The sequence below is a fragment of the Globicephala melas genome, chromosome 17, assembly GCF_963455315.2.
Source record: "Globicephala melas chromosome 17, mGloMel1.2, whole genome shotgun sequence".
NCBI lineage: Eukaryota > Metazoa > Chordata > Mammalia > Artiodactyla > Delphinidae > Globicephala > Globicephala melas.
Genome location: NC_083330.1, coordinates 41,510,418 through 41,632,667, shown reverse-complemented (window position 1 = coordinate 41,632,667; position 122,250 = coordinate 41,510,418). Strand labels below are relative to the sequence as shown.

At 42.8% G+C, this 122,250-nt stretch overlaps 2 protein-coding genes across 10 annotated transcripts in view; both read right to left on the bottom strand.

Annotated features, from left to right (window-relative positions):
* Window positions 1-3,275: 3,275 nt before the first annotated feature.
* LAPTM4B (lysosomal protein transmembrane 4 beta) lies at window positions 3,276-72,993 on the bottom strand. 2 transcript variants are annotated; one of them, XM_030862962.3, is made up of 8 exons: window positions 72,684-72,993; window positions 51,100-51,211; window positions 37,991-38,064; window positions 37,503-37,625; window positions 33,159-33,257; window positions 28,104-28,199; window positions 8,236-8,310; window positions 3,276-5,508 (listed from the first exon to the last, which is right to left on the bottom strand). In XM_030862962.3, exons 1-8 carry the CDS (start codon window positions 72,780-72,782, stop codon window positions 5,431-5,433), a joined length of 756 nt encoding a protein of 251 aa, XP_030718822.1. In that variant the 5' UTR covers window positions 72,783-72,993; the 3' UTR covers window positions 3,276-5,430. The 2 variants fall into 2 exon arrangements, with proteins under 2 accessions (XP_030718822.1, XP_030718824.1); XM_030862964.3 differs by lacking the exon at window positions 8,236-8,310 and having other exon boundaries at window positions 3,299-5,508.
* Window positions 72,994-107,676: 34,683 nt separating this feature from the next.
* The window catches only part of MTDH (metadherin), a 53,577-nt gene continuing 39,003 nt past the window's right edge, over window positions 107,677-122,250 (bottom strand). For all 8 annotated transcript variants that reach the window (XM_030862954.2, XM_030862956.2, XM_030862959.2 and 5 more), the window contains 5 exons: window positions 119,599-119,723; window positions 115,132-115,239; window positions 112,796-112,936; window positions 110,043-110,199; window positions 107,677-109,404 (listed from right to left, as the gene is read on the bottom strand). In XM_030862954.2, the coding sequence (XP_030718814.1) occupies window positions 109,334-109,404; window positions 110,043-110,199; window positions 112,796-112,936; window positions 115,132-115,239; window positions 119,599-119,723 (602 nt within the window). In that variant the 3' untranslated portion in view covers window positions 107,677-109,333. The remainder of the gene's footprint in view (window positions 109,405-110,042; window positions 110,200-112,795; window positions 112,937-115,131; window positions 115,240-119,598; window positions 119,724-122,250) is intronic.

Sequence of the window (122,250 nt, the reverse complement as noted above, 5' to 3'; positions counted from 1 at the left end):
GGATGTTACTGGCTTTATTTTCTATTTTTTCTTGCAATACATTACTTATGTCCTTTTTTATTTTTATCTTTTAAATTTATTTATTTATTTATTTTTTGCGGTACGCGGGCCTCTCACTGCTGTGGCCTCTCCCGTTGCGGAGCACAGGCTCCGGACGCGCAGGCTCAGCGGCCATGGCTCACGGGCCCAGCCGCTCCGCGGCACGTGGGATCTTCCCGGACCAGGGCACGAACCCGTGTCCCCTGCATCGGCAGGCGGACTCCCAACCACTGTGCCACCAGGGAAGCCCTAAATTTATTATTTTTTTTGGCTGCGCCACGCAGCTTGCAGGATCTTAGTTCCCCGACCAAGGATTGAACCTGGGCCACTGCAGTGAAAGTGCTGAGTACTAACCACTGGAATTCCTGGGAATTCCCTCATGTAATTTTTTAAAAACCCACAAATTTATAATGTTTCCTGATGCCCGAGTCAGACCTGGATTCACTACTAAGACGTTTAAGGAAGTTGGCTCTCAGGGACACAGATGATTTAGTGCCTTAACCTCACAGGGTGGGAGAAAGCCTACAGCCGCATGGGAGAGGGCTGCTCTAGTCTGCCTCTACTTGAGAGGCGTGAAAACAGACACCGTGAGATAGGCCTTCTGGGGCGGGGACAATGAAGGGAGTTGGGTCTCATGGCCCCAGCTATTCCTCCAAGGTAATGCAGACACATTACATCACTGTTCTACTCCCTTATGATGCTTGAAAACTTACTGTACATATTCTTAAAGATAAAGCAGTGCAGTTTAAAATGGTGCCTAATTTCCTCAGAAGAAAACTGCTCACTTAAAACAATTAACCACTCTAAGAGGCCCACCTCAGTTGATTTTTCTTCCTACCTGAATAAATTCTTTTTTAAAAAAATTTTTATTGGAGTGTATTGTGTTAGTTTCTACTGTACAGCAAAGTGAATCAGCAATACGTATACATATATCCCCTCTTTTTTGGATTTCCTTCCCATTTAGGTCACCACAGCTGAATAAATTCTTTATGATAAGAATTAAAAGCTGATATTCACAGAACACGATTCAGCCTAATTAAACAGAAAATTGACAGCTCTACTTGTGATACAAACCTCAAGTAAAAAAAATCCACCCTAGGGGCTTCCCTGGTGGTGCAGTGGTTGAGAGTCCGCCTGCCTATGCAGGGAACACGAGTTCGTGCCCCGGTCCGGGAAGATCGTACATGCCGCGGAGCGGCTGGGCCCGTGAGCCATGGCCGCTGAGCCTGCGCGTCCAGAGCCTGTGCTCCGCAACGGGAGAGGCCACAACAGTGAGAGGCCCGCGTACCGCAAAAAAAAAAAAAAGACCTAACGTTGAAAGAACTGAAGGAAGATCTTGCAAAACTACAATAGTGAAATAAAGATACACTTGTTTAGCTAAAATGAATACTGGGGGAAAAGTGACATCACACAAAGGCCACCACACAAGACAGTGTCCTTTGTGCTGTGTGCATTGCACAGAGAGCAGACCCAATGTTCCTTCATTTCCCCAGAGCTGGAGTTTCCTTAGGTGGAGAGGCCACAGATGGGAGCCTCATCAGCTCTTCAAAAGGTCTAGGTTGGATGCCCCAAATTCAGGGTCCCAGGAATCCAGGAGCTGTTGTTGCATATGGCTTTTCATAGGGGGAGCTGATAGGCCACAGCACTGAGCTGTGACTAGCAGAAAATCTGAGGGCACATTCCCTCCTAGGCTTTCCTGAGAAACTGGCTCAGTCCCTTGATGCTGGCTAATTACGCCCAATCTACCCGGGTCACACAGTTCCTCTCCAAACTCTTTTTATTGCAACAATATACCCTGGACATCTTGACACACACCAAGGAATATATATATTTGCTGAGTTGAAGAGGTTCCCATCTTAACAAGTTTACTTAAAACTTGTTTTGTTTGTACTGCCAATGGCTTTTTAAAAAGTATGTGTAAAGTTTTAGATGGGATAAAATAAATAAAACCTTAGTCCATTGTGCCGTTTTGAGCCAAACTCTTCATTCTGAAGCAGCAGCTGTTTTGCCAACTAGGGTCATATTGATGGGTGTAGAGAGCTGAGAGTTTTGCTTTGAGGTAACTTCTGGGTTGGCCAGGTGACAGTTTCTCTCTTCTGCTGTCTCCACACACCAGTCAGCGGTAGGAATGCGTGGGCTTCTGGGCAGAAGGTCGCAGATGTGGCTGGCTTCCATACACCAGAGTCATCTGGCAGAAAACCTGGCCAGCGTGCAAAAACACTTTAAGTGAATTCCATGGGTGTGGAGACATCCTTGCAATGCCTCCTTTTTCCTTCCCTTTTAGGACATACATGCGAGCTGGCCAAAACTCATTCTACACAGCAGCAGGCACTACTTCTGGTATTGAAATGGCTCAATTTAGCAGGCAGTCCTTTGGCATGAGTTACATCTGCCCTCTCCCCTCCAGAACATAGGAGTCTGCCTATGTGACCAGAAGCAGTGTTACTTAGTAACATTTAGGTCCATTTCCAGACCGGCTGCAAAAGCTGACGTATCTTTTCTTTTTAAATGGAAACAGTGTTTTTATAGTCTCATCGGTTTTCCTCTATCACAAAAGCTCCATTTGCACAGCAGGATTTTTTCTCCAATGGTGACCATTTCAAATACAATATATCCCCTCTATGGAGAAAACTTTAATGGTTACAGTCTCTAAAGGTGGTCTATTGAGAACATTACTGAGAAGTACTGTTGCTTAACAAACTGAGGGTGGAAAGACAAATGCAGTGAGGTGTGGTTCAGTTTAGCAGTCAAACTAAACAAACGTTTGTTTGGGGCCAGAAGAGAGTTAAAAAACAAAAATGGGGGGAGAAAGGGAGGGGAAAGTGTCAGGCAACCGGTGGGACAGGGACAAGGACAGACGCAGGGGAGATGCGGCACATGTGTTTATGTAGGAAGAAGGTGCAGGAAGGGGAGTGACTAGTCTGTTGGCCTGAAAACTTCCATGTGTTGTGCCATTCTGGAAACCTGACTGGCCTGTGCAACGGAAGCTTGGTTTCTAGGGTGGCCAGACCCCATTAAGCCGAAAGATGTGTTTTCCTCTTCTCTCTGTCCAGCAAACAGACTTCAAACCCTCCCACGGGGCTGCTTATCAGTGGGCCCACTTGCACACCTGGTGGTGCTGGACTGAATGTCCATGACCTTAAAATAGGGTTCTGGGGGGTCAAGATGAAAACCCTGAGGAACCCTCAGTCAAGTGACCAGAAAGTATACAGGCACGAGAGCAATTGAGGTAATTGACTGTTTTGTTTCTCTGTAGACAACAAAATAGAAGAAAGGAGCAGGATATTAAAGTGGGCTTTAAAACACATTTAAAAGAGAGGTATGTATCTGGATTGGCGATGACAAGGACACAGCGAATTGCTGAGTGTGCTCTGGGGGGTCATTTTAATCCAAGCATCACAACCTCTCCATAGTGCAGACAGGAAGACAATTGCTTACCGTGTAGAGGTAAGTACGGGGGCAGCTTTGGAGCTCCGCCTGGGTTGGTATGTCAGGAAAGCCCAGCAGCATCGTGACATCCTGGTGTACGTGGTGCTACTGAGTGTCACGTGAACAAGAGCCTCGCCGAGGACCCTACGCAGAGTCTCCAAACCAGCACTCTTCTCCACCTGACCATGTGCCATTTTTCATATTGTAAAAAAAGTATTAGGCAAAGCACTGGAAAATCATGGGGAGTAACATGCAAATAACTGTGATTTCCTAGGTGCCTTCCACAGGGATCAGTGAAACTACCTGACAGGCTTTCCCCAAACCTAACAACCCTTCATGTGTTAATCTTCTGGGTATAAAACTTCAAGGAACAGAATTTCCGAGGTCGAGTTTACAAAGACTACTAATGAGATACACCAAAAGAAATGACGGAGGCTGATTCTCAGGGATAAACGTCATCCCCCTTGCCTCTTATTTTATTCTACATTTCCAAATTATCTGAAATACCCGTTCAGGAACAAGCCAAAGCCACTCTTATTTTAATCTCCCTTGGAACACAGTACAATCTGAACAGCGTATTAAAGCTGCACTGTGGACAGAAAGCAATCCTATTCGAAGCAGCCGAGCTGGCAGAGCTTCGGCAGAGGCGGGGTCAGGAATGCTGGAAGCCCGTGTCTGCTCCTCTCCATTTCTCTTGGCCTAAGATGCTCTGATTTTACCAGCACTGAAATATTAAAAAAAAAAAAAAAACATATGTGTGAGACAAGCCATAAAACCTCCTCCTTAGGCCTCTTGCCCCACTTGGGCAAGAAGGGTTCCCAGGCACAATCACCAGAATCAAAAGGTGGTTTTCTTGGATGTGGGCAAATCTCATTTTAATTGCAAATGGCTTCATTTACAGCACATTCAATAATGAACAAACAGGAGAGCTGTGACTTTCGAACATGTGAATATATAAAAGTCTCTTGAAATTCAGGTAGTCAAGATAAGGGCATTTCACAAGGAAGCACCCCTGCCACCTCCCGCCGAAGACCGTTTTATACTTATTTTAAAAGATGACAAGGCGTATTCAGAAGTTCAAAGTAGTAGGATGTGCCTTGCAGGGAGAGAAGAAAACCTTTTTTCAGATTGTTGGGTAAATACTATCAGCAATTCCACTTGACAAAGGCTGATGGAGGTCCTCCCTGAGTCAGGCTAGGACAGAACACTAAGTGAAAGGGGGCTCTGAGCGGGGCTGGGAAGGAAACTGCGAGAAAGGGAGAACCTGATACCACACAGTACCAACCAGTTCCCCTCTAAGACTCCACGCCGTGACCCCAGAGGTGGGTGCACAAGAGCAGCCTCCAGGGTGGTGACTGACTGTCCTCGCTGCCGGGAATTGACAAAGGGTCTCAATTTAGCCCGTCGACAAAATCCTTGACCGGCGAACCCAAACTGTCACTGAATTTAAATCATAAAGGATCTAAGGAAATTCTTGTTTTATTTATGTGTATATTTGGACTCCTTACACGATTCCTCTTCTCCTAAGGGCTTGTTCTATACACTGCAATGGCCTAAGAGAAGCACTGTATAATTCTGATTTTATTTTACGCTTTCAAAAGAGAAAGGAGGGAACGGAGAGAACAGTGTCACAAATTCTTCAACTCTGGGGCTCAGCACGTACAACAGACTCCTCGGACAGAAGGTTCATCCGGATTGTTGGCTAGTTTCAATGCCGAGGAAAGCCTAGGGGAGCCCACCGCACTCGCACAGAAAGAATTCTACAGTTACTCTATCACAGTGCTCTAGCTAAGCATATGTTTCAAACTACAGAGAGTCTCAACTTAACATCTAAAATTTTAAATTGTAGCATTTCAGCAACAGATAAGCTCAGAGAGCTCGTCTCAGAAGTAAAATTGAAGAACTATTGCTCTGATGTATGGAAGTCAAGCTGTCACTCTCAGCTACGCCCCACTTCCAGGCTTAGGCAGACACGTAAGGTGGCGGCGGCTCCTTGGCGGCGCCATTCACAGTGGCATCATCGTACGGGGGTAAGAGCACCTGGGAAGAAGAAAAGACAGGGTTAGTGTTTAAAGGTACACACACATTCCCCTGAGCTTTAATTTTTTTTTTTTTTCTTTGCGGTACACGGGCCTATCACTGTTGTGGCCTCTCCCGTTGCGGAGCACAGGCTCCGGACGCGCAGGCTCAGCGGCCATGGCTCACGGGCCCAGCCGCTCCGCGGCATGTGGGATCCTCCCGGACCGGGGCACGAACCCGTGTCCCCTGCATCGGCAGGCGGACTCTCAACCACTGCGCCACCAGGGAAGTCCCCTGAGCTTTAATTTTAATTGTACTTTTCCCATAACCTGTACCAATATCAATTTTCCAGCAAGTGGCTAGACTTTGATGAGAGACTTTTTGAATCCTTAAAGAAGCAGAGGGAAGAGACTTTTGGACCTTTCTGAGTTTTCCAAACTGTGTCCACTTGTACCTGGATGTCACAGTGCCTGGCGGGTCCAAAGGGCTGTGCCTCTAGGACAAGGAAGGAGGCGGTGGTGGCTCTGAAGAGGAAAAAAGGCTGCAGGGTGATGTGTATGTGTGTACACTCAAATAGGGCAGGCGCCTGATTGACCAAGGGGCCCCTCATGGTGATGCCTGAGCACTGGACTGGGAAACACAAGGGCTTTGGTACCAACCTGGACTCAAAGCAGGGCTCAGCCACATCTGATCAGCAACACCATGGGTAGGTTGTTAGCTAACCTCAATATCTATGCCTGCACAATTGGGATAGCTGAGAATTAGAGGTCTATAATACCTAACATACTGTGTGATACACACCTGACATGGCAAATGTTATCTGTAAACGGCTAGAGAGGAACGAATAAGTATCAGCATTAAGTAGATTAATAACGTTTCTGTTCACATTTCAAGTATAAAAACAATTGCATGTAATTGTTTATGAACCGTCAACCTAAAAAAACGTTGGCTGACTTTGGCTTCCTTCCTCCAAAACAGAGAGAATATCAACTTGATATGATTAGCCTTTATTCAGTCAACTAACATTTATTATACACCTACTATGTGACAATTCCTGCCCTTAGGAAATCAGAGATGAGATGAGTTAAAACCTTACTCAGCTCGGGCTTCCCTGGTGGCGCAGTGGTTAAGAATTCACCTGCCAGTGCAAGGGACACGGGTTTGAGCCCTGGTCCGGGAAGATCCCACATGCCGTGGAGCAGCTAAGCCTGCGAGCCACAACTACTGAGCCTGTGCTCTAGAGCCCGCATGCCTAGAGCCTGTGCTCCACAACAAGAGAAGCCACTGCAATGAGAAGCCTGCGCACCACAACGAAGAGTAGCCCCCGATCACCGCAATTAGAGAAAGCCCACGCACAGCAATGAAGACCCAACGCAGCCAAAAATAAAATAAATTAAATAAATAAATTAAAAAACAAAACAAAACCAAAAAAACACCCAGCTCAAGGGCTTTGTGGAAGGAGAAAGAATATTAACAAATGTAATAGAAAACAAAACCACATTTTGTTACTTTTTCTATTATGGACATTACTTAAAGTGGTAAATGGTTATCAATTTCATGACTTTTCATTTACTTATCCCTTTTGGGAGGACACTAAAATTCTCTTTTCAAGTTTCTGTTTTAAGTTTTTGTCCTACACTACTCCCCCCATACACACACACACACACACACCCTCTCTAACTCAACACAGTTCACTACTTAGTTTTCTCTTCTTCCAGTCTTACAGCTCCTGTCGGGCTGAAGCCCTGTCTTACTTAACCCCAGGATCGGGCCCAGGGCCTATTTACTAGCTGGAACTCAGAAGATGTCAGTCACATAAATGAGTGAGGTATCATTTAGGCTGGCCCTTGGAGACTGGACGGTTGGTGCTGGGGCAGGGGTGGAGCCCGGCATTCTAGGCAGGGGGCATCTGCATGGTTAGGGTCCAATCAGGAGACAGAAACCACCCAGTGGTTTGAACAGAGAAAGTTTAAAAAAGAATTATTAACAGGGGATTGGAGGTATGGAGAACTAACTAAGGGGGAAAAAAGAGATATCAGTGCTGAGCGAGGGTACTCAAGAAAGGAACAAACATGGAAAGGGTTCGCCTCCCTAAGGCTGGGAATCAGACACTGTTGGCTCAACCCACTGGATGGTAGAAACGTTTCAGCCCAAGCTAGTGAACCACCTGCTGAGACACGGCTGCAGAGGTGCTGTTCACGGGGAGAGGGAGGTACCACTTGCCCTGGCAACTGCCTGAGATGGAGGTGCGCTGGGAAGGCCGTCAGGAAGAGGGAGTGCCGGTGCCGCTGCCCTGGGGGCCGCGGCCAGCAAGATCCGGATGCTGTACTGCACACACAGACCGGGGAAGAAAACACTGTCCTCCTCTAGAGCACTCTGCCCACAAGGCCAGGTGGAGAGGTGGCTGGCAAAGGGGAGACTGTCACAAGGCCAGCTCCCAGTAGGCCGACCTGCGAACGTGGGACCTGCACAGCAGGAAGCGGGTAACTGGCTCAGCAAGACACGAGGACGCCAACGGGCCTGAGAATAGCTCCCCAAAGTGGCAGTGATGCTGCCCCCGTGTCCCGAGTCCTTCTTATCAGGCGTTACCCAATCAGAGTCAGGGCCAATGTTCGGCTGCTGGTGGTGCTAGAATGGAAGGAGCATCCAGGGCACGTTCAGTACAGGACGCCAGTCCAAGACCACGTTCTGTGCGTGCTCCCCACAGAACGAAACCATATGCTCTGCACCCAACAGGTCAGCACCTACCGAGGACGCAGAGGGCGCTGGGTCGTGCCCACACACACCGGAACACACCTCGCTGTCTGCTGAGGAACTCACACCCTGGAGAGGGCAGAGATGGGCGCAATGGTTAAGACTGAGCGTGATCAACTTGTGGGGGTAGATAAGATGTGAAAGCACAGACAGGGACAACTGATTTAGGCCGGAGGGCAGGGACGGTCCTCAGGAGGACACATTGAATCAGGCAGAGAGGAAAGAGGACAGCACTGCAGGTGGGGAGGCAGGAGCACAGGCAAAAGGAGGGAAGCTGGAGGGAGAGCTCCTTCTGGGAACCGAGGGGTTGTGATGTGAATGCTTCGGGGAGAACGTGGTGTAGAAGAGGCGGGAAAGACAGGCAAAGGCCAGGACATGGAGAGGGCCTTGAGTCCACCTTAAGGCGCTTTTCCAGTCTTTGGCAGCAGTGTCTCCACTAGGAAGCCTACAAGTCCCAGCTCGAGCTGAGGAACAAAGCCACAGCCCTGGCCTCTGCGTCTGCATATCTGACTCAAGGACTGAGCCTCCAGCACCCATGTGTGCGCACGTTAGATGCGGTAACTCATAACCAGCAGAAAGAGCTGTGATCAGCAAGAGAAACATTCGATTGTGCATGACTGAGTGTCAGCATTATGCTCCCCAACCTCCCTGAACAATTAGCTGATTCCTATCTGTCATTATCCTTGGAGAAGTGACCCTAAAGCACAGTGGAGCTACTTAAAAGGGAGGGAAATCAGCCATCACATCCAATTTATTTTTTTCCCTGAGCAAAACGTAACACTCAAATTCTCCAAAATGTTCACAGATGATTAAACACAAAATTTTCTTTAAAAAGAAGAAAAAAGTCCTGCACATTTGCCTTTTGCTCGTTAAAAACTTATTTTCACGGTAGGCTTGGCTATTTATTTTCAAACTTGTTTTAAAGTTTCATTTCGAATCATTAACATCCTAATGGCTTTTTCTCTCAAACATTCTATTGCCTTGGGCCCTTTAACCAAAGTCAAGATGCCTGGTGAAGACATTCTCCTTTCACTAAGATTCTGACACCCTCAGGCCTGTCTTCACCTCCCCATTACCACATACTAAATGCTGACCATAAAAATACTCTTCACAGAGCACTTCATGCTCCTTGAACTACTTTTATTATTTTTTAATTTAATTAATTTATTTATTTATTTTTGGCTGCGTTGGGTCTTCGTTGCTGCACATGGGCTTTCTCTAGTTGCGGCGAGCGGGGGCTACTCTTCGCTGTGGTACGCGGGCTTCTCATTGCGGTGGCTTCTCTTGTTGCAGAGCACGGGCTCTAGGTGCGTAGGTTTCAGTAGTTGTGGCATACGGGCTCAGCAGTTGTGGCTCATGGGCTCTAGAGTGCAGGCTCAGTAGTTCTGGTGCACGGGCTTAGCTGCTCCACAGCATATGGGATCTTCCCGGACCAGGACTCAAACCTGTGTCCCCTGCGTTGGCAGGCGGATTCTTAACCACTACACAACCAGGGAAGTTCTCTGAACTACTTTCAATGAAAAGTTCTCCAAACAGAATTGGTTTTAAATTCTGAAGTGACGGTGTCATCTTTTTTTATTATCTAAATGATGTTAATTTTTTTTTTTTTTTTTTTTTTTTTGCGGTACGCGAGCCCCTCACTGCTGTGGCCTCCCCCATTGCGGAGCACAGGCTCCGGACGCGCAGGCTCAGCGGCCATGGCTCACAAGCCCAGCCGCTCCGCGGCATGTGGGATCCTCCCGGAACGGGGCACGAACCCGTGTCCCCTGCATCGGCAGGCGGAGTCTCAACCACTGCGCCACCAGGGAAGCCCTAAATGATGTTAATTTTTAATGATGATTTCAAGGAAGGGTTGGTGAAGTCAGGATTGCCATACTGTTTGTATTACAGTCTGTTAATACTGACTAAAAACACTTGCTACTCTGTCCTTTTCTTCTAATATCAATGAAGTACTTGGAAATCGGAGAAAATAACTATAGGGTCAATTAAGATAGAAGATGCCAATTAAGATGCCATACAAAACTGATTAAAACACAATGATTTTAGTCTTCCCTGGTGGTGCAGTGGTTGAGAGTCCTCCTGCCGATGCGGGGGACACGGGTTCGTGCCCCCGTCCGAGGGGATCCCACATGCTGCGGAGTGGCTGGGCCCGTGAGCCATGGCCGCTGAGCCTGCGCGTCCGGAGCTTGTACTCCACAACGGGAGAGGCCACAACAGTGAGAGGCCTGAGTACCGAAAAAAATAAAAATAAAAAAAATAAAGTAAAACACAATGATTTTGACATTTTTAGAAGCTGGCATTTAGTTAAGCCCAGTTTTTTATTTTAAGAACTTTAATCATTCACAGTGAATGACCAGGACCTTCCCTGGTGGCACAGTGGTTAAGAAATCACCTGCCAATGCAGAGGACACGGTTTTGATCCCTGGTTCTGGAAGATCCCACATGCCACGAAGCAACTAAGCCTGTGTGCCACAGCTACTGAGTCTGCGCTCTAGAGCCCACGAGCCACAACTACTGAGCCCAAGCACCTAGAGCCCGTGCTCTGCAACAAAAGAAGCCACCGCAATGAGAAGCCCGTGCACCGCAACGAAGAGTAGCCCCTACTCGCCACAACTAGAGAAAGCCTGAGCACAGCAACGAAGACCCAACACAGCCAAAAAAATAAATAAATAAAATAAAACAATGAATGACCAAAAAATAATCTCTGAGGACTAAAATTATAGGTCATGTTCTCCTTCGCTGTCTGGTAAACAGCAGCTACTCAATGAGTCGATAAACACAAATGCGTTATATATCTCAGCCACGCACCACTTTACTTCAAGCAATATTCAGTACAACCAAAACTCTAATCGAAGTACAGACCCTTGGAGTTTGTCTTAATAGGATCTCAACCACAGAGCGACTGATGGTGGAACTCTCTTCCACACAGATGGAAAATCCCTCTTGTCAATGACCCCAGAAGGGCATCTGTTCGTTAGGAAGATTAGCATCCATCTATATATAGTATCTCTTAGGAGCTCTTATGCTAAGTGACATGTGCTGGTGGGAGAGCAGCTCAGCATTCATTTCAATTCAATTCAACAAATATTCGAGGGAAACTTCATTCCCAGATATATCAACATACAGAACAGTTGGAGGGACAAATAAATTAACATCAAAGGCTGCAAAATGTAATACCCTGGAATAGAAGTGATTCCAACTGGCCACAAATCTGCAAGCCATTAAAATTTGGAAAACTAATTCCATCAAATAGTAGGAAATAATAAAACGCTCAAGAGGAAAGAACTACTTATTGGGAAAACTAAGAAATGTTTGGATACTATGGTTAGAGTTTTACTGTAATATCAGAGTTAAGGCACTAAAGGCTTATTTGGAATTGTACAGTTTGCTAGGACTACATTACATATAAGGCACACAAATGTCTTCAGACATTCACAAAATTACGTGCCAGATTTTACGGGTGTGCATTTATTTTCCAGGGGAGGGTGTTCAGAGCTCTCATTAGATTCTCAAAGAGCCATCCAGAGATTCTGGGGTCCAGGACTGGGGGGTGGGGGGGAGGGCAGTACAGGGCACAAGGTAAATTGCACCAGAAGTCTGTCCGCTGGCCCCGCATCCTAATAAGGGTGAGGTAAGTTAAAATGAAATCAAGGCCCAGGATGACAGCTGTGTGGCACCTCATCCACCTTGGAGCAGGAGAAGCTCCAGCAAACGAGGACTGACCGGTTATCTCACAGAGTCAAACATTTGGAAAACATTGATAGGTAATTGACAGACCTGGGAGATCAGGGTGAGGTAAAAGGTCAAACACTTGGCAGCTGAAAAAACAAGGCAAATGTCTGCTCGAGGAAAACAAAAATGGTACAAGAAAGGGAATGTACATGACAGAGCTGTGCACGGAACAACAGTCACATAATCAAGGTAAACATTAACTGGTGATGTAAACAAAAAATCTGATGTGACTGTATTAGGTGGATGAAGGCAGCGGAGAATATGGGGAGGAGAGTAAAAGTTCAATTCTATTCAACACCGGGAAGTCAAAAGGTATCTCAAATTGATCATCGAAAAATTAGTAACACAGACATATTATTTTAAAATATGTAGGTAGGGCTTCCCTGGTGGCGCAGTGGTTGAGAGTCCGCCTGCCGATGCAGGGGACACGGGTTCGTGCCCCAGTCCGGGAAGATCCCACATGCCGCGGAGCGGCTGGGCCCGTGAGCCATGGCCACTGGGCCTGTGCGTCCGGAGCCTGTGCTCCACGGCAGGAGAGGCCACAACAGTGAGAGGCCCCCGTACCGCAAAAAAAAGAAAAAATAAATAAAATAAAATATGTAGGTAATGGAGGTAAATACAAGAAACAAGTAAGAGTTGACAGTGTTTACAGCTGGGGTGAAAAGTGGAGGATAGTCACGAGAATGGCAGAGGACCACTGAGAAATAAATCTTGGGAATTCCCTGGCAGTTCAGCGGTTAGGACTCAGCGCTTGCACTGCTGAGGGCCCGGGTTCAATCCCTGGTCAGAGAACTAAGATCCTGCAAGGTGCGACGAAAAAAAAGAGGGAGAAAAATAAATCTTTCACTGGCATGATTTTTAGCTATGTACATGTAATGCTGTGTTAAAAATAAAAGTGATATTTTAAAAATAAAAGAATAATCATGGCAGTCTTGAAGGAAAGAAGTCAGTCATCAAGGGGCAACTTTCAACCTGAGGGCGGTGGGCAGGCTCATAGCTACCTCATTCCTCTTGCTTCTTGGCTGGTGGGTGACATGTGTGTTCGCTGTGAGCCCCTGCAGGGGTCTGGAAAATGCTCCTAACTTGCCCAAGATGCCCCTCTCTACGCCGGGAGGGGTGGTGGGGGCTGGACTCGTGCAGTTGAGACGCTAACAAAGCAGCCAGGGAGCGCCTCGCAGATGGAGGTCCCTGCCTAGGAGGTGAAACGTGTTTTCACGGAGCAGCTGGTCAGGACCTGGCCCCTTGCCTGCTTGAGACTCTCCTCCAGACCTGTGAGACCCCACCCGATCTAGGGTGCCCCAAATACCAATGGAAACTAGAGAACTACGATGCCACGAGGGGCCCCCAGGATACCTGCTCTTCACGCCACTCATGCCCAGGCCAACAGCAGCCCAGTGTCTGGCTCTCTCCTGTCTCATTTATTTCCATGACTCCCTAGCACGGCAAGTTCATTACCAATCTGACTCCTTTTGCCTATGATTTTTCCCTCCTCAAATGTTCTTCTTTCTTTGTTTGTCACTCGGTACAAAGCCCAAACACCCCAAGCTCATGTTAAAATCACTTCCAACATGGAGATCTGAAATAGTCTAGCCTCGATTACTCTCTTCTCCTCTGAGTTATGCTGTGCAATTGCAGTATGACAAATTAATTTTTTTAATAAAAACACCAGTTAGATATTTCCATATTCTTTATAGATAACATGAAGTCGTAACACTAGAAATGGCAGTAACTACAGTACAGCACTCTGAACTCAGACACAAAACCACTCTCTTAAAGCACTTACATAACTGGCTTATCAATTAAATTATATGCTATCTTGTACTATTATTAACGGTCTTGTAAACATTTACCTTTCTCCTCTCCAAAAAGTTTCTAAAAGGCAAGACTCTTACACTTCCATAGTCCTTTCTTAGCACTGGTTTTTAGACAGAGGTGTGTCCAAATTTGAGTCCTATCATTTCAGCTCTATGGCCACGGTCAAATTCTAGAGGCAATATGGGGTGGGGGGAGTCAAACTGAAATGAGACACGGGTTCAAATTCCAGCTGGGACGTAGCAACCCTGGGGTCCTGAGAAAGTTAGTAAATCTACCTGAACGTCAGCTTCCACACTTATAAAATGGAGACCACGACGGATACTCCTCAAAAGACTGTTAAGGATGTAAGGGAGGCGGCTTACCTAATGCACTAAGTACAGGCTGAGCACTTGAGCGCTCAGTAAATGGCAGCAATTCTCCAACTGCAGCGAGATAACCAACGCGGTATGACTGTCCAACTAGTTCAACTACACACCTTCCTTAAGGAAGCGACACCAGTAAACACTACTCACAAATTGATTCCTGTGGGTCAGAAAAGGAGTTCCTCTTGCCTCTCAGGTGGCTGCAGGAAGTGTAAGAGGCTAACCACTTAAGCTGCTCTGAGCCTAACTCTTCCTTAACAAAAGTAACTGAATGATGAGAAAGGAGACAAAGTGGACACCATTTCTACCGCAGGCTGCAGGTCTGCGGAGCTGTGGGCACCTCTCACATAGTTATAGTTCTAAAAGCCAAAGTGAGTGTGGTTGAAACACCATGTCCGTCCATTCACTCCTCACCCCAGGACACCCGAGCAGCCCCCAGAGGGCAGCTGTTGTGCCAGCTGCTGGGGAGGTGGAGATGGAAGGCTGGAGGATGCCCATCCCAGGAGTGGCGGAGAGCGCACGTGAACTATCCCAAGAGACCGAGAAACACCTGCAAAGGTGTAGGTAGTTTGCTTTAGTTAGAGACCTGGGTGCGTGAGTCGGGATTACAAGGGATGAGCCTGGAACAACAGGCGAGATCCCAGCCAGGCTTGCAAGCAATACCAGGAAGTGAAAACTTCTTCTTTAACAACCAGCCGTCCTCCCCAGCGTGAGGGGGATGGGAGCTTTGGTGATGTTCATGTGTCAGAGCCTCCTGTGGGCATACACAGGTGTGTTTTTACAAAACCAGTTGCCCTTCTCTCCCCCTAAAGCATGGACAAATAAAATACCACTATAGGGCTTCCCTGGTGGCACAGTGGTTAAGAATCTGCCTGCCAATGCAAGGGACACAGGTTCGAGCCCTGGTCCGGGAACATCCCACATGCTGCGGAGCAACTAAGCCCGTGCGCCACAACTACTGAGCCTGCGCTCTACAGCCCGCAAGCTACAACTACTGAGCCCACGTGCCACAACTACTGAAGCCCGTGCGCCTAGAGCCTGTGCTCCACAACGAGAAGCCACGACAGTGAGAAGCCTGCGCACTGCAACGAAGAGCAGCCCCTGCCCACCGCAACTAGAGAAAGCCCACGCACGGCAACAAAGACCTAACACAGCCAAAAATAAATAAATAAGTTTATTTTAAAAAAAAATACCACTATAAATGGAAACGTCTTTTTCCTTTTTTTTTTTGGCTCCTTTGTGGGGCAGTGGGTAGGAAGCAAGGGGCACAGTATTCATGACAGCACAATAGCTCACGAGACCCACGACTGTTGATAACACAATCAGTAACAGTCCCTCAAAGCTGCTTCACAATTAAGATGAACTTGGCAGGATGAAGTTATCACTCCACTCCCTTCTCTGGCCTCAAGAAAATATCAGAACGCAAGACTGCATAGCTGAGACTGATGTTGTTACAGGGATAATCCTAAAGCTGTCCTTATTTATTCAAAGGACAAAAAAAAAAGCAAACCATTGGTAAACTGAGATTTTAAATACTACCCCGCAAGTCACAAATGACTGTCATAGAGCAAAGTGGAGTGACATCACAGTTGAGAAATGCTAAAGTTATAAACAGCAGAGCCCCTGAAGACTTTTAAATCCAGGGATGACAAAACCAGATTTATGTTTTAGATCCATCTGACAGCAACAGAGAGAAAAAACTGAAGAGAAAGTACAGTTCAAGGCTAGAGGCTAAAAGCCTAACTCTAACAAGTTTAAAGATGACCCCTCAGTTACAGGCTTGAGTGATTAAGCGGACATTGCTACCATTCACTGGAATCTAAGAAAAGAAGCAGATACGGAAGAAACGGAGTGAGCTCTGCAGTGGGATCCTCTCTGGAGATGACCACAGGATGACTGGGGACATGGGCACCGAGCTGATCTGGGTCACAAAATCTAAGCTACTTCCTTCAAGTCAGTAAAAAAAAAAAAAAAGAGCAAGACAAATGATTTGTTAAATACTGTTCATTCATTTCATCAACAAAATGCTGGTCGTACTATGTACCAGGCACTGAGGATACCACACCACTGACACTTGTAAGGTCCGAGCCAGCAGACAGCTTATGTGCTAGGGGAGGAGTCTGATAAACAGAGTTTATCTTCCATGGTGAAGTGCAGAGCTTCTCAACCGGTGTCCATTCACAACAGTGTGCCATATAAATGCTGCAATTTTCTGTTTGCCACCATGTTGAGAAGACTGGGGTGCCCTGGGGTAGCAGCCATGGACTGTGGAGTCAACCGTGTGGGCCGACAAAATTCCCAACTTGGAGGCCTTGGGGCAGTCACTTCTTTAAGCCTCAGCTTCCTCATCTGTAAATGGGGACGAGACCAGTCTGTCTCACAAGGTTAATGAAATGAATAAGCCCAAGTTATGTGCTTATTATTAGCACAGTACATGGCAGGCACTAAGGCTCAACAAATCTGAATTTTATTCCATACATTTGTGAAAGGATGAGATGGCTTGCTGTATTGATCAGGATACAAAATAAGACAAATGAATGTTAAAATGACCCAGAAACAAGGCAAAATAGAGATTTTGGGGGTTATCAAGTTTTTATTTCTATATATGGATGGATGGATACGTATATACATATTTTGACAAATAAGTATAGAGAGAGAGAGGGAAAGAGGTAAGTAAGGGGGGTGTGTGTGTGTGTTACTTTTTTTCTGGCAGTAAACTAAAACAGGACTTTATAGAATGGATCTTTGTATAAAAGATAGTTTCTTATCTTTGCATAAGAGCTTTAGCTGCGGTTTTTCAACACGTTAGCAACTATTTTGCAAGTGAATTATTCTCTTATTGATTTCCACTATAGTTTGTTAAATATAAGCTGGATTTAGAACTACTGGCAAAATAATAAATACGGGAGAATGAAAACTTTCTCAGGAAAAAAAATATCCTTATTAAAAGGACCAAAAGATTAGGTGCTGCTCTTTGCCATTCCACTTGCAGGAGGGGAAAGCTCTATGCAGGCCCTAAGTAGGGTTATTAAATCCCTTGGGATGGTTCAAATAGTCGTCCTACAAACACCTAGAAAACTCAGCTTAAATTGCCACGAAGGCTGGGGTCTGTGAACGATATGGGCCAAACCTGGCCCGCTGCCTGTTTTTTTGTATGGCCTGAGGGCTCAGAACGGTTTTTACATTTTTTAAAAGAAAAACGTTTCGTGATGTGTGAAAATTATATAAAACTCAAACTTCAGTGCAACACAGCCACACTTGCTTGTGTATGTATTTTCTACAACTGCTTTCACACTACAACAGCAGGGGTGAATAGCTATGACAGAGACCATATGGCCCGCAAAGCCTAAAGTATTTAGTATTTACTATCTGGCTTTTACGGAAAACAGTTTGCCTCCACCTGAACGAAGGAAAAGCATTACCCTGAATTCTGACCTTGGAAGATGTGATAATATCAGATGTGAAAGTACAAAGCCCCAAAACAATCGTGTCATTTAGGGGCACTTGAATCTTCCCATGGTCCATTTAAATTAATCCCAAGTAGCCAAAATATTTTTTTCCTTTACCATTTGTTACACCCCTAACAGTCTACAATGTACCTCGTTTAAAACAGGCAGCATTTACATTGACACCACATTTGCCTACTTAGATGTGAGCTTCCTTTACTCGGGCCAAACAGAAAAGGGGAGATAGGTGAACCATGAATCTCCAAGATTAACTGAAACAGCCATCTGGGCATTTGCGATAGGATCATCGCAAACAGGAAGTTTGGGCTTAACTTTTTTTTTTTTGCTGTACGCGGGCCTCTCACTGTTGTGGCCTCTCCCGTTGCGGAGCACAGGTTCCGGTCACGCAGGCCCAGCGGCCATGGCTCACGGGCCCAGCCGCTCCGCGGCACGTGGGATCCTCCCGGACCGGGGCATGAACCCATGTCCCCTGCATCGGCAGGCGGACTCTCAACCACTGCGCCACCAGGGAAGCCTGCCTGGGCTTATCTTTAAGGCATTTAGAATAACTGTTTCCAAACTTTTAAAATAACTCCACCTATAATATACACCAGTAAACACACACATACACATAACCATTTATTTCTGATTCTAATGTACACATTTTTGCACATTTTAACGTCTGAATTTAGGCTGTGCCTTGTAACTAACAGCACCTAACAATAAGAAGCACCTAAGATAATGGTGCAATTTACAACCAATGGTATCTTGTACTCAATTCAACACACCAGGGGTCGGGAAGAACAAAAACAAATTTGGAAGATCCTAGTGAAACCTTCCCTCACCTACAGAAGGAATAATTTCCAAAGACAAATAAGGTGGAAAGTAATTGTATCCTCAATTCACTGAAGAACCAGTATAAACTGTCCTCACCTGATTTTATAGGAGGAAGTCATTATTTCCCTTAATTCTCAGCAGAGAAGCTACTCAAATTCTCTCACAGATTATACTTACAATATAGAATTCTTATTTCAAATCTTCCGTATTGGGTCAAAAATCCTCACTGGTGAGATATTTGGGCAGGAAACACCAAAACAATACCGTGGCCCAAATTGAAAGCTAAGATGCACTAAAATATCTAATGTTCAAATAAATATATCTGAAGTAACTATATTTAAAACTATATAACTTTATCAAAATCAGTATCTTAAGAGCTACATTTTTATCTAAAATAAAAATATATAACTATTGAGGAAGTAGAGGGAATGCCCTATCACAGGCATCTCAGCTGCTTCCTGTCCCCTAGGCCTGAATGTGCTGCGCCACCTACTGTGCACATCTCTTTGGGGATGGGGTTCTACCCTGTGTGTTTCACGGGCTGCCAACCAGGCCGTGCTCAGCTGACTGTGCTCAATGGCTGCCAGGGTACTTTGGCTGGAAGGACTGCTCAGAACCTCAGACTCCCATTTTACCTGTTCTCCCTCCCCACACACTTCCCTCCCTCGAATTAATGGAAAGGGAGAAATATCTTCTGCTTTGTTTTCTAGTATTCAAGAAACCAATCGCCTAATTTCCTATTACCATCTAATCTGTTGTCTACAAGCTTTGCTTTCTCATAGCTGTAACTGTAACACAAACTTCTATGTTCTTTTAAAGCATCATAAGCCTTTCTTCTGCTGTTACACTGCTCATAATTTTTATGGCAGTAAGGAGATTTTATCAAGTGGGCATACCCCTATTTAATCAAACTGGTTCCCAACTACTAGACAGTGAAATTGGATACTTTTGCTGTTAAAAAACAATGCCGCATGAATATCTTATACACGTTTTTTTTTTTTACTAATTCCTTAAGATACATTCCCAGAAACTTTCTTAGAATGTTGAAAAATACAATTCAATGTCTCCTTTGTCCCTAGAGTAAAATCAACACGGATTCTATTTTGGACATGTGGGATAAAATAAGTCAAGTGCCGAGTGTGTTTTAAAGTAAAACACAATGAAAATAGAGGATGATTTTATAATTGATTCCCTGCAAAGCTACTCTAAATTTTTCTTACTTGCTATTATAGGAAGATTACCATTGAGCGATTGATTAATATCCTTTATTCATGTTCACAGTGAAAACTGGGTCTATTTGAACCGTTCTTCCAGAACTTTTAGGTGTCAATTATCTATGTGTTGGTTTGACCGCTCCAGTTGTTCTCTGGATGAAATAACTGGAAACTTATACGGGTCAGAGATAATTTCCATCAGATTAGTATATTTTTTTCAAAAGCTGTATTTTACTGAAGGAGGGAAAGAAACACGAGCTGAGTTAACATCGCACACTGTCAGCTTGCAGCATGGAATACGTTAAAGCAGGGGAAACGCTTTCCAGAGGAAATCTCAGCAGGCATCCAGTCCAATCTTATCCACGATGCTTTTCTATCAGAACCAACAGCCAAGTCTGTCTGAAGCCATGTGCCCATATGAAGCTATTAGGAAAATGCGTGGGGCTGAGTTACAGAAGGGAGGGCTATCTAACACAACAAGGGAACTACAAGGACCTACTGTATTGCTCAATATTATGTAGCAACATAAATAGGAAAAGAACTTGAAAAAAAATAGATATATGTATATGTATGTATGAATGAATAAATAAATAAATAAGGCAGCTGCCTTGGTGTCACCAAGTTTACTTCTAACTTTTCTTCCACCTCTTTCTTTAATCCACCCTCCCATTCCTTCCCCTGAGCTAGAGAGCAAAAATAAGCAAACAAAACGAAAAGTCTCACTGCTTTGGAAGTTTGTGACTTGACTTGAGAAGAATCATCAAAATGAATTACTTTCCTGCTTTACTGCTGCTTGTCCTGGTCAATGCCCCGCCAGCAGCAACAGGGAAGAACACCCAGCCCTGGCGGCAGTCTGCACACATGACAGTCTAGGAGGAGGGTGGCGGGTAAAGAAAGACCGGAGCCAGGCTGCGAAGGTTGTGATCCCCCCTCCGCTCCCCGGGCACGCACGAGCTGTGTGACCGTGGGAAGGTACCCACTTGGTAATTTCCTCTTTTGTACCCAGGGATCTACTTCAAGGACTCTTGTGAGACTGAGTTCATATATAGAAAGCCCGCACCGCAGAGCCTGGCAGATGGCAACCACTACCTAAGTGTCTGGGGAGAAACTCCCAGTACAAAAAGCTACAGAGCGGGAGATAGGACAGATGCAGAGAAGAGCGGAACCTCACCGGAGTTCTTCAGCGCTCGGCTGGATGACACCTGTGGGAACACCGCTAAGGAGATGAGAGAGGGTCAGTTAACTTTCAAGGTCTGGTCCTACCATTCGGGTGAGTGATTTAACGTTTCAAGTCACAGTCACAGACCAGACACATCCTGGGGCTTCATGCTCACTCCGTGGCCCCTCACTATCAACTATCGCTGCTACGTCTGACAGCCCTCTTCAAATCCTCCCCCTCTTCCTCAGGCCCTCTGCATCAGAACTGCATGGTCTTCATCACTGTAGTGATCTGGACAACGGAAATGGTCTCCTGGCTGCTCTCTCTGCTTATCTGGGATGTTACCCAGTCTATTATCAAAACCTCTCACATTTTTTAAATTAAAAAAAAAAAAAAGCAAAAGCAAAAGCTTAGATCATACAAACTACTAAATTACAAGTGAAAAGAGATATCTAAAATTGAGGTATTATGAATAAGATGTGTCTCTTGTATTCCAGTACTTACTAGGCCAGAAGCTTCAGAGCCAATAACTCACAGGCTGGAGTTTCAAATCCTCTACAAGTCCTGTAACTGGAGAGCCTTCTTCGCCCCCTCCCCACCGCCTCCTGGACCCCCTGGTTCATACAGGCAGGTGACAGTGGTGAAAGGTGTATTTTGTGAGGTATGTTTAACGTACATAAATCTGAAATGCCCAGGACTGAAGGAGATCTTCAGAGCCAGCCTCATTACCGCCTTTAAACGAAGGCTTCCTCACACAGTTTCTGAAAATCAGTTATGACTTTTCTGAAGAATCTGCAAGATGATGACTATACATTCATCTTGGTAACAGTCTAGTTTCTCAGATATGAAGGAACTTCTGAAGTCTAAAAAATCTCTCCTGCTATCAATTTAGTTCATTCCCTCCCCTTCTGTCTCTGGGGGTGGGATGTGGGAAAAGAATAAACACAACTCATGTCACCTGGTCAAGAACTTGTTTCTAATCACATGTAATCTATGCCTAGGAAGTAATGAACAAACTCGTTTTTAAAAGCAGCAGGAGGGAAAAAAAAAACAATGGAATTTTTTATGCACAATTTTTGAAAGTCATTGAGAGGACTACTAAATAAATCCACCCCACCTCCAACCCTTGGCAGTCAACTGAGAGTGTTTTGTGGCTTTCTGACAGCCCAAGGTCAGCCTTAGTTAATCTCATCCTCTCAGGGATATCTACAGGGAAATGACTGCTGGGGAGATAATCTGGCCTTCACCAGGTCACTGACTTTTTTCTTAACTGTGTTTTTCAAGCAGTCAGGATCAAAAGGCAGCCCCACACAACAAAACACTTTTTTTTTTGCCATGTCACATGGCTTGTGGGATCTCAGTTTCCCCAGAGGCTGAACCTGGTCTCAGGCAGTTAAAGTCCTACCCACTGGACTGCCAGGGAATTCCCGGCAAAACACTTTTTGAAGTCAGAACAATAAACCTGTATATAGTGTTTACCAAGATTAGCACCTGCAATATGATATGGCATAACGGACTCCATGAACTTTAAAATTTTCCTATTTATTCCTAAATAGCCATTTTCCTACATTGCCCAAGACTATGACCCTTTTATCTGAAATCAGAATTTCGGATACTACTTTGGATAAACATTCATCTCACTGCTTTTAAAGTGCCCCAATTGATTCCCTCCTCATGGATTTAACGCAACACTGGGTACTGCCACGACTCAAGTCTGCACTGGTATTAGCAGATTAAAAGGATTTTTCAAATCTCGATTTGTATAAATTTTAAGGTGAAAGAAATCTGTTTCTACTATTTAGTATTTTAATACATTTTTCCTCTTAAGGCCAGATTTTGATGAAGGTAGGGAAGAAAATGTGGTATTATGTAATATATATCCAGAATGTGATTTCTATTGAATACAGTGTTCTAAAGGGAAGGTTGCATCTCTCCAGGGTACCTAACCGTGTATGGCAGTGACTCAAAGGGACACCATGGGATATTTTAAATTTCCAAGGAAAACACTACAAAGCCTGTTAGGTACTACACTAACTACTACTCTGAAGTTGTCTGGACCTGACTACTTAATGAAGTAAACAGCTAGGTATATCTTCTGGCCTAAGGGCATCATGAAAAAAATACCAAGACCCTAAGAAGCATTATGAACTAACAGAGTTTGTGACCTCTCTGTCTTAAGGCATTTCTTTCAAAGGTTTTTGCTTTGGTTTAGTTAGGAAACTGGAGCAATTAATCCACAGAATGATCTCCAATATATAATAACGCTATCTATTCTCCCTGAGTAGTATTTGGAAAAGTAGATACCTGGCTAATAATATGTGTGCTGTTTTAGAGAAGAAAAAAGCAGCACATTTATTTTCTACCAACAAGAGCCCCAGTATCTTTCCACAGAAGTCACCCTGAGACTCTTCAGCCTGGGAGAAAAGCCATCTGGCTTAATACTTGATAGGAAGTGAAAGACACAATGTGTCTGTGTGGATTCCCCATAAAGACATGGACAAAAGAGAAACAAAATAGACACACTATGAGGATCTTAATACAGCTATGGAGACCAGGGAAAATGACAGAACTAGATCATTCCAGGCCCCACTTAGGATCTCAGAGTGAGGCTCCAGTATTTTTTTTTTTTTAATTAGAACTCCTTTGGTTCTTGAACTCCTTTAGTACTAGTCAAAACAACCTTTAAATATGCAGAGCCCCTCTTTAAAAAAAAAAATCTATTCTCCAACCCTAGAAATACAGAATATGGTCTCTACTGAAAGGAAGCAGGGGTCCTTGGAGAAATAGCTCCAGGTGTGGAACAGGATATGAACAAGATGAGCCCAGAACGGCAAGGAAGCGATCACACTACCAGAGTTGTGTAAAAAGACTCAGATGCCAACTTGAAGACGCTCCAACTGGGCAAAGACGGCATAATTAGGACACTCAAAAGGATGTTAGCTATGGTGTAGCTGTTCAGAGGAAGATTTTGGGTTTCCCCTTAGAAAGTCTTAAAATAGGTATGGAACAGTAGGTAAATTTTCTTTAGGGTTACTGATAAAATTAATCAAAATAGCTGTACTTTTCAACGGAACATCCCCAGCTCTTCTAATAACAGGCCTCTTTTCATTAGTTCATTTATTACATAAAAAAAAAAAAAACCCTCACTGGCCATCACTAGAGAATGATGGACCAACTTGTCATTTTGAAAACTGATAAAGAGAACAAAAGCACATATATTTATCATTGTCCCAAGTACCACTGGGTAACTAAATACTACTCGAGGGAAAGTGTCTCTTTATAGAAATACTCCAGCTAATAAATGAAAAATGATAGCATGTCATCATATTGCAATTCCTAATGAATTGATGATATCAATGGTTGCTGACATCCCAGAAAGACAGAATCAACCAGACATCACCTGCATCCTGATGGAAGAAAAATTATCAACTATAAAGCAATCTTACAAAAAGAGGAAAATGGGAATATAAATACAGGAAGCGTTTAGATCCAACTACTAATTTACTGGAAATACAGAGATCTATATTATAGGTATGCAATCAGTAAAATCTAGTTTGTGGGCCAGTTGTTTCTTTAAAAAAATTACTAAGTCTTAAAATGCATACTGACCCACAGATCCTGTTTCAAATAAATTGCTAGGAAAATTAACAGGAGTCGATTGAAAATCTAAACACTCACTGGATATATTTTATATTAAGGAATTATTATTTTAGATATAATAAGTACTCTTTAGAAAAATATCCACAATACCATTATTTTTTAAATATTTATTTATTTATTTTTGGCCGTGTTGGGTCTTCGGTGCTGCACGCGGGCTTTCTCTAGGAAAGCAGAAACAAATCATCAGTTTCCTTATCTTAAAAATGGCAAGTTGGGGCTTCCCTGGTGGCGCAGTGGTTAAGAGTCCGCCTGCCGATGCAGGGGACACGGGTTTCTGCCCCGGTCCGGGAAGATCCCACATGCCGCGGAGCGGCTGGGCCCGTGAGCCATGGCTGCTGAGCCTGCGTGTCCGGAGCCTGTGCTCCGCAACGGGAGAGGCCACAACAGTGAGAGGCCCGCGTAACGCAAAAAAACAAAAACAAAAACAAAAAAGGCAAGTTGATACAGAATGACTGAGAAGATAATGACTAATAATAATTATCATCAAGCAATTCCCCAGGACCTTCTGTCAACACACAAGGAAACAATCACAGCTGGCACTAGTCCATGGTCCCAAACCCTAGTTACTACAAACTACTGCCAAGCTGGAAGCCTTTCTGAAGAAAGGTCTATTATTAGAGGAGCTAGGATGTCTAGCTGGAAAGTACAACTATTTTTGAGTGTATGTTAGCCTAAATACAGCTTACCTGCTATCCATACCTAACTTTGAATCTTTCAAAGGGTGGAAAATAAAACTTCCTCTAAAAAGCTAGTTGGATGCATTTTAGGGACACACTCATGATTCTTAAATTCTCTAAGCACCCCAATTTCTACAATTTCAGAATATCCTTTGATTTCAGGTGTATTTATACAACGTGTACCGAGCCCTTCCACCTTGCTTCTATTAAAAATACACATAACCCTTCAGAAAGCAATGAAAAAACCACCACCAGAAGTATACCAAACAAACATGCGATATGGGCATTATCTTTGCTGAGATACTTTTCAAAGATAGTAGTTTTGTAAGTCCCACACATTCATAATATTTAGGATGGGGCTCTAACATACCTTGCTTGTTTAGCAGCTCAAACTTTTAGACTTTTCATTAGTTCAGCAGGGCAATAAAAGTACTCTGAGATATCTTTTTAAAGAAAAAACAGAAAGATACTGATAGATAACTAACACTCAGAAACTCAGAGAGAAGGAAAAAATTCTTTACACCAGTAATTTTATCAAAATTATAGTAACTGTGAACAGTTATTTCTTTAAAGAGATGTACTGACCCAAGAGGGATTCTCTAAAGGGTTAGTAGGCAGGATGTGTCTACTGTGATCAGTGCAAAGGATTCTGCACGGCCCCCAAAGGGCCCCCCAGCACCTGGGCACGCTGGGTTTGTACATCTGATCGCGGCAGAGCCTCCTCTTAAACCACTGCTCATGCACTTCTGATTCAAACCAACCATTCCTTGCTGAGGACTTAAGAAAACTATTCACACATAACACGCTTTCTCTCAGAAATCCCACAGAGAACTCAGTGGTATCAGCTTGCACCTGTGTATTTAGTATAAAGTCTGAAGTTGTTTTATCCCCATTTTATTTATTTATTTATCTATTTTTGCGGTACGTGGGCCTCTCACCGTTGTGGCCTCTCCCGTTGCGGAGCACAGGCTCCGGACACTCAGGCTCAGCAGCCATGGCTCACGGGCCCAGCCGCTCCGCGGCATGTGGGATCTTCCCAGACTGGGGCACGAACCCGTGTCCCCTGCATCGGCAGGCGGACTCTTAACCACTGCGCCACCAGGGAAGCCCTATCCCCATTTTATACACATGGAAGTCAAGTCAGGGACAGACTAAATTACTTCAGTAAGGCCACAGAGTAAGCAAGTCACCACAATTTAAAAAACAAAACCAGGGCTTCAACCAGCCACAACTACTGAGCCTGTGCGCCACAACTACCGAGCCCACGTGCCTACAGCCCATGCTCCACAACGAGAGAAGCCACTGCAATGAGAAGCCCGCGCACCGCAACGAAGAGTAGCCCCGATCGCCGCAACTACAGAAAGCCTGTGCACAGCAACGAAGACCCAATGCAGCCAAAAATAAATAAATAAAATAATTTTTTTAAAAAATAAAATAATAAAAACTACAAAACCAAATATAAAACTCCATTCTAGTTTAAATATAAACACCATTTATATTTATCCTTTCATCTGTCCTGTCCATTCTGTCCCCTCCAAACCTATCCACCTGGACCCATCCCACAGGCTCATGTCACCCATCCTTTCCATTAACCACTCCTCGAGCATTTACTTGTACTGAGCATCACACGTGGTGATGGAGACACAAAGAGATTAGTATCTAGAGGACTTGTACTTTTACCACGAGCCAGGCAAGATAATTACATAAAGGACAAATGATTTTGAGGACTCTTCCAGTGAAGGCATGTTTCTCAAAATCATATTTGATAGGTTTAAAAAAGTTAAGTATGAACAACTAGTGGCAGAACACAGATCATCTAAATTCTTTTGCTAAGGTTTTCATATGCAGGGAAAGTTGGTTTTTTTTTGCAGTGCGCGGGCCTCTCACTGTTGTGGCCTCTCCCGTTGCAGAGCACAGGCTCCGGATGCACAGGCTCAGCGGCCATGGCTCACGGGCCCAGCCGCTCCGCGGCATGTGGGATCTTCCCGGACTGGGGCACGAACCCATGTCCCCTGCATCGACAGGCGGACTCTCAACCACTGCGCCACCAGGGAAGCCCGATGTGTGGGGCAAGTTTTAAAGATACAGTAATCTCTGCCATTCTTATCTCTCTACCTATAAAATGACATTTTTAAGTTTAATTTCACATGTCAAGTGAGATAGTATAGTCAAACTATGCAGAATTGATACCTAGAATTACCTACCATTTTTTTTTTTTTTAAATAAATTTATTTATTTACTTTTGGCTGCATTGGGTCTTTGTCGCTGAGCGCGGGCTTTCTCTAGTTGTGGTAAGCAAGGGCTACTCTTCTGTGTAGTACGCGGTCTTCTCATTGAGGTGGCTTCTCTTGTTGCGGAGCACAGGCTCTAGGCACGCGGGCTTCCGTAGTTGTGGCTCACGGGCTCTAGAGCACAGGCTCAGTAGTTGTGGCGCATGGGCTTAGTTGCTCCGCGGCATGTGGGATCTTCCCGGACCAGGGCTCGAACCCATGTCCCCTGCATTGGCAGGCCGATTCTTAACCACTGTGCCACCAGGTAGGCCCTACCATGGTTTTTTAATAATGCAGGTTTAGGATACGTAAATGTTGGGACTTCCGTGGTGGTCCAGTGGTTAAGACTCCGCACTTCCAATGCAGGGGGCATGGGTTCAATCCCTGGTCAGGGAAGTAAGATCCCACATGCCACTCAGCCAAAAAAAAGAAAGATACATAAATGTGGAGAGGCACATATATTATCTACTTGTAATATTTTTTTAAATGAACCAGAGTTGAGCCAACTAGATTTTAATGTCTTGTAAGGAAAACAAAACACATTTCATTCAACTATGAATCCTTTGATGACTAAGCAGCTCATGAACATGTTTCAACAACAGTAAAAAAAGCAGCAAACACTAGAAATATTTATAAGCCATCGTATAGTGGATGTGTGGAGATCTCCACGTGAAGTGACATCACACCTACCGTAGTGTCATTGCTGGTAACATAAACCAGGACGTCAGAGGAGTTCCTGCCATTGATGTATCGGTAGCAGTTCCAAACACAGCTAATCAAGTAACCCTGTAAGTAAGTAGTGATTGTTAGAGATTTAATTTTCAAAGTTCAGACAATTTACAATATCATCATGGATAAAGCCATATTGCAAAATGTTCATTTATATAAATTTTAAACACACATTAACTCTACTAAACCGAGAAGGCTTTAAAATTACAAATGTTGGATAGAGTAGCTTTCTGGCCAAGGGTGATACTGTAGCCTTACTACACAGAAGGTGATGGGGAAGGGTGGGGCTGAAAAGAGAAAGAGAATTTCCAAGAAAAGGAAGTTGAAAGGAGCAATCGCCGCAAACATTTACTGCCCCCAAAGAACAATCAATTCATTAGCCGACTCTCATCACACTGTAACTCTGGGTCTTTCGGATCGTTATTCTATATCATTATATATGATTTTATAATACAAGTCAACTTAAAAAAAAAAAACGTTCATAGCACATTAATTCGCTCTGTGATCAGTACAATTCACTAAAACATTTCCATTTTCACAATGAAATATCCACAGAAGATAATTAAAATTAAGGTCCAGAATAAAGACATGCTGGAAATAGAAAGCATGAGCTCATGGGAGATGTTTAAAATACGAAGTCTTTGTACTTTCATTCCAATCATGTGCAATCAGATTAAAACAAAATGATTTCAAAGCCCCTTTCTAGCTGTGAAATTCTTTGATTAAAAGGTTAAAGATGTGGAAAAAACGGAGCCCTCCTACATTGCTGGTGGGAATGTAAAATGGTGTTGCTTTAGAAAACAGTCTGGAAGTCCCTCAAAAGGTTAAACAGTTAAATGTGGGGACTTCCCTGGTGGTGCCGTGGCTAAGAATCCGCCTGCCAATGCAGGGGACATGGGTTCGAGCCCTGGTCCGGGAAGATCCCACATGCCGCGGAGCAACTAAGTCCGTGCACCACAACTACTGAGCCTGCGCTCTAGAGCCCACGCGCCACAACTACTGAAGCCCACGCGCCTAGAGCCCACGCTCCACAAGAGAAGCCACGCAATGAGAAGCCCACGCACCACAAACAAAGACCCAACGCAGCCATAAATAAATAAATAAATAAACAAACAGTTAAATGTGACCCGGTGGCTCCATTCCAAGGTATATACCCAAGAGAAATGAAAACATATGTCCACACAAAAACTTGTGCACAAATGTTCACAGCAACATTATTTGTAATAGCAAAAGAGTAAAAACAATCCAAATGTCTGTCAACTTAGGACTGGATAGACAAACAAAATATTCCATTGTATGGTATATTCATACAATGGAATATAATTCAGCAATAAAAAGGAAGTTCTGATAACATGCTACAGCACGGATGAACCTTGGAAATGTCAAAGAAGCCAGTCACAAAGGACCACATATTATATGATTCCATTTATATGAAATGTCCAGAAGAGGCAAAGCCATAGTGACAGAAAATAGATTAGTGGTTACCAAGGGATGGGGGTAAGGGCAAACGTCATATGGTAAAAGTGTTCTAAAATTACATTGTTTAACCACAGAGCTGTGTTTATACAACTCCGTGAATATATTAAAAACCACTAAATTGTACACTTAAATGGGAGAACCTTATGATATGCGAATTATATCTCAAGAAAGTTGTTTTATAAAAAAAGAAGACATTTAACAACAAAAGGAGTGCTCGTCAACACTTTTCAGAAGTGAGGTAAATGTTCTGTTGTGAACTCACAATGCTGTCTTAAGCTGCATTCATACTTTTGTTTTTTTTTAAATTTATTTTTGGCTGTGTTGGGTCTTCATTTCTGTGCGAGGGCTTTCTCTAGTTGCGGCAAGCGGGGGCCACTCTTCATCGCGGTGCGCGGGCCTCTCACTATCACGGCCTCTCTTGTTGCAGAGCACAGGCTCCAGACACGCAGGCTCAGTAGTTGTGGCTCACGGGCCTAGTTGCTCCACGGCATGTGGGATCTTCCCAGACCAGGGCTCGAACCCGTGTCCCCTGCATTAGCAGGCAGATTCTCAACCACTGCGCCACCAGGGAAGCCTGCTGCATTCATACTTGGTGGTGATTATTTCCTACAGTGAGACTTTCTGTGATAATGTTAATATGAAAATGCATAATGCTATTTTAGTAAAGTGTTTTCTGAATGGCAATAATCTGAAACCAGAGATCAACAATGAGAAAGAGATGGGAAGGGCATTTTTCTTGAACAATATGTTGAATTTACTCAAATCTTCAGTTTACTCAACAACGCTCTTGCTTCTCTATTAAAACAAACAAACAAACAAAACCCTGGACTCATTGAGAATTTTAATACAAATAAAAAAGGAATGCTTGGACATATTCTGTTGTGTACTATGTAAGAAGTCATCCATTATTTTAGCAGTGAACAGAAGGTTCTTTTAAGACAAGAACTCTTTCTGATGTGAGGCCTCCAAAATGACAAATCTATAACTGAAGGTTAAACTGCGGAGGGGAAATACCCAGTGTCTGGGGTCCCATACACCCAGTCAGCATTCTTGAATGCCCCCTGCAACACCAGGGGCGTTCACCCACTAAACACTCTGATGGGAGAAAAACCTGGCCTATTGTCTCTAAACTCATTTCAATGACCAATAATTTATTTCAATGACCTTATTTCCTATTTGACATTTCTGTAATCTTGAATAAATTAAATATTTGGTATATTTCCCAAACAGACTTGCACTGACAAGAGTACATCCATCAGCTACTTGCAGAGCTAGGTGGTAAGCGTTGTTCCCTTTACCAACTAAGGACAGAGAAAAACTGATACATGTTGTGATTTGGGTTCCCAGGGAATCACTAGTGATAAAACTTATTAAAGAGTAACAGTGAATTTAGGTTGTGAGAGCTACTAATCAGGTAAACTGTTATGTGAAACTGCAACACATATATGTGTTCATATTTGTTTAAACTAATAATTACTGAGTCTCCACAAGGGATAGAATAATGAAGGCAGGGTCTACGTTCTCAAGGAAATGCAGTCTGGTTAGTAGAGATAGATACATATATAATGAAATATTAACACATTACACACAGGTTGGAGACAGTGCTGTGAACCATCTATAAGATGCCTTTTATTAGGTCATTATGATAAATAATATTGTTTGCAGTTGATAAAAGCACCACAGACAGGGCAGGGATTTTTCTTATTCACCACCAAACCCTAGCAGCTAAAACACAGCCCGGCACACAGGAGACCCTCAGCAAATATTTACTGAATAAATAAATGAATGATGCATCTTCCCATCCATTAGCTCAATTAACCTCACAGTTACCCTTCACAATGTTTTCTTAGCTATTACTGCTACTTAGTAAATGAAGAAACCAAGGCTCTGGTCACATAGCTATATGGCAGTGACACAAGGTAAATCTAGGTCCTCTGACTCAAATCTCAAGTAAGCATTTCCAATAAAGATGTAAATGCCTACACAGTTAAAATGCCTTTTTTGAGCGCAGTGGGAGGTGCCGGCTTCTGGGTAATGGCACAGGGTAGCTTGGTCAGACTAACCTTCTTCCAGGTAAAAATGATAAAGTCTGGAATAAACACACACAGACACACAGACTCTATTTGAAGGCAGGGCTGAAGGGCCCAAAACAGGCAGAAGCTAAAGGGGAGTCTACCCTTGAGTGGCAAACTGCAGTGAGTGGGATTTGAGGGTCTGAAGCCTTTTGCCAGTGGCTCTGCCCACTCTCCACACAGCTGGTGGTCTGACTAAGAAGCCAGGAAGTTGGGGTGTTGAGGTAGGAGCTGCAGGGGCAGGAAGCCTCAACATCCGTGTATAAAATTCACCCAAATCCTTGACCACTAAGCCACACATGCAGTAACAAGCCATGCAGAGCATGTTGTATGGAGGGCGATGCAGACCTCACTGACTTTCAATGAATCACTTTCTTCCTACTCCTCTTCAACACATTACCATTTAAAATGACTTTTCTCCCTAAATGCAGCTTCTTCAAAACTCACCAAGCTTGGTTTTTAAAGAATTCGGCAATTTTATGCCAAAATAAAGACAATGAAAGATGTTAAGAATTAAAAGTTCAAGGTCTAACTTAAGAATTTTCTACTTATTACTAGCACACAAGCACAAATTATAATGATGTTTTTATTATCAGGTTTACAAAGATGAAAAATAGCACTCGACGGATGAGGGTGAGGGAAACGTGGCAGATGAGAGTGTTAAGGCATTCAACTTTAGGGGAGATCAATTTGACAAACTATCAAAAACCTTCAAATTATGCATACCCTCAAATTTCAGGAAATAGATCTTGAGAAAATAAATGTATAAGTATACAAAAGATGTAATTAATTTAATATATTCACTGCCATACTATTTATAAGTGAAAAAGTAGGAACTATCTCAATGTCCAACAATAACTAATTTATAAAAATGATAAATTCATAATAGACTGTTACAGAATAATGTTCAAAATCGATTACAGTTTTAAAAACAAATTACAGGGACTTCCCTGGTGGAGCAGTGGTTAAGACTCCACGCTCCCAATGCAGGGGGCCCACGTTTGATCCCTGGTCAGGACACTAGATCCCACATGCATGCCGCAACTAAGGAGCCTGCGTGCTGCAACTAAGGAGCCAGGCGAGCCGCAACTAAGGAGCCCACCTGTTGCAACCAAATATAGTAAATAAATAAATAAATATTTAGGGAAAAAACCCACAAATTACAAAAGAATGTATTCAGAGACTTGTAATGGATGCTATGGTACTTAATACACACCACATAAATGTACAACATTATATTATTTACATCCAAATAGATTTTAGAAGAACCCTGGGTTGGCCTGTGGAAGTCTGGTTAGTGTTTATCTCTCTCATATAGATAAGAGAAGGAACAGAATTGTGAGGAATTCAAAAAGCAGTTCAGAAATCTAAAACAAGATAAACTAACAGCAAGTTTTCTTACTTCTTTAGCATTCATGAATACATTTAGTAATATTTAGACCGTAAGTAAAATCTTCATGCTTACCTTAAAAGTCAAGATAATGCTGATGAACAGAAGAATAATAAGGACCAAACAGGTAGGATTCACTGACATGATATCATCTTTGTAAGGAAAATCAGGAGGCTACAAAAGAAAAGTACCTCATTAGCAAATCTCATTAACGATCCAGGATTCTATTCCATAAGCATTAACCAGATGTGCTTATCAGAAAGCAATTAATTAAAGCAGATAGTTATTATTTAAGGACAATACAACATTTCTAGTCTACCTCTACTAATGAAAAAGCTATAAACAGTGTGATGGGGAGAGGCTAGTCTGTTCTTAATTCAGGCAGTAACTCTCAAAAAGAAAATTCAGGGCTTCCCTGGTGGCGCAGTGGTTGAGTCTGCCTGCCGATGCACGGGACGCGGGTTCGTGCCCCGGCCCAGGAGGATTCCACATGCCGCGGAGTGGCTGGGCCCGTGAGCCATGGCCGCTGAGCCTGTGCTCTGCAATGGGAGAGGCCACAACAGTGAAAGACCCACATAACGCCAAAAAAAAAAAAAAAAAAAGAAAGAAAGAAAGAAAAAAAATTCAGTGGAAGATTCATGAGACGTAAAGACCTAATTCTGCCCTCCAACCATATAGAAAGTTAGAAGTCAATGGTCTTTACAACTCCTCAAAATTTGGATTTTCTGCAAATTCTGGACCATTCTAATGGGCTGTGTAGGGCAAGGGTTGCAGAACCCTATTAAAATAGTGTCTTCTTAATATAGAGCATTTTTGCTGATGCTACTTCTCCTCAAAGAGCAGAACCTTTATATTAGTAGGTTTTTACAGCATTTTAAAAAAATCAAAACTATTATATAGAATGGATAAACAAGGTCCTACTGTATAGCACAGGGAACTATATTCAGTATCCTGTGATAATAATCGAAAAAGAATATGTATATACATGTATAACAATCACTTTGCTGTCCAGCAGAAATGAACACAACATTGTAAATCAACTGTACTTGAATTAAAAAAAAAAACGAAAAACAAAAAAACACAAGTCCTACCATCTGACCATAATGATTAACTACCAGGTCAAAAGAAACCCTTTTAGCAGGACTGAAATCTGCTACTGTGGTTCACGGGAATGACAGGATGTCACCGTGAATCTCGTGCTCAGCACTGATCGAAGCTCTCATTGCAAACGGATCGAAGCTCTCATTGCAAACGGATCGAAGCTCTCATTGCAAACGGCTTACACAGTGTGCACAGAAGGCAGCCCCGTGTGCGGTCACCCTTCATCTCCCCTCATCACCCACTACTATGTGTCTGGATCCCACGTGAGCAGTATTCCCAGACATAACAAAGGAGAAAACTCGTGACTCATGCCTGGCTCCTCCTCCCCAGGATGAGCCTCGCCTAGTGGTTTTCAGAGTCTCCTTTCACTCTGGCAAAATACCTAAGTAATAAAATCTAAGTCACTTTTTGTGATCAGCTCATCAAACTGGCCCCTGCCCTTGGAGCCTAAAAAGGCTGTCTGTAGTACTGACCTCAAAGGGCAAAAATAAAACAAACTGGGGCTTCCCTGGTGGCGCAGTGGTTGAGAGTCCGCCTGCCGATGCAAGGGACACGGGTTCGCACCCCTGTCCGTGAAGATCCCACATGCTGCGGAGCGGCTGGGCCCGTGAGCCATGGCCGCTGAGCCTGCGCATCCGGAGCCTGTGCTCCGCAACAGGAGAGGCCACAACAGTGAGAGGCCCGCGTACCGCAAAAAAAAAAAAAACAAACAAAAAAAAACTGATGTTATCTACAAGACCAACACAAAATCATATTGTTTCCAGGAATGTGGGAAAAAAAAAACAACCGCTATTACAGTGGAAATATATGAGCCTTTCCACAAAGATCTTTACACTCTTTCCCCCAGAAAAGTGAACGTGGTCTCTACATCCACTTAAGACCAATCAAAACACACACATAACTTACTTTAACTGTGTTTTACAAGACTCCACATAAAAAGAACGGGCGCTAGGATTAAGTGGTGCTCTCTAGCAGCCTTCTCAGACAAGCCTCCCCAGATTCACTGTATATCTCAACTTGTCAACAGGAGGGGCAACAGCAGTGGAAATTTAATGTCCCCTTTCAGTGCCGTCTCTTAGGCACTGTGATAACCTGCAGGTCTCGCTCTTCCAGCCCAGACTGATCTTCAAGTCGAACATGCAGAAGATGCCTACTTGTATTATTTGCTTTATAATTATAAATAAAAGTAGATAGTGAGTTTTTAAACTCCTATGAGGATTATTGTGAGCACCACCAATATTATGACTTTACAACTGGGTACGGAGTGACTGGACAATGCAGGTGGAACAGGAAGTAGTGACTGAACAATGCAGGTGGAACAGGAAGTCTTGGTAGTATCCTGAGTGTTCTAAACGCTGGCCTGCACATTAGCCTTTCTCCTCCTTATAAATCTCCAAATACATGGGATGGAGCACGCAATAGACTCAAGTAGTCAGAACTGGCATGTGACTTGCCTTGGTGTCCCCTTACTCCAACCCACCCTCTCCCGGCCCCCTCACGTGATGGGCTCTGTGGAGACTATGTTTCCTCCACAATTCCAGGACGATTTTAGGAGCTCAGTGCCAGATCATTATTACAGAGTAGAATTCAAGTCCTGAAAGACAGAGGTAATTCTACAACCTGTTCATCACATATAACACTTAGCTGTTATCACAAGAGATGACACATAAAATTAGCACATGGGAAATAACACCACAATTTTCTTGACACTACACTCTACGAAAACATAGATCTATTTCTAAGAAACAACAAGAAGCTATCTCTTACAACAATGACAACCTAACGCTTTTAAGGAGCAACACACTGGAGGCTTTTCATACTAGGTCTGTTGAGTACTAGTCACGTGCTCTGGGCCAACTGCCAAAAGATCACAAACTCCTGTGGCCACACTTCCTACCTGGCTCCCTCCCCTCCATCCCTCTTTTCCACTGAACTTCTTGACCTCCATTTTCACATCAACCCCCCAGTCTGTATCTCCATCCCAGAAAAACCCCGTTCCTTCCCCCATGCTCAGAAACTACTATTTTTTTTAAAAGGAAATATTTTATTTATTTCTTTATTAATTTTTGGCTGCATTGGGTCTTCGTTGCTGTGCGGGGGCTTTTTCTCTAGTTGTGGTGAGCGGGGGCTACTCTTTGTTGCGGTATGTGGGCTTCTAATTGCAGTGGCTTCATTTGTTGTGGAGCACGGGCTCTAGGTGCAGCGGCTTCAGTAGTTGTGGCGCACGGGCTTAGGTGCTCCGCGGCATGTGGAATCTTCCCGGACCAGGGCTCGAACCCGTGTCTCCTGCATTGGCAGGCGGATTCTTAACCACTACATCACCAGGGAAGTCCTCAGAAACTACTATGAAAACTAAAGACTGAACATTCTATTCTCTCCATTTAAAGCATTCTAAGATTTTGAAGAAATTAAATTTTAAGGTACATAATTTAAAACACGAAGATTAAAAAATGTGAAGGCACAGAAGTACTCTAATCTCACACCCTCCACGAGCTTCTTAATAGCCAGCCACCAATATTCACTATGGTCACAAAGGACATTTAATATTGTAGAAAACCAGCCCCAGAAAGATGTTTGGGGCTTCCCTGGTGGCACAGTGGTTAAGAATCCGCCTGCTAATGCAGGGGACACGGGTTCGAGCCCTGGTCCAAGAAGATCCCACATGCCGCGGAGCAACTAAGCCCGTACACCACAACTACTGAGCCTGCGCTCTAGAGCCCATGAGCCACAACTACTGAAGCCCGCATGCTTAGAGCCCGTGCTCTGCAACAAGAGAAGCCACTGCAATGAGAAGCCCGCGCACCGCAACGAAGAGTAGCCCCTGCTCGCCGCAACTAGAGAACGCCTGCGCGCAGCAACAGACCCACCTCAGCCAAAAATAAATAAATTAATTAATTTTTTAAAAAAAGAAGTTTGAAGAAGAAAGGGGTTCTATGGTCAAATAAGTTCAGGAAACAGTACATGGTAGAGTTTCACTTTTCCCATACACAGCAGACGCAAAAGGCTATCATCCTCTGCTGATAACTGAGCAAACTGCATTTTACAAAACTAAGACAATTAGTAAGTAGCTTGTAAATTAGGCAGGCACCTCTAATACCATCATCACCAACTTATCTACCTCAGGGGGTTATGTTTTCCCAAAAAGCATTCTAAGAGATAAGAAAATCTTATCTTTATTCAAAAATCTCTAATCAGTACTCAGATGCAAGTGAGCCACAAATTAATATGTATATGTATATTTATCTCTACGTCTTTTGTATTTCTAGCTTAACCAGGTCTCCCTCACGAAGAGACACAGTAATTATAAAGGTCACATACCAGCTGTCGTATGTATTCCTGGATGGAGTTTGGATAAACAAGCACGGTGACTGCAACCAAGGTGTTCAGGGCAAAATCAAAGATCTGGTAACAGAAGAAGGGGATGATCCAGGCCGCGTGTTGCTAAACGTAAGACAGGACAGGATGTTAACATTTAATATGTTCAATATTACAAAACAATATTTTTTTGAATTCAGAGAAATCTTTTCTTAATCTGAAGGGAAACGGAGGAGTAGAAATTCATTAAAGCAGGTCATGATGGCAACTTGCTAAACCAAACAAAAGCAGCAAACCAACAAGCCTCAATGAACACACTTCTGAGACTGTAACATTGGTTTTCCACGTAACATTAGCAAGAGATGTAAACTTTTAAAGATTCTTACAGGAAACTGAGAACGATCATTCCTCACTTCTTACAGATAGCTGCACAGATTACATGTGTAAGGGACCAAGGAAAAGGCCCAGGACCTTATTTCTAAGCTGCTTACCTTGTATGCTCCGTAAGTAGCCATTGCACAGATCAGGATCATGAGAAGAGAAATTGCGATAGCAATGCACATGTCTGCAAAAAAGTTTTTTTAAAAAAAGAAAGTCAGTAGTAGCTCCACTGTTTTAACATTTTTTAAAGCCACTCCTCAAAGGCATTTTGTTTATAAACCAATTATAGACAAGAACTTTATACTAAGTTAAACACCAGAGTTCCTTTGGAATCTGAGACGACCATTGTTAAGGGAAGCAAAGTGCCTAAAAGATTTTCTCCCTAAATCACACATAGGTCTATATTAAATATATCTATAAATATATCTATGTATATATATATTTCAAAGTTTGGTCTTCTGGTCCACTGAATTATATATATAACAAATAAGGTATTCTTTTTCTTATCAGGACCTTTATGTCTCTGTTTAGTCTAGAGCCCGCCAACCTCTCCAATCTCCTCTCATCCCATCCCACACTTTCCTGCTCACTGTAATCCAGCCATACCATTTAGTTCACTAAACACAGCCAAATCATCCCATGCCAGGGCCTCACATTTGCAGTTCCCACTGAACAGAAGTAATGTCGCTCATATTTTCACATGATTGGCTCCGCCTTTTTAATCATTCAGCTCAACACCTCCAAGATCTTCCCTGGCCATCCTAGCTAATGTGACCCTCCCAGTCATGCCCACGTGGCTGCTGCATTTTCTTTACGGCATGTTTCACTACTATCTAGCTCATTCGTGTACTGTCTGTCTCTGCTAGAGGAACCTTCCTGAGGAAAAGGAGCTGCTGCTGTGTCTCGTTCACTACCGCAAACTCAACACCGAGAAGGTGACAGATGCCGCATGTGCGCGCTGAGCACTTGTACTGTGGTCAATCTGCATTGAGATGTGCCGTAAGATTGAAATGTACTCCTCATTTCAAGGACTTAGTATCAAAAACAAAAAAATCCCATTAATGATTTTTATACTGATTACAAGCTGAAATAATATTTGGGATATACTGAGTTAAATACATTATTAACGTTAATCACCTGTTTGTTGTTACCTTTTTAAATGAGGCTACTAGGAAATTTAAAATTACTTGTGTGCTTGTATCATATCTTTGTTGAATAGAGCAGCTCTAGTACAAAGCCTGTTTCACAGTAGGTACAAACTGAAGACTTATTCTGATTAGAAGTACAGTATATCTGGGTTTCTGAAGGTAACGTGTAGAGTTATAATCAGGCTAAGACAGTACAAAAACCCTTGCAGTAAAGTATCTGTATAGTGCTGACAGTTTCCAAGGTATTTTCACAGATACCTCATTGAGTCTTCATTACTCTGAGGTAGATGTTACTGTGCCCAGTGAATGGATTATGAAACCAGGGCTCAGAGGTTATGTAACTTGCTGAGATAGCATTTGCATCAAAAGGCTAAACTATGACTAATCCAGCTCTTATGATTCAAAGTTTCGGCTCTCTCTGCTATACGATGCTGCTTCTACTTAAGCTTTTAAATACTGACCAAATGAACCAACCTAGGCTGTCGCTTAGCTACAGGTATTTCTCCAAAGGAAAGCATTCCAGTTCTAGAGCCACCCACACTATATCCTCAGCTTCGGAGATGAGAGGATATTTTAAGCAGGTTTACAAACAGAATCATAAGGTCAAAGTACTTTCTGTGTCAGATGTATATATATCAACAAAGACCATTTGGCACCTTAAAAAAAATGAAGCTTCCTTAAAATGGTCTCTAGATTTAATGCAGTACATTTATAATAAAGTTGATGACTTTTACTAAAGGAGTAAAAATTTGACTCTCAGAAAAAAAGAAGGTTATAAGAGAAGGTTATAAGAGATAATTAATACTAGTCAGTACTTAAAAGAGCATGATTTCTCTCAGGATACATATATATTTTATAGTTTACTTTATAATTTTAATGCTAAATGAACTCACCTTCCCTTATTATGAGGGAAGAGGTACCAACAAGGACATTTCATGTATGCCTCATAGTATTTTTGCCGGGCAAGTAACCTGCCCAAGGTTGCCCAGCTGGCAAGTGGTGGATGAGCTATTCTACCCCAGAAGTTTAACTCCAGAGGCAATGCTCTTAGCCACCATGCTACCCAGCTGCGAAGGAGGTAAAGCAAATGCAGTAGTGGAGGTCAAAGTCCTGGGAAACCAGAGAGCCTCCCTAAAAGGAGTGGACATTCTTTGTTATGTGCAAAGCCTATCAGAACTTGTAGTAATCTCTAAAACTTGATTGAACTCAGGCAGAAATTTATTATTTTCTTTGTCTTACTTTGACGGTTTCCAAATTCTGTACAAGCCTATTTTATAATGAGAAAAAATGAGTTTTATAAAAGGTAGCCCATTAGAGGATACTCTTTGACTCCCTCATAGATCTTAAGAGAAATAGAGAGACAGAGAGAGAAACAAGCAAACAAAAAAATCTAAGGCTTTATTTAAAAATAAAAATATAGGGCTTCCCTGGTGGCACAGTGGTTGAGAGTCTGCCTGCCGATGCAGGGGACACGGGTTCGAGCCCTGGTCTGGGAGGATCCCACATGCCGCGGAGCAACTGGGCCCGTGAGCCACAATTACTAAGCCTGCGCATCTGGAGCCTGTGCTCCACAACAAGAGAGGCCGTGACAGTGAGAGGCCCGCGCACTGCGATAAAGAGTGGTCCCCACTTGCCGCAACTAGAGAAAGCCCTCACACGGAAACGAAGACCCAACGCAGCAAAAATAAATAAATAAATATTTTTAAAAAGAAAAAAATATATAAATATAATGGTTACATTAATATTTATGTTATAATAAAATTTATATAAATTATCTTTTATATTAATATTAGGCATATCAATAAAACCTTTATTAATATAAAATATTAATACAGAATAAAACACTAAAATCTTGAATAATTTTATGTCCTATTCTGGAAAAAAAAAGAAAACCACTCCAGAACAAAATCTCACATAATCATTAAAATTTTTAAAATTTCCATCTTTTTCAAAGAATATAAATCTCAGGAGAAATTTAAAAGGTACAAATAAAATGAAAGTCATAAAGTATCCTATCACCACTCACAGTGAGATACCACAGAAAAAATGTTAATTTGAGATGAGGAAATTTTCAAAATTCTAGTCCTATAAATGACTACACCAACCACACTGAACAGACTGAATATATCACAAGCATGTCAAATAGTTTAGGTAGGATCAAAGCGTAAATCAAATAAAAACACAGAGCAGAGAAGATAAAACAGGTTAATGAACCTTGTATCTCCTAGCAACCTAGAGCACAAGTCAGCTCCTCTGAAGTAGTGTGCGGCGTACCATGGTGAACATGAGAGTTACTCTGAGGAATGAAAATTCATTTCTTTCATAATTATGTCAACAGGCGAATGAGTAACTGGTCCTACTAACAATACAGGAACGTTTACAATCGGTAAAGTACTGGTCAGTGACAGGAATATCCTTTACTTATTCTTTGCACAGCAGCTCCACCAACCAAAGTCAGAGCACACTGTGGGCAAGTTGTTTCCTAAATTAAATTCCTGGCTTAATGACTCAGTTCTAATTTGAAAAGGTTCCAAAGAAAAGCTACACCACAGGCCACAAAGGCATAATTAGAAAGCATTTCCTGATACTTAGTCAATTAATCACTGAAATAGAATAGGCATATAAAGGAGTTCCCTGAAATGCCTTTGTTAAAATAATCTATTTCTAATTCTACTTTTCCTTAACACTTCCTTGGGTTTGTGTCCTTCCCATAAAACTGGTAGCTAGATAGATAACTAGCACCTGATTTATGCTCTCACATCATACTTGCCTAGTCATGAGTCATTCTTATGGCTCAATTTTCGGCCATGTTTTTGGCTCATGAAAACAAACAGTATTTGGGGTATAGTTTCACCATTAAGTCTAGAGGAGAACTATTTTCAGGTGAACTCACAGCAACACTATGAGCTACTGAGAGCAAAATACAAAAGCCCTCAACCCCTGCGGGGGTAAACACAAAACCCAGGTAAGTCCCTTCTATGGGGCCTCACGTTCTGAAGTTGAAAGCTTGGGGAAGAATAAGCATAAGGCACTAATTTTATTCCCCTAAAACAGAAGCAAAGCTCTAATATACTGTTTGTTATTTGTGAGGCAACTGCTTATAACTTTTTATTGAAGTAAATTCAGATAGAAGAGGGGTTTCTTGTAACTTGCTAATTTACAACTTTATTCTTAAACCCCAAATTTATTTCATGAATACTAAATAGGTGTGTAACATGGGATAAAAATGCGAGGCTGCAGAGATTAAGAGGACATAATCTTTGCTCTCAGATGCTTAGCATCTACTAGGAAGGGATGGAAGAATTCAATAGCAGATAACAGATGACAAGCTAGGGGAGTTCAGAGGGGACAATATTTTCAGCCAAGAGAAACAAAAAAGAATTTATGGGAGGATGTGGTTATTTGGGCTGGGTCTTTTTTTCCCCTCATAAATTTTCTGTATTAAGATATAATTCACATTCTATAAAATGCACCCTTTGAAAAAGCATATATATAATTCAGTGGGTTTTTTAGTCACAAAGTTGCACAGCCATCACCACTAATTCCAGAATATTTTCTCCCAAAAAAAAACCCCTCTATACCCTTAGAAGTCACCCCCCATTCCCCCCCACACTCCAGCCCCTGGCAACCATTAAGGTACTTTCTATCTCTTTAGATCTGCCTATACTGTACATGTCATATAAATGGAATCATACAATATGCAGCCTTCTGTGTCTGGCTTATCTCATTTAGAATAATATTCTCAAGGTTCATACATGTTGTCAGGTGTTAAGATTTAAACTGTAAGTTACAAAGGATTAGTTAGTTAAGTAATATACGGAAAATGTCAAGTTCAGAGAATCTCTGTTAACTCCTCACTTTCTAAGATAAGGAAATTAGCTCCTGCCAGCTACTCTCATATTGAGAAATTTATACTGACATAATTAAGTCTCATAAAGGTTGCTTATATAAAAACAGAAAAACCTGGACCTCCCTGTTGGCGCAGTGGTTAAGAATCCGCCTGCCAATGCAGGGGACACGTGTTCAAGCCCTGGTCCGGGAAGATCCCACATGCCGTGGAGCAACTAAGCCCGTGCGCCACAACTACTAAGCCTGTGCTCTAGAACCTGCGAACCACAACTACTGAGCCCGCGTGCCACATCTACTGAAGCCCGCTCACCACAACAACTGAAGCCCACGCACCTAGAGCCCGTGCTCTGCAACAAGAGAAGACACTGCAATGAGAAGCCCGCGCACCTCAAGGAAGAGTAGCCCCCGCTCGCTGCAACAAGAGAAAGCCCACGTACAGCAACGAAGACCCAACGCAGCCAAACATACATACATACATACATAAATAAATAAATTTAAAAACAGAAACAGAAAAACCAATAAGGCGTATTTACATTTTTTGTAATTATGGTCACTGGAGAACCAAGATGTGTGACTAGACCTTAAGAGAAGGAAATAAAATAAATTTAATAAAAAATATTCATGATCTATTTGGAACAATTCTGGAAACATTACTGCTGGACACTTAAGAAGACTTGCACAATTGGAAAGGCGTAAGTTTTAATTAGACTTTTTAAAGATTTCACATCTCTATAAACTTACTAAAAATCATGAAGTTGTACATTTTAAATAGGTAGGTTTTACAGCATACAAAGTATAGCGCAATAAAGTCGTTTTTCAAAAAAAAAAGATGTCCAAAATACGACACGTAAAGATGTTGCTTCTCCCTCAGCTAATCAACAAATTTAACAGTCAGAGATATACGGCAGTATTTCCTGACAACTGGACATGTGGTGCTCAAGCAGATTTCTGAAGCAGAAGGTAGGTTAGCCCTACCATATACTACACATATTTGCAGGAGAGGTGGTGAACTGGCACCAAGCTCTCATTCCCACCTTTTGAAGTGCCTTCCTATTCTGCAGAGGCTAGAAAGCTAAAATCTACGTTTCCCAGATTCCCTTACAACTGGGTGCTGGAAGCAGACAGGTTTTCCCAATTAGACGCAGACACATAACAAAGATTCCCTCTTCTGACCAAACACCTTAGGCTCTACCCTTGGCCCACTTAGTCAAGTTTTGGCAAGAATCCTACGGAGTTAGTATACCTCACTCTTGGTATCCAATGACTCTGATATCTGGTCAAATTCCTTATTTTTCACCCTCAATAGCCTATCACCCTGGTCTGCCTTTAGCAAGAATCCTGTTGAGTTATCTAGCAAGAATCCCCCAGCCTTGATGTTTCCTCTTAGTGATTTTCCATTCGCTGACCTCCACCCTGCTCCTTGGCTATAAACCCCACCTGTCCTTTTTGGAGGGGGAATTGAGCTCGATTTTTCTCCCCTACTGCAAGGCCCCCACTACAGTAGCCCATCTTGAATAAAGTCTTCCTTATCGTCTTTATCAAGCATCTGAATAATTTTTTCATTAACACAGTAAAGTTGAAAAAGCAAGTCTCAGAAGGTGTACTGTGTGAATCCACAATATAAAGTTCAACCACCTGAAACTTAAACAATAGATCACTGAGTGATACAAATATACGTGTTAAGTTTATACAGAAAAGCAAAAGAAGGATAAACAGTTCAGAAGAGTGGCAGCTATCTCCAAGATCAGAGGGGCTCTTTCGAAAGTTAAGGTAAAATTCAATTCCTCAAATCAAGTTGTGGGTGCACAAGTACTTACAATTACTCAGCTTATTTTATAAACATTGTTTTACACTTAATCAATATTTAATAAGAGGTAATCCTATAAAGAATGAGGAACTCCAAATTATTGTTAATGAAAACAGCAAGATAGGTGTTCACTGTATAGCAAACTTTTCTGAAAGGTTTGAATTTTTTCAAAATAAAGATTTGAAGTAAAAAAAAAAATGATCCTGGGCTTCCCTAGTGGCGCAGTGGTTGAGAGTCCGCCTGCCAATGCAGGGGACGCGGGTTCGTGCCCCGGTCCGGGAAGATCCCACATGCCGTGGAGCGGCTGGGCCCGTGAGCCATGGCCGCTGGGCCTGCGCGTCCGGAGCCTGTGCTCCGCAACGGGAGAGGCCACAACAGTGAAAGGCCTGCGTACCGCAAAAAAAAAAAAAAAAAAAAAAAGATACTAATACTAAATCTATGTTAAATTGTAAATCACATCCTAATTTCAAAACCACTGAAATGCAAACAACAACAAAATGCATCATCAGAGAAGCAGCACTGGACACCTGTGCTAGTTTAGTTCCTGCTCAGTCACTGGCAAACTCAAACAAATAAGGAATTCTACAGGCTTAATGTATCTAATTTTTAAAAAGTCACTTAGTAAAGTGTTTTTTTTTTAAATGGTTTTCTTGTAGGCAAAGTGGGGAAATGTCCACCAAGTTTGGTTAAGTGGAACACTGGATAAGGAGGTGAATGATTCTACCAGATGTCTTCCATTTGTCTTTCCAAACCCACCCTCACCATCCAGTTATCTGCCCTAGCAGGCACACAGGTATGGGCCATCAACAGGGCTCCCTTACCCTATGGCGTTAGCTGAGTTCACTCAATGAGGAGTCCAGACAAGGGATCAGAGAGAGGAAGAGGCTGGCTCCTGCTGTGAGGCTGCCTCGGTTGGCCCCGGACCAAAAAGGTAGCATTGCTCCTTATAAGGAGTTCAACTCTGTATGACGCTCATTCCCAGCTCTAGTAGCCACTGCCTCCCATCTCTCTTTCAGATCTAGGGATGGTAACAGCTGGTCTTGATTAAGCAAATTACTTCACCGTCCCTAGTGGTCTTCTTACACCTCCATCTTTGTAAAAAGATCTTGAAAATAAATATTCATTGAATTATCCTTGTAAAAAAATAAGATGTTGTCAAAGTGTAGAATATGTAACCTTTTGAGCCATGTGACTTAAAAGATAAAGAGATGGGACTTTCCTGGTGGTCCAGTGATTAAGACTCTGTGCTCCCAATGCAGGGGGCCCGGGTTCGATCCCTGGTCAGGGAACTAGGTCCCGCCTGCCGCACCTAAAAGAGCCCACATGCCACGACCAAGACCTGGTGCAACCAAATAAATAAATATTTTTTAAAAAAGAAAAAAGCTGAAGAGATGACAGGATGGAAGGATGGGAGGGTAGAAGGATGAAAATAAAGGGCCAGGATGGTCCTGTGGCTCCGCTCTCCCGGCTGTCGCATGTCTATTTCCTCAAGACATTGGCATGTCACGCACAAGTGGACAAGCTCTGCAGACCAAGTGCCCCGCTGGTTTGAGGGTATGTGAACAGACAGCAGGTAGGCAGCCTGGGCCTTTCCCAATGTGGTGCCAAGAGCCATATGGAATGCCTCAGCCGATCTTCTTTTCCCTTCTGTTTCTTAGTCTGTATTACCAAAGCTTTCAAACATACACAGAAGTATAATGAATCGCCAGCACCCATTCTGTTTGGATTGTTTCATCTCTTCGCTTCTGTCCATTCTACCACTGGTGGAAAGCTGGACTGTTTCCAGTTTTTGGCTATTACAAATAAAGCGACCGTGGCCATTTTCATACATGGCTAATGATGGACACAAGCATTCACTTACTGGAGGGTACATACCTAGGAGTGAAACTGCTGGGCCATAGGGTGGATGTATATCTATATAGCTTTGGTTTTCCCAAAGTGGTTGAACGATTTACACTCCCACCTGTAGCTTGAGAAATCCGATGGTTCCAAAGCCGTATCAACAGGTGGCACTGTCAGTTCTGTTCATGTTGCCATTTTGAAGGGGTGGAGTGATTCACTACTGTGCTTGTAATTTGCATTTCTTTTACAACTAATAATGTGGAGAATATTTTCATGTGCTTATTGGTCATATGGATACCTTCTCTGATGAAGTTATCTGTTTTCCTCTTCTTGATTTCACCCAGAACCACTGACTATAAAGACCATCATTTCTCCAATAAATGCAGTAGTGTTTTTATCCTAAACCAGGTTCCTATATACAGTAAACAAATTCTTCATTATTTTTATGGCCATTTCCTCCCCAGGGCAGGTGAATAAAGTAAGTTTGGCTTGAATGACAATTTTTTTTTAACTTTTTTTTTTTTTCCAAATATATTTATTTATGGCTGTGTTGGGTCTTCGTTTCTGTGCGAGGGCTTTCTCTAGTTGTGGCAAGCGAGGGCCACCCTTCATCGCAGTGCACAGGCCTCTCACTAGCGCGGCCTCTCTTGTTGCGGAGCACAGGCTCCAGACGCACAAGCTCAGTAATTGTGGCTCACGGGCCCAGTTGCTCCACGGCACGTGGGATCTTCCCAGACCAGGGCTCGAACCCGTGTCTCCTGCATTGGCAGGCGGATTCTCAACCACTGCGCCACCAGGGAAGCCCCTGAATGACAATTTTGCTACAAAATGAATCAGAAATTAATTTGGATGATCTGTTTGGCATTATGTTTGGCTCTGACACTTCCTGTTACAGTTCCTTGCCAGTCCCATTAGAATTTCACAAATAAAATTTCATGAAGTCTACTTATTTGAATTTTACCTGTTTCTCTTTGCCCCCTCACGTCCTTTTTCCGTTCCAGAATCTAATCTAGGGTCTTGTACTGCATGTAGTTAGTTGTATCTCCTTTGTTTCCTCCCATCTATGACAGTTCCCAGTCTTTCCTAGCATAGTCAATTTCTGATTACATAAATATGTTTATTTGTAAATTATAAATATATATTACAATTTTTTGTATATAAATTACGTAAAAATACAAATGTTGAAGAGATAGGTGTTTTTAAAAAGAGAACTCTTTATATTTTTTTCTTTATCCCAGTGGATTCTCCTATATGCCCCATTTTAATATAAATCATAGGGATCTGACTTTCTTCTACCAGATTATTTTAGGAAAAGATCACATGGAAAAGTGAGATACACTCCTGCTCTGTCCTTCTGGATAAAACCTTGAGATGACTACCACCATTCCAAAAAGATATCAACTTAAAATTTCTATACACCAGGAATTCCCTGGATGTCCAGTGGTTAGGGCTCCGCGCTTTCACTGCCGAGGGCACGGGTTCTATCCCTGGTCAGGGAACTAAAATCCCGCAAGCCGCAAAAAACAAAACAAAACAAAAAAATTGTTATATACCATAACTTTCAAGCACAATTCAAAGCAATTGATTGTACCCATTTCAAGGACTATTTAGTTGTATCCTCGTGTATGTTAAATATAGAAAGGTTTGTCAGCCATGATGATGTTTGACCTACAAAGTTCTTTTTAAAAAGAGATCAAAGGGCTTCCCTGGTGGTGCAGTGGTTGAGAGTCCGCCTGCCGATGCAGGGGACACGGGTTCATGCCCCGGTCTGGGAGGATCCCACATGCCATGGAGCGGCTGGGCCCGTGAGCCATGGCCGCTGAGCCTGCGCGTCCGGAGCCTGTGCTCCGCAACGGGAGAGGCCACAACAGTGAGAGGCCCGTGTACCGCCAAAAAAAAAAGAGAGGGAGAGAGATCAAAACATATGAAAGGAAAATGTAAGAAGAAAGTTAAAAAAAGATTCACTCACATGAATGAATATTCATCCTTCTGTATCTTTTTAACCATGCAATTTAAATGATCAATAGGTAGTCCTAAAAGTAATTACAAACTATTCATTCACTTCTTTCAAATATATGAAATATCAGAGAAACTGCAAATGCACTGGAATTAATATCCAGGTCATTACAAAAACAATTACTATTGTAAGATCTTGAGTACCAGTAAGCCTCCGAGGTCAGGTAAATTAAGCCTATACTGTCAGACAGTTCACCACCCAGCTTAATCTCTGGCAATTAGAAAAAGGCAGGCAGTGTGACTATTTGATTCAGACACAACTGTATCTGAATCATTTAAAACTTCTTTGCTAACCTCAATTACTTAAAAGGGAATCCTGCTACTGGAAACAGTGAAAGGTAACTTATTTTTAAACGTCAATCAAACATTGTATTTAGAGGTTATATAGTCTTTTAACTCAGGGGAAGGAAGGCAGAGAGATATTAATTTAATATTAATGGAATTCATTATCTTTCTGGAGGAATTCATCAGGGTAACAGGGTTATTGAGAACAGAGAGAATGAGCAATGTTACAGCAGAAGTCATGTCTCAGTCTGACAAGGTCCCGAACCCCAGGATGATACAATGCCTTGGTATCTACTAGAAGCAATGGTGGTAGGAGATGATGGACAGAAAGCATCTCCCGGCTTTGCATTTACTTCGCTTCTAGCTCTTCTCAGGCTCCTCCTCCTGGCCTCTCATGTCAGGGCTCCTTCAGGAAAAGTCTCTTTACTATCTCCCTAACGTAAATACCATTTTGAAGCTTATGTCCTCAAATTTACCTCCGCCCAGATGTCTGGTTCACATATCAAACTACCTTTTTAATCTCTCCACTTTAATAGATCTAAGAACAGTGAGTAAAACAGTGAAATACATTGAGCCCTTATTATGGGCCACACCCCATTCGAAGCATTTTTCGTACACGAACATATTTAATCACAATCCCACGAGGTAGATAACTACGATCACCCCTGTATTCAGAGGCGGAAACTAAGCCACACAAACGTCCGTAACTAGCCCAATGTTATCACATTTCACACATGGCAGGGTCAGGTTTCAAACTACGGTCTCCGGCCTCAGAGCCACACTCCTAGCAACTATGCTAAGCCACTTAAATCAATCGAGGGGCTTCTCTGGTGGCGCAGTGGTTGAGAATCTGCCTGCCAATGCAGGGGACACGGGTTCGAGCCCCGGTCTGGGAAGATCCCACATGCCGCGGAGCAACTAGGCCCGTGAGCCACAACTACTGAGCCTGCGTGTCTGGAGCCTGTGCTCCGCAACAAGAGAGGCCGCGATAGTGAGAGGCCCGCGCACCGCCATGAAGAGTGGCCCCCGCTTGCCACAACTAGAGAAAGCCCTCGCACAGAAACGCAGACCCAACACAGCCAAAAATAAATATAAAAATAAGTAAATTAATTAAAAAAAAAAAATCAGTCGAGTCTTCTCCAAGGTGTGTTCCCATCTCCTGACCCTAGACTCTCTCACCCCAGTAAGGATGCAGACCATATATACTCAAGTTGAAAAGTAGGAGTCATCTTTGATTCCTCCCTTTCCCTCACTGCCCATACCAGGAAGTTCTGTCAATCCCACCTCCAAACCCACCCTCTTCCCCATCCCCAGTGTAGCCTGGATCGCAGAGAAACACCCCCCAAACCAGTCTCCAGGCCTCTGTACTCACACACCCAGTCCCCTAAATGTATCCTCTACTCAGCAACAAAAGGGATCTTCTGAAAACACATATCAGTTCATAACCGCAGAATTACTAAAAACCACTGAATGGTTTTCTCACTCCGAGAATAAACTTTACAAGTCTCACCCTGTCTGTTGAATGCTCCTAGTCATTCCCTAAAACTGCATCTTCAGCCCCTCTCCACGTTACTCACTTTGCTCCAGACACTTTTTTTTTTTTAATGCACTGAAAGTTCTGCAAAGCCAATGAAAAATAAATTTGCATGACCTTTTGTTTGGGATTGTGCACAGCTCTGCCCCTTTCAGTTAGCATGGACACAGCTTGACTTTAGTTGTATGATGTTTAGGTTTCCATGATCTTAGAGCTGGGGGCCTAGCCTCCTTTCTGCACACCCCACATCCACATCCCTGTGCACATTTCTATTTATCTGGAAAAAGCAACAAAATAATCATCAAAAGGATTTCTAGAATGGAGAATGATCACCTCCTGGAAGAATGGTAAATACTGAAACGTAATAGAAGACACAATAAGATACGTAATATCATTTGACCCTTCCTTCCTGCCATTGACTCCCTCTCCTAGCCAAAAGGCCCAGCGTAAAAAGATTATGACAAAGAAACAATTTTTAAAAATGGCTGTGTTAACATTAAGATGAAAAAAAGAAAGACAAAAGAGATTTTAATGAGACTCTTACACTTAGAACAGAGACAGAATACACGTAGCACGTAAATATTTGTTGTTCTGACTTGTAATGATGGGAAGAGCGTTAAGTATCAGTTCAAATTGGCCCATGAGTCAATATTTGTAATTTAATAGGAAGAACTGGCAGCTGGATTCCCTGCCCTTGAAAATACCAAAATATCTACAATAGTCGTCTGATGTACTTACTGGCATCGTCCATGAACTCAAAGTCACCCCCGAGTTCAGAACTTGAAAAGTGATACTGATCTGGATCGGCCAGGGCACTCAACAGAATCAGCAGTACCACGGCGTTGATGATCTGCAAGAAAGAAAAAAATGTAAGTAACCCCAGTATATGGTCCTTAAAATAGAACATTACATTGACCACATGGAGTTTAACTTCAACAGCTGGTGGCCTTTCAACACGAAGCCCCACCCACTGAGGGAGCAGGCAAACATTTCCTTTTTAAAAAAAAAAAAAATTATTATTTATTTTTGGCTGCTTTGGGTCTTTGTTGCTGCACGCAGGCTTTCTCTAGCTGCGGCAAGCGGGGGCTACTCTTCGTTGCGGTGCGTGGGCTTCTCATTGCGGTGGCTTCTCTTGTGGAGCATAAGCTCTAGGAGTGTGGGCTTTAGTAGTTGTGCCTCACGGGCTCAGTAGTTGTGGCTCGTGGGCTCAGTGGTTGTGGCTTGTGGGGTCTAGAGCGCAGGCTCAGTAGTTGTGGCACGCGGACTCAGTAGTTGTGGCACGCAGGCTCTAGAGCGCAGGCTCAGTAGTTGTGGCGCCCGGGCTTAGTTGCTCCGCAGCATGTGGGATCTTCCCAGACCAGGGCTCGAACCCATGTCCCCTACATTGGCAGGTGGATTCTTAACCACTGTGCCACCAGGGAAGTGCCAGGCAAACGTTTCTGAGGCAGAGACACTGCCAGCCCATTCATGCAGCCAAGGGCACACGGCTTGGTGTGCAGTTGGCTTTCACCTCACTGTCCCCTGGGCCGGGCACCCTAGAGCAGTGAACAAACATGCAGCAGCGCTGACGCCAGTGGTTGGAAAAACTCTCCAGCTAGCCACGCACATGCTAACGAGCTTGTTCAGGCGACCAAACATTTTTCACAGGTTCAAACAATAAGAACTTTGAGCCCATCCAGGAAGCAGTGTCACAGAATGAGTGCAAAGCTACTTAGTGGCAGACCCTTACTTCTGCAGGAGCACAGGCAAGCCGCTTTCTATCCCAGGCCCCCATTTCTGTCTCCTAGAAACTGCTGAATATATTTCTCTCGGGAACTTCAAACTCACCCCATCAAAGTGGAAACCATCTTCCTTAACACCTCCCACCTCTGCTCCTACTTTCCTGTTCTCTATCTTACAAAACAGCATCACCATTAATAATTAAAAGTGGAAAACACTCAGGCACTGCACTAAGTGCTTTATGTGGAATTTCTCTCTTAAGCCCTCCAATAACCTAATGAAGTAGGTGCAAAATTATCCCTGTTTTGTAAATGAGAAAACTGAGGCTCAGGGTTAAGAACGCTGCCCAAGATCAGGCAAGTAACAAACTGCAGAAACGGGATTAGGATCCAGGAATACCAGTTCCAAAACCTAATCTCTTCAATCTCCTGTTGTTCCCCAAAACCTGATTATCTTCCGGCTTCCCATCTTCCTCTTCCCTTACATCCAACCAAGTGTGAGATTCTGACAATTCCACTGCTGCATTTCTATTTCCTTTACTCTTCCTAACTGCCCGGGCTGCTTATACACATATGGACCAACTGTGACAGGGCTAGAGGTGTGGGGGGCAGGTTTTCTAGAGTTTGGTGAGGCTCGGCTGACACTGGGTTGTTATTTCTCCTTTGTTCTAAGCTGAGAAACTTGTGATAGAGCTCTACGTTTCACTCTTGTCAAAACTGAGAGAAAGATGAATAACCTTCATCTTTTATATAGAGAAAATTCTTTTGCTAACAACAGTAACTAAAGGCATTTCCTACTATAAAAATCATATTCGGAAATACCTACTTACAGAAGAGGTTCAAATGGGGAGTCAGGTTATTCCTTTTACAAAATACCCACTCTAGGGGCTTCCCTGGTGGCGCAGTGGTTGGGAGTCCACCTGCCGATGCAGGGGACACGGGTTCATGCCCTGGTCCAGGAAGATCCCACATGCCGCGGAGCGGCAGGGCCCGTGAGCCACGGCCGCTGAGCCTGCGCATCCGGAGCCTGTGCCCCGCAACGGGAGAGGCCACAACAGTGAGAGGCCCGCGTACCGCAAAAAAAAAAACAAAAAACCCACTCTAGAATCCATTTTGAAGTGGCAATCCCAAGTGGTTGTTTTTTTGATTGTGGTAGAATCTGAAATGACCTTTTTTTCTTCCTCTGTTTTCCAAACTGTCTAATATGGTCTGATTGCTTTTTGAAGTTATAATGATGAGAATGGCAATTTTCCAGAGCATACACATATATGACTAATTTAAATAGATACCACAAGCTTGTGGTTAAAACTTTTTTTACGTTCCCAAAGGTATACAGTGAAAACTGAGTCTCCCTCCTATTCCTATCTGACGGTCACCCTCCCCACAGTGGCTACTAGAACTGCCAGTTTCTTGTTTCTCTCCAAAGAGCCAAGCAACTTCACAGCACATTTTAAAGCGAGTATGATTAGCAAAACTGTAGTTGAAGAAAAGCTTTCAGAACATATCTGAAGCTTAAAGGAAAGTATGAGTTAGTTCCACAACAGGCAGACAATTTAGCAAAGAAGTTCTCTGACAAATCATCAGGTTTTCTTGGCATTCTATTCCCTCTATAGTCTTATCTTTGGAAAAGGCAGACCAAAGATCATGTACTGAAATGAGATAAAATAAACTAAGAATGTGTTTTGAAAAGTTAAGCACCAGACAAAGGCAATGTGTTTACTGCTGTTATCATAATGGGGTTGTTTTTTAAGGTTTGGAGAAAAAAAAACCCAAAAAAACCAACACATAAATTTGGGATTCATGGGTGAAGCTTTAATGAAGGAAGGGGTGGGGTACAGAGGGTAAGAGAGAAAAATGGCTAGGTGAGGCAGGGCAGTGAACCCAGTTAGGAAATACAAGCCAGATTCAGGGATCCTTTAGGGCTAGTTACAGAGTTTGGGTTTTATTCTAAGTGCAACAAGAAGCCAATGGAGAATATTAAGGAAGGAAAGAATGTGATCTGTTTGGGGTTCAAATGAGTAAGTTATGTAAAACACCTAGAAGGGTAGCTGGCATGTAACAGTGACTCAAATTAGTTGCCTTACCTCTTCAAACCTCAACAAGAACCATATAAAAGCTCTCGGCTGGCATCAGAAAGTTACCTGGTCCCAGATCTCCCGAGACAGTGCTACGCAGCTGCTTTCCTGTCCTTCCAGTTCCAGTGGGCCTGTCAAGTCTTGGTCAACTTGTTATTACCCCCTTGCCTGCTTTACTTATCGTAACACTTCCCCTAGCTGCCTCCTAGAGTAGGTACTTTGTTAAGTGCTTAGGAAAGAGCCTCCCAGGATTCACAATAGGTTAAATAAATCATGCACCCAAGTAACACAAAGCATGAAGCCATAAACACAGCGAGACTTCACAGAAAGAATAATGGAGAGTCAGAGAGAGATACTACTGAAGCCTGAGGCTGAGACCAGAGTTCGCAGGGAGGTGCAGTGGACCTGGGAGCACTTGGACAGGGACTGGGACAGATGAGAAGGTTTGGGAACCCAAGAGGTGTAGAAAAGAACAATTTCGGGATTCCCTGGCGGTCCAGTGGTTAGGACTTGGCGCTTTCACTGCTGGGGCCTGGGTTCAATCCCCGGTTGGGAAACTAAGATCCTGCAAGCCACAGGGCGTGCCCCCCGCCCCCAAAACAAACAAACAAATAAGAGAGAAGAACAATTTCAAGTATGAGTAAAGCCACTGGGACAGGGGCCTGCGCTGAAAACAGCAAGCAGTTCGATTTGGTTAAAGCACAGTAGACAAAAGGAAAGTGCTCGGGGATGAGACCAGAAATGCAGGCTAGGGCCAGATGGCAGCGAGTCCTCAAAACCAGGCGAGGAATTTGAGCCTTTATCCAAAACGTTAATGAAGGTTTTTGAGGAAGGATACAAAGTGATCAGAGCTCTCGTTAGGAAGATCAAGCTAGAAAAGGCTGGGAGGCTAAAACGGAGGCAGGAAAGCATTCTAGAAAGTACTGCAATAGTCTGGCTGAGCAGTAATGAGGGTCTGATCCACTTCATCTCTAAATCTCATGACAACCCTGTCAGATTGTCATCTTAGGCATTAGTTTGAGAGGTTACTTAGGTCCTACGTGTGGAAGAGTCAAGGTGTGAATCTCAAGGCCTTTCCACGTAGAGGTGGAATTATCAGACACACAGGAAGTGACGAGCTGCAAGGATAAAAAAAGAAGCAAAGGAGACTGAAATTTCGAGCCTGGGTGACAAAATCTTGTCATTATCAGCAATAAGGACTATGACAAGGTTGATTTTAGGTAGGAAAAGTACTCGCAGGCTGTCCGAATAATCATGTGTTGGCTTGTCCGTCTGGCCTCTCAGCCTCCTTTTTTTATTCAGCCTTTGGTGCTCAGGCCTGCCCTCCATGTGTGTTTGCCTATCCCAGTAGGCAGATTTTTAAAATGTATTATAAAGATTCCCCCCCCCGCCCCAAATTCAATGAGGTCCTTCTGATTCACCTTGCAGGCCACAGTGCCATCCTTCTGGCATGTCTCCCTCATGGGTGATAGATTAAATCAAGAAACCACCACCACTACACGTTCTGTCTCATATTACTGAAGACGTTCTGCCTGCCCTATGTGGTGCGATTATTGTTACGCCGCTCTACAGACGAGGACTCTCAGACTTTGGGGAAACCCACACAAGGTCATGACATTTTCAGCTGACACTCAGTCATGGGTCCTTTGATTACAAATGCCACACATGCTCCTTCCAGTAACCCAGGTTCCGCCCCAAAAGCCACCGCACCCGGTTCACAAGCCCTGGCTCACAAGCCCTGGCGACTCTGCTCACCAGTCCCCTGGCAGCAGGCTCTGAATTCTTTCCAAGGGAGTGTTCCAGACAGCCCAGCCACTCTCAAGGCGACAGGAAGCTGGCAAGCAGAGTGAAACCGACTTGCGACCCCAGCAGAAGCATCCTCAATTTCCCTGAATGGACTTGGTCAGGTTCTGATCTTCACTCTCTGAGACACCACTGTATGTATTCTCTCAGAATGATGAGAAAGATGTCTGGACAGTGAACAGAAGGCAAAGGATGGTCCTCTAGCACAGGCCAGAAAGAAGGCTGTTCAAAGAGCCACTAGGAGACTTGGTGGGGGGGGGAGGGGTGGACAGGGAGAACAACTGTGTTCCCTTTTATGCCCTAAAGAACATTCTGCATCTCTGAATATGAAGAGACAGGCCTAGCCCAGAGCCTAATTTAGAATGGGCTATGGGGACCTAATCTCTGTGCATAAGGAAGGATCAAGCACTAGGGGGTTAGAAGGCCAGCGTCCACAAAAGAGGAGAAAATATAAACTGCAAAATGGCTAAATTAATTTTTTAGGGCAACAAACATGATGCTCTTTGTGTTCTGATATGCTCTATTCATTAGGTCTATTAGTCCCTATTTGTAACCATCCTACTCCAACAACTTGGATAATCATTAAAAATATGCTTTGGAAGACTGTTTAAAACGTTCCCTGTTTAGCTTCAATACATAAAAGAATACTTTATTCCTACAGCTATTCACCAAAGACAAAATTGAAACTCATAAAACAGAATGTCTTTTCTAATGAAAGTGAAGAGGCCGTAACAGACTTAACCATTAGAATATAAATTTTGCATTCTACTCAGGAACAGTGTTGCTATATTGTACTTTAGAGTTAATTTTTTCTTACGAAATAGCAATACATTTAATACACCCCAACACAACAACTTTTGAAATTAAGACAAAAAACATACACTTTTAGTTTGCACACATGGCTTGCAGTTTAGAATAAAAAGCAGCTAAAGTATAACTTGATAGCTAAGTTTTTAAAAAATCTTGTCAAAGTAAAATAAAATGCAATGATATAATCTAAGTACTCTTAGACGAATGTTTTGTAATCATAATGCTGAATTGTTAATGATTTCTCCTTTCCACACATAAAGTGTATGCCATAAATATTCATTACTATGAATCTAGGTAATGGAACATTCTTGAAGGTGACATTAATGTCTGATATTGTTACTTTTAGCTAAAAGAAAACAGTATTAGATTACTTCAAAAGTAAACAGCCTCTGAAGATCATTGTTCTTAAGCTATTCTCAAAGTAAACTAATGAAAAGATTTATCTAGTGAATTAACTGTCGCTAATGTAAATACAAAAATATCTTTAAGATTCTATTCCTGTTTGCATACTTTCTTTAGAACAAATATTAAAATTACCTGAGAGGGACTTCCCTGATGGCACAGTGGTTAAGAATCTGCCTGCCAATGCAGGGGACACGGGTTCGAGCCCGCGTCCAGGAAGATCCCACATGCTGTGGAGCAACTAAGCCCGTGCGTCACAACCACTGAGCCTGCGCTCTAGAGCCTGCGAGTTGCAACTACTGAGCCTGTGTGCTACAAATACTGAAGCCCACACACCTAGAGCCAGTGCTCCACAACAAGAGAAGCCACCACAATGAGAAGCCTGTGCACCGCAATGAAGAGTAGCCCCCACTCGCTGCAACTAGAGAAAGCCCACATGCAGCAACGAAGACCCAACACAGCCAAAAGTAGATAAATAAATATTAAAAAAAAAATAAAAGATTATCTGAGAAACTTTCATTTAGTTTCTAAACAGCTGGTAGGGGGAAAAAAACTAGGCAAAGAAATATTCTCAGGTAAATAACGAAAGAATCAAAGAAAGCACCTTTTGAAATTTTACTAAATTTTTTAAACATTTTCACAAAAGCTCTCTGGTGTTTCTGTTATTAATTTAAAGTTTGTTCCTCAAGACAAGGATGTTCACTCTTGCCACTTTTATCCAACATAGTTTTGTAAGTCCTAGCTACGGCAATCAGAGAAGAAAAAGAACTAAAAGGATTCCAAATTGGAAAAGAAGTTAAACTGTCACTGTTGGCAGATGATATAATACTATACATAGAAAACCCTAAAGATGCTACCAGAAAACTACTAGAGCTCATCAATGAATTTGGTAAAGTTGCAGGTTACAAAATTAATACACAGAAATCTGCTGCATTTCTACACACTAACAACGAAAGATCATACAGAGAAATTCAAGAAACAATCCCATTTACCACTGCATCAAAAAGAAAATACCTAGGAATAAACCTACCTAAGAAGACAAAAGACCTGTACTCTGAAAACTATAAGATGCTGTTTAAAGAAACTGAAGACAACACAATCAGATGGGAAGATATACCATGCTCCTGAACTGGAAGAATCTATACTGTCAAAATGACTATACTACCCAAGGCAATCTACAGATCTGTAGATTCAATGCAATCCCTATCAAATTACCAATGGCATTTTTCACAGAACTACAATAAAAAATCTTAAAATTTGTATGGAGACACAAAAGACCCCAAATAGCCAAAGTAATCTACAGAAAGAAAAATGGAGCTGGAGGAATCAGGCTGCCTGACTTCAGACTATACTACAAAGCTATAGTCATCAAAACAGTATGGTACTGGCACAAAAACAGAAATAGATCAATGGAACAGGATAGAATGCCCAGATATAAACACACACCTACGGTCAATTAATCTACAACAAAGGAGGCAAGACTGTACAATGGGGGAAAGACAGTCTCTTCAATAAATGGTCCTGGGAAAACTGGACAACTACATGTAAAAAAATAAAATTAGAACATTCTTTAACACCATACACAAAAATAAGCTCAAACTGTATTAAAGACCTAAATGTGAGACCGGACACTATAAAATTCTTACAGGAAAATATAGGCAGAACACTCTCTGACAAAAATCACAGCAATTATCTTTTTCAATCCGTCTCCCAGAGTAATGGAAATAAAAACAAACAAATGGGACCTAATTAAACTCAAAAGCTTTTGCACAGCAAAGGAAACCATAAACAAAACAAAAAGACAACCCACAGATTGAGAGAAAATATTTGCAAATGATGTGACCAACAAGGGATTAGTCTCCAAAATTTCCAAACAGCTCAAGTGGCTTAATATCATCAAAACAAACAACCTAATCAAAACATGGGCAGAAGATCTAAACAGACATTTCTCCAAAGAAGACATACAGATGGCCAAAAAGCACATGAAAAGATGTTCAACATCACTAATTATTAGAGAAATGCAAATCAAAACTACAAGATATCACCTCACACCAGTCAAAATGGCTATCATAAAAATATCCATAAACAGGGACTTCCCTGGTGGCACAGCGGTTAAGAATCCACCTGCCAATGCAGGTGACATGGGTTCGATCCCTGGTCCAGGTAGATCCCACATGCCACGGAGCAACTAAGCCTGTGCACTACAACTACTTAGCCCGTGAGCCACAATTACTGAGGCTGCATGCCACAACTACTGAGGCCTGTGCGCCTAGAGCCCGTGCTCCACAACAAGAGAAGCCACCACAATGAGAAGCCCATGCACCACAGGGAAGAGTAGCCCCTGCTTGCAGCAACCAGAAAAAGCCCGCAGGCAGCAATTAAGACCCAAAGCAGCCAAAAATAAATAAATTTTAAAAAATAAAATAAAATTTTAAATTAAAAAAAAATCCATAAACAATAAATGCTGGAGCGGCTGTGGAGAAAAGGCACAGCTCCTACCCCTCCTCCACTGTTGGTGGGAATGTAAATTGGTACAGCCACTACGGAGAACAGTATGGAGGTTCCTTAAAAAACTAAAAATAGAGCTACCATATGATCCTGCAAGCCCACTCCTGGGCATATATCCAGATAAAAACATGGTCCAAAAGGATACATGCACCCCAATGTTCACTGCAGCACTGTTTACAATAGCCAAGACATGGAAGCAACCTAAATGTCCATCAACAGAGGAATGGATAAAGAAGATATGGTACATATATACAATGGAATATTACCCAGCCATTAAAAAGAATGAAATAATGCCATTTGCAGCATCATTCATGAACCTAGAGATTGTCATACTGAGTGAAGTAAGTCAGACAGAGAAAGAGAAGTATATCACTTGTATGTGGAACCTAAAAAGAAATGATACATATGAACTTATTTACAAAACAGAAACAGACTCACAGACTTAGAGAACGAACTTATGGTTACCAGGGGGAAGGGTGAGGGGAAGGGATATTTACGGAGTTTGGGATTGACATGTATACATTGCTATATTTAAAATGGATAACCAACAAGGACTTACTGTATAGCACAGGGAACTCTGCTCAGTATTATATGTAACAACCTAAATGGGAAAAGAATTTGAAAAAGAATAGATACATGTATATGTATAACTGAATCACACTGCTGTACACCTGAGACTATCACAACATTGTTAATCAACTGTACTCCAAGGTAAAATAAGAAAAAATTTTTTTAATTGTTTGTTCCTTGTAACTATACTTTGACTTATCACCAAGCCTTCAGTTACTTGTTTTGTTCAATACCTTTTGAAGGAATAAAAATAGCCAGTGTTTTAACTACATAGGCAAGATTCTAGGAAAAGGAAATTAGCATCCGAAATGTGTGAGTCCACAAACCACTGCTACCAAAAGTGTGGTAGACCTGCAGCTTCAGCATCATCCCCAGTGTGTTACTAATGCAGACCCACAAGACCAACTTCAGACCTAATGAATCAAAAGTAAATGTTGGGCTTCCCTGGTGGCGCAGTGGTTGAGACTCCGCCTGCCGATGCAGGAGACACGGGTTCGTGCCCCGGTCTGGGAAGATCCCACATGCCGCGGAGCGGCTGGGCCCGTGAGCCATGCTGAGCCTGCGCGTCCAGAGCCTGTGCTCCGCAACGGGAGAGGCCACAACAGTGAGAGGCCGCGTAACGCAAAAAAAAAAAAAAAAAAGTAAATGTCAGCAAGACTGACAACTGACCTCTCAGCAGCAAAGCAGAAGTCAAGAGACGTGGAAGGAGCTTCAATGTGTTGAGACAATAACTCTCAACCAAGGATTGAAATATCTTTCAAAAACTCGAGTCAAATAAAGATATTTTCAGGACTTCCCTGGTGGCACAGTGGTTAAGAATCCGCCTGCCAATGCAGGGGATGTGGGTTCGAGCCCTGGTCCAGGATGATCCCACATGCCGCGGAACAACTAAGCCCATGCGCCACAACTACTGAACCTGCACTCTAGAGCCCGGGAGCCACAACTACTGAAGCCCTCGAGCCACAACTACAGAAGCCCGCACGCCTAGAGCCCGTGCTCTGCGACAAGAGAAGCCACCGCAATGAGAAGCCCACGCACCGCAACGAAGAGTAGCCCCCGCTCGCCGCAACTAGAGCAAAGCCCGCGTGCAGCAATGAAGACCCAACGTAGCCAAAAATAAATAAATAAAATCTATGTTTTTAAAAAATAAATAAAAATAAAGATATTTTCAAAGAACAACTGTCAGAGTTTGCCACCAACAGATTTCACTAAAGGAAAATGTTTAATATGTACGTCCGACAGAAGGACAGTGATCCTAGACAGCAGGTCTGAGGTGCAAAAGAAAATGATGGATCACGTACTTTCCACATTTGGGGTATTAAAATATCCATTTTTAAAATAAAAATTAGAGTGACTGCAAATAAAGAGAGAAGATGATGGACAGAGGTGTAAATATGTGGGTAACTCTAAGCAAACATTGATTGTACAGATCAGTGTCTTGGGTGAGTTTTTAAAAAAAGACACTAACATACAAGAAATGACCAGAGTTAAAGGACTTGTTCAAAAGAAAGGCAAAGATATTATTAAGTCTAGACTCTGATAAGTACATATGTTAAAATTTCTTGAGCGAACCACTGAAATAATAGAAATAAAAAATAGCAGATAGGCAAAAAAAATGGGTAAGAAAAAATTCAGGTAATATGAAAGATGGCAACAACAGACAGAAAAACAGAAACAAGGAGTAATGTAAGTCCTAATATATTAACCACTGTTAACGTAAATGGGCTAATTTCTCCACTTAAAGACAAAGATTGCAAGGCTCCCCAACACGGCCACTCATCCCCAAACTCTCTCACATGTCTTACATTCTCCTTCACAGCACCTATCACAATTACGTTCCAATATTTATTTGTGATTACTAATTAATATATATTAATTACTGGTAATTTCTTCTTACTAGACCATAGATTCCACGTTGGCAAGGACTGAGTCTATTTTGAATCACCATTGCATTGCCAGCACCTCACACATTTCCTAACACCCAGGAAGTTCTCAAATCTGTTGAAGGAGGAGGAAAGAAGGAAGGAGGGAAGAAGGAAACTGGATACACAATGCCATTCCTTCTAGGCATAAATATTCTACAATGATTTTCCTTTCAGACGGGAAGTCCTTATCCATAAGCACAGTTACAGTTTTCTGATCCATAAGCTAGCTGCATTTGATTTCTTACATAGATGACTATGTGTTTTCATACTGAAAATGCTATCCATGTACCCTCATTTTATCTTTAAAATAATTTTTAACAATCAATTAAAAACTCCATTAAGCAGCACACCTTGGGAGAAATGCATTTGTGTTTGAATACTACTTAGTTTTATCCATATTTGCAACTATTTTATGACTTGCTTAAATTGTTTTGTGATACTTTTTAATATTTGCAATTGTTTATTGTTAGAATTTTTAACTCCAATTTAGAGAGGAAAACTGAAGTACTGAGAGCCAACAAGTACTGTTTTGTAGACTGGAATTAAAGCCTCCTATAATTACTACTGGGTGCCCACTGGGCAAACAGGATCTCAGCAATAAGGCTGCCGTTAGGTGTCATGTCAGATTAGTAGATGCCCCTGGAATCCCTGGAATCCGTTCTCCCCTTCTTTCACAGTAATAGGCTTATCTGGATATATCAATGCCCAGCTAAAGATAATATCTCCTAGCTTCCCTTGCAGCTAGGTCGTATGTCTTGTTTCTGGCTACTGGGATATGAGTGACAGCAATGCATACAATTTCCACGTCACATCCTTAAAAAAAATGAAGCTGCTTGTCCTCCAGGTGACTGTTCTCCTTTCTAGCAGGCCAGAACACAAACATGGTGCTGATGAGATGTCTCCAACCAGGCAGACAAGGATAACGGAAGCAGCCTCCTACATCCAGAGGAGTCAGCACATTTAGGATGGCACAACTGCCCCACCAGTCTGGGTCGTCTCTGGATGGCCTCACGGAACAAAGCTTGCCAATCCTCCCTAACTGTTAACACAAGCGAGAAGTAAACTGCATTTCTGCACCTCTGTTCACAACACTTTATCTATACCATAGCAAATACAGAGGTTAAATATTAACACAAGAGAAAAGACCAGATTATCAGAGAATCCAATGCCACCTTAAAAGGGGGGGAAGTGGGGGGCTTCCCTGGTGGCGCAGCGGTTGAGAGTCCGCCTGCCGATGCAGGGGACACGGGTTCGTGCCCCACCAGTCCAGGAAGATCCCACATGCCGCAGAGTGGCTGGGTCCGTGAGCCACGGCCGCTGAGCCTGCGCATCTGGAGCCTGTGCTCCACAACGGGAGAGGCCACAACAGTGAGAGGCCCACGTACCGCAAAAAAAAAAAAAAAGGGGGGGGGAAGGGGGACACTTATGGCTAGATCAAAATTCAGACAACAAAAAGTACTATCAAAGAAGCAAACCCCTCTTGCAGCACAGCTGGAAGAAGACACTGTCGCGGCCTGGAGACTTGCTCCTTTTAGTACTGAATGCTCTCTCTTTTCTGAAGCTGGCCTCACCAGGCTGTCTTTAAGAAAAGCTATTAAGTACTCAAATCACTGACAATCATAATTTAGTGTCCTCTACAGGAAAAGAATACATAGGCCTCAGGATAGGAGTATTCATTTCCATGAGGATTATATTTCCCCATCAAACATTAATAAATTGGCATTCTGGTTTCATGTGTCAGTCTACTATAAGTTTAGTCAGTGTGAATCAGCCATTCAACTTTGGGGCATTGACAAGATCCAATCTCTGGTCCAGCAAGGTTGAGGAAAGGCCAAACTCTGATGCGTCCCATCTGGCCTTACCCAGGTAACCCCCCACTAAGTGACTCTTTTCTTTCAACCAATAACACCTCCACGTCGGCAGCCCCAAGCCCTCTACTGTTAGTCAACAAAGATGTCAGCACCTACCTGTACCAAGCGTTACTGCTTCACCATGGCACCAACTAGCTATGCAATTTTAGCAGCTCAAAGGTTAATAAAAACACTCAAGCTTATTTTTAATAATAATTTGAAATTATATTTCCTCAAGCAATTTTTGGCCCCTACATATGTCCCTGAGAAATAATTTTCCCTTGGAAGCTGCAGCTGCAAAAAGGCAACTCTAAACCTTTAAAAGTTTGTTAGACTGGGAATTCCCTAGTGGTCCAACGGTTAGGACTCTGCACTTCCACTGCAGGGGGCACAGGTTCAAATCCCTGGTGGTGGGGGGCGGTGGGGGGGGGAGTTTGTTAGGACCAAATGAAGAAGTGTGATCTCTGCTTAATTTTTATTTTGCTTCAGGTAAAAAACCAGTTTACAGCTGTTTAAGAACTCTCATCAAGGCTCCAGAAAGCTCTATTAAAAGAGCCAAGGGAGCCGGGAGGAAGTGGAGAAAGCACCCATTGTTTTCACTAGCATCCCTTTATGAACAACAGTGTATCTGCCACAACGGGGGTGCAGTGGGAAGGGAAAAATGAGTCCTCTTCCTTCATGACAAAGATTCAACAGAAGTTGACAAAACAAATAGATCACACCTTTAGTTAATATACACATCACGGTGCAAAACTCACGTTAACCACTTTAACACTTGATGCTTTGTTAGTTCATTAGACGTATCTAAAGTGGGACCCAGAGAGATTGATGTTAATAAACACTATGATGGCAATCTTTATTTCTTGGTCTTTAAAATGTTCTGATGAGGGAATTCCCTGGCAGTCCAGTGGTTAGGCCTCGGCACCCTCACTGCCGAGGGCCTGGGTTCGATGTCTGGTCGAGTAACTAAGATCTCCCAAGCCACGCGGCATGGCCAAAAAAAAAAGTAAACGGTTCGGATGAATATCTGTTAACACGAGATAAAAGTTTAAAAAGGCGTTAAATACCACTGAAATCTTCACCAGACAATATTTCATAGAACTTCCCTTGATCCTTTACATTTGGGGGTAGGGAGGCCTATACTTTTAAAAAGGGGTTCATGAGACATCTCTCAAAAATCCAGCATCCCTCTCTGTCCAGATCTGTTCGATTCCTGAATTCAGACGTAGAAAATCTGGATGGCAACGGTATCACTGACTAACTGATCAAAGTTCCCATCCATGTTATTTGCATCATTAGCAAATGAAAGATCTATGCTGGGAAGAACTGACATTGCTCCATCTCCTATCTGGAAGGCTGTACCACACCCTGCCTGGTTTCCCAGCCATCTATACAAGAGCCTGCCCTTTCAATCCTCCTTAAAAACTGCTTTCACCCTATCACACCTGTTCATAATTCTTCAGTGCCTCCCCACTGCCTACAGAATAAAATTCATACTCTTTAGCTTATAATTTCAGTCTTTTACAATCTAATACAGTAGGGAAAACATTAGGTAGTAAGGATTACAGAAATATTATGAATTAGCCCCTATTTTGCCCTGGACTTACAGACCAAGTTCAAGAATCTGACAGCTGGAAAGAAACTATTAATCTTAAAGGAGCATATCACCACCTATCGTGCCTGACCCCAGGGTTGCTTTGAGGTCTCAATAAGAACAAATATGAAGCCCACTGAAAACTATCAATCACTCTACAAATGCAAGATGTCGGTTTTACTCTCCAGTATTACTATACAGACAAAAATCAATAGTTATTGCACCAGGACTTACAAAAAGAACCCACCAGGCTTGGGTACACAAGCAAGCTGTGACTTTCAAAGTGAACTAGTTGATTATTTGACAGGCCAGGTCATAAAGCCAATGAGACCAGCTACCCTGAGCTCTTTCATCCTTTATAATCTGATATATGGCCAACTCCCCTATGAATAATGCCTGGCACAAAGAAGCATTCAGTATGTACTTGCTGAATAACTAACCTCCTAAAACACACCTGGATTATAATAAAAAGGATGATATGCACAAAGGGGGACCTATCCCAGGTGTCAATGACAGATTCTTCCAACTACCAGGACCATTTTTTTTTTTTTTTTTTTTGCTGTACGCGGGCCTCTCACTGTTGTGGCCTCTCCCGTTGCGGAGCACGGGCTCCGGACGCGCAGGCTCAGCGGCCATGGCTCACGGGCCCAGCTGCTCCGCTGCATGTGGGATCTTCCCGGACCGGGGCACGAACCCATGTCCCCTGAATTGGCAGGCGGACTCTCAACCACTGCGCCACCAGGGAAGCCCCAGGACCACTTTTAAAAACACAATAAGAAAATTACCTGATAAAACGATGAAAGAAACTACAAAGCAAAAAGTATGCTTGAGTGTATAGGAAGAAACTCAGGTCCTGATGGCAAAACACATTCCACAAGAAATGCGGGCTTTAGCATAAAGAGTATAGCAGGGATTTTTTATTGTATTATTCTCCAAACATTCTTTCCTCCTCCTCCCAGTAACAGTCTCTGATGCCTCATCCCTCCACTCTCAAGCTGGTGTTTTAAATTAATCCCACCTCTGGCTCACATCTCTCCTAGTCAATAAATAGTTCAAGGGAAGCATATCCCAGACCTAATTTCATCAGTATAACTCTAGTCACATAACCCTGGCCTATGTGGCTCAGGGGTGGACAGATAACTTACACTTATCAAATCTGAATGAATCTCAGGACCCAGGGCTTAAGTACTGGCTGGCCATTTGTATCCTAAAGGAAGATAACCTGAAAGGGGAAGGGATGGGAGAAAGGGGGAAAGGGGTGTGGTGGAAACCACTGCACTTGTTAATTGTGTAAGCCAATTTAAGTTGACTTGAAACACACAGGTCATGAAATACACACATCTCCCTGATATAAGCCAACATTTTTTACGAGTAAGATAACAAGCTCATATTTGTGCTTGAGAAAAATACCTCTGGAAATTGCATTTGTAATGGACTGAAAAAAAATGGATTATTGATGGCAAGGCTAGAAGCAGGGAGACCAGTTATGATTCTATTATAATAGCCAAGTGAGTGCTAATGAGAGCCGAAACGAGGGAAATGGTAGCAAGAATAAGAACAGGACAGAATAAGGTAATCAGAGGTTGAGCAAAAATCAATAGGACATGGAGACGGAATAAAGGAAGAGATTCAGATGGCAAGGGGAACAGAGGCAGCTAAACTGGGAAATGTAGATAGAAGGTGAAAGAGATGTGGTGCTCTAAGGACAATGGTGCTCCAAGGACAAAGGACGACCCTGTCTGAAAATGTTTCAGCATTACACCCACTACCGGACTCTTAATCTCCCTCACCACGTTGCCATGGTTATGAAATTCCTGAGCCCACCTGGGCAACTTGGGACCAGTCTCAAATAAGGACCCACGTGGGCAATGGGACCTGTCCCAAATAAGGAAAGGTGTATGCCCTGTCCCACTCCCACCCTATAGAAGGAAGGTATATGTGCCTTGACCAATCAGGAAACAAAATTTTCACCTCGGACCATTCCTTTGCTTGCTGGCTATAAAAACTGATCAACAGCACATGTTCGGGCTTGACTCTCCCGGACTATTAGGAAGTCGGCCTGCTCTTCTGGCAGCGACCCTTCCCTCTAACAAATTCTATGTTCTTTACATTCTGCCTTGTGTCTGGAAATTCTTTTCCGACCCGCGTTTGGACCACGACAAGAGAGACTCGAGTATGTGCAAATTCGGGGAGAAAGTTAATGGATTCAGGCTTAGAATATTAAGTTTTGTTGAAGAAGGAGAGGAAACCTCAGAAGCCTGCATAGCAATCATTCTACTTTAAGTATTTCTTTCATAACACGATCCCTCTGGAAACCGGGACAAGTCAGTCCTCATTCTCTGTGAAGATGGATAGGCACCTTACTTGTCTTTCTAAAAACATTTGTAGCTATTAAAGGTTATGTGATAAATCAACTTTTTTTTAGGTTTAATGATTAAACTGCCTTTTAAAATAAACACAAACCTCTACCTCACATCGTTAACACAAAACTTAGAGATAGACCACACGATGTAAATATAAAAGCTAAAGCCATAAGGCTTCTGAAGAAAATATAAGAATATCTTTACAACTTCAGGGTAGGCAAAGATTCTTAGAACACAGAAAGTACTGACCATAAAAGAAAGCAATGACAAGTTGAACTTAATTGAAATTAAAAACTCAAAGTTCATCAAAATATACCATTAAGAAAATGAGTGGGCAAGCCACACACTGAAAGAAAATATTCACAAGGTATATGTTTAACAAAGGACTGGTATCCAAAATATAGAGAGTTCTTACAAATCAGTAGGAAAAAAAAGACAAAACCCAATTTAAAAAATTGGCAATCAATAGCACTTCACAAAGGAAGATATATAATTAGCCAAGAAGCAAAGATAAACTGTTCCACCTCATTAGTCATAAGGGAAACTCAAACTAAAGCCACCAGGAGCTACCACTACACGCCCACTGAACTTCATACACTGATGCCTGGAGTGTAAAATGGCAACTTGGAAAACACCTTGGCAGTTTCTTATAGAGTTAAAACACACAAAGGGGCTTCCCTGGTGGCGCAGTGGTTGAGGGTCCGCCTGCCGATGCAGGGGGCACGGGTTCGTGCCCCGGTCCGGGAAGATCCCACATGCCGCGGAGCAGCTAGGCCCGTGAGCCGTGGCTGCTGGGCCTGCGCGTCCGGAACCTGTGCTCCGCAACGGGAGAGGCCGCAACAGTGAGAGGCCCGCATACTGCAATAAAAAAAACAAAACAAACAAAAAAAAAACCACACAACAACCAGGAATTCCACTGCTAGGTATGTATTCAAGAGAAATAAAAACAAATGTCCACAAAGTCTTTTTTGCAAGAATGTTCAGAGCAGATTTATCCATAATAGCCCCAAAATGGAAATAACCCAAATGTCCATCATCGGGCAAATGAATAAACAGACTGTGGTATATTCATACAATACTCAGCAATAAAAAGGTACAATCTATTGATACACTCCAAAACCATGAATGAATCTAAGACATTATGCTAAGTTAGAGAAACCCAATACAAAAGAATACATACAGTAGTATAATTCCATTTATATGAATAGGCAAAACTCACCTATGGGGTCGGGGTGTCTGTGGAGGGGTATACTGGAAGAGGCACAAGGGAACTTTCTGGGGCTTTGGAAATGTTCTCTAAGGGTGTGGGTTACAAAGGTGCATGCATTGGTCATGTCAATGAACTGTACACCTAATATCTGTGATTTTCACCATATGTAAATTATGCCTCAATTTAAAAAAGGAAAACTTAAAAGAAAGCAAAACAAACAGATCTCTAATACAAATACCTGAAATCAATATGCTTTTTTTATTTACTGGACTGAAGGAAACCTTTATAATTCCAAGGCAAAAACAAAACACACACTCAACTTTTAAAAGGTTAAACTGTGGAAACAGCACAGACCGAAACATCACTCAAACCACAAGCCAATCTTAAGTAAATCACCTAAGGTCTCTTAGCCTCAGTTTTCATCTATGAAACGGGAATAAAAAAAACTACCTCACCCAGACATAAAAATTAAGCTTATGCAAAGCACTGCAGAGAGGGGACTTCCTGGCAGTCCAAAGGTTAAGACTCTGTCTGCACTTCCACTGCAGGGGGCGTGGGTTTGATCCCTGGTCGGGGACCCAAGATCCCACATGCGGTGCCACGCGGCCAAAAATTTTAAAAAGTTTTTAAAAATAAAATTTTAAAAAAAGCATTGTAGAGAAAAATGTTGCCTACTATTCCAGTTCTCCAAGGATCAAGCCATTAGCCACTGTAGTCACCCACTGACTGTGGGCCTGAGGGGAATTCAGGATGGAGACAAACAGGAAGCAGTCTGTGCTTCCGATGCCTGCCCCAAGATAGTGAAGATACATATCTAAGGAAAAATTTCAGTGACCCCAGATTCTTGCATCTTCCCATACATAGAAAAGCACTAAAATCATCAACTTGAGACGCCTGTTCTTTGTGATTAATAGTCACCTTTTGATTTCGACTACAGGTTTTTTCACAGCAAAAAATTCATATATCCTGGCTCCTCTCCTCCCTTACCTCTTCAGAACGGTTTCTCAGAGCTGAGAGGCTGTCTTCTGGGTTACCTTACACAGTAAGACACTGAATAAACTCAACTCACAGTTCTTACGTTGTTCGTTTTGGCTTTTTTCAAGTCAAGATATCTAGGGAATTCCCTGGCGGTCCAGTGGTTAGGACTCTGTGCTTTCACTGCCGAGGCTGCAGGTTTGACCCCTGGCCGGGGAACTAAGATCCCACAAGCCGTGGGATGCGGCCAAAAAAAAAAAGATATCTAGTATAGTCCCTGGAACACAGGACCTTAGTAAATGATCATGGTAGGAAACAATTAGAAAATGTGTAAAAAAAGATCCACTTTACCTATCCTTTCTAGTGGACTCTTTTTTGAATACCTATCTATACTCCTACCCTTCTGTTTTCCTGAAAACCCTCCCCCTTTCTGATAAGTAACCCCATCTCAGCCAGATGGCTGGTGGGGTGAGGGGGTAAGGTAAGGAGGAAGAGATGCCTTATTCTTTGGCTCCTTCATCTTAAAAACTGTCATGTTAATCAATGTTTTGGATAACCAAATTATATTCAAAGGTATGAGGGAAACGCACTATTTTTTTTTAAAAAAGTTTAAATTGTTTTGTGAAATGCAAAAGACTTATAAAGATGACCGGCAGGTTTCCCGGATATGAGGTTTACCTAAAGCGGCATTCTTACTCACATTTGCTGGAAAGCTTTCTAATTACCTTTCAAAAGGCCATATATTTCCAAATGCTAAAACGTGCATACCAATAACTACTTTCCCCCAGAAAGCATGCTCAAGCCATAGGCAGAGTACGTGAGTGCTCTCCTTTTATCACACCAATACTGGTTAGTTGGATTACAGCCAACAGCAGGGCTCAAAGTAGATTTATCTTTCCTGTAGATCATGTAGTCCACTGGCCTAATGCAGCGCCCTAGATTTTACAAATTACATTCACTGATGTACTTGCAAGTCTGCAGATTTAAACATTTTCAAGGAGGACACAAGACATGTGTATAAAATTAGCTGTCTTGATCATCAATAAAAGCACTATTTCGAGGCCACCCACTAACCTTCCACTGTCATTTTAAATTTCTGTAAAGATTTCTTTGCTTTTAGCAAAATCAGGGTTGAGCCAATACGCAGATGTTCTATCTGCATTCACACCGCACAGTAAGAACCCACACACACCAAAGATCTGTTTGAAAGCTTTTAAGGCCAAATATTTCTATTGTGTGGCCTGTGATAGGCACAGACTAAAGGAAACTTGAAACTATAAATAGCACAGAGAACACCATGTGGGGCGGGGGGACGTTCTGCTTAAAATGGCACAACAAACGAGTTCACGATTCGGCAAAATGTCCATATATATCAAAAAACTGAATTATGAACTGACCAAAAAACTATGATGACTAAGAAGAATTTATTCCCACCGAAAAGTTCTATATGCCATCTTATTACCACTTTTAAGGTGTTTCCTCATCATGCAGAGATATTCACTGCAAAAAGGCTCGGGTCTAACTCTCCATCATGATGTGACCAAACCCGAAATGCAGTGGAATCCGACTCAGTGCAGTCTTCGGGGGGCCAACAACCAAGCGGGAGCTGGCACAGGGCAAGATTCCCTCACTGCCCCTGATAATCACTGCTCCCCATACAAATAAGATCTTAAAAGCTCCAACCTAAAGACAAACCAGATTTGCCTCCTCCGGTGTCGGCTAAGAAGGTACAGGGATCATCTGTAAAGGGGCAGGAAAGCCAGTGGGTGTAAAATGGCTGCCCCGGGCAGATTGAAACGCAATAAATCACAGGCAAATCCCTTCCTAGAGTAAGGGCTTTACAACAAACGTGTGGGTAAAGAGCCCCCAACCATTTCCACTCGGGATGTGAAGGTGCGCAGGAGACTGGACAGCAAACCCGAGGCCAGATGCGGGCTGGGAGAATAGGCACGCGGGCCCGCAACCCGGGCCGACAACTGGGGGTAGCACGAGGTGCCGGTCACCGCCTCGACGTTTGTCGGGACCCGTCGAAACACAAAGCCCAGCGGGTGCTGCTAAGAAGAAAGGAAAGGAAAGCACGTGCTCCGCAGACCGGATCGGAGTTCTCTGACCACCGAGTGCACTTTCACCGGAAACCGCGGACCTCCCCACGGCCGAGCCGGCTCCCAGCTGAGAGCTTTCCGGCGCTCCCTGCCCTGGGCGCTCCCTGCCCTGGGCGCCCCCTGCCTTCCCGCACCCCCGAAACGCCCCGAACTCCCGGCCCTGATTGCACCCCTCGCCACAGGTTGGCTGAGCCCGGGGCATCGCTGACCCGCTCGCCCGGAGAATTAAGTTTCTAATAATATAACTTTAGGCGGATTAGTGCTGGCATCACCCAACCCCGAAGCCGCACCGGGAACCAGCTAGACGTCGTGAAAAGCGAGGCGGGGGCGCGGGCCAGGGTCCCTGCGAGGTGCGGGGCGCCCGCCCTCCTCCCTGGCAGGTGCGCCCCGGGGCTCGCCAAGACCCGCCGCGCTCACCAGGTACCAGACGCCGAGCAGGATGGTGCCGGTGCGGACATGGCAGCACAGGCAGCAGCTGTTGGAGTAGAACCGCGTCCAGGGGGCCACCATCTTCATCGCTCGGGCCGCCGGCGCAGTGGCGCGAGCGCGCGCCCAACTTTGCAGGAGCTTCAGCCGCGTTGGTCCGGGCCCGCCGCGCGTCTACTGCCGGCTCCTCGGCCGCTCCCGCTCGCGCTCCCAGCCCCGCTCGCCGCCCGCCGGCCCTTGCTCCGCGCCTCCCCCGATAGCTCGGAGCGGCTGCCTCGGCCGGACCCAGCGCTCGGAAGGCTGCGGGAGAAGGAGGAGGAGCAGGAGGGGGCGGAGCGGCTCGCGGACCACGTGACGGGCGCCCGGGCCCCGTGATGTCACCGCGGGCTCCGGCCAGCTGCTGGCGCCGCCGGCCCATTGTAAATAGATAAATCATCTTGCACTCTCGGCCGGTCGCGTAGTCGGCCCCCAGTGGAGTTCCTCTTTCATTTGGTCGTTTGTGTAACTCTGTCATGGATTCGAGATTCTTTTACAGTCTCGTTGGTTGTGGGGTTGTTTTCTCCTTCCACTTGTATCTTGCAGATAATCTGTAGGTGCCATCACTGTTATCTTGTAGACTGGATGGAGGGGGGAGAAACGATAGGGGTGATTCCAGCCAACTGCAGTGCTTTGAAACACTGCTGAAGCTGCCGAGAGCAATTTGTCTCCGCTTCCCAGCTCAATTACTGTGGTAGTAATCTTTTCCCAGAAAACAGGCTGCGTGTCAAGGACATCCTTGCTGTGCTTCAGGTAGCATTTTAAATCATAACTGCAGCTCTAAACAATCATCAAGCCTATTACTGCCACACGGTCTCTGTGTAAGTGAATAAGGTAAGGAGTCCCGGGAAAAAGAGAACGAGGCGTGGCTTTCTTGACATAAGAGAAGCCATTTTTGGCCTAAGACATTTTGTGATCTAAGACTGACCACAGTGCTTGTCCTTGAACAGGCCTCAGCAATAATGATCTTAAGGGAACACAAGAACAAACTGTTATCAGGCAAGAGAAGTAACAATAGCAAAGATAAATCAGTTGTAGGACTTCCCCGGTGGCACAGTGGTTAAGAATCTGCCTGCCAATGCAGGGGACACGGGTTTGGGAAGATCCCACACGCCGTGGAGCAACTAAGCCTGTGTGCCACAACTACTGAGCCTGCGCTCTAGAGCCCGTGAGCCACAACTACTGAACCCACGTGCCGCAACTACTGAAGCCCAGGCGCCTGGAGCCCGTGCTCGACAAGAGAAGCCACCACACTGAGAAGCCTGCACACCGCAACGAAGACTAGCCCCCGCTCGCCGCAACTAGAGAAAGCCTGCGCGCAGCAACAAAGACCCAACACAGCCAAAAATAAATAAATAAACAAATAAATAATAAAAATAAATTTCTAAAAAAAAGAAGATAAATCAGTTGTAAAGACTCCCAGTTCTGTTTCAATGGTAAAGATTAACCTGAAACACTTTCTTAAGCTGTTTCGCAGAATTTAAAACCCCCCTCGAGCGCTCAACCACCCTCTAAGGGATGATGATGTCGACCTTTTCTGACCCTCAGGACTTCAATCAACTAAAGCTTGGACTCTGTGGCCGCCAAGCCGCTTCATGACTATGCATGTACCCTTAGCTTAAAATTTCCCCAATTTTGCTATTGAGAAGACACTGCTTTGGGGAAGATTCCCCAGTGCTCTCCTTACTTGCTGCAAGTAATACATCCTTCCTTTTCCTGATCTTTGTTTTGGTTGTCTTTCAGCTCCACACCCACCAAGAGGCGAACCCAGTTTTGGGGGGTAACATCTGCAAGACCCAGCACAGAGTGTTAAGAGATAGTGAGAGATAGGACTCCAGTTTGGAGTTATTTCCTCCCATTTAGTGTTTGGTCTGGAAGAGCCCTTGTCCTAGGTTAGCCTCTAGTAATCACTGTGTAAGCCAAGCATCTCAGTTAAGCACTCAAGATTTTTTTTTAAATAAATTATTTTATTTATTTGGGCTGCCTTGGGTCTTTGTTGCTGTGCACGGGCTTTTCTCTGGTTGGCAAACGGGGGCTACTCTTTGTTGCAGTATGAGGGCTTCTCATTGCAGTGGCTTCTCTTGTTGCAGAGCACGGGCTCTAGGCACACGGGCTTCAGTAGTTGTGGCACATGGGCTCAGTAGTTGTGGCACGTGGGCTCAGTAGTTGTGTCTCGTAAGCTCTAGAGCACAGGCTCAGTAGTTGCGGCACACAGGCTTAGTTGCTCCACGGCATGTGGGATCTTCCCAGACCAGGGCTCGAACCTGTATCCCCTGCATTGGCGTGTGGATTCTTAACCACTGTGCCACCAGGGAAGCCCCCCGTAAGCTCTCTGAAATACAAGATTCCCTTGAACCAATGAGTCATTTGCCTAATGAATCTGGAATTCTGGTGGGGAAGGCAAAGTGGGAGCTAACTATGGGAACTTGCTGGGAGTTGGCACTTGGAATGTAGTACTCCCCATCCAGATTCTCTATTTCCATTCCTTCTCAAGCACTAATGCTTGTTCTTAGAGCTGGTTCGAAGTGGCTATGAGCATGATTAAATATTAAATGGAAGATCCCAAACAGAAAATTATCTCTAATGTGGAAGAAAACAGAACGTTGTAGTGAGAAAACAAAACAAAACAAAGAAAACCCTGAGGTTTTCTTGTTTGGTATTTCTGATTAACTCCCACAATGATGTTGTTGCTGGACTGAACTTTGGGTCAGCTTACCCACGGCACAGCAAAGCCAATGTACCAACACCGGATGGTGGTGAAGGAAAGTACAGCATTTATGGGAGGCACCAAGCAAAGAGTATAGGCAGCTCATGTTCAAAAGTCCCAAACTCCCCAATGGCTTTCAGGGAAGGGTTTTTAAAGGCACCTTTTGGGATGAGGGGTGGAGGAAGCATGACCTTCTTCTGATTGGTTGGCGGTGAGGTAAGAGGGTGATGTTTCAGGAATATTAATCATCTGGGGTCTACTTAATCACTATCCTCCACCTGTGGTGGGGAGGTGCGTCTTAGTTTCTGCATAACAACTCAAAGATTTATGTCAGATTGTTATGGATGTCCCTTGGGGGGAACTGGGATTCTGCTTTATCACTGAACTATTATTACTTTTCTTGCTGAACTACTTTTCCCTTGTTTCTGCATTCCCTCACTTCCCTAATTGGTTAGTGCCTGTGCCTGCTCTTTGGAACTCAGGGAAGGCCTAGGAGACTAAAACCTTCTTCTACAAACAAGAAACGGGGGACATGGAGGGGTTTTTGTACACGGGAGGGCCTCACAGGGTCCTACTCAGTTTCGGTGTTCATTATTATTTCTGATTAAGGGCCCATGTCTGACATCTCTGGGGATGACTCTGGGGTCCCTTGAGATCCATGTTTAAGCTACACAATAAGAATGTGACAGCTTTACAGTCTTGTAAAGCTAACCGCTCTTGCACTTAAACAGCCTTATCTCACATTCCTCTTCCTTCCTATATAACCTGTCTTTAAGAAATTTAGATCCAACCAGTTTTTCTCTTGCTCCAAATCTGAAATGAAACTTTGACAATTACTCTATAATAGTCTTAACTTGAGGGCTTCTCAAATCTCTTCTTTTCTAGGACAAATTGTATTTCAATCCATCTGTTAGGAATCCAAATCACCCAATGTTACTTTGAGTGGTGAGTGTTGGTAAGACATACAGACATAAAGGCTACAAACGTTAGAACATTCTGCTCCCAGCGCTATCGTCTAGCTTAGTCCACACGTCACTGTGATGTTAGAAGCTTGCCAAGTATCCTTACAGGTACAAACAAAATGCAATGGGAAAACGGAGGGATTGATTACATTAAAACTGTGGGGAGTTAGTGTTTTGGTTGGGCCTTGCAAAGGGTGAATAGAACGTAGACTAGGAAGGTTGAAGGAAGAGACACTTTAAAAAAAGATTATTTTATTGAAGTAGAGTTGATTTACAATGTTGTGTTAATGTCTGCTGTACAGCAAAGTGAGTCAGTGATACTTATATATACATTCTTTTTCATATTCTTTTCCATTGTGGTTCATCACAGGATATTGAATATAGTTCCCTGTGCTATACAGTAGGGCCTTGTTGTTTATCCATATCCATGTTTATCCATTCATATGATAGTTTGCAAGAGACACTTGATCTGGAAGTCGTATAGAGCCAGACAGTCCTTTGGGGGAGGGAAGGTCTCACTTGAACTACCTCCATGACCTCAGCAAGCAGCTGTCTCAGGAGAGACCTCAGTACTCCTCTTAAAGCGGAGAAATTCAAAGAGCTACTATTTAACTCTCCTGGAAAGGAAAAAGGGGGCTCGACACGTTCCCTCAACGCGTTGGAAGGGGAATCCACGTGCCTATGCCAGAGGGAGCTGTGGAATGTCTTCTTCAATAATGAAAGTACTGCTCTCCTAGGTGAGACCAAAGAAAACCTCATAGGTCTCCTCATGCACTGTCCACATAAACCAGGGACCCATTCATTCATTCATTCACTCATTTCATGGGAGGGAACTTATTTTGTACCTTCTTGGAGCTAGGCGTGACTGTCACCTCAGAAAATGAAATAGTCTCTGTCTATAAGGAGCTCACAGTTTAATGAGGGAGACAGAAAAACAAATAGAAAAACATAATAGCAAGATAAGTGCTAAGATATTCGTAGCACGGAACGCTATGAGAACCCCAGATCACAGCTTTGGGAAGGTCAGGGAGGACTTCCCAGAGGTAGTGACAGCTAAATTCAGAATTATAAGGTAAGTTGGAGTTAGCCAGGGAGAGAGACAGAGGACCACCCTGGGCAGGATGGGAGCAGGATATGCAAGGGCCTAGTGGCTGGTGAGCTCTCAAGTTTAGAAGCAACAAGTAGTGCAATAGCTGGGGCTTAACATTTGGAGGGAAAGGAGGAGGAAGAGAGATGGGGCTGAGGAAGTTTTAGGGGCGTCAATTTAGGTAGGGGAGGTAACAGAAGATGAAAAGCTTTTCGTGCCATGTTCCACTGAGGTTTGGAGTATATTTCCTTAGGGAACTTCTGAACCACTGAGGGTTTCATAAATATTAAACCCATATGACTTGAAAAATTGATGTCACGAGCTTAAGGTACATACAAATGAGATAGGCAGGACCCTCTACCTAACTTGTGGGTCCAGTGCAAACTGAAAATGTGGTGCCTCTTGTTTAAAGGGTATTAAGAATCTCAAGATGGCAACAGTGGAACCTTAAACCAAGTGTGGGCCCTTTAAAGTGTGGGACCCTGTGCTACTGCCCGGGTCACACACCCATGAAGCTGGGCCTAGAGATAGGTCCCATATTTCTCTCAGAAATTAAAAACCAAACTAAACAACAGCAAAAAAAAAAAAAAAAAAAAAAAAAAAAAGCGGTGAGAGCTGTCTCTTGTTTCTGTCAAATGACAAAGAAGTGCTTCATGGAGGCTGTGATCGATGTCAGTTTTATAGGAGTGTATGGAAGCAGATGTGGATGCCAGACGATTCATTAAGGAATCTGGATCTTGTCCCAGTCAGGGGTCAGGACTGTGAAGGTCAGAATGTGAAGCTGGCTTCAGCCCTGAATTGTAGCCAAGGTGGAAGTCGAACATCGTGATTGACATGCTCTGAGATCCATGTAATGAATTATACACTTATTAAAGCACACATTTGGGGTTTGGTCAGCTTCTGGACTGGGGGTTGGGAGAAAGAGAGACGAAGACACAATCCTTGCCTCCAAGAAACTCATCAAGTAATGAAAGAGACAAGGTGGACAGAGGGCTACATTAGTGGTGGGTAGTACGGCTGACAACAGAGCACAGTATTCTGATCAATAGTGATATTAACATGGTATGTTATACAGTTTATCAATGTTTAAGGATTTGGAGTGCAATCGAATGCATCTGTACCCATCAGAGCTCAGTCAGGAAAACAGAAGCCATTCTAGACCCTTTACACAGAGGGAAAGTAGTCAGGGAATTGGTTGCCGTAATAATATATTTCACAAGGGCCATCTTGACTCAGTTTTGAAGACGTGGCTGAAAACTCTCCATTCATCTTCTCTCAATTGCTAAGCCCCCACCCAAACTACTTGCCTTATCAGGCTCTAACACGCATGTGTTACAATACGCACTTACCCAAGGCCAGAGGCCCCACATACCTAACACCCAGGGTGGTGCTTTCTTTCTTAGGTTCACAGAGTTATTCAAAATACCCAATCCCCAGGAAGCCCTTGAAACCTTGAACCCCACCCTGCCTGCCATACATAAGCCACCTCCTACAGTTCAGCTTGCTGTTACCCTGTCCCCAGGTGGTCCTGCCTGGATGTCTTCTCTCCTCTGGAGCTTTACGTAACAGAATTCTGCCTGTCATCTCTCTGAGTGTCATTGTGTTATGTCCCACCAGTGAAAGAAACCTCACATCTTATATCACAGTTGCACCCAGATGAGAAGGCAGACAAAAGACAGTGAGGCAGCACAGATATCGGCAAAAATAAGAAGGAAACTGCCGTCACCTCTTGGCTAGAGCTGTGACCATGGTGGGAGGGGTGGAGCGACACAGGTGGCACAGATGCCTTTAGCCAGGCTGCCGCTGGTGGAAATGCCTCCCAAAGCAGAGAGAGAAGGGGACTGCCTTGGCATCTCCCCTCCTGCCATCCTCCAGGCTTCTGCCAGAGCTTTCCACTGGCTGAACTCCCGGAAACCAGCTGACAAGGAGTCTGGGAGACATACTTTCCTGCTTATGAAAACAGCAGGGGGTACTCCATGTTCACAGCAACAATATTCACAAAAGGAGGAAGCAACCCAAGTGGCGTCCACTGAGATGAATGGATAAACAGAATGGGAGATATATATATACACACATATATATATATTCCATTACATATGTATAATGGATATTATTCAGCCTTAAAATGAAGGAAGGGACTCCCCTGGTGGTCCAGAGGTAAAGAATCCGCTTTACAATGCAGGGGGCCCGGGGTCCATCCCTGGTCAGGGAACTAGATCCCGCATGCCGAGGGGCAGCTAACCCTGCATGCCACAACTACTGAGCTCGCGCACCTCAACTAGAGAGCCTGCCTGCCGCAAACTACAGAGCCCACGCGCCCTGGAGCTGGCGTGCCACAACTAGAGAGAAGCCTGCGTGCCACAACGAAGAGACTGTGCTGCAACCAAGACCCGATGCAGCCAAAAATAAATAATAAATAAATCTTTAAAAAAAAAAAGGAAGGAAATCATGTCATGTGCTACAACACAGGTGAAACTTGAAGACCTTATACTAAGCAAAATAGGCCAGTCACAAAAAAAGCAAACACGTGTCAAACTCATAGAAACAGACGTAGAATGGTGGCTGGGGGGAGAAGGAAATGGGAAGATGTTTTTCATGAGTAGAGAATTTCAGATTTGCAAGATGAAAAAGTTCGGGAGATCCGTTTCACAATAATGTGAATAGACGTAACACTGCTGTACTATACGCTTAACCATGGTTAAGATAGTAGATTTTGTGTTATGTGCTTTTGCCCATAATAAAAACCATGTTTTCAAGGAATGAAGTTCTGATAGCTGCTACAGCATGGATGAACCTGGAAAATGTTAGGCTAAGTGAAATAAGCCTGTCTTAAAAGGACAAATATTGTATGATTCCACTTAAGTGAGGTATCAAGAGAAGGCAAATTCTTAGAGATGGAGAGTAGAATAGAGGTTACCAGAGGTTACAGGGAGATGGGCAGCTAGTGTTTAATGGGTACAGACTTTCTGTTTGGGATGATGAAAAAGTTCTGCAAACAGTCATAACAGTTACACAACACTGTGAATGTATTTAATTCCACTGAATTGTACACTAAAAAGGGTTAAAAGGGGAATGTACACTAAAAAGGGTTAAAAGGGGAATGGAATGAATTGAGAGCAATGCGACATCTAACCCTGAAATGTTTTCAAGTATAATTTATCCTCTTTCACGATCTAGAAAGGCAGAATCTTGCAATGCCTTAGGTCTTGAAGTAGGAAGACCGGTTAATCTCCTCTTTTTTAGTTTGTAGAATTTCGTAATCAAAGGGCATGAGTTCAAGACATAATTTGCCAATGGCTGTGTCTTTGGGAGAGTCACTTAATCTCTGTGATTTTTACAAAATGTGAACGATAATCCTACTTTTATGGTTGTAAGGAGGTTGTTACAGAATAAAACATGTTACATGCCTGGCACACGGTAAGCGTAGCAAACGGTAGATTAAGCAAAATTTACATTATGTAGCACCTGCTAGTGTTTCACATGTATTAGGTAAAGCTCACAACAAACCATGAGCTAAGTATTAAAATCCCCTTTTTTCAGTTGAGAAAACTGAGGGCCCAAGGCTTTAAGTCACTTGCCCGGTGTCTTGCTGCCAGGCGGTGTCGGCACCAGGATTTGGATCCAGGATGGTCTCACTGCAGAACTTGAGTGCACTATGCTCTCCGTGGTGTCCCTTAGATACTATCCTCAGGGATTTACAATCTGAGGAGAAAGAGCACATGTGCAAAGCACTAAATAAAAACATCAGCCAACACAGGGAGCCCCTACATAAGACGTTCCTAAAAATATACACAGGAAACTACAATGTCCAAAAGTTGATGCAATAGTTTCTGTTCCCGGAGAGTTAAAAACCTTTTGAATCACAGCTTTTAAACACAAGTTTTGTTGATATTGCTCTAGCTCTTTACAAGTTTATTAATGTGTTTCCTTCACAGATGAGCAGAGTCAATTAGCTTAGATTGTCCGGTGAACCTCTGATTGAGACGTTCACAGCTCTGGCATACCTGAGGATCCTCTCCAGTGTTTTAAATTATGAGACCTGTGTTCCTTATGACTCATATCGGCACTTTAATTTTCCATTTTCCGTCCATGGTTATAAATTAATAAGGGCTAAAATGCAATAAAATATTTAAATGCTTGTACCAAGGGTTCCTTAAGAGGGCAGCACTGCAGAAACTGGCTGCATCAGCAGGTGAGATCACAGAAAGCTTGTTTGTCAGCTGAGAGTTGAAAGTTCAAATTCAGCAGAAGAAATGTTTCCTAAGGGAATGGTAGATTGTGTTACTGTCCTGTTCACCCAACAGACTGGTTGCCTCTCCGTGGTGCCCCTCCCAACAGGAAGATTAGCCATCCTTGCCCTCTTGAACTCAGGAGTCCCCACGTGACTTGCTTTGGCCAATAAAATACAGTTAGAAGCCAGGTGGGTGGAAATTTTCAGAGTTAGATGATGGTTACCAGGTTATTCCTCTTCTACGTGGAAACAGGCAATGTGACAGGTTAAGACTGCTGCATCAGCAGTCCCAGAGTGAAGATGACATGGATCAGACCCACAGTCAATCCACCGTGGGCATGTTGTGTGGGCAAGAAATGACTTGTGGGGTTGTTAGCACAGTGACCTTGCCCATCCTGATAATACAGGGTATCAGTGTACCACAGATGAAAATGTGGGTTGTTGCACAAGCAGAGTATTAAAAAGTAGTGGATTAAGTGCCCAGAAGTGGCACCTTACAACAAAGGCACCAGGCAATGGGCTGAAAGTTTCCATAGGAGACTGAGGCAAACTGAAAGGCTTTGTAGAGGAAGTGGGACCTAATGTGAGCTGTAAAGGGAAAGGAGAACTTAGACAAGGGGGTGCTTCACCTCTTCTCTGTCCTATTTTAATTGACTAGCTATGCATTTTCAAATAGCAGATAATCAAAAGGCCAACAAAAGGAAAAAGAAGGATATGAGAAGTTTTTATTCTTAAGAAAATGATTCGAGTGATTCGAGAAAAGTGAGAAATATTCACAGTCATGTAACAATGTTTGTATCTGTCACTCAGATTTCATCACTTTCTAAGATGTTGCCATCTGTGCTTCTTGTTTTTTCTAAAGAAGTAAAATATTACAGCACAGAGAACTCTATTCAGTGCTCTGTAATGACCTATATGTCAATGGAGTCTAGAAGAGAGTGGATATATGTATATTTATGGCTGATTCACTTTGCTGTACAGCAGAAACTAACACAACATTGTAAATCAACTATACTCCAATAAAAAAAATTAATAAAAAAATTTTTTTAATAAAATAAAGTATTACAGACTCAAGCTTCCTGCATACACCTCCCTGATCCTATTCTTCTCCTTTAAAAAGCCTACAACTTGGGACTTCCCTGGTGCTGCAGTGGTTAAGAATCCACCTGCCAATGCAGGGGACATGGGTTCAAGCCCAGCAACGAAGGCCCAAAGCAGCCAAAAATAAATAAATTAAATAAATTAAAAATGTCCTGTCTGAAAGAGTTGAAGGTAAAAGATTTCAATTGTGTGGACCACTTCTGTCTGAAACTAAGATGTCTCCTCCTAACAAGCTGAAAATGGTTTCAATAAAAAGCTTTAAAAAAAAAAAAAGCCTACAACTCGGTAAATTAGTCATCTTAAAAAGCTAGAAACCATCAAAATAAAAATCCCACTTAGGGGCTTCCCTGGTGGCACAGTGGTTGAGAGTCCGCCTGCCGATGCAGGGGACACGGGTTCGTGCCCCGGTCCGGGAAGATCCCACATGCCGCGGAGCGGCTAGGCCTGTGAGCCATGGCAGCTGAGCCTGCGCGTCCGGAGCCTGTGCTCCGCAACGGGAGTGGCCACAACAGTGAGAGGCCCGCATACCGCAAAAAAAAAAAAAAAAAAAAAAAAAAAAAATCCCACTTAGAAAAAAATACACTTAAAAATTTATTTATTTATTTTTGGTTGCGTTGGGTCTTTGTCGCTGTGCGCGGGCTTTCTCTAGTTGCAGCGAGCAGGGGTTACTCTTTGTTGCGGTGTGCAGGCTTCTCATTGCGGTAGCTTCTCTTGTTGCAGAGCACGGGCTCTAGGCTCGCAGGCTTCAGTAGTTGTGGCACTTGGGCTCAGTAGTTGTGGCTCACGGGCTCTAGAGTGCAGGCTCAGTAGTTGTGGTGCACAGGCTTACTTGCTCTGCAGCATGTTGGATCTTCCAGGACCAGGGCTCAAACCCATGTCCCCTGTATTGGCAGGCGGATTCTTAACCACTGCGCCACAAGGGAAGTCCCAAATACACCTTTTTGATGGCAAAATTGAGAAGCATACATCTAAAAACAATGAAACACAATTTATTATATCTGGGTATAAATACCAGATAATCATTAAAAATGCCCTGGCCAGAAGAGGGAACTGAGGGAAAGATAAGACAATATTTAATGACTACATCGCTATTTATCTAGTTGTCCACACAACTGGGAAACAGTATTATCCTGGTCTTTAAGGATTTAACAAGATCATGACATTTCAGAGTGAAAGCGTTTGGAGCTGACTTGAAACCAGTGTCTTCATGTTACACTTGAGAAATTGGCCCAGAGAGGTGAAGCAACTTGCCCAGGGTCACACAGATAATCTGTGTCAGAGCTAGAACTTTGTCTCTGCATAGCATTACCTTCCAAAACTGGTGAGGAAGGGAGACTGGGAGGGGAGGGCCAGCTCTCAGTCGGTGCAGGGTCCATGGGGGCTTTAGGAGGTGTGAGAAGAGCAATCCTGAGGTTCTAGAGGCAGCGCAGTGAAAAGGGAGGGAGGAGCCGCCATGTGGAAAGAGCCGGTCTTCCGGGGGCCCAGAGACCATTGGAAGTCAGGAGAGGCCCAGTGAGTGTGTCCCAGACCCATGGCCTGTGGTGGTTGTCTGAAGGCAGTGTTGCCTGCTGGCGTCACCCTGACAACCAGGAGCTTCACCGGAAGGCTGAGTGGTCTTAGGACTCGGAAAGACTTACAGTGAAAGTGAGTTCTTAGGGCCTCGGGATTCTGAGGGCCCCAGGAAAGCTGTGGGACAGGGAGGTCGCTGCTTCTGCTCCCTGTCTCTCTGACCAAATCATCCCTGGGCATTGTTGGTGGTGGTATTTAATTTAATTTAATTAATTTATTTATTTAGGAATTTTAGTACATACTTTCATCTTCATAGGTGTGTTTTAGTTTTGCTTTTATAGTCTGAGGGAGATTTTCTGTCTTTTTTTAACATTGATTTGTTTATATTTTGTTGTGATTTAAATAATACTTAGAAACAAAGAATGCATTTAAATTTCATTTCCTTGAAATGAGGGATTTAGATTAAGCAAATACTAGGGAAGTTTTCACAAGGGTGTTTTCATTTAGTGAGTCAACCATTTTGATCACATCAAGCAATCCCTCCTCATCTATGCCGAGTCCCTTGCTACCCAGAGGATTTAACACATTCCCGAGATGTGCTTGAGAAAAGGCTGAGGGCACTTTGTTTATGGAAATGTGTGCCAGCTTCTCCTGCTTTCCCCATGGGGAAAAAATCTGCACTTTAAAAAATGAACTGCGCTAATATCCATGAGTCCACACTGATGTAAATAAATGATTGAATAAATAAATAAATGAGGGAGAAGAGATAAATCCCCTGGTGCAGAAAATTCCAAATAATTGATGTGGATGTTTCGCCCACAGGGACATGGAGCATAGCTCTCACTCCGTTAAGTGTGGGCTGTGCAGAGTGACAGCATAGAAAAGAGCGCAGCATAGAAAGTGGGGGAAGCGTGTGACCTGGAGAAACATGACAAACACTACCCCAGCCAGGTGGTCAAGGGCAACGTCAACAGTGATAAGTCTTATTGATGGCCTGTACCTACCCTTGAATGATGTAATGAGAAGGGCACTTTACCTCTGTGCTCGTCATCCGCCAAACCCCTGACCCCAGTCTCATTATGAGAAAAGCGTCAACAAATCCCAGATGAGATTCATTCTATGAAATATCTAACCAGTACTCCTCACAACTGTCAAAGTCATCAAAAACAAGGAAAATGAGAAACTGTCACAGCTAAGAGGAGCCTAAGGAGATTAAAGTAAATATAATGCGGTACCTGGATGGGATCTTGGAACAGCAAAAGGACATTAGGGAAAAACCAAGAATATCTGAATAAAGTGTGTACTTTAGTTAACAATAGCGTACCAGTATGGGTTCTCTAATTGTGACAAACGTACCAGACTACTGTAAGGTGTTACTAATAGGGGACACTGAGTGTGGGGTGTGTAGGAGCCCTCTGTATTATATTCATAATCCTTCTGTACATCTAAACTGTTCTAAAAAATAAAGTTCATTAAAAACAAAAATAAAAAAGTGAACTGTGCTGTAGTGAGAGAGGAAATTATTTTAAAACAATATCAGAGAAATTTTTTGAAATACTCAGGTAATCATTAAAACAAAACATTTGAAGAACTCAATTTACTTTAGCATCACCTATGCCAAGTAATTTAGCATCATCGTCTTTACAGAGAGAAAAGGATGTTTTGTGAGTGGATGAAAAGATGATAAATATACATTTTAATAAATTAAATGAATCCATGATACTCCTCAAAGTGTCTCTTGCTTATCATGCTGCAAATGCTCCCTTTAAATCCCTGGTAAATTTATATAAATAGTTTTTTATTGGCTAAAGGACTTAAAGCAAAGAAATATGCCATTTTCAACTTCAAACATCTTTCTCATTTAACTCAGCTCTTTGCTGCCTTTTCATTAAGCCTTTATTATTCCAATGCAGACTTCCCTGGTGGCGCAGTGGTTAAGACTCTGAGCTCCCAATGCAGGGGGCCTGGATTCGATCCCTGCTCAGGGAACTAGATCCCACACGCATGCCACAACTAAGGAGCGGGCGAGCCGCAACTAAGGAGCCCACCTGCCGCAACTTACACCTGGTGCAACCAAATAAATAAATATTTTTTTAAAAAACCTTTTATTATTCTAATAAAAATGCTCATTGTGTGACAGTTTTCATTTTACAGTTCACTTACCTTTACAGTTTTCTAGGAATTGTCTTTTGGTAACAGTTCCCTTGCCACGCCCCTCTTTTTAAAAAAATGTAACATCAATACATTCTTCATTGTGATCTCTCAAGATTTGACACTTCATGTGCAAGATTGGAGGTTATCATGAAATATTTCAGAAACTGAGAATTCAGTAAATATTTGTTTTGTAGTGTTTGAGAAGAAAAACATCCACTTTTAAGCAGTCAGTGGCAGTCACATTGCTATTTGGATAAGCAGTTGAGACCATTCCTCGTTTCTTTCAGGTTTAGGGACAGTGGTGAGCAGACCAGGAGGAGAGCTCCCTAATACTCTGCAAGAGATCAGGAGATGGCCTCACTGAAACATGGGACAAAACCCTCAACTCTAACGTTAAAAACTCCAGTATGGTGCTCGGGTTGGGCTGAGATTGGGCCAGTAGGACTTCCTCGTGTGAATGGCGAGGGGGCCCTTTGGATCAGCCGGTGGAGGTCTTTCAGTCCATTTCCACAGCATTTATTGGTAACTACTTTGCACCACATCCCTGGGACCCAAGTTGATTAAGACACAGGTGGGGCTTCCCTGGTGGCGCAGTGGTTGAGAGTCCGCCGATGCAGGGGACACGGTTCGTGCCCCGGTCCGGGAAGATCCCACATGCCGCGGAGCGGCTGGGCCCGTGAGCCATGGCCGCTGAACCTGCGCATCCGGAGCCTGTGCTCCGCAACGGGAGAGGCCCCAACAGTGAGAGGCCCGTGTACCGCAAAAAGAAAGAAAAAAAAAAAAAGACACAGGTGCTCCCCCTTCCCTGAGTGTGGGAACCAGTCAGGGAAAGTCATATCCAAGGCTGCTCTCACTGTGAGACCCAAAGTCACCAGGCCCTGAGTCACATCGGTAGCCCTAGTCCGAAGCTTCTGCCCTTGCTTCTGTGGGGACCTCCTCCCTCTTTCAAGTCCCCACCCATCAACCTGAAGGAAAGAGGAGCCTCTCCTTGCTGAAAACCAGCCTGTCAGCTTCAGGCTTCTCACATCGCTCCCATCCCCACACCCTTCCTCTTGCTCCGATGATGCTCGCTGGTTACAAAGCAGCCCAGAGGAGCCTCACTTACATGTAGTCCCAGGGCGGTGCTGCCGTTGCTTCCAAACCCCATTTGTCTGGCGGGGACAGAGCAAGACTGGACTCTGCCCAGAGCTGGGGGGCTGTTCCCTCTTAACTGGGCTGCCCTGTGGTCTTGGGCCCCAGCAGGAGAGTTTCCTTGGCTAGTGGATCGCTAGTATCTCAGAAGAACAACTCCCTCATCCTCTAGAGACAACTGCTCCACGAAAAACCCAGAGATCTCCAGAAGCACAGGCATCGGTGTGTCAGTGTGGCGTCTTCTCTCAGGTGGGACTGAGGGGTCCCCTGCGATGGCCTGTCGGGTCTCTGTGGGTGGCCAGTCTGCTCAGTAGCCCACGTGGATGGTGGACTTGATCCATAGGGGGTGGCACTGGGCCAGAGAGGCTGTGGAAGAACAGAGGCTCAGTGGAGTGCTTCCGTCATCAGCCTGAAGGAAGAATCACCCAGGAGGATGACTGAGAGGCTGAAGGAAGATGGAAGGTCCGAGGGTCTGCGTGCGGGTGCAGGTGGGGAGACGGGTGAGAGATTGCTCGTGCAGAAGCAGCGTTGAGCGCGGGCACAGAGGCGTGGGGCGGAAGGTCCCAAGGGGAGCCAAGAGGCTGAGAGGCAGGGACTCGGATGGGTTGTCCACATGGATGGGTGGTCATCTCCGATGACGGCAAACGGGCTAAAGGGGGAAACTGAGCCAGGGGCTGGAGCCTTCAATTCCATGTGGAGAGACACCTGGAACTTGGTAGATGCAGGATGCCCTGTACCTGGGTGGGTGTGCTCTGCCCACCTAGGCAACCTGGAGCTGAAACCCAGCCCACACTCCACTGGAAGGGCCAGGCGCCCTGGCATGGGGCTGTGTTTAGCCAGAGGGAAGGCACCCTAGTGCAGCCCTGGGTGGCTGACCACGATGAGGCAGGGTCAGAGGCATAGTGGGGTGGCGTGGACCTCAAAGAATGGGGGGCTTTTCACGAGAAGGCAGAGGAGAAATAGTGTGGAGTAGCATAAAGAAGGGAGGAGAATGCCCCTGCCTCTGGCCCTGTGACACTAGATTCTTCTGGTTAATAATAATAAAATAATAATAATAATAATGGCCAACATGTCCACAGCTTACTGTATTCCAGGCACTGTGCTAAACTACCTTATACAGAAGCTCAGTTCATCTTCACAACAACCATCTGAGGTAGCTACAATTATTAGTTCAATTTCACATTGGGGAAACCAAGGCACAGAGATTGGGTTACTTGCTCCAGCTCAAGTAGGTAGGAATCAACCCCCAACTGTCTTGACTCCAGAGTTTGCCCCCCTACCCATGATACTAACACATAAGGTCTGCTTTCCTCCAGAAACAGCTCACAAAACTTGTTTTCTATCCTCCAGATTGACAAAGGTTGATCCCAGTTTAAATCAACTCTAGTTTAAACATGCAAATGGGAATCCAAAACTAAACTTTATTTCTTTCAAGACAGAGAAGGCCTCAGTTGACTGTGTTTCTCTCATCCTCTAGCTTTGCTCACTTGGCCCTTTGCCTCCTTTCCCACCTTACGTTCCCCTCTCCTCCTTACGCAGCCTCTCTGCAGGGCTCAGGTTGCAGCCTGCTCTACCTTCTGCATCTTGCCTTCATTACAGGATTAGCACTAACTCTATAGCCTGTAGTGTCGTCTACTTGGTTTTGCTGAGGTAAAAGTTTGCCATTGAGCTCCTTCCTCTAATTGTTTAAACACTTGGGTGGTATATGTGCAGGTTGATGGGGCAGCCGGCAGCGTGGCCTGCGGGGAGGAAACGGAAATTCCAGCTGTAGCACTTGGCTCTGAAACCTCAGACCAAACACACATTCAACAGTTACTGAGTGTGTAGCACATGCCAGGTGCTCTCCTGGACGTAGACGAATAGGAATTCACCAAACCCAGTCCTTCCCCTCTGCACACATGTGTAGACCATATTTCCCAGGTTTCCTTGCTGTTGAGTGAGGCCTTATGCTTGAGTTTGGGCCATGAAATATGGGTGGAAGTGATGTATGCTTCTTTCAGGCCCCGTCCTTAAACAGCCCTCATATAAGCCTCCACTTTCTCTCTTCTCCGAACCACCACCCCGCCAAATTTTAAGTTAGAAATTCCTGCTAGTGGAGCATATTAGATTTTTTTTTGATTGGAGTAAAATTGCTTTACAATGTAGCGTTAGTTTCTGCTGTACAACAAGTGAATCAGCTCTATGTATAACTATATCCCCTCCCTCTTGGACCTCCCTCCCACACACCCCCCCCCACCCATCTAGGTCATCACAGAGCACTCAGCTGAGCTCCCTGTGCTACACAGCACGTTCCCACTAGCTAGCTATTTTCCACATAAATAGCAGATTTTAGACAAATACTTGGTGTTCATGCACTTAACTCTGTGATTTCCAATGCTAGCCCTTGGAAGAGATCTGTTGGTTAGGTGTTGCTGAGACAATTAAAACTGAATTAGCACTTTTTATACTGAATTCCCTCCAAACACATTTTGAGAGTTTGTTTGGCTAACTGAATGATGATTGAAATAAAATACCGTTTTGCCGAAATCCTGCTTTAGCTTTTAAGGTGCCTTGGATTCTCTGGCAAAATAAGCACTTGTCTCACACGAAGAAACAGCCTGAATGAATTCTTTAATGAAAGGTGATTTTACTGAATTCTAATATATACTCATTAGAAGGAAAGGAATAAGATTATTAGGGAAACATAACAGGGTATACATCACCGAATTGGGCCAACACTTACTTCCAGATCCAAGCGGCAGCTGGGAAGTCCCAAGGGACAGCAATCTGGAGCCCCAGTTGGGAAGGGTCCCGGGCAGTGCGTCCACCCCACGGGTAAGACTTCAGTTTACAGTTCTGGGGGCTTTCGCTTCAGGCCGCAAACTGATATCATCAGTTTGCGTGCAAAAATGCAGCTCTGGATTCACTTTAACAATGCTGTTGCTTTCACCATGTGAGTCCCAAGATTTTCTAGACCGCGGGGGACTGGCCAGCCAGGTCCCCAGGGCTCAAGAAATTCCAAGACCCATTCCCCTTTTCACCGTAAGCGCCATTTGAGTTGCTGGCAGCGACTGTTAGGTGTGCAAGGAGGTGTGCAGTCCAGGCAGGGTCACAGGTCGGACAGAGGCCTGCTTCTGCCTCTGAAGCTTGAACAACACTACTTTATTCATTTTCCCAACAAATACCTAAATATCATCTGTCTCCTATTAAGTCAACTACTCCTTCCATTATTTATTCCATTTTTATAAACACAATTCCAAAACAGTTTATACTGAAGTCTTAGTCCAATCTTATTTCAAACATTTCTTCCGTGTTATGAGTAATATACTTGGTTACTGGACAGTAAAGCACTGTTATCCCCATAAAACTTTTTTTTTTTTTTTTTTGCGGTACGTGGGCCTCTCACTGTTGTGGCCTCTCCCGTTGCGGAGCACAGGCTCCGGACGCACAGGCTCAGCGGCCATGGCCCACGGGCCCAGCCGCTCCGCGGCACGTGGGATCTTCCTGGACCGGGACACGAACCCGTGTCCCCTGCATCGGCAGGCGGACTGTCAACCACTGCGCCACCAGGGAAGACCCCCATAAAACATTTTGCTACATAGGAAAACCTTCTAGATTCTGTGACCTTATACCATTTTTTCCCTGATGCTGTAATTCTCAGATCACTTATTGCAGTTACTTTTCTTTTGGATTTCAGGGAATGTATAAAGCTTGTAATAAAAAGAATACACACTGTTCATCTTGATACAGCTTTCTTCAAGAAGTCCGGACATTTCAAGGGAAGGGTTATAAAAGATGAGATGAGAGCTGGACAGACAGCAGCTGAAGTCAGACGGAACTCCTAAGTGTTTGGAAGCCTGTGTATCCACATCGATCTTATTTAAAAGATGGTCCATTATTGTGGCGTTAGGACAGAAGGTCAGAACTCCTCTGTGCTTCACTCAGCTCTCAGTGTCCTGGCCGTGAACAGGTCGAATGATGTCAACCATCAAATGAAGATAATTGTAACAAGAAGGCAAGATTAAGAGACGTGGAATAAGATTGTTTGCACCCAGAGCAAAATGTTATTTTTTGGTCTTTTTTGTCAATCAAAAGGAATTGCTTTAGGGCTTCCCTGGTGGCGCGGTGGTTGAGAGTCTGCCTGCCGATGCAGGGGACACGGGTTCGTGCCCCGGTCCAGGAAGATCCCACGTGCCGCGGAGCGGCTGGGCCCGTGGGCCATGGCCGCTGAGCCTGTGCGTCCGGAGCCTGTGCTCCGCAACGGGAGAAGATACAACAGTGAGAGGCCCGCATACCGCAAGAAACAAAAACAAAAACAAATAAAAGGAATTGCTTTAGACCTTGACCATCATGTTTTATCCTCCCCCTGGAGTTTGGTGGCCTTGTAGTTCTGGCCTACCCAGACTTCTGCTCACAAAGCGCTCCCTAGTGTGATTTCTTTCTTTCTTTCTTTCTTTTTTTAATTGAAGTATAGTGGGTTTACCATGTTGTATTAGTTTCAGGTACACAGCAAGGTGATTCATTTATACATATATCTATTCTTTTTCAGATTCTTTTCCATTATAGTTTATTACAAGATATTGACTATAGTTCCCTGGCTATACAGTAGGACCTTGTTGTTTATCCATTTTATATACACTTGTATGTATCTGTTAATCCTAAACTGATTTATCTCCCCCCTTCCCCCTTAGTAACCATAGGTTTGTTTTCTATGTCTGTGAGTCTGTTTCTGTTTTGTAAATAAGTTCATTTGTGTCATTTTTTAGATTCCACATGTAAGTGACATCATACGGTATTTGTCTTTCTCTGTGCTACTTACTTCACTTAGTATAATCATCTCTAAATCCATCCAGGTTGCCGCAAATGGCATTATTTCGTGCTTTTCTATGTCTGAAATACGATGCGATTTTTGAGTGCGGGAGCTCTGTCTGAGCCAAGATCATTTAGGTGGCGTTCGTTTCACTGCGCGGTAACCTGGAACCTTCCCTGCATCCTCATCCCTACAGCCATAGTTCTCACCTGGGGTCACGCAGCAGCCTTAGGGTGACCAGCTGTCCCTGTTGGCCCGGGATAGCGGGTGGAGAGAGAGGTTCCTGGAATGCAGAGCTCCCAATGCTAAAATTGGGAAAGTCCTTGGCAAACCAGGATGGGTGCCTTCCCCTGAGCAGCCTCCTACCTACCTCTCCTCGCATTCAGCTACTTCCCCTCTCTGATCTGTTTTCCACAGAATAGCCAGAAAGATCAGCAAATCTGGTCATGTCACTCCCGTGCTGGAAAGCCTTTGAGTGGCCTCCTAGCATCATTAAAGCTAAGCCCTTTAACCCGGCATCCGAGGTCTTCTGTAGGATTCTGCCCTGCTGTCTCGCTGGCTGCCTCGCTCATCACTGCTAGCATCCCCGCCCTGCCCTCCGGGCTCCAGCGAGCTGCACTGTCAGATCAGCCACACCCACTTCCATAGCCCCTGCGTGAGGTACACGTTTCCTCCCCAGACCTTCTTCACTCACGCTGGTCCCCCTAACCAACACTCTTCCCCACCTCTTTGATTTGCCTGCCAGCGTCTTGCCTTTGATGTTACCTCCTCAGGGAAGTCTTCTCTGATTTACCCGATTTGAGTTAGACGCCTTTATCCTTAGGATGATTTTTGGCTACTCATCACAGAGGCCTGACTACTGTGGCTTAACAGGGTAGAAGTTCGATTTCTCTCTCATGTGACATGAATGTGGAGATAGACGGTCCAGGGCGGTTTGGCGGCTTTGCAGTCACCGGGGACACAGGCTCCTTTCTGTTCCCCCTGTGCCAGCACGGATCACCTCATGGTCCGGGCTGACCGCTCCAGGCATCGTGTCCACATTGCAGGTGAAGCATTTTAGATTTTGTATTTGTCTAATTGACCTCCATTAATCATAAGACAAAACTAACGGCCGAGGTTGTTTGCATCTCCCCTGTGATCCACTCTGACCCATTTCCTTTATCTCACTCTCACACACCAAGCCAACATTTCCCCTGCCCTAATCAACCCGGGGCCAGGTGCCAGACAACTAAGGACAGCCCTTAAGCCCCAAAGCCCACTGGAATTATTCAAGGAGCCAACATTAAGCTTGCCTTTCCCTCGGAAAACACAATAACGGCTGCGGCCTGTGCTTTCCCCTTGCTCCTGCTTCTGCGTCCTGACTGAACCTGCTACTTCTCCACATGGCCCTGGCGGCATGTTGTGCCCCCGCCTCGTGGGAGGTGTGAGTAGTAAGTTCTTCTTCCAACGGCATTAGCCTCTCCACGTCATCACTCAGTATCCTTTATAAACTAAGACCCAGACACAAATCACAAAGTAAGTCAGATCCCTTCAAGCAGCCTTCCCTGGCCTGCATACCACTGCAGGGTACTAACTAGTCTGCTCCCCGCAACTAGCTCCAGAGGAGGCTGGGAGGGTGCAGTGCTGTCCCAAATACATCAGGCTCTGTCACGGGGACGTGTGCTCTCCTGGCCTGAGCGCACGTTTATCTTCTTCTCCCACCATTACCTGCTTCCTTCTGTGATGTCTCTTTAAGGGCAAGTTGGTAAGATGAGGGATTGATTTGTGATGGTACCTTGTTGACTGCTGTATCCCTGCACCTAACACAGTGCCTTGAACATTGGAGGTGCTCAGCACTGCAAAAGGAAAGTAGAGCTGTTGACTGTTAAGTTGGGAACAGAGGCGACACAGGTCTGCATCGTTAGCTTAAGCATACCTTCTTGATAACATGGGCAACACATGTGACGTGGATCCCTTTATATATGTAGTCACTGAAAAAAAAAATTTTGAGCACCTGAATCAGGCTGATTACTAGTTCTAGGTGCCAGAGATACAGCACTGAGCTAAACAGACACGGCTGTCTATTCAGTACTATATTTAGAATAAATTCCTGGCAGCAGATCTGAGCCTTGCTGGGCTCACCTTCCTCTTTCCTTCAGAGTTTAATGCTATGCCTTTTACAGTAAGTATTCAATAAATCTCAATCGAGCCGCTGGTTGAAACAAGAAGGATAAAGTGGGAGATTTTAAACGTCCTCACTATCATCCCAATTTCCTCTTTAAAATGTTACTTGGTCATTCTTCCCTTTGAAGTTTTACAGCCCTAAAGAAATGAACAATTGGATAATAAGGGCTGGATATAAATTCTTTTTTTTTTAATTAATTTATTTTGGGCTACATTAGGTCTTCACTGCTGCACTCAGGCTTTCTCTAGTTGCGGCGAGCGGGGGCTACTCTTCGTTGAAGTGTGTGGGTGTCTCATTGCAGTGGCTTCTCTTTGTTGCGGAGCACGGGCTTCAGTAGTTGTGGCTCTTGAGCTCTAGAGCGCAGGATCAGTAGTTGTGGTGCTCGGGCTTCGCTGCTCCACGACATGTGGGACCTTCCTGGACCAGGGCTTGACCCCTTGTCTCCTGCATTGGCAGGTGGATTCTTAACCACTGCGCCACCAGGGAAGTCCCGAGCTGGATATAAATTCTAATTCTCTTTCCTGGAATGTATCTTTGTAACACTCTGTACTGTTTTCCTTTGAACTTTGGATATTGTAGAAATTTATGCAGAAGAGGTTTTTAGAGTGAGTTGAGCCATACAGCATCACACAGTATTTTCTCTCCTGGTCCCACGGCCTCAGGTTGAAGGTCTGGCATGGCATGAAAGCCCCCAGCCACCATCACCTCTCTGTATAAATTCTTTAAAGACATTTTTCCTAAGCCTGATATCTGAGAAAATAAGTACACCTCCAACTAGTGATTGGAATAAAAGTAATATTTTTCTATTTTTAGTCATTTATATACATTTTTCAAAAATGTTTTTCTCTGCTCACCTGCCTTTCTTATGGTAATGGTGACAGAAGTGAATGAAAGCAGTATGTCCTAACTTGGGGGTCTCTCAGACAATATATTACCAGTTTAATGGTGTCAATGCAAATGGAGTATAAACGTGAAATTGAAGAAATTCCCTGGCGGTCCAGTGGTTAGGGCTCCGAGCTTCCACCGAAGGGGTCATGGGTTCGATCCCTGGTTGGGAAACTAAGTTTCCCGTGTGCCACACTGTGCGACCAAGAAACAAACAACAAAAAACATGAAATTGAGTCTCTCAAACAAGATACCGCCATTTTTATGCATGAGTGTCAGAGCAGTGGGATCTAAACACAGAATGGTTTCTTTTGCTCCATCCATGACTTCCTTCATCCATTTCCTGTTGAATCTTCCTTTCCTGTCCTTTAGAGACATCCCTGGAAGATCCATCCTTTCACAGTCACTTTCAGAAATAAAAGTCCAGTCTCATTTATAGCTCCTGTTTAAACTTTACTTGGGAATTCCCTGGCGGTCCAGTGGTTAGGACTCCACCCTTTCACTGAGGAGGACCTGGGTTCAATCCCTGGTCAGGGAACTAAGATCCCGCATGCCTCGAGGTATGGCAATAATAATGATGAAGAAGATGATGATGATGATACACTTTATCCCTTGTTCCCTCCACTTCCTCTCCCCACCCCCAAGCACTCACCAGGCTTATGGCTTGCGGGTGTGGAGGTAGGAGGAGCTTGCTCTGTGCTTTCACTTCTTTCCTCTCCCACCTGGAGTGGAGGGGGGTGGGGGCTTGCGATCTACCTTGGGGATTCCCCGCCCTTCCTTCTGCAATTTCCACAATGTGTGAGGGTAGCCACCTGGGAGAGAGACAGGTTCTGAGTCTTTTTCTAACTGGCTACTGATTCTCTCTTGGGGGTTGTGATGGTTAATTTTATGTGTCACCTCGGCTAGGCTATGGGGCCAGTCATTTGGTCAAACACAAGTCTAGATGTTGCCGGGAAGGCAACTTTTAGTTGTGATTAACATTTAAGTCAGTGCACTTGGAGTAAAGCAGATTACCCTCCGTAATGTGGATGGACTTCATCCAATCATTTGAAGGTCTTAAGAGCAAAGACTGAGGTCCCCTCAAGAGGAAGGATTCTGCTTCCCAACTGCCTTTGGACGCAAGACTGCAAACTGACTTCTGCAGGATTTCCAGACTGCCAGCAGGCACTGCCAGTTTCAGACTTGCCACCTCCCACAACTGCATGAGCCAACTCCTTAAAATAAATTTCTCTCTCTCTCAGAAATGAGCTATCAAGCCATGAAGAGATACAGAGGGACTTAAATGTATATTATTAATTGAAAGAAATCAATCAGAAAAGGCTACCTACTCTATGATTCTAACTCTATGATATCTGGAAAAGGCAAAACTATGGGGACAGTAAAAAGATGAGTAGTTGCCAGGGTTTGGGGGTGGGGGATGACTAGGCAGAGCACAGAGGATTTTTAGGGCAGTGAGAATACTCTGTATGATGCTGTAATGGTGGAGAAATGTCATACGTGTCTCCAAACCCGTATAATGTATAACACCAGAGTGAACCCAAAGGGAAACTGTGGACTTTGGGTGATAATTAAGTATCCCTTGTCCTCCCCCTGAGTAAATGTGCCACTCTGGTGGGAGATGTTGATAATGGGGGAGTCTGTATGTGGGGGACAGGGAGTATATGGGAAATCTCTGTACTTTCTGCTCGATTGTGCTGTAAACTTAAAATGTCTCTAAAAAATGAAGTCTTTTTACAAAAATATTTATTTATTTATGTATTATTTATTTTGGCTGGGCCAGGTCTTAGTTACAGCACATGGGCTCTCTTAGTTGCAGCATGCATGGGGGATCTAGTTGCCCAACCAGGGATGGAACCGGGGCCCCCTGCATTGGGAGCTCGGAGTCTTACCCACTGGACCACTAGGGAAGTCCCTAAGAAATGAAGTCCTAATTTAAAAAATTATTTTAGAAAGCTCATATATATATTTCCCCTAAAGGCCGTCAACTGATTGGATGAGGCCCTCCCACACAATTACACACACACACTCTGCTGGTTCTGTTTCTCTAGAGAACACTGAGAAGGGTTTTTCTCTGCTTTCTCTGCCATCACTGACTTGTTTGTGTCAAGGGCCTCCTGGTGCACTACAGGGACCCATATCTTCAGAAGAGTTTCTCTGGGAGCCCCTCTTTGTTTTGGCTGGGGTGGTGGTGAAGGACCTCCACCATCCACCTCACAAAGAGGGCAGGGGAAGCCTGCTCTGAGCCAACAGCCTTCTACTCTTGTGACTCTTCCCAACTCCCCTCCCCGGTCTTCTTGGGTGGGCTTCAGGGATCGACTTGATGGGAGGGCAGAGACCAGAACAGTGCCCTGGTGATGGCCATTCTCTTTAGAACGCGTGGTACTTAATGCCCCTTGGTTCTCAGCTGGAGGCCTCAGTAGTCGATTCCTCAGTAGAAGTCAACTCAACAGCAATTACAGTAAGTTTCCAGGATGTGACCAGGAATTCCTTGAAAAAAAAAAAAAAAAGAGTTTCAAGTCCAAACATATTTGGGGACAACTAAGTGAAACAGAGTTAAACACTTTTTTTAGATGCAACGTTTCTCTGAAACTCTAATATGCTGATATGAATGGCAGACTACAAAGGGAGGATACAGTATACTGGAATTCCTAAACTTTGACTCTGGAACACAATTTTGAGACTCAGGTAATAACTCCCCTACAGTGGTCACACAACACTGGCTTGAAAAATAATGAGTTAGCAAGATGTCTGAGATGCTGGTTCGAGTCCTTCAGCCCTCACAGCTGCACAGACTCTCTGGGATTTGAGACTATTACTTAAAGTTCCTTAAGTTAGCTTTTGTGAGCATCTGAGATAGCAAACATAAAGCCCCTGCTATGAAATAGATGTTACATACATGACAGCTATGACTGGGGATAAGATCTGAGATTTGTGGACTTGGAATCAACTCATACTCCATCCTACCATCAGTAAGTATATTTTACTGATTGTGCTTTTGTTGTAAGAACAATCAAATGTGTGATGTGCTATTAAGTCCAAATTCTAAACTGTGTTTTAAAAACCTTTCTGCTATAATCATTCTTTACTGGGACTTCCCTGGTGGTGCAGTGGTTAAGACTCCGTGCTCCCAAGGCAGGGGGCCCGGGTTCAATCCCTGGTCAGGAAACTAGATCCCACATGCGTGCCGCAACTAAGGGTTCACGTGCCACAACTAAGGAGCCAGCGAGCCGCAACTAAGGAGCCCACATGCTGTAAGTAAGACCCGGCACAACCAAATAAATAAATACATAATAAAATTATAATCACTCTTTTTCTTTCCAAGCTTCAAAATTGGTACGTGGATGAAATCTGGCGCAATTTTCCTAACTCCAAGAAGATCTGAATAGCTTTTCTACTGGTCAAGTCGACTTTAAAGAGATTGGTGAAGGCAGGACTTCCCTGTTGGCACAGTGGTTAAGAGTTCGCCTGCCAATGCAGGGGATATGGGTTCGGGCCCTGGTCCGGGAGGATCCCACGTGCCATGGAGCAGCTGAGCTCATGTGCCACAACTACTGAGCCCGCATGCCACAACTGCTGAAGCCTGTGTGCCTAGAGCCCGTGCTTTGCTAGGAGAGAGGCCACTGCAGTGAGAGGTCCGTGCACCGGGGTGAAGAGTGACCCCCCACTCTCCGCAGCTGGAGAGGGCCCACATGCAGCAACGAAGACCCAACGCAGCCAAAAATAGCTAACTAAATTAATTAATTTAAAAAAAAGAGAGATTGGTGAAGGCACAGAGAGTGAGTTAAATAGTAGAAAACTCAATTTCCTATTACAAACGTGCAATGAGTAAATACAATTTCCTAGAACAAACAAACAAGGAAAGCCCAGACCTGACAAGCCCTGAGATAAGAGGGACTGAAATCTAGTTAGATTGCTTCCCTCCTCTGTCTAGGCCCCATTCTCACTTGGCAAGAGGGGGTAGTGAAGGCGAATTGTTTCCTTCTTCTGGGGGAGGTTGAAAAGGAACTGCCTTGTGATGATCAACACGTACTCAGACCAGGGTTTGGCCAGATGTGATAAAATCCCTTTATCTTTACTTTTATGCCTTATGAGACAGTATAGATTGGCTGAAAAAAATAGTGTTTTTCGTTTTTTTGCAAAAACACCTTAGATTTATGTGATTTACGTGATGAAATATTTTGGGCTCCATCCCTACATTATGGCCAGATGTTTACTGCCTTACACAGCATTGACGAAAGCTATACAATACTTATTCATCAGAGTTGAAATTCTCAGAAAGAAAGCTTCTGGCAAATAAACTATTTAAATTTACGATGATAATAGACAGAGTGTGTATACACTTTCCAAGAAGGTCTTTTACCTGGAACTGACCACTGTTTATATTGTTGATGACTTCAAGCTCTCTGACTTGTAACATTCTCCAGCGCTTTGTCCTTACGTGAATAATAGAAGGGTAGGGTGTCAGTGCTTTCTCTTCACACACCTAACATCAGGCCTCAGAGATTCTCAGTCTCTCAAGGATGTTGCTGTTAGAAGTACGTGTTCTTGAATTTTTTTTTTTTTTTTTTTTTTTTTTTTGCGTTATGCGGGCCTCTCACTGTTGTGGCCTTTCCCGCTGCGGAGCACAGGCTCCGGACTCGCAGTCTCAGCGGCCATGGCTCACGGGCCCAGCCGCTTCGCGGCACGTGGGATCTTCCCGGGCCGGGGCACGAACCCGTGTCCCCTGCATCGGCAGGCGGACTCTCAACCATTGCGCCACCAGGGAAGCCCTGTTCTTGATTTTTTATAAGTCACCCACCCCCGCACCATGCGGCATGCGGAGCTTCCCCAATCAGAGATGGAACCCGTGCCCCCTGCAGTGAAAGCTCGGTGTCTTAACCACTGGACTGCCAGGGAAGTCCTTGTGTTCTTGATTTTCAAGGCTCTGTCAAAGAAAGAGCTTTATTATTTATTTACTTATTAATTTCTGTGATAAGAACACAACATGAGGACTTCCCTGGCCGTCCAGTGGTTGAGACTCCGTGCTTCCACTGCAGGGGGCAGGGGTTCTGTCCCTGATGGGGGAACTAAAATCCCACATGCCATGTTGTGTGCCCCCCGCAAAAAATAACACAACATGAAATCTACCCTCTACTTTTGTTTTAAATTGATTAATTTATTATTTGTGTTTTGGCTGTGTTGGGTCTTCGTTGCTGCACGCGGGCTTTCTCTAGTTGTGGCGAGCGGGGGCTACCTTTTGCGGTGCACGGGCTTCTCATTGCGGTGGCTTCTCTTGTTGCGGAGCACAGGCTCTAGGAACACCAGCTTCAGTAGTTGTGGCGCACGGGCTCTAGAGGGCAGTAGTTGTGGCGCACGGGCTGGTGCTCCGCAGCATGTGGGATCTTCCCCGGCCAAGGCTCGAACCCGTGTCCCCTGCATTGGCAGGTGGATTCTTAACCACTGCACCACCAGGGAAGTCCTGACATTTACCCTCTTAACAAAATTTTAAGTGCACAATACAGTTTTGCTGACCGTAAGCACAGTGTTGTACAGCACATCTCTGGAACTTACTCGTCTTGCATAACTGAAACTTTATACCCATTGAGCAGCAACTCGCCATCTCCCCCTCTCTCAGCCCCTGGCACCCACCATTCTGCTCTCTGTTTCTCTGAGTTTGACTGGTTTAGGTTTCTCATGTGAGTGGAATCATGCAGTATTTGTCCTTCTGTGACAAGTTTATAAAATTTTTTTTTTGACTGAACTGTGCTTAACATTTCACCAGGAAAAATTATCTTGTTACTTTTTCTAATATCCCTAATGACCACTCTCAACCCAGAACTCACCAGCCTCACCACATTTTTTATCAGCTATCCATAGGGTGCAGAGGAGATGACTATTCAGAACTTTACGTTCACTTCAGTTATTTCTAACATGATCAAGCTCTAGGTGATAACAAACCAAATCAACCGTCCCCAAGTGGATTTTCTGGTCTAGTATGCAGCAGCAGGATCTAATGGGGAGACCAGAGCTTACCTGGGTTAAAGCAAATTTTTTTTTTAAATAACTGTGCTTAGGGTTTATTTTTATTTCATTTATTTTATTTTACTCTTATTCACTCTTTTTAAAAAAATAAATTTATTTATTTTATGTATTTATTTTTGGCTGCATTGGGTCTTCTTTGCTGTGCGCCGGCTTTCTCTAGTTGCGGCGAGCGGCGGCTACTCTTCGATGCGGTGCGCGGGCTTCTCACTGCGGTGGCTTCTCTTGTTGGGGAGCACAGGCTCTAGGCACGCGGGCTTCAGTAGTTGTGGCACATGGGCTCAGTAGTTGTGGCTCGCGGGCTCTAGAGCGCAGGCTCAGTAGTTGTGGCGCACGGGCTCAGTCGCTCCGCGGCATGTGGGATCTTCCCGGACCAGGGCTTGAACCCGTGTCCCCTGCATTGGCAGGCAGATTCTTAACTACTGTGCCACAAGGGCGGTCCCAAAATAAAGCATTTTGAAAGTTTTAAAAATTGTATACAGTTAAATATGTCTATCTTCTCTTTTACAGCTTCAGGCTTTCCTATTCTTGGTTAAGAACATCTTCCCATATAAAGTGATATGTCAATTATTTCTCAATGAAACTGAAAAAAAATTTTCCTTTATAAAAACAAAGAAGAAAAGAATATCTCCTCCACTCCTGGGTTGTACATGTAGTTTCCTGTACTGTCTTTTAAGATTAAACAAATTTTTTTTTCAGTCTTTAATCCAACTGGGATTTATTTTCATATAAGGTATGATGGAGCCCAGCTTTATTTTCTTCCAGCCAGATAAGTTGTGCCAGTACCACCTATTAAAGAAATCAACCTTTTGCCACGAAACTAAAACACCACCTAAATTGTATACAGAATTCCCATGAATATAGGAATGTATCTCTGGATTCCCCATCCTGTTCTTCCAACTTATTTGACTATCTTTTTGTTGACAACTTATTAAACTGCACTGGTGTAATGCTCAATAAATTTTGAATATCCTTTATGCTTGGAGTTGCTCACACAGCCAAAATTCATTGTCTGGTATCCCTTGCTGCTTGACACACATGGATATGACCTTGCCCCTGCCCAACACTAAGAAAGGAGGGAGGAAACAGGAGGCCTGGGCAGAACCCAGTTGTGGAGGCATGGCCTGCAGCAGCAGCTGAGTCAGGAGTTGCGGTCTGAGCATCCTCACGGGAGCTGGTGGGCGGGTTGTTTCTGCTCCAGCAGACTATGAGGCCAGGTGTTACTCCTGGTAGGTTAAGGGAATCTGGATGTCTTGTGCTTCCTTTTCAGCATAAACTAGCCAGAGGGGATTCTGGGTTTTACAACTAAGAACCCTGATGGATACAAGTCATTTAAAATTTTATTCTTGTAACTGGTATTCATGAGGCGGGTCCCCCTGCCCTCTCTTGCAGCTGCTCGCTACTTTTTCTTACATCAGTTTTTTCAAATTATTTGTTTCCATAGTCTTTGAGGTACTTGAAAAATCTGTTTCCGTCTAACTGGAATTGAACTGAATTTATATATTTGGGAAATATTGATATTTTTGTTTTCCAAATAAAGAATGATGGTTTTTCATTTGTTAGATCATTATTCTGTCCTTCAAAAAGACTACAGTTTTCATTTGGTCTTGTATCTTTCTTGAAACATTTCTTTCTAGATATGGTAGTTATGGAAATTCCCTGGTCATCCCGTGGTCAGGGCTCGGCACTTTCACTGCTGGAGCCCTGGGTTTGATCCCTGGTCAGGGAACTAAGATCCCACAAGCCATGAGGCGTGGGCAAAAAAAAAAAAAAAAAAAAAAAAACCATAGCTCTTCCCTGGTGGCGCAGTGGTTGAGAGTCCGCCTGCCGATGCAGGGGACGCGGGTTCGTGCCCCGGTCCGCGAAGATCCCACATGCCGCGGAGCGGCTGGGCCCGTGAGCCATGGCCGCTGAGCCTGCGCGTCCGGAGCCTGTACTCTGCAACGGGAGAGGCCGCAACAGTGAGAGGCCCGTGTACCGCAAAAAAAAAAAAAAAAATCAGTTTTCGTTGTGATGTAATTGGATTATTTTTTCCATTTCCTCTTCTAGGTGCTTATTCTAGTACATAAAATTCTATTGGTTTTGTGGATCTGCCACTTTAGTGTATTCTTTTCTTAGTGCTCATAAGCTTTTTATTAGAATCTCTTGGGTTTTCTAGGTATGCAAACAGGGAAAAATGATCTCTCTTCTTTGATGTTGTATCAATTTAAATATTTAAAAAAATAGATGGTTTCTATGTTTTTTTAAAAATATTTATTTATTTGGCTGCGCCGGGTCTTGGTTGAGGCACGCAGGATCTTTTGTTGCGGCCTGCAGGATCTAGTTCTCTGACCAGGGATGGAACCCGTGGCCCCTGCATTGGGAGCACGGAGTCTTAACCACTGGACCACCAGGGAAGTCCCAATGTAAGCATTTTTTTAACTGTTCATACCTAAGACAATGTTGACTAGCAAGAAACCCTGCCTTGCTCTGACTCTAATGGATTTGACTTTAGTATTTCACCTACTTCAAGTTTTTAAAATCTAAATTTGGAATAGCTGTTGGATTATCATACTTCTTCAGCTTAGTGTCATGATCATGTACTTTTTCTGCTTTAATCTTGCGATTAAATGAAATGTTAGATTTCCTGATATTATACCTGTTTTATTCTTCCGATAAATTTCTGGATTTTGATTGCTAATAATACAAATGTCCCCCGGTTTCTGGCATTTGGATGCCCCTTTCCTAGTTCCAGTGCTAAGGTAGGTTTTCTTCCATTGTTCATTAATGTGGTCATTTCAGTTTTGATGAGAAATGGAAATAGCTCCAAATTTTCCCGGCAATGTATTTTTTAAATTATTGAAGACAGTTTAGAAGAGAAAGAAATCATTCATAATTCCAGGGTCTTAAGTAGCTAACAGCTCTGGTTGTCCTGCCAATAAACACCCTTGTGGTGTTTTTCAGAATGTCTGCAGCCCCTTCAGCAAACTTCGCAAGGAACCCTTGCCCTAAGGACACACGCTGCTCTTCTGAACCCTGGGGGAAGCTCCTGTCTAGAAAAGAGCCTGGCTATCCTCTTTCCCTGTGGAAAGGCTGCCATGTAAACCGTGCACTACTTAACTCCGAGGGCACTATTCACGTTCAGATTCACTGTGCGTATGCATATTTACTACAATTTCCCACCAGATGTCAGTGGAGTGACTCGAGGAAGCAGCAGCAGCGAGGCTGTCATGACAGCCTTCCAAGACCAGGTTATGTGTTACCTGGGACCCCTACTCAGTTGTGGCCCCGAAAAGCTGTGCCCAGCTGGGCGCCTGAAAGTAGCTATTTTCATCCATGCCTCCACAGCCCGCCCCTACACCCCGCCTCAGTCCTGTTACCTGACAACAAACAGCAAGCTCACCCCCAAGATCCCCTACGGGTAATGTTCTATTTCTTAAGCAGAATGGTGGTTTCAGAGGTGTTCATTTTATTATGCTTTATAATTTATGTACATGTTACATATATTCATTTTGAATGCTTTGATACAATAAATAAAAAAGGAAAGCACACATACAAAAAAGAATGCCATTATCAGGGGGATGACCTTGAATCTGCTTAAAATTTTCTTCAGATTAGCCTATTCATGAACCTCAGTATTGTTAATTAGGTAGGTAGCAAACATCTTACAATGCACCTCATATACCTTTCTTGATGCTAGGATTAGAAATCATTCTGTTAAAGTATTTAGAATAGTTAAAAGTGCCTTTTAATTTTTTAAAGATTACGTTACGCACCAGGGTAACTTCTACTGAAAACTGTTATAGTCTATACTTGCAGTGTAGGTGTGAGAGCAGGCTGCTCAGTTTTTTGAAGCCTCTGGGTCTCTAGGATTTCAAGCAGTCACTGAGTGGCAGAAATTTCTTCCACAATCTACTACATATAAGTTGAAACATTACTAGCTGCAACTCTGAGTAGCATTCGAGATTTAAAATTTTCCGCTCAATCGGAAAAGCTAAAACCTAACCTCAGAAGTGACGCTTGGCTGCAGGATATACACAACGTAGTCAACCCTGTGACAGACCACTAGCTGTTCCTGATATCCACTTCTCTACTGCTTCCTCAGTAATGAATCCTGAAATGTTACTTTGGCCCATGACAGCCCAAGAGAAACACTATGACTTCCCATCCTCCTCTGTAGCTAGTAGGATCAACTGACTTGAGTTTGGGTGGATAAGCCTGTGTGGTGTGAGTAACTTGAAGAAGTGTTCTTAAAGGAAGGGAGCAGAAATGCTGAGAGGAGGTTTCTAGCTAGTGCAGCTGCCTGCAACCGTGACAGGAAAGCCACGTGTTGAGAATGTGGAAGGGCAACACAGAAGGACCTTGGATGCCTGGCCCTGCAGACTGTCAGAGTAGCCCTGGCCTGCTTTCTTGGGCCTGCTTTCTCTCTTTTTTTTTTCTACATGCAAGAGAAATAAACTTCTATATTAAGTCACTATTGTTTAGGACACAGCCATACTAATACGTAATGCCAAATTTGAGTTTAATTTCCTTAATTTAAAAGGTTGATACAAGTGATACACTACACCTGGTGGCAGTTACATCTACTGCTAAGATGATATAAGATGGAAGCTGTTTCCCACAGAGAACACTGTGTCACGAACAGGGACATTTCAAGAGATGTTTCACTCCAAATACTTGACTTGCCAGTGGTAAAGCCTGTAAGTACAACTATGGTTTCAGAGCATCAAGAACATTTGAAACATTTAGAACCTATAGTTTAGAAACATCAAGAACATCAAAAAGTCATTGCCTTTAGACTAGCTTAGGATGCGAAGTGCCCTCCCGTAAGAGAACTGTAAAGAGCAACTTAAATCAAAAATGGTTTGTTTTATTTACAATACTCAATGCATTTTACAAATAACATATTTGCATTCCCTAAGTCTTTTGGAAAGTAATTCCAGTTTGTGCAATGAGCTTATAGGAACGTCTTAAGACATCTGTTAGACATCCTAAATTCTAAATTTTGAAAGATATTTCACACTCTATTAATAGAGGACTGTTTGTAATTAAGAAAAACTAAACTCTGTAGTTAAATATTGCCCTTCAATATCTTTAACCCAAGTACAAACTGGATTAGCCTATGAAATAATACCATTAGATTCAGATGAGTCATTCCCACTGCCCGCCCAATAAAATGCATGCACAAAGTAAACACGGTCAATTACATTAATGACATTTTATTTCAATACTTGTTTTTTGGACTCTCTCAACTATTGTTTTGCTCAATTCAGGATACAGAGAGGTAGGATTCCAATCTGGGGAATTCCTAACCCACTACTCCCTGCTCCAGAACAGGGAAGGATTTTCATTCAGTTAAGTACGGGCAGACAGGTCAGGATGAGAGAGAGTTTTAGTAGTTTCTCTAGGAGGCTTTGTTTGCTAATCAGAACAAGGGTCCCCTCCAGCCCTGACAAAGCCTGAAGGGATCACTTATCTCCCTACTAGTGGTTTGGGGAGCATCTAATCCAAGCCTCCAAAGGACAACAGGCTCCCCTCTCTCCCCTGAATCATTACCTTGATTTTATTGCCTTCTGAGTTTATGTTGGAAAACAGTTCCTCTGTTCAGACGCCAGAAACTGCTTTCATGTCACATAAACAACTTTATGGAACAAGTGAAGAGTGATGAACAATGATACTTTGTGCAAGAGTTTGCATCTCACTCATGTGTAAGAGAATGAACTTACTAATTTTATCACTCATAGCTGCCATCTCTTAAAAGATAAAAATCCATGCCCTAGTTCTTGAGCCAGAGAGAAGGGACAGGTATCTCCATCCTGGATCCACCCCAATTTAGCAGTGCACTTCTCCGTCTCAACGCCGAATCTGCCCTCAAAAGATGGTGTTTCTAACACTGGTGTTGGTGGTTGAATGAGAGATACTAAGCTGGAGAAATAAAGTCCGACATTCGACATAGCCAACACAATTCTAAAATAAAGAAATGGTGAGGTAGAGTTGAGAGAGTTCAATTCAATTTGTTGAGCATAGATCTTTTGGCACATTCTAAAATTACACAGACTCCCTATTCAATTCTCCTTTGTGATACCTTTACAAAGTGCTGCAATGTAGGAATCCTTGGATCTCTTTAGGAAGCATCTATATAAAGCGAACAGAGCACAGTCATTTGAAGAAATCCACTCCTGGCACTTTAGCTTATTTACCCCGATATTGAAGCAAATAAAAACAATGCTATCCATTTGCTGAATTTATTTAAACAAATCAATTTAGAAATATAGAATTAAACAAAACTTCTGACATGTAAACATACTGCCATGTTCCTGAAACAGATGTTAACACCTGATAAAAGTTAATAATCACTTGTTAGGAAAGCTGTCCATTAATAAGGCCAGTCTTCAGCAAAACTAAAAGCATTTTGTTTCTTTAGCTTTCCTAGTGTGACAATGCAATACTATCAAACCACAGTCAAATATAATAAAGACAAGATTGGATGGACAGATCAGTACCATTGGTTACAGCTGTTAAACAGTTTCATTCTTGGCGCCACAGGAAAACAATTAAGCCAATCACATCGAATAAATCATGGCTTTTCTTCTTTATCACAATTCACTAAGTGATGTTAATTATGGTCCTTGTCAAACACGTTTGGTAAAGGCTATTTACAGTGTACATGGCTGAGCATGCACTATTTATAGTTACAAAGATACCTGCCAGTTTATTACAATAGAATTACACAGTGCCTGAAAATGGTGAAACATCTCACACATCATTTAAATCAATACAGTTTCAAGCAGGAAACGTTCCTTATTTGATCACGATTGCAATAATTACATGAAAATTCTTATAAAAACACGAATCCCCTTCAAGAAATTGATGCATATTCTACGCACTACAGGTTAAGGCAGTAAAAAAATGTATTCCTGATAACTGGAGGTCTTGACAATGTCAATTAAAGCTGTCTGACTTTAGTTTTTCATTCTCCATCATATAATCAAAGTTCTGTCTGCATAACTAGTTTGTGAAAGATTTCATTTTTAAAGTCAAAAAAGTATTAGTAATGATGAAGAGTTGGTGCTGGAAAAAAAAGTAATTGCTAGGGAAAGGAAAAAATGTAAGGTGGATTTTGCCTGAAAGTTTTCAAATCATCAACAAGAGCATTATTTGTGAGTCTGAACCTTAAAAGTATAAAACAAATATATAGTTTACCTTTCTTAACTTAAAATATACTGTACTTTGAACAATTCAAGTAAAGTAAGACTATCAAAAATAACTTCATAAGCCATACAAGTGTCAACTGCATTTTGAATGTTTTAAGAACTTTTTAAAAATTGTAAACTAAACCATGACAGTTTAGTTAAACAAACGATAAATGACTTTTTATTTGCACTTGTGATTTCTTTAATACAAATTGCTACCAACAAATATGTAAAGATATGGCAGATTATGCATTTGATCAAAGCACTTTGATTTAAGCATAAAACAGATTCAAATGGTTTAAGTTCCGTGCATAAGATCCAAGAAGCTGCCTACGAATATGTAGGCAACCCTCTCTCTAATCAGAATCCTTTATTCCTCAGCTGCAGATGAGACAGGGCACAATCTGTTGTAAACAGGGCACTGTTGTAAAACCAGGATAATATTCTTAAATTAAGATCGTTCTTGTTAGATTGAAAAGACTTTCCCCAAGTGTCTTCCAATTCTGCTGACCTCTTAATTTCATAAATTAACTTTCCTTTGATTCCATTTTTACGGTGGTTGTGTTCACAGTTTTGTTTTAAAAATTGGTTTAAATTTATATAAAACTCTGTACATGTTCACAAATTATTGCATAAACAGCATAATCTTCAAGACAGTGTTTGCAAACACATGTCCAATTCAGGAAAAAAAACATTCACGTTTCCCGTCTGGCTTTTTTCTTCTTTTTTATTTGTTTGGGAGATTCCCAACTAGTTTCAGACTTGGCTAAAAGGGGGGGGAAAAAAAGAGAGAGAGAGTTAGGAGGACAGTAAATATTGTTCTGTTTCAAAAATATGAAAGTAGTATCAATAAAAACATGCTTTGAGATCCACTAACGATGCCTCACATTTTATGTTTACATTTTCAAGTTCTAGTTACATGTTTTTCAGGATATTTTCTGGCTGCCTTCCTCTTTTCCTTTCTTCTGTATTATTTGGTTTAACGATATGGATATTATTTCACCAGTTTTGACCTAGAAAAACCATTGTTTAAAAGACTCAATCTAAGTAATAAAAGTGAAAGTGGGTAAAATGGACACTAAAGGTAGCTAAAGGGAGAAAAAGAGGTGGAAAAAAAAGGGCACAGAACAATTTGCAGTCTCAAGAACATGTGCACAGAAAAAGGGAGGGACTGGGCAAGTAAGGGCAGGCATAGCCCTCCTCTGTGTATGTCCTTGGCCACCTATTCTTGCCTGAAGTGATTTCAGCTCCCTGGTCCTCCCAACTGAGGTCCACAAGGGTCCAAGGAATCTTCACAAAGGAGGAAAGGGATGCTCTAATAAGTAATCCATTAGACTTTTAAGATAGTAACACTTATAGACAGTACAGAGAACACCAAAAGAACCAAAAATGAGAATTACTTACTCTGTGAAGGAGGCACACTATTTTGCTTAGTATTCGACTTGGATTTATCTGTTTCTTGTAGCATCGGTGGCACTTGGGAAGAGCTCTTGTCAGAATCACTTTTTGATGAAATAACAGATGGCTCGGTAGAAACAGCAGGTGGAAGAGTCTTGATAGGCTATTTTGAAATGAAATTATCTTAGATTTTCATTAAAAATTTCAAATAAAAATAAATATCATAGTAATACAAGAGGCTGTATAGCAGTAATATGAACATGGTTGCCAAATAATTTATCAGCAGAAGCGCTACAACTCATGCCTGCCCTCTAGTGACACATAACCAAATAAGTCTTTATTTACAATATCCACAAATACAGGTTGGGATAAAAATGGATAAATGTGTAAAATCACAAGATGTTTACTGAATTTCACATGAGTGAATAATTCCATTTTCATTAACTTTTACATTTTTCTTTTTCATTACAAGTAACAGGATTTTTTTATGTTTTGGTATTCAATGCTTCTGCCCACTTCCCACTAACTCTCACCTCCTCAAAACCTTTTCATGTGAAGGCAAAAAGAAAATAGCAAATTTCTGAACTACCAGTAGGTGATATTCCCTTTTGTTCTTCTCAAGAGTTAGAGATATCTCAAACTGCAGCAGCAATAGGTTCAGTTTCCTCCCCAAGGAAAAAGATGGCCTCAGATACAGCAGACTATGGCTACTAGAGTCTTATCTATTAAAGCAACTAGTAAAACTCAGGTCCAAATCGTCAGTTTTATTGAGTCTGGTAGTGAAGTCATAATGCGTAGGGCCTGAACTCTTGAATCTTCCTTCTCCTCTGCAACCTCTGAGCAGAGAGGTAAACTAACTGTTTTGCCTGAATGAGGCCTGACTGTTAATGAATGTTCAGGACAGGTAACAACAGAAACTCCAACACCTACAGTGCCTTGAGGCTGTAACAGATGAGTAAGAGATCATCTCACCCTTTAGCTCTACCTGTGATGATTATTTTGAATACAGAAACAAGGGTAAGTCATGCTTCTCTTGCCCCTTGTTCTTCCAGGCTCCATGGGTTCAAGAAAGCACAACGGGAAAGGAAACAAGAGGCAGGTGTGCACCCAGGTAACTACTAGAATTCCTTCTTCCTATCTCAGGTATCTGAAGCTGCATTTATGTTGCTTGGTTCAACTTTAATAATGTTTCCTGTATTTATTTCATACCCAAAAGTTCAGTACTCATTTTAAATCTCTTTCCCCCCCATTCTCTCACTTACCTATATTAAATCACAGAAGGACTCAAATATCCTTTACAAGATGGCTTCTGAAAATGACTTATTAAGTAAAACATCAAAATGTCATGTGACCCTTTGCAGTCTTACTATTAAATTTATGTATGTATTTTTAAAAAAATTAGTTTATTTATATATTTTTGGCCGCGCTGGGTCTTCGTTGCTGCACGTGGGCTTTCTCTAGTTGCGGTGAGCGGGGGCTACTCTTCATTGTGGTGCGCGGGCTTCTCATTGCAGTGGCTTCTCTTGTTGTGGAGCACGGGCTCTAGGTACGGGAGCTCTAGAGCGTAGGCTCAGTAGTTGTGGCTCACGGGCTTAGCTGCTCTGCGGCATGTGGGATCTTCCCGGACTAGGGCTCGAACCCGTGTCCCCTGCATTGGCAGGCGGATTCTTAACCACTGCGCTATGAGGGAAGTCCTATGTATGTATTGAGACTGCATTCTTTTATGTCAAAATACTCTCAGGAAATTAAAAGCATCAAGTCCAAATAGGAAGTATGGTTAAGATTTTTAGTACCAGACTGTTACAAATTCTTTCTCTTAACAGTAATTCAGGTTCTTGTGTAAAGCTGTCTCATTAAATATGTAGCCTCCATAGAGGCAGAGATTTTTTTGTCTGCTTTGTTCTTTGATGTGTCCCCAGAACCTTAACTAGTGTGTGGCACTGTGGTAGGTTCTCAATACATTTTTTGAATGAGTATATAAACGAACCATGCAGAATTTCATGGTCATTCATATTTCTTATATTTCTATATGATATAACTTACCAAATTAGAAATCAGACTTTTAAAGAGCTATGGTCTTTGTGTCACTGGTCTAGACCTTTTGTAAAATGGTCCCTTCTGACATATCAAAATTTTCCACAGAGGCACACAGTTCAAGATACTGTCAGCAAATTTTAAACAAATGCTACATTCTGAGAGGTCAGACCATAGTCGTTTTATATTATGTGCATGCTTTTGGGAAAGTGGAACCAGTCACATTTTCTGTAAGCCATCTATCCCTTGTATGCCTAGATATTTAAGAAAAAAATACAGTCTAGTGGTTCTCTCTAGTTTTGCATCTGATAGTTATGGGACTTGGGCCAACTTATTCAACTTCTCTAAACTCATTTATATAATGGGTTGTACCTTTCTTGTGGGGTTGTTGTAAGGGCAATTTGGTGTATTTAAAATGTTTAGCATGGGCCTCCATAAAATATTACTATTACTACAATTCTCAAGTCATCAAAATTTTATTCCTTACATATCAGAAAGTTACCTGGCTATTTTTTTTTTTTTTTTTTTTTACGGTACGCGGGCCTCTCACTGTTGTGGTCTCTCCCGTTGTGGAGCACAGGCTCCGGACGCGCAGGCTCAGCGGCCATGGCTCGCGGGCCCAGCCGCTCCGCGGCATGTGGGATCTTCCCGGATCAGGGCACGAACCCACGTCCCCTGCATCGGCAGGCGGACTCTCAACCACTGCGCCACCAGAGAAGCCCTACCTGGCTATTTTTGATGAGCGCTTCAGCTGGATCACTAGTGCTTATGGTCTTCAAAGAAAAAGCTTTTTCCTGTTTTGCACGGACCTTAGAGGTATTCACTGGGAGCTCTTCTCTAATCTCTTTTTCTAATTCTTCTGTGTCCTACAGAGAAAAGTAGTGCATTAGATGATACAAATCACTCATTTTTTTACTAATTAAAATCTATTTGGTTTATAGTACTACTGTCCAGAAGATATTCCAAGAAGATAATTTTATTTCAGAAACTGCCCAAATGGCTTAAAAGAGCATAAAAAAAATAATTATTCAAAGACTTTTAACCATAGGTACATATGGAATATACGTTCATCATCCCTGCTTTCCTCAGGGATTTAAATCAACTGTGAATTAAAAAACAACACACTCATGTCCCCAAATGGGAACCATTTAATTTACTAAACCAAACAAGTATTTTTTTCCTTTTATAAAAAGTACACGGGGAATTAGGTGCTACTTTAAGACTTTAGAAATAGCATTTCACTTAATGATTTCTTCAAGGAATGAAATATTTATACATAAGTGCATTTTCTAGATAAATTAAGCTTACATAGTAGAAAGGACACAGATAGGAATTTCAGTTTTGGCCATGCCACAACCTAGCTAAGTCAAGGACAAATGCTTACGTCAAGGACAAATCTTTGATTTCCCCAAACTGCAGTTTCCTCAACTGTAAAATAAAATTTGTGTAGATAATTTTTATGGTCTTTTCCAAGTTTGAACATTTCCATTCTTAGGTCTTCAAACTTTTTAAAAGACATTACATGCTTAGGTATGTGAGGTAAGTATGAATTAGAATATATTAAATAGGACTATCATTGTGAATGGTAAGGAAAAAAAAAATTCCAAAACGTAATCATTTATGCATAGGCTACTCTGTGCTATGTACTTTACACAGAACTTCACGGATATCTCATTTAATTCTCAAAACAATCTATGCAGTTAAGGAACTTGTGCAAAATACAACAAACAAACAAAAAACAACTCAGTAAATGGCAGAACTAAAATGTGAATACAGATCTGACTCTAAAACCTGTATACTTATTCACTATATTTAAAAAACAGATCAAACAATTTTTAAAAAGGAATATCAGAATACCAAAGGAACTTTCACAATTTAATGACCTTTGCCAATTAATCTGAAATTTAAGGAATACATCTACCCCACAAAATTTCTTTTAAAAGGAACTCACCTAATCTACAAGTCAGAAAAGCAGTATTAGTAAAGTCCATAGTATGAATCACAGAAATCCAGAAAAAGTTTGGCTAAATGGATTTCAGACAGTATTACTAAACAAAGTATGCCTATCAATAACACTTCTCATCAGCTAGTTCAGCTAACAAGAAAAGCACACCTACTGTATAGTTTTTGTTTTTATGCCCATTGATCTTAGTTATGTTAACCTTAATGCCCATCTATTATTACTGAGAAAAAACTAATACTGATAATGGAATGGTATCATTTATGAAGGGTTGTGCTCCCCACAACAAAAAAGAACTGAACACATACTTCTTTAAAAAGTCACGCTGAAACTTTTTCCAAATAGAATAAGTAGGAAAATTACTATGTAGCCTATCCTCTAGAAATTCTGGTTATCTCCTACATTTAAAGGAATGAAAACAATTAGCCACATGGTTGTAAGTAAGAAATAAGATTTTCATAAGTTGTAATGTAATAGTGATAATGCTTTCAAAAACAAATCCATGCATATTTCCAGTAATCTAGTACATTTGAAATTAAAATCTTTGTTTTCATCTATATAATGATCTAAAAATACTTTCCCAGATAGGAAAAACCAAAGAAAAGAAAAGGAAAATGTAGGAGTGATATAAATAGAAAGTTTCTGTTAGAAGCCAAAAAATCAGGAAAGGATACCAAGTCGAACAGCCAGCAAACTCAAAGTCAAGGGAAAGACTCCAATTGTTATGCACATGGTTCTTCTAAATGTGCTAAAATTCTAATTTGCTGAATTCCATTACTCAAAGAATTTCTGTATGTGTGAAATACTGTACCCCCTGTTCCATTTCATCATAATATAAACTAAAATGCATCTAATTTAGAATTTTAGTTATTTGCTTTTGGTTTATACCTTTGATATTTTCTTTAGAGCAATAACATTTTTATTACAGTATGACACATAAAATGTTTAAAACATTCTATGACTTTTCAAATGCTTCTCAAGTAAATTTGATGTCTCACATGGTGTCTTTATATCTCTACATTTTCTCAGCATCTGCAAATTATCTTTTCACAAGTCAGCAGTAGGTGCTTAATGAATGATGTCTGTTGTTTCATACTTTACCTGTGCAGGAGAGTTATCTTCACCTTGCTTCTTCTTTTTCTTTTTCTTCTTTTTAGATTTCCCTGTTGGAAGAGCTCCCTCTCCCTTTTCTTTATCTTCATCTGAAACCTGATTTTAAAAGCAAAAATACTGAAGTGAACCAACTGGTTAAGTTTTCATTATTCAGAAAATTATTATGAAATAATTCATTAGGTGCAGTCTTTTTCTCCCAAATTCTAAATAAGAATTAGTAACAATAAAACTGATCTGAAATCACATACTCAAAAAATAACAAAAGTGCATGGAACTTCACTCTTCTATTACGATAAACCTCTTTTTCTTACATCTTTCATCACTCACTACATGATCAATTAGACAGCTGTGTAAACCTTGGTTTTTAAAAACTCGTTTCTTAGGTAATTCATTTTATTTAAACACAGAACTATTTGCATTAAAACTGAACTTGACCCTGTTAAGAGAATGGCAAGCTACAGAGTAGGAGAAAATATTTGTAAACCACATATCCAACAAAGGACTTGTATCTAGATTATATAAAAAAACACTCAAAATTCAACAATAAACAAATAAACAATCCAATCAGAAAGTGTGCAAAAGATACAACAGATATTTCACAAAAGACATTAGAAATGTTCCGTATCTTGACCATGTCAATGCCAATGTCCTGGTTTTGACACTGTACTACACTTTTGCAAGATGTTACCATTGGGGGACACTGGGTAAAGGGTACAAGGGATTTTTCTGCATTATTTCTTACAAGTACATGTGACTCTGGGACTTCCCTGCTGGTCCAGTGGGTAAGACTCCGTGCTCCCAATGCAGGGGCCCTGAGTTCGATCCCTGGTCGGGGAACTAAATCCCACATGCAGGCCACAACTAAGAGGTAGCATGCCGCAACCAAGAAGGCTGCATGCGGCAACTCTGAGCCCACATGCCTCAATGAAGACCCAGCGCAGCCAAAATAAATAAATAAATAAATAAAATATTTTAAAAAGTACATGTGACTCTATAATTACCTCAAAAGAAAAGGCTTAATTAAAAAAATTGAATTTGAGAAGGAATGTCATTGAAAATAATATTCTGCATGACAAGAATAGCAAATTAGAATTGTTAAATTAGTATGAATGATATTTCTTCACACATACCATATAGCTGAGTTTTCTATGGAAAAGTGCTTTTAGATTATTCTGTACAGATGACAGCCAAGATTCTTAGACTCTACTTAACGGGAGAGATGATATAGCTAACTTGCTATTTCTCTGCTCAGCACCATAGTCATTAGGATAATTTTGGAGGTCTCATGAACCATCAAATAGTTTACAGAAATTACTAGCAGATGGAAAAACAAAACCAAACCAAATCCTGCACAAATCCTGCTAAACTTAGCTAAGAGACTTTCAGTCCAAGTTGGCTGCTAGTTGTGGAGAAACTTCCACAGAAGTTTTTACCATAGGCTCACAATGATTAAAATGTCATATGAAAAGATGCATCCTCTGAAGGATATTCAGGTCACAAGAACTCTGGTCAGTCTGCTTCTCAGCCAATTTATAATCCATCCATACTGTCTATGGCTGCTTTTGCACTAATGCATGGCCCTTTAAATAAAAGTTTGCTGACCCCTGCACTAAAATCTCTCCTATCATTAAAATACAAACGACCCCAACAAAACCCTTCATCTTACTACAGTTTGCTATTATCCACTACTTCTCCTCCATCCATACCCAAACTTGCTTAAGAAAAAAAATCTTAAAAAAAATTTTTATTTATTTATTTGGCTGCACCAGGTTTTAGTTGCAGCATGAGGGATCTAGTTCCCTAAGCAGAGATTGAACCCGGGCCCCCTGCATAGGGAGCACGGAGGCTTACCCACTGGACCACCAGGGAAGTCCCAAGAAAAAAATACCTTATTATTTTTTAACCATCATTTTACTCAACTTACTCCGACTGGCTAGTAGTCCAAGGTTTCTAATCAAACTGCTCTAAATTACCAGAGAACAAATGTCTCAGCCTCTGTGTCCCAGAACTCTCCTCCCTCAGTTTCTTTCATGGGTTAAAAGTTGGGAGTTCCCCAGATTTCTATGCTCATTACATTGCTCTTTTCAACTCTATAAAATTTTCTACACATTTCACTCACCCTCAAAGTTTTAACAACCATATACTAATTACTTCCAAATACAAATCTTTTCCCAAAGCTTTAACCTGTTGCAACCAACTTTTCTTAGGCATATCTACAAAATACCTTACATCTAACACATCCCAAACTGAACCAACCATCTGCCCCCAATTAACTAGCTTTTGCTTTCTCTGTTGGAAGCACCACTTTCACCATCCCAGTTACCTAAGCTACAATTCTGGGAGTCATTTTTTTTTGTTTTTTTTTAAGAACAATTTTTTTAAAAAAAATTAATTAATTATTTATTTTTTGGCTGCACTGGGTCTTCATTGCTGTGCATGGCTTTCTCTAGTTGCGGTGAGCAGGGGCTACTCTTCATTGTGGTGCGCGGTCTTCTCTTTGTGGTGGCTTCTCTTGTTGTGGAGCATGGACTCTAGGCGCACGGGCTCAGTGGTTGCAGTATGTGGGCTCTAGAGCGCGGGCTCTAGAGCACAGGCTCAGTAGTTGTGGCAGATGGGCTTAGTTGCTCTGCGGCATGTGGGATCTTCCTGGACCAGGGCTCGAACCCATGTCTCCTGCATTGGCAGGCGGGAAATCCAAGGTTTTAAACATGACATTCAAGGGCTTGTAGAACCTGGTTTCTGCTTCCCTTTCCAGTCTCATTTCTGATCACTCTTTGCTACACATTCTGCTTTAACCTCTGGGATGCCTTTGCTAAAACGCCGAAGTGCTTCCATAATACCTAACACATTATAACATTACTTTTATCTTCCAATGTGCCTGTCTCCCTCCTCTCCTCCCTAACTAGACTGTAGGCTCCTCGAAGGCAGTAATTGTGTCTTGTTTCTCTACTAGCACAATATCTGACCCATGGCAGATGCAATTAATGTCTGTTGAATAATAATGGCCCTAGTATCTTCAGAGCCTCTTTGACTTTTCACCCTTCTTTCTATAACCAACCAGTAGAAAAGTTCTATCAGTAGCTTAATGACTCTTGTAAATAACCACTTCCATTTATTTTTCAAAGCTATCAACTTAGTTCATTATCTCCTCCTGATTCATGAAATCAAAATAGTATAAAATAGCCTCCCAAACCAGTCTTCTCATTTTTGCTATATCCAGCCTAATTTTTCTTTTTCAAAAAATTTATTTATTTAGGCTGTGCCAGGTCTTAGTTGTGGCACACAGGATCTTCGTTGCAGCACGCAGGATCTTTTTTAGTTGCGGCATGAGTGATCTTTTTATTTTTATTTATTTATTTGTTTGTTTGTTTGGCTGGCTGTGTTGGGTCTTAGTTGCGGCATGCGGGATCTTTGTTGCTGTGTGCAGGATCTTCGTTGTGGCACATGGGATCTTTTTTTAGTTGTGGCATGCGGGATCTTTAGTTGTGGCATTTGAACTCTTAGTTGCGGCATGTGGGATCTAGTTCCCTGACTAGGGATTGAACCTGGGCCCCTTGCATTGGGAGTGTGGAGTCTTAGCTACTGGACCACCAGGGAAGTCGCGGCATGCGGGATCTTTTAGTTGCAGCATGAGGGCTCTTAGCTGCAGCAAGCAAGCAGGATTCTAGTTCCCCAACCAGGGATCAAACCCCGGCCTCCGGCACTGGGAGCTTGGAGTCGTACCCACTGGACCACCAGGGAAGCTCCCAGCCTAATTTTTCTAACCCTAGCAATGATTAGGTTATCCCTAGTTTAAAAGCTGTCAGTAGGTTCTCATTACTTCTAGAATTCCATAAAAATGTGGCAAGGTATATATACCACTCATTTCATCTATTTATTCATTTACTGAATGTGAATCATGTTTTGTAGCTCTAGTTTATAGAGTTACAAAATTAAAACTTCACGGTCCCTTTCTTTAAGGAATGAAGCCTAGAAAGGGAGACTGACGTACAAACAATTGATCCTACCACCAATTGATTCCACACGTGTATTATACCTCTTCACCAAACATGTTACTTTCCTGCCTTGGTCCCTTTTTCATAAGGTTCTCAGTCTTATCTTGCTATGAAGCTTTCCTTAATTTTTCATTGAGAACCAATCTACTCTTCTCTAAACACACTAAAAGTTGGTAGGCTGTTATAATAATTCTGATGAGGACAGGAATTGTGCGTCTTTTTTCTTATCAGTATATAATAGTGCTTTCCACATAGTAGAATCCTCAATAATTTGTGGAAAGAAGAAACAGTAATGGAGAGAAGGCATGTGGACATAAGATGACTGAAGCAAATATGATTAGAATGTCTCTCTGAAGCAACTCTACCCCTGGATATATTTGTAATACAGAATGTAACCCTTAATAATTCCAATACAGTTGGTTGCTTAGAGAAATAAACACCCACTAATCCCTTTACTCACTTTTTGATCATCAGGAATTGGTTCCTGGGACTTTTGAAGTGAAGCTCTTTCTTCATCTACCCAATTTCCCCACTCTTCTGCTGGCGCATTCCAATCAGAGCTGGGATCAGCAGAAGACATACCATCTAAAATTTAACAGTGTCAATTAGGTATCTGTCACTTCTGCCAAAAACTAAATGCAAAACCCCAAATTCCTTATGTTGAACTAAGCTGTAATTTTAAACTACTGCTCTTCTTCCTCCCAAGTACATTTTAAGGGCTAGGAAAAATACCCAATAACATGACGGTAAAAACCTTTACCCAACTTCTGCTGGGCACATTATATGACTAGATGGAATGTCTAAGAAACTCCAGAAAACTTATGAATTAACCATTTATTCCACTCTCGCTACTTCCTTTATTATCAAAGGAAGTTTATCCCCTGAATTTGCTTTCTTTTCACTGTTTATGTGTAACTTCATCTAGGACTTGGTCATTTTTTCTGATTTGTCCCCTCAGGGTGTAAAATGAGTCACTCTCTAACAGCAGTGCCGAAATCACGCTCTTCCCTCCTTGTGAACTGTTTAACATTAGGTTCTTCTTCAAATTCACCAAGTCATGCACAATAGTCAACCTCTTCTTTTTCTCCTCTTTTTAAAAAAATACTTTACCTTCTTATATTTTTTCAGATTATTCAATGCTACTTTTATCTTTCCAAAATATATGAGTCACTTTCAGGGCTTCTATCACCCTCTTCTCAAGAAAAAAAAATTTTTTTTTTTTGAAGAATAAATTTCTAATCTAGACTTCCAAATTCTTTCACGCTAGGAAGCACTGAATTTTTACCTCCTTTGGGAAGCTATCACTGGCTTATTCTAAAAGAGAAAAACAATCTTTGGCTTTACCCTGGTTAGATAAGTAGCTCTCAAAATTAATTCTTCCCTCCTCTCCCTGGACATCATACACATCCATATATACACCTATAATAACTACTTAATGTTAACATAACAGAACTTAGACTTTATTTCTAAATGGTTAACAAGTCATTCTAACATTGCTCTTTATTGAAAAAAAATCCAACCTTTCCCCAATTAATGCCAAATGCTACTTTTATGAAATATTAAATTCTTAAATATACACTTCAGTCCATTTCTGGAATTTCTGTTCCATTCATCTATTCCTGTCATACAAAATATAACTTGTAATATATTTTATTATCTAGAACAACAAATCTGCCTGCATTACTCTTATCTTCTTCACTATTCTTATTTTTCCACATGAATTCTATTATTTTTGTTTAGAGGGGAGGTATTTTTATATGACCTCATGAAGACTTAAAAAAAAATCTGTGTTTTGGATAAATATATTGTGATCTGGGAAAATGCTCATAGAATAAAAATCATAGACAAAACTGCCTGTGCAACATGATCCCAAATTTATAAGAAGAAGAGACAAAAGAAAAGAATACATTAATAATAGATACATCTTAACAACGGAGTTACAGGAATTTCATCTTATTAAGTACTTACTAAATACTAGAACTTGAGCTAGACAGATAACAGAGGTACAAAAATGAGTATGAAATAATCCCTCCCCACATGGAGCTCGCAGTCTGTCTACTCAGGGATGAAGATAAGTAAGTACAACAATTAAGTACAGAGTGACAGATTCTGTCATGGGAAGTGCGAAAAGGGAGAAGAGGGGCTAAACCAGTAGAGGATGGGGAGAGACTGAAAACATCATAAGCAAGAATTTATGGTCCAGCAGAGGAAAAACATGGAGTGATTACAAGTGTGAAATGTGTTACAAAAAAGGAAGTTCCTTCATATATTTCTAAATTTACTACCATGAGCAGGTATCCAGAGCCAGTATTACACAGTAACAGCATAGAGGTTAAGAGCATGGACCTTAGAATCAAACAGACCTATATCTGAATATTGCTCTACCATTTAATAACTATGTGATTTTGGTCAAATGTCTCAATCTTAATTGGCTATGTACCAACTTCATAGGATTGTTGAAAGGATTATATTAGATACATGTAAAGCAGTTCATAGCAATGCAGTAAATGCTCAATAAATGGTACCTACTGCTTTTAATATATCACTGATGACATTAACGATAGAAAGACAGTTTCTAAGCTATCAGGCATACACAATTAAGAATTTATTTCTCCCAATCCTGATAAATCTCTCAATAAGATACACTTGGTTATGTTTTAATGCAGAAGTCATTTTTATAAGTAAATATGTATGTAGTATGTGACCTCCCGGACTAGTAGTATAGGACTTCCCTGGTGGTCCAGTGGGTAAGACTGTGCTCCCAATGCAGGGAGCCCAGGTTCGATCCTTGGTCGGGGAACTAGATCCCGCATGCATGCCGCAACTAAGAGTTCACATGCCACAACTAAGAAGTCCACATCCTGCAATTAAAGATCCCGCATGCCGCAAGGAAGATCCCGAGTGCTGCAACTAAGACCCAGCACAGACCAAAAAAAAAAAAAAAAAAAGTATCTAGTAGATGTCTGGAACCAATTGCTCATCTTACACCAAGCATTCATTAAAAATATTATTAGGAGATTTGAATGCCAAAGCTGTCAACTGTTTTGCTTAAACCTCACAAATAAGAAACCCAGATTTGGAAAATTGCTGTCCATAAGCCAGGTCACTTAGG

Bases quoted from the DNA above. Each gene is read 5' to 3' on its own strand.
- LAPTM4B (XM_030862962.3), bottom strand. From the start codon at position 72,782: ATGAAGATGGTGGCCCCCTGGACGCGGTTCTACTCCAACAGCTGCTGC. The intron at 33,258-37,502 runs GTATGTGACCTT...TTTCTTTTGTAG, and splicing joins AGGAATACATACGACAGCTG to CCTCCTGATTTTCCTTACAA. The intron at 28,200-33,158 runs GTAAGCATGAAG...ACTTACTTACAG, and splicing joins GCATTATCTTGACTTTTAAG to GGTTACTTGATTAGCTGTGT.